Source organism: Balaenoptera borealis (genome assembly GCF_965194805.1).
Source record: "Balaenoptera borealis genome assembly, contig: HAP1_SCAFFOLD_1594, whole genome shotgun sequence".
NCBI lineage: Eukaryota > Metazoa > Chordata > Mammalia > Artiodactyla > Balaenopteridae > Balaenoptera > Balaenoptera borealis.
In genome coordinates this window covers 1-111,023 of record NW_028122639.1, presented here as the reverse complement: position 1 = coordinate 111,023, position 111,023 = coordinate 1, and the positions used below count along the sequence as shown (strand labels likewise).

Here is a 111,023-nt window from a genome sequence, read left to right as displayed (position 1 = left end):
GTAGTTCTTTACATATTCTGAGTATTAACCTCTTATCAGATATATGATTTATAAATTTTTCTCCCAATCAGTGGGTTGCCTTCTCACCTTTGTTGATTGTGTCCTTTGATGCCCAGAAATTTTTAATATTGATGTAGTCCCAATTGTCGAGTTTTACTTTTGCTGCCTGTGCTTTTGGTGTCATATCTAAGAAGTCATTACCAAGTCCAATGCCATGAAGCTTTTCCCCTGTGTGTTCTTCCAAGAATGTTATGGTTTTAGGTCTTTAATCCATTTTGAGGTAATTTTTGTATACGATGTAAGATAAGGCTCCAACTTCATTCTTTTTTTTTTTTCCCCATTTCATTCTTTTTAAGAGCATGTGCATATCCAGTTTTCCCAGCACCATTTGTTAAGGAGACTGCTCTTTTCCTGTTGAATGGTCTTGGCCCCTTGTCAAGGGTCAGAGATCATTTGACCATGTGGCACAAAGGTTTATTTCTGGGCTCTCTATTCTAGTCCATTGATCTATTTATCTTTATGCCAGTACCACAGTGTTATTGTATTACTGTTTTGAAATCAGGAAGTGTGAATCCTCCAACTTTGTTGTTCTCTTTCAAAGTTGTTTTGGTTCTTCAGGGTTTCTTATCATTTTTAATGATTTCTTATTGTTTTCCATTTTTTTTATTGCTATATGATTTTCTTTGAGTTGTTTTTTTTTGCTAACTTAGCAGCCATGTAATTAACAAATATGCTTAAGCCACTGTCTCAATGTACCACTCAGATATGAAATAGTATCTATTGACTCCATTATATAAAAAATTAAGAAACTGGTTGCACTTGCCCTACTTCTCCCCACTCTCCACCTACACACACTTCCCCCAACATAACAATATTCGTTAATTTTGTGAATGTTGTCTCAGTTCATTATGGTAGTATTACTACTGTATTGATTAGCTTTATTTTTAAGAAGTATAGCATTTTTCTTCCATGTTATAAGCAAAATCACCATTTTATGTGTTTTTTAAAGGGGGTCAATATCATCAGTCTTTTCAGTGTAACTGTTTGTGAGTTTATTAATTTAAATAATTTTATTATTTAGCTAGATTTTTCAACAGTTGTTCAGGAGTGAGCATCTCTTCAGTTCTTATAAATTTGAGATTATCATTCTGTAACCTTTGTATAGGAATAACAACTTGTTTGGGTATAAAACTTTTGAATAATAATCTTTAATTCAAAACTCAGTCAGATTTGCTCCCCCTTTCTGGGCACATACAATTAATATTTCTGTGCCAGAGGCAACCCTAATATTTTTTCCCTATTGGATCCTGGATTGTTGTTGGGTTTTTAAAATTTAAGTTTTCTTACTTTCCCAGGGTATGTCTCAGCGTTGGTCAATCTCTATTGATTTTTTAAAAATAAAATTTACATACCTTACAATTCATTCTTGTAAAGTATACAATTCAGTGGTTTTTAATATATTCAGAGGAGGTTATACAACTGTCACCACTAATTCCAGAACTTTTTGTCATACCAAAAAGAAACCCTGTGCCCCTTCACAGTCATTTCCTAGCCTTCAACCATTAATCTACTTTCTGTATCTATGGATTTGCCCATTGGGCACATTTTCTATAAGCAAATCATGCAATATGTGGCCTTTTGTGTCTGGCTTCTTTTACTTAATATTTTCAAGGTTCATCCATTTTGTAGCAGGAATCAGTACTTGTTGTTTGTTATGAACAGTAACAAACAGTATTTCAAATACATATACAACATGTTTATTCATGAGTTGTTGGACATGTGGATTGTTTCTGCTTTTTTGGCCATTATGAAAAATGCTGCTGTAAACATTAATGCACAGGTTTTTGTGTGGACATGTTCCTTCAATTTTCTTACGTATATACCTAGGCGTAGAATTGCTGGATCATATGGTAACTCTGTTTAAGCTTCTGAGTAACTGCCAAAGTGTTTTCCAAAGTGGCTGCACCATTTTATATTCCCACCTGGATCATATTTCAGTTTGTCTACATCCTCATCAACACTTGTTGTCTGTCTTTTGATAATAACTATCTTAATGGGTGTGAAGAGGTATCTCACTTTTTAATGATTTTAATTTGCATTTCGCTAATGACTAAGATGTTGAGCATCTTTTCATATGCTTATTGGCCATTTGTTTACCTTTAGAGAAATGTCTATTCCAATCCTTTGCCCATTTTAAAATTGGCTTATTTGTCATTTTATTACTGAGTTCTGTTTCTTTGTCTATTCTGAATACAAGTCCCTTATTAGGATATGTTTTGCAAACATGTTCTTTCATTCTGTGCCATCCTTTTCACTTTCTTGATGACTTTACTTGTGGTACAAAAGTTTTAATTTTGACAAAGTACAATTTGTCTGTTTCTTCTTTTGTCACTTGTGCTTTTCATGTCATATCTAAAACTATTGTCTAACCCAAGGTTACAAAATATTTACTCTTTATTTTCTTCTAAAAGTTTTATAATTGTAGTTCTTACTTTTAGTTCTATGATCATTTTTTAGTTAACTTTTGTTATGTGGCATTGAGGTAGTACAGTTTTATTCTTTTGCCTGTGGATAGCCAGTGTCGTAGTACCATTTGTTGCAAAGACTATTCTTTCTTCCATTGAATTGTCTGGGCACCCTTGGCAAAAATCAATTGATCATAAGAAAAAAAAAAATCAGAAAAATAAAAATAAACTTTAAAAATGAAAAAAAAAAGCGATTGATTATAAATGTAAGGGTTTATTCTAGACTATAAACCCTATTTTATTGATCTATATGTCACTCTTTATGCCACTACCACACTGTCTAATTAGTGTGACTCCTCCAACTTTGTTTTTTCTTTTTCAAGATTGTTTTATCTATTCTTAGGTCATAGGAATATTCAGATCAGCTTGTCAATAATTTCTGCCAAAAAGAAAAAAAAAAAGACAACTTGAATCTTGGGTAGGGATTGCATTGAAACTGTAGAAAAATTTAGGGAGTACTGCTGTCATAACGATATAAAATCTTCTAATCCATGAACTGGGGTGTTTTTCCATTTATTTAGGTCATCTTTAATTTCTTCAACGATGTTTGTGGGTTCCACTTCTTTGTAGTTTGGCACTTCTGTTGTTAAAAGTATCCCTGAGGGGGGAGAAGAGAAGATGGCGGAAGAGTAAGACGCGGAGATCACCTTCCTTCCCACAGATACAGTAGAAATACATCTACACGTGGAACTGCTCCTACAGAACACCCACTGAATGCTGGCAGAAAACGTCAGACCTCCCAAAAGGCAAGAAACTCCCCCCGTACTTGGGTAGGGCAAAAGAAAAAAGAAATAACAGAGACAAAAGAATAGGGACGGCACCTGCACCAGTGGGAGGGAGCTGTGAAGGAGGAAAGATTTCCACGCACTAGGAAGCCCCTTCGCGGGCAGAGACTGCGGGTGGCAGAGGGGGGAAGCTTCGGAGCCACGGAGGAGAGCGCAGCCACAGGGGTGCAGAGGGCAAAGCGGAGAGATTCCCGCACGGAGGATCAGTGCCGACCAGCACTCAGCAGCCCGAGAGGCTTGTCGGCTCACCCGCCGGGGCGGGCGGGGCTGGGAGTTGAGGCTCGGGCTTCGGTCGGATCGCAGGGAGAGGACTGGGGTTGGCGGCGTGAACACAGCCTGAAGGGGTTAGCGCACCACAGCTGGCTGGGAGGGAGACCGGGAAAAAGTCTGCAGCTGCCGAAGAGGCAAGAGACTTTTTCTTGCCTCTTTGTTTCGCGGCGCGCAAGGAGAGGGAATTCAGAGCGCCGCCTAAACGAACTCCAGAGATTGGCGCGAGCCGCGGCTATCAGCGCGGACCCCAGAGACGGGCGTGAGACGCTGGGGCTGCTGCTGCCGCCTCCAAAAATCCTGTGTGCGAGCACAGGTCACTCTCCACACCGCCCCTCCCAGGAGCCTGTGCAGCCCACCACTGCCAGGGTCCCGTGATCCAGGGACAACTTCGCCGGGGGGAACGCACGGCGCGCCTCAGGCTGGTGCCACGTCACGCCGGCCTCTGCCGCCGCAGGCTCGCCCCGCCTCCTCTGTACCCCTCCCTCCCCGCGGCCTGGGTGAGCCAGAGCCCCCGAAGCAGCTGCTCCTTTAACCCCGTCCTGTCTGGGCGGGGAACAGACGCCCTCAGGCGACCTACACGCAGAGGCGGGTCCAAATCCAAAGCTGATCCCCAGGAGCTGTGCGAACAGAGAAGAGAAGGGGAAATCTCTCCCAGCAGCCTCAGAAGCAGCGGATTAAAACTCCACAAACAACTTGATGTGCCTGCATCTGTTGAATACCTGAATAGACAACGAATCATCCCAAATTCAGGAGGTGGACTTTGGGAGCAGGATATATTAATTTTTCCCCTTTTCCTTTTTTTGTGAGTGTATATGTATATGCTTCTGGGTGAGATTTTGTCTGTATAGCTTTGCTTTATAATAGCTTTCTTTTACTTCACTATATTATAGCCTCTTTCTTTCTTTCTTTCTTTCTTTCTTTCTATTTTTTCTCCCTTTTACTCTGAGCCGTGTGGACGAAAGGCTCTTGGTGCTCCAGCCAGGCATCAGGGCTGTACCTCTGAGGTGGGAGAGCCAACTTCAGGACACTGGTCCACAAGAGACCTCCCAGCTCCACGTAATACCAAACGGCAAAAATCTCTCAGAGATCTCCATCTCAACATCAAGACCCAGCATCACTCAATGACCAGCAAGCTACAGTGCTGAACACCCTATGCCAAACAACTAGCAAGACAGGAACACAGCCCCATCCATTAGCAGAGAGGCTGCCTAAAATCATAATAAGGCCTCAGACACCCCAAAATACACCACCAGACGTGGACGTGCCCACCAGAAAGACAAGATCCAGCCTCATCCACCAGAACTCAGGCACTAGTCCCCCCCACCAGGAAGCCTACACAACCCACTGAACCAACCTTAGCCACTGGGGACAGATACCAAAAACAACGGGAACTACGAACCTGCAGCCTGTGAAAAGGAGACCCCAAACACAGTAAGATAAGCAAAATGAGACGACAGAAAAACACACAGCAGATGAAGGAGCAGGGTCAAAACACACCAGACTTAACAAATGAAGAGGAAATAGGTAGTCTACCTGAAAAAGAATTCAGAATAATGATAGTAAGGATGATCCAAAATCTGGGAAATAGTATAGACAAAATGCAAGAAACATTTAACAAGGACGTAGAAGAACTAAAGAGGAACCAAGCAACGATGAAAAACACAATAAATGAAATTAAAAATACTCTAGATGGGATCAATAGCAGAATAACTGAGGCAGAAGAACGGATAAGTGACCTGGAAGATAAAATGGTGGAAATAACTACTGCAGAGCAGGATAAAGAAAAAAGAATGAAAAGAACTGAGGAAAGTCTCAGAGACCTCTGGGACAACATTAAACGCACCAACATTCGAATTATAGGGGTCCCAGAAGAAGAAGAGAAAAAGAAAGGGACTGAGAAAATATTTGAAGAGATTATAGTTGAAAACTTCCCTAATATGGGAAAGGAAATAGTTAATCAAGTCCTGGAAGCACAGAGAGTCCCATACAGGATAAACCCAAGGAGAAACACGCCAAGACACATATTAATCAAACTGTCAAAAATTAAATATAAGGAAAACATATTAAAAGCAGCAAGGGAAAAACAACAAATAACACACAAGGGAATCCCCATAAGGTTAACATCTGATCTTTCAGCAGAAACTCTGCAAGCCAGAAGGGAGTGGCAGGATATACTTAAAGTGATGAAGGAGAAAAACCTACAACCAAGATTACTCTACCCAGCAGGGATCTCATTCAGATGTGATGGAGAAATGAAAACCTTTACAGACAAGCAAAAGCTGAGAGAGTTCAGCACCACCAAACCAGCTTTACAACAAATGCTAAAGGAACTTCTCTAGGCAAGAAACACAAGAGAAGGATAACACCTACAATAACAAACCCAAAACAGTTACGAAAATGGGACTAGGAACATACATATCGATAATTACCTTGAATGTAAATGGATTAAATGCTCCCACCAAAAGACACAGGCTGGCTGAATGGATACAAAAACAAGACCCATATATATGCTGTCTACAAGAGACCCACTTCAGACCTAGAGACACATACAGACTGAAAGTGAGGGGATGGAAAAAGATATTCCATGCAAATGGAAATCAAAAGAAAGCTGGAGTAGCAATTCTCATATCAGACAAAATAGACTTTAAAATAAAGACTATTACAAGAGACAAAGAAGGACACTATATAATGATCAAGGGATCGATCCAAGAGGAAGGTATAACAATTGTAAATATTTATGCACCCAACATAGGAGCACCTCAATACAGAAGGCAAATACTAACAGCCATAAAAGGGGAAATCGACAGCAACACAATCATAGTAGGGGACTTTAACACCCCACTTTCACCAATGGACAGATCATCCAAAATGAAAATAAATAAGGAAACACAAGCTTTAAATGATACATTAAACAAGATGGACTTAATTGATATTTATAGGACATTCCACCCAAAAACAACAGAATACACATTTTTCTCAAGTGCTCATGGAACATTCTCCAGGATAGATCATATCTTGGGTCACAAATCAAGCCTTGGTAAATTTAAGAAAATTGAAATCGTATCAAGTATCTTTTCCGACCACAACGCTATGAGACTAGATATCAATTACAGGAAAAGATCTGTAAATAATACAAACACATGGAGGCTACACAATACACTACTTAATAACGAAGTGATCACTGAAGAAATCAAAGGGGAAATCAAAAAATACCTAGAAACAAATGACAATGGAGACACGACGACCCAAAACCTATGGGACGCAGCAAAAGCAGTGCTAAGAGGGAAGTTTATAGCAATACAAGCCTACCTCAAGAAACAGGAAACATCTCGAATAAACAACCTAACCTTGCACCTAAAGCAATTAGAGAAAGAAGAACAAAAAAACCCCAAAGCCAGCAGAAGGAAAGAAATCATAAAGATTAGGTCAGAAATAAATGAAAAAGAAATGAAGGAAACAATAGCAAAAATCAATGAAACTAAAAGCTGGTTCTTCGAGAAGATAAACAAAATTGATAAACCATTAGCCAGACTCATCAAGAGAAAAAGGGAGAAGACTCAAATCAATAGAATTAGAAATGAAAAAGGAGAAGTAACCACTGACACTGCAGAGATACAAACGATCATGAGAGATTACTACAAGCAACTCTATGCCAATAAAATGGACAACCTGGAAGAAATGGACAGATTCTTAGAAATGCACAAACTGCCGAGACTGAACCAGGAAGAAATAGAAAATATGAACAGACCAATCACAAGCACTGAAATTGAAACTGTGATTAAAAACCTTCCAACAAACAAAAGCCCAGGACCAGATGGCTTCACAGGCGAATTCTATCAAACATTTAGAGAAGAGCTAACACCTATCCTTCTCAAACTCTTCCAAAATATTGCAGAGGGAGGAACACTCCCCAACTCATTCTACGAGGCCACCATCACCCTGATACCAAAACCAGACAAAGATGTCACAAAGAAAGAAAACTACAGGCCAATATCACTGATGAACATAGATGCAAAAATCCTCAACAAAATACTAGCAAACAGAATCCAACAGCACATTAAAAGGATCATACACCATGATCAAGTGGGGTTTATCCCAGGAATGCAAGGATTCTTCAACATACGCAAATCAATCAATGTGATACACCATATTAACAAACTGAAGGAGAAAAACCATATGATCATCTCAATAGATGCAGAGAAAGCTTTCGACAAAATTCAACACCCATTTATGATAAAAGCCCTGCAGAAAGTAGGCATAGAGGGAACCTTCCTCAACATAATAAAGGCCATATATGACAAACCCACAGCCAACATTGTCCTCAATGGTGAAAAACTGAAACCATTTCCACTAAGATCAGGAACAAGACAAGGTTGCCCACTCTCACCACTATTATTCAACATAGTTTTGGAAGTGTTAGCCACAGCAATCAGAGAAGACAAAGAAATAAAAGGAATCCAAATCAGAAAAGAAGAAGTAAAGCTGTCACTATTTGCAGATGACATGATACTATACATAGAGAATCCTAAAGATGCTACCAGAAAACTCCTAGAGCTAATCAATGAATTTGGTAAAGTAGCAGGATACAAAATTAATGCACAGAAATCTCTTGCATTTCTATACACTAATGACGAAAAATCTGAAAGTGAAATTAAGAAAACACTCCCGTTTACCATTGCAGCAAAAAGAATAAAATATCTAGGAATAAACCTACCTAAGGAGACAAAAGACCTGTATGCAGAAAATTATAAGACACTGATGAAAGAAATTAAAGATGATACAAATAGATGGAGAGATATACCATGTTCCTGGATTGGAAGAATCAACATTGTGAAAATGACTCTACTACCCAAAGAAATCTACAGATTCAATGCAATCCCTATCAAACTACCACTGGCATTTTTCACAGAACTAGAACCAAAAATTTCACAATTTCTATGGAGACACAAAAGACCCCGAATAGCCAAAGCAATCTTGAGAACGAAAAATGGAGCTGGAGGAATCAGGCTCCCTGACTTCAGACTATATTACAAAGCTACAGGAATCAAGACAGTTTGGTACTGGCACAAAAACAGAAATATAGATCAATGGAACAGGATAGAAAGCCCAGAGATAAACCCACACACATATGGTCACCTTATCTTTGATAAAGGAGGCAAGCATATACAGTGGAGAAAAGACAGCCTCTTCAATAAGTGGTGCTGGGAAAATTGGACAGGTACATGTAAAAGTATGAAATTAGAACACTCCCTGACACCATGCACAAAAATAAACTCAAAATGGATTAAAGACCTAAGTGTAAGGCCAGACACTATCAAACTCTTAGAGGAAAACATAGGCAGAACACTCTATGACATACATCACAGCAAGATTCTTTTTGACCCAGCTCCCAGAGAAATGGAAATAAGAACACAAATAAACAAATGGGACCTAATGAAACTTAAAAGCTTTTGCACAGCAAAGGAAACCATAAACAAGACCAAAAGACAACCCTCAGAATGGGAGAAAATATTTGCAAATGAAGCAACTGACAAAGGATTAATCTCCAAGATTTACAAGCAGCTCATGCAGCTCAATAACAAAAAAACAAACAACCCAATCCAAAAATGGGCAGAAGACCTAAATAGACATTTCTCCAAAGAAGATATACAGATGGCCTACAGACACATGAAAGAATGCTCAACATCATTAATCATTAGAGAAATGCAAATCAAAACTACAATGAGATATCATCTCACACCGGTCAGAATGGCCATCATCAAAAAATCTAGAAACAATAAATGCTGGAGAGGGTGTGGAGGAAAGGGAACACTCTTGCACTGTTGGTGGGAATGTAAATTGATACAGCCACTACGGAGAACAGTATGGAGGTTCCTTAAAAAACTACAAATAGAACTACCATACGACCCAGCAATCCCACTCCTGGGCATATACCCTGAGAAAACCATAGGTCAAAAAGAGTCATGTACCAAAATGTTCATTGCAGCTCTATTTACAATAGCCAGGACATGGAAGCAACCTAAATGTCCATCGACAGATGAATGGATAAAGAAGATGTGGCACATATATACAATGGAATATTACTCAGCCATAAAAAGAAATGAAATGGAGATATTTGTAATGAGGTGGATGGAGTTAGAGTCTGTCATACAGAGTGAAGTAAGTCAGAAAGAGAAAAACAAATACAGTATGCTAACACATATATACGGAATCTAAGGAAAAAAAAAAAAAAAGGCCACGAAGAACCTAGTGGCAAGACGGGAATAAAGACACAGACCTACTAGAGAATGGACTTGAGGATATGGGGAGGGGGTGGGGTGAGATGTGACAGGGTAAGAGAGTGTCATGGACATATATACACTACCAAATGTAAAATAGATAACTAGTGGGAAGCAGCCGCATAGCACAGGGAGATCAGCTCGGTGCTTTGTGACCACCTAGAGGGGTGGGATGGGGAGGGTGGGAGGGAGGGAGATGCAAGAGGGAAGAGAAATGGGAACATATTGTATATGTATAACTGATTCACTTTGTTATAAAGCAGAAGCTAACACACCATTGTAAGGCAATTATACTTCAATAAAGATGTTTAAAAAAAAAAAAGTATCCCTGAGTATTTCATTCTTTTTGATACCAGTGTAACTAGTATTGGTTTCTTAAGTTCATTTTGGGAATTTTCCTTGTGGTACAGGAATATTACTGGTTTTTGTATGTATTTTGGTTCCTGCAACTTTGCTGAACTTGCTTATAAGTTTGAGTAATTTGTGTTTGTGTGTTCCTTAGTGTTTTCTATATAAAATATTGTGTCATTTGCAAAGAGAGATAGTTTTCCTTCTTCTTTCCGATATCATGTCATTTATCTCTTTTTCTTGCCTAGTTGCCCTTGCTAGAACCTCCAGTACTGTGTTGAATAGAAGTGTTAAGAATGAGTATCCTTGTCTTGTTCCTGATTTTAAGGAGAAATCTTTCTGGTCATTAAGCATGATGTTAGCTGTGAGTTTTTTTTATAAATGCCGTTTATCAGGTTGAGGAACTTCTATTCCTGTTTTGTTGAGTGTTTTTATTATGGAAGGGTTTTGGGTTTTGCCATATGCTTTTTCTACGTATAATGAAATGATCCTATGTTTTCTTTATGAAGATGGTGTGTTACGTTGATTGATAATCATATATTGAACCAACTTTGCCTTCCTGGGATAAATTCCTCTTGGTTTTAATGTATAATCCCTCTTCTGTGTTGCTGGATTCAGTTTGCTAGTATTTTGTTGAGGATTTTCCTTCTATATTCATAAGGGGTATTGGTCTGTAGTTTTACTGTATCTTTGCCTTTTTTATCAGGGTAATAATCTCCTTATAGAAAGAATTGGGAAGTAATCCTTCTTCTCATTTTGTTTTGATGATGATGTTGTTTTTTGAGTTTGTGAATGGTTGTTGTTAATTCTACTTTAAATGTTTTTTAGAATTCACCAGTTTGGGCCTGGGCTTTTCTTTGGGGGGTGTTTTCTGATTACTGACTCAGCCTCTGTCCTTATTATAGGTTTGTTCAGATTTTCTATTTTTGCTTGAGTCAGTTTTGCTAGGTTGTTTTTCTAGGAATTTGTCTATTTCATCTGGGTTACCTAATTTGTTGACATGTGATTGTTCATAATATTCCCTTATGATCCTTTTTAATTTCTGTGTGATTGGTAGTAACATCCCCTGGTTCATTCTTAATGTAAATGATTTGAGTTTTCCCCTTTTTGCTTTTGGTGAATTCTAGCTAAAGATTTGTCCATTTTTGTTGACCTTTTCCAAGAACCAACTTTTGATTTCTTTGATTTTTCTCTTTTTTTGATTCTCTGATTCATTTATTTTCATTCTAATCTATATAATTTCCTTCATTTTGCCTGCTTTGGGTTTTATTTGGTCTTCTTTTTCTGGTTTCTTAAGGTTGAAGGTGAGGTTATAGTTTCGAAATCTTTCTTCTTTTAATATGGACATTTACAGATACAAATATCTGTAAGCTCTGCCTTCACTGCATCCCAAAGGTTTTGGGATGTTTTGCTTTCGTTTTCATTCATCTCAAAGTATTTTCTAATTGCCCTTGTGATTTCTTCTTTGAACATTGGTAGTTAAGAGTGTGTCATTTAATTTCTCTATATTTTTGAATTTCCCAAATTTCCTTATTGATTTCTAGTTTCATTCCATTGTGGTCAGAAAACATACTTTGTATAGTTTGTAAATATATTGTGACTTGTTTTATGGCCTAGCACATGGTCTCTCCTGGAGAACATTATTATGTTCCCTCAGAAGAATGTGTATTCTGCTTCTGTTGGTTGGAGTATTATGTATATGTCTTTAGGTCTAGTTGGATTATAGTGTTGTTCAAGCCTTCTATTTCCTTATTGGTCTGTCGAGTTTTTCTATCCATTTTGAAAGTGTACTATTGCAGTCTCCAGCTATTACTATTGAATTGTCTATGTCTCCCTTCATTTCTGTCAGTTTTTTTCCTTTGGTACCTGTCCTTGGTTTTCCAACACATGGCAGACATTCATTAATTTTTGGATGAAGTGTGTTAATTTGTCAACTACCTTTTAGTCTCCCTGTATTGTCCTAGCTTATCTTGGATCCATTTCATTAAGTCCATGTTCTTTTTAAATTTTCTCTAGAGTGAGAGTACAAATTCTTTATTGACTAAAATGGGTAAACCTTCTGGCAAAATAAATTCTTTCTCTTTCCCTTCTTTTTTTCCTTCCTTTCTTCCACTTGTTTCTTTATACATTTATTTATTTTATTTATTTATTTTTGGCTGCATTGGGCCTTCATTGCTGCGCCCAGGCTTTCTCTAGTTGTGGTGAGCGAGGGCTACTCTTCATTGTGGTGCGGGAGCTTCTCATTGCCGTGGCTCCTCTTGTTGTGGCGCACGGGCTCTAGGCACACAGGCTTCAGTAGTTGTGGCGCGTGAGCTCAGTAGTTGTGGCTCGCAGGCTCTAGAGCACAGGCTCAGTAATTCTGGCACCCTGGCTTTCTTGCTCCGCGGCATATGGGACCTTCCCAGACCAGGGCTCGAACCCGTGTCCCCTGCATTGGTAGGCGGATTCTTAACCACTGCGCCACCAGAGAAGCCCCCTTTCTTCCACTTTAATGCTATAGAATATTTTCATAAATCCTTCTCTTTTGTTTTCAGATGACCTTTGTCTCAAAACAGTTCTGTGGAAGCCATTTATTTGATCACAACCATTTATTTGATCACATTTGATGACCTTATTACCTATTTACAAGATACTGCTTGAGTCCCCTTCCTAGGACATGAACTTGAAGGCTCATTGTGTATGGCTTGTATTTCTTTTGCCCCTCAGAGTTTGGGAAAGGCAGAAAGATAGTAATTGATTCTAGGACTCTGGACAGCTACAGTAGGTGACATTTTTCTCTGCCATTGTTTTGAAACTCATAAATTGATGGCCACCTTATCAAGTGTGGAGGTGAGGAAAGTATCTTGTTCTATAGGACATGCCCTTGGGGTTTTGCTATTACACTACTGTAAAGTCACCTGGCAGCTGCTTTCATAGCATTGTCGTGTGGGCAGTGATATGGCTGAGGCCTTATTTTTTTCTAGCAAATCTTAGTAATAAAACTAAGACATTTAGACTTAAAAGGTTATTTCCCATCCCTTTTTCTGACTTCTTCCTGGCCAGAGTAGGCATACAGTGAACCATTCTGGCAAGGACATAAGGAGCTATTTTTTCACAGGGAACGTGTCTCCAATTGGGACATTTATCTTTCTCCTGGGCCACTTATTACCTCAGTCCCCTTTCTGAGATACCAGTGGGATATTTTGAATTGTTGACTCACCTTTTACCCTTCTGCTGTATGGTCCTTTGTGTAGGAAGAGCTTTGTGGTGGCTCCTTATATTTATTCCCAGTTGTTTCTTTAGACATTATTTCTGGGATTTTGTGGTGTGAGTTGAGTCTGTTCCCTAGATTCTGAATATTTTTTTACTTTTTTAATAAATTTGTTTATTTATGTAGTTAGTTATTTTGGCTGCGTTTGGGGCTTTGTGCACGGGCTTTCTCTGGTTGTGGCGAGTGGGGGTTACTCTTCGTTGTGGTGCACAGGCTTCTCATTGTGGTGGCTTCTCTTGTTGTGGAGCACGGACTCTAGGCATGTGGGCTTCAGTAGTTGTGGCACATGGGCTCAGTAGCTGTGGCACACGGGCTTAGTTGCTCCACGGCATGTGGGATCTTCCCTGACCAGGGCTCGAACCCATGTCCCCTGCCTTGGCAGGCGGATTCTCAACCGCTGTGCCACCAGAGAAGCCCTATTTTTTTACTTTTTGATGTTTTTTGTTTGTGTCTTTCAGTTATGAAAGAAAAGGTTCATTAAGGTCTCTGTGCTGTCATATTTTCTAAAATCCATTATCTGTTTTCTCAGTTTTGTTTTCGCTCTCTCTTTTATATTCCATTTCTTCCTTTTCTGTAGGCTCCTTCCTCTCAGCTAGAACCATGCTTATGTCTCTCCTTATCATAGACTGGGGAGTGGAGGGCTTGCCTGTGGTTGATGCTTCTACCACTTTACATCTCTCTCTTCTCTTTATTACTAAATACTTTGGTCAAAAAAGATATTTTATTACTTTTGAGTATAAAAGTAAAAAGGTAACTAAATATAAAGAGTTTAGATAATATATAAAATATAAAGACCTTGGAAATCACCCATAATTCTCACCATCCTGAAATAGTCGTGATTAACATTACAGATAAGCTTCCAGGTTTATATTTTATGATTCACATACCTACTGCCTATCTTGGATCTATTTTATTAGGTCTGCAATCTAATGAAGCTAAATATCAAATGAAGAACTCCATGAGAGCATAAAATGAGAGCTTTATTAATGTTTAATTAAATGTTTACCAGTGTTTCTTACACTTTTATAAAACAGGCCGATTTCATACCAGTCTTCAAAATCATGTTCATATATGGAGAGAAACAACAGTCCAAAAAAATGAAATCATACTATGTATATGTATGAATACATATGTATGAATACATACTATGTATATGTATGAATACAATATATGTATTGTTTTGAAGCTCTGCACTTAGTATATCATAGACATCTTTCTATGCAGTAAATAAAGATTTATGTAGTCATTGTTAATAGCTTTATGGGTTCCATTGTATAAATATAATATTTAGTTAGTTCCTAATGACAGATATTTAAGTTTTTTTGGAATTTTTCTTTATCATAATCTGCACTTCGATGGGTAGTCTTGTTACATCTTTCTGAATTTTTCAATTTCCTTGAGAAACATTTCTAAACATGGAATTTCTGGGTTACCAAGTAGGCACATTAAAAATGTTTAAGCCACACTACTAAATTGTCCTTCTGAAATGTTGATTCAATTATTTGTTCACCAGTAATGTGCAATAATATTTTGGTCAATACCTGCCAACAGCATCCTTGTTAATACTTGCCACATTGGCCAGAAATATGGTATCTATCCTGATCCACGTTTCTTTAATCACATGGAGTTTTTAGTTTCTTTTGTGTGTTGATCGACCGTATTTCTTCTTTTTGGAACTGCCTATCTTATCTTTAACCCAGGTTTCCTTAGATATGTTAATGCTTTTTTCCCCCTGAACATGTGTACCCAGGACATGTACATTTGAGGGGTTAAGAGTGAATATAAGGGAATAAGTGCAACTGCCTGCTTGTTCTTCCCTTCTTCCTTTGATTACACCTACTCTTTCTTTGACTCATTCTTTCTGTGCCTCTCTCTGCTGTGTCTATGCAGGCTGTCCCCAGGCTCTATAGTTCATGCTTTTCTCTTATTACAGTGTCTTTGCACCCTGTCTGCTTCTGTGTTCTTTCTCTCTGCCTCTGTGCACCCGCATTCTGTGCACTTGTGCTCTCCTCCACCCCACCCCATGCTGTCTCTTGTCTCACTGTCTCTGCTGTGTAGCTCTCTTGTTCTTCTGCTTACTCCTTTTCTCCTCTCCTTCTCTCATGTTCTTGCTGTGTTTGTCTCTGTGCTCTTTCTCTCTCTCCTTCTTGTTTTTTCTTTCTTTCCCCCTCCCTTTCCCATCTTTTTCTCTCAATGTCTGGGTGTATACTGGGATCAAAGAAAAGGGATAGTTTACTACTGTCAGTACAAAAGAAGCCATATTTAACAGTTTTTGTTTACAGAGAAAAAGCTGAAGATGAATAATTTCTCTGTATTTTTGACCTCTCATTATTTCCAGTTGCCCACGTTTTCAGCAGTGGGGCAAATGAACAACACAAACTAACTACCAAACAAAGAGACCTCCATGAGAGAATAAAATGAGAGCTTTAGTAATATTTAATTAAATGTTTACCAGTGTTTCTTACATTTTTATAAAACAGGCTAATTTCGTATCACTCTTCACAATCACACATATATGGAGAGAAACAACAGTCCAAAGCAGTATCTTGGAACCCAAGGATACATTTCATTATATGCTAAGAGGTAAAAAGCAAGATATAATATTTACATGTATTTATACGACTGGATCAAAATTAAATATTAGCAGATTATTTTAAGATTATGGGATTATACTTTTTTTAAAAAAAATTTTTCATGTTTTTTTTTAAACAAGAAGCACATCTTTTCTACTATGAAACCATAAAAATTTCTTTGTGACATTAATTAAAAAGTGACCTCAGCCAGACTGATCAAACATAAAACGTTAGTTATGAGCTGGAAGAGAGAATTCTCAAGCTTTTCATTGTGTTCTAGTTTCTGCCTAAAGTACCTGTTTGAACCTCCAATCTAGTCATAACAAATCCTTCTAGAAGCAGAGCGAAAGCATAGAATTAGTACGCAGTTTCTATGCCAAGATAAAGTTAAAAAAATTTTTTTAACTTCAGCTGCCAAGAGTTGAGTTAAGTATACTCCTAGGTTCATGGCCTCTCTTTTTAAAATTTCATTCCCATATCCCATCCTCATTCCTGTCCTCCCGTCGGAACTGGCCTTGTTATGTAAATATCTTTTGGCTTACAAGAGTTCTTACAAAATATGTATTCTGTGTTGTCATGTATTTTCAATGTATATAAAAGGTATGTCATTACTTTTGTTATTTTCACTAAGCTTGTATTTTTAAGATTCATCACATTGCTATACACACGTCTAATTCAGGTTTCTGATCACTGCATAGTACTCCATGGAGTGCATCTACCAATCTACCTATGCACTTGCCCTGTAATGGACACCCAGGTCGCCGTCAATTCCCAACAAGGCAAAACACCAGCAGTGCACATCCTTGTCCATATTGCCTTATGGACCTTGTGAGACTACCTTTGTTGCACAGACCCAGAAGTGGAAATCTTGGATCATAAGCTATATGTATACTTAATTTTCTACATTAGTACCAAATTAATTTCCAGTCTATATTCCTACCTGCAATGCATGAAAATTCCTATACTTCCACCTTTCTGCCAATAATTTATAGTTTTTCCGGATTAGAAATACAAGTTTCTATACCATGGAAAGGTAGCGTTTTGGGGTCATTTCTAATTAAATGTTACTTGTCTTGAGAATCTACCCTATCTCCACTCTGTAATTTCCAAGGGAAGAAAGAGTCTTTCAGAGACTTCCAAAATTACTGCTGTGCTTTCAACCAGAGTGCATTCATATGTTCATCCAGACATAATTACAATATACAACGTGACAAAAGTACAAGAATGGGATATTTTCATTGTTTTTATCAGATTTTGACATATAACAGATAAAAGATATGGAAGATTTTAATAGCAATATTAAGAAGTTTGATTTAAAGTATCTATAGAAAACTTTATTCCCAAAACACAGCAGCCACAGTTGTTCCAAATGCCCACGGAATATTTACAAAAATTAACTGTACATTTAGGCAAAATGTTGATAAATCCGCAAAGTAGAACATTTCTAACTAAGCTTATATTCTCTAACCACAGTACAATAAGGTTGGAATTTAACAACTATAACTTTTTCCTTAAATAAACATTTTAAAACAGTCTAAGCTTTTGGGCTACAGGAGAACTAAAAATTGAGATTATAGAATTTTTTTCATTAATGACAGTAAAAGCACATATCCAAAACTTACGGGATGTGACTAAATCTATATTGAGAGGAAAATGTATAGCCTTCAATGATATTTTAGTTCAACAAACTCAACTAGGAAACAATTGAAATAAGCATTCTATAAATCAGTCCCCAGAATTGATCGATATAACCAAGATCTGGTTCTTTCAAAAAAAAAATAGACCAAATCTCTGGTTATTCTGACCATGAGAAAAGGATCAACACTAATAGTATGGAAGGGTATAACCACAGTCAAAGAAGTGTTTTTTTTAAAAAGATTACTGTATGCAACTTTAAGCTGATATATATATTTTTTTTTCCTTTTTTTTTTTTTTTTTAATATGAATGGCTGGATTTTATTTATTTATTTATTTTATTTTTTTGGCTGTGTTGGGTCTTCGTTTCTACGCGAGGGCTTTCTCTAGTTGTGGCAAGCGGGGGCCACTCTTCATCGCGGTGCGCGGGGTTTTCACTGTCGTGGCCTCTCTTGTTGCGGGGCACAGGCTCCAGACGCGCAGGCTCAGTAGTTGTGGCTCACGGGCCTAGTTGCTCCGCGGCATGTGGGATCCTCCCAGACCAGGGCTCGAACCCGTGTCCCCTGCATTGGCAGGCAGATTCTCAACCACTGCGCCACCAGGGAAGCCCTAGGCTGATATATTTTAAAACCGAAATTAGATGGGTGATTTTCTAAGAAAATATAAATTAACAGAGTTGACCAAGAAGTTTTAAATCCTAAGTAGATCATTAATAATAGAAATTTAAAAGACTGTCAGTAATCTGTAGACCTCCCCACCTCTAACTATGTGCCCTCCGGGAATTTTGTACAAATATATGTGCCCACCAAAAGTATGAGAGGATGTGTTTCTTCATTCCTTTGCCAACTATGGGTAGTATCAGTCTTTTTAATATTTGCTAATCTAATGTGTGAAAAAACTCATTGCTTTAAATTGCATTTTTTAAATATTAGGTTTCAGAGATTGCTCTTTACATTTCTTGTTTTGAGAATTAGCTGCTTATATCCTTTGCCCATTTTTCTCTGAAGAATTTTTCTTATTAATTCTTGAGCATTATTGATATTGTATTAATAGTGTAATAGCATTGTTGTGTACTCAACTTCTTTATTTCTTTTTTCCATGCTAAGAAAGATGTCCCCAACCACAAGATTATAAAAAAGTATTCTCCTTTTTTTTTTTTTTTTTTAATACTTATTTAGGGTGGAGGGCAATGCATTTAAACACTTAATCCACATGGAATTTATTTTGTGTGTCTAGATATAATTTTATTGCCAAATGTTTAGCTAATTGTCAGCAGAGATTTTTAAATAAGAAAGTGATATTCATCAATTAATTTATGAGAAGAAACTAAGCTGGACTCTCATCACTTGGACTTGGTAATTAATAGCCGTGGTTCTTTTGAAATTTCTACCCAAAGCAACTAAAATACTATGCAAACACCTTATCAAAATGGAGAGATTGGAAGAGGAAACTAATTCTGACTGAAATATGAAGGAGTTTTATTGATTAAAGTTGAAGTTAGATCAAAACATCCAAGTGAAACTATCTAAAAACATAGCTACGTATGACCTCATGAGTATGTCATGAGTGGAATAAAGATTTTAGAGCCATCCATGTAAAAAAGGTGATCATAATCCTCACAAATACTAAAGCTAAGAGGAAAGATTTCAGAGAATGCAGAGAAGCAGAGAGTGAGAGGGTCACTTCCAGACCATAATTTTTCAAACCTGATAGAAAATCCTTTGGGACTTAAGTCATCTAGCTCTACCACCCTCTACAAGATTTTAATGATCATTTGCTAACCTTCCAGTTTTTCCTGTATATTGAGGGCTTTAGCTCTTGATTTTCTTTCTTTTCTACCCCAAACCCAGCCACTATCTGGGAACCTTACCATCCTGTTAGTTTCTTGACCTCGGTTCTAATGACAAGTACTTCCATTACATTTTAACTCTACAGTCTCATGGCCTGGAATTTTGGCATTATTCAGATTCGTTATGTCTCTGCAATCTTTACTCATTCATGTATGAAAAGAAATTTTCTGAGGACCATTCTGCAGGCGCAATGCATTTTTGATTTGAGGGGGAGGATATATTAGAGTTATCATCTACCATACTTGCAGAAGTAATTGACCAGTTCTGATTTTCTGATGGTGACTACTAGACAGTTATCACCTTAGTTCCTGCTTTTAGAAGTTCTAATCTTGCCTTTCAGAATTAAATCTACGTCAAAATGTTATTTTGGGGGCAGACGAGCTAGTACGTTTTCGTACTGAAACGCCAGTTGCCAGTTTGAACGGTGCATATCTAAAAACTTTTCACAAGAAAAGACTGTCTTTTGGTGCCATCGACTGTATTTCTAATTTTGACTCTGTCTTATCAATGTGTATCTCTGGTCCTAAACTTTAGTGGTTATAAATAAATGAGCATAAACCCATTTTTCTGAAAGAAAAGCATCTTTCAGCAGGCACCTTGCCGGCAGAAGGTCAGCAATAACAATCTTCATACATGAAGAATAGCTGTATAAGGTGATGTAAGAAAATACAGCCTTTTTCCTATATTAGAGATGTTTTCCTAAGTTCAGTTTCCACCTAAAAAGTCATTATTTAATTGAAAAGCTTTTCTTTTTCCCCCCCTGGGTCTCTATGATGGTTTGTCTGATCAATGAACACGGGAATGAATTTCACCTAGATTTTAATTAAACTAAAAAGTACTACAAAAAGCCTGAAACATCTCTGAGATGGTGGCAGTTACTTTTTCCCCAGTTGTAATAAGGCATTAACAGGTGAGTTTACTCTCACAATAATAGAAATTATAACAGAAGAAGCCAGCCAGTGTGTATCTCCTTTCAAGACTCTCTGCAACAGAAAGCTTAAATCATGGTAGCTGATAATGTGAGTTGACTTGTAGTCACTTCAATCTTTATGCGTAAGCCCAGTTGCAGAGAACAGAGTGGGTTGATTCACATCCAGGCGCTAAGGGATGATGAGATCATTAGAGGAAATGCCTGAGACTCTCCCACGGACTAAGGAAAGTGGATTGTTGTGGTTTACCGACGGCATCTGTAAATGAATTCAGCAACAGTTCTATGTTCTATCCCATGGTGGGTCCTCAGCACAAATTGTCACACACAGTGCAGACCTGTGAATTGTGGTTATTGATTGAATCTGTGGAAGTCAAATTAGCGTGACGGCACGGTTCTGACGGTTTGCACTTAGTGCTAGCCGTAGTGTGTGTAGCACTGCACCAAACGTACAATACCCAGCGCCCACATTTTTGTTGGGACTGTCCACTGTTAAATGGAAATGACGCTGTTGGTCACCTTCCATTGTTCTTGTACCCCTGATTCAGTAACAGAAGATGTAAGAACAGAGAGCCCGAGAAGCTTTTTTCTCCAAATAAGGCTTCATAATCGACATGTATTTTAGTTTGCGTACATGAATAAACACATTGTTATAGCTTTCTTGAGATCCTTAACATACCATAAAAGTCACCTATTTAAAGCGTACAGTTAAGTGTGTTTCAGTGTATTCACCGAGCTGTGCAACCGTCACCCCAGTTTAATTTTAAGACATTTTCAACACCTACCATAAACACCCTATGTACATTAGCAGTCACTCATTTCTCCCAATCTCCCACCCCTGCCCCAGCCCCTGCCCCGGCTGTGGTTACTAATCTGCTTTCTGTCTCTATAGATTTCATTATTCTGGACATTTCATGTAAATGGAATCATACAACATGTGATCTTTTGTGACTGGCTTCTTTCACTTAATATTTTCAGAGTTCATCTACACTGTAGCATGTATTCATTCCTTTTTATGGCCAAATCATATTCCACTGTATGAATGCACATATTTCACTTATCTATTCATCAGTTACTGGACATTTGCATTTCTTCCACTGCTTGGCTACTATTAACAAAGCTGCTGTGAACATCCATGTACAAGTTTTTGTGTGGACGTATTTTACATTTCTTTTGGGCATATGCCGATGAATGGATATACTCTGGATAATACAGTTAACTCTATATTTAACCATTTGGGGAACTACCAGACTGTTATGCAAAGTATTGTTACCATTTTGCATTCCTAGCAGCAATGTATGAAGGTTCCCATTTCTCCACATCCTTGAAAACACTTGTTGGCGTCTGTCCTTTTGATTTTCACCATCCTAGAGGGCTAACTAGATACATTTTGTTGAGAAAGAATTTATTTTTAGACTATTTTCTATTTTTAAATGTTTACCGTTTTATAGGCAGGAATGAACTTAATCAGAAAGATTGAAACTAGAAGCAGAAACACACACACCAAGGCTCCTCCCTCATTTAATCAGATGTAAACGTGTGTGCTTTACACCCAGCGGTGCATACCATGTCCTCTGGAAGTGCCAGAGGTTCTCAGACTCGTTCTCGGAAGGGACCGTCAACACTTCCGCTGCCTCTGCTCCACAGGGTGCTCCAGCCTCTGCTTCAACAGCTCCACCACTCACTTGCCGCTCATTGGCAACTTGTTCCATTTGTCTAAGGCTCCAGCTGGCAAAGGTTTTAAAACTTAAAAAGATCCAAAATCTGCCTGTACTAGATTTCCTGGCTCTGCTTCCAGTTCTGCTCTCTGAAGGCACAAAAGAGACCTAATCTTCTACCTCTCAGGTCCCCACTTCCTTCCCTGAAGTATTTTCCCTCAGGTCTTCACTCTTTGAACCGTTTCTCACAGGTCATCCTTTCTACTCCCCTTTCCTAAGTTGACAGCTTCTGGGTCTATTTGTTGACATCCTGTTTTTAAGCATGTCCCTTTGAACTAAGCATGTTGTGCTTCAGATGGTGACAGAGGATTTATCATCTTCCTTTCTGTAAGCTAGAACATTTCTATGGCCTAACATATGTTTTACTCCTATTGAACTCACCAAAGCCATTAAACCTTTATTGCCACACTCTTCCTTGTAAGTTTTTGTTTTGTTTATTCTCATTTCTTAAACTGACAATACATGGTACAAAATTAAAAATATAGAAAGGAGTATTTGATACAGTGTCTTCCCTCTCCCGTTTCCCAGGCACCCATCTTTCCTTTCCAGAGCTACTCAGTGTGACTTGTTCTGGCATATCTTTACAGAGATTTTTAAAACACTTTATAGAAGTTTAATTTACATACCATAAAATACATCCATTTTAAGTATACAATTCAATTATTTTTAGTAAATTTACAGAGCTGTGCAATCATCACCACAATCCAGTTTTAGAACACTTCTGTTACCCAGAAAAGTCCCTTATACCTGTTTGCAATCAATCCACATTCCCAGCCCCAGACAACCTCCAATCTGCCTTTTTCCTTTTCTGCACATTTCATGTAAATAGAATTATATAATATCTAGTCTTTGCATCTAGCTTCTTAGCATGATGTTTTCAAGATTCATCCTTGTTATAGTGTGTACCAGTACTCCTTTTTATTGCTGGTTAGTATTCCATTGTATGGCTCTACCACATTTTGTTTATCCAGTTGCCAGTTGTTGGACATTTGGATTGTTTCATTTTTTTTTTTTTTTTCCGGATAACGTGAATCATGCTGCTATGAACATTTTTGTAAAAGTTTTTCTGTGGACATAGGTTTTCATTTCTTTTGCATATATACGCAGGACTGGAATTGCTGGGTCATATGGTAAGTTTATGTTTAGCTTTTAAGAAAATGCCAAAGTGCAAGCCCCACAAACAGCAAGAAAGTTGAAGAATGAGGTCAGCATTCAAAAATGGGGTCAAATCTACAGCTGGGAAGTGGTGTACAGACAGGTAGAATTTAGATCCTGAGCCTTTAATAAGCACTACCTTCGCTCAGTGCTCTCTGTTTTTAGACTCTATATGAGAACACCTAGGGCTTCCCTGGTGGCGCCGTGGTTAAGAATCCGCCTGCCAAGGCAGGGGACACGGGTTCGAGGCCTGGTCAGGGAAGATCCCAGATGCAGTGGAGCGACTAAGCGCATGTGCCACAGCTACTGAGCCTGCATTCTAGAGCCCGGGAGCCACAACTACTGAAGCCCATGCGCCTAGAGCCCATACTCCGCAACAAGAGAAGCCACTGCGATGAGAAACCCGCACACCGCAACCAAGAGTAGCCCCCGCTAGCCGCAACTAGAGAAAGCCCGTGCACAGCAATGAAGACCCAGTGCAGCCAAAAAAATTAATACATAAAATAAATAAGTTCAAAAAATAAATAAACAAATTAAAAAAAAAAAACAGAACACCTAATGCAGGTGGGAAGGTGGGAGGGACACTGTAAAGGTCATCTATGCTACATGTACAAGAACCCCGAGAGCACACCAATAGGTACCACATTTTTCACTGCTGTAGCCGATCATTCCCCCTGTACTACCACACTGTAGCATTCCCTTCCCTGATCTACTGCTACAGTCTCTTTGGAAGGTGTTTCAGAACTCTTGTTATGAGAGTGCCAGTTGAACTGTCCTCACTTCCTTCATTTATACCAGGATTGAAGACCTTGTGGTCCGAGATCCTGTCCAGAGAGCAAGCAGGCTAAGACTCTGTCTTTGTTGATGTATTTCATCAGAAAGGGCTCTACCCCCTCTCCTAGTTCATGGTGTGAAGTGTTCTTAGCCTCTCAGGAAAGTGGGGAGAATTGGAAAGACTCTACATGAGAATGCTAGGCTTTGTAAAACACTTTAGTTTTTTAAAAATAAGACTCATTTTGTATTGGACTTATAACAATCCTATGAAATACAAAGAAAGCCAAGAATCAGTGACATGAAATGATCACCAGTAAGAACTACAACAGTCACCGCTTATCTCGTAGCACAGGGCATTGTCCATGATCCTTAAGAAGAGTTACTAGAAATGCCTCGCCCATCCTGCCCCTAAACACCAACACAGCAATCATGTACCTTGAACGGTACATGATTGCTGTGTTGGAGTTTAGCGGGAGCATCTCACTTACCAGGGACTGGACTTTTACCTTGATTCCTTTGTAGTGACGGAGACATCCCTGGTGATGAAAAATTCCCTGGGATTGCAACCTCCAAGCCAGACATTTTGTGTGACACAAACTCAAGAACTCCCCAAGTCCTGCAGTAGCAGAAACAGTCACATATTTGAGAGTAACCCAGCATCTGAACTTGGGGACATTTCAGTGACAGCTCCAGTCCAGAGTGCCAGGCGTCTCCTGGCCCTGCCTCCAGCTCCAAGCCAGGGACAAATAGAGAGTAAGCACGTGGATGATATTAAAACCAAGCTTTCAAAGATTCTGGATGCCTAACACATCCCAAAAGAAAACCAAGATCCTCCACTACTCCCTTTAGGAATCCCTGATATTCACCAGCCGCTGGCCTGCACCGATCCCCTCAGCCAAGAGGAGCAGCCTGGTTCTGAAAATGCTGATCTGGGAAAGAACAGCCTGAGTCGTGAGGACCTAGGGACACTCGAAAATGGGATCGAATCCAGCAGTGGTCTTGCAGACATTACTACACTGGCGGAGGATATTCACCTTCCCCAGCTCTTTAGTTCTTTGAAAGATCTTGATCAATCCCAAGGTCCCAACGGGATCAAAGCCAAAGATGCCAGAGCCTTTAAGGTGAATCAGGTGCAGGAAAAGCCAAGTGTCATAAAGGTTCCCTCTGATCAACCCAGGAAGAACAAACAGAAAGCCTCTGAGCCTATCAGTGGCGCTCCCAAGGCCAAAATCCAGCCAAAGAATCCAGAGTGCCTGTTAGGGGGAGAAGTGGTTACATGCCACGCTGCAGTCAGTGACAGGGCTCCTGTGAACACGGCCAAGCACTCTCAAGGCAAACCTCAGAAAGCTGCATCCAGAAAGATCAGCAAAACTAAGAGCCACGGGCAGGAAAAGACCAAAAGGACCAGAGGAAGAAACAAGGCTGAAGAGAACAAGCAGTCAGGGAACAAAGTCAAGGCAGAAGAGAAGCCAACAATTCCCGAGACGAAGCGAAAAAAACACCAAACTGAGCTTTAAAAAGCCTCGAACCTCCCTAGGCATGCGCATGCTGGAGTCTGTGAAGGTTCTTCATGCGCTGGGGAAGAAGGATGATAAGAAAACTGGGCTCTCTTCCTGTCGGCTCTTGGGAAATTCAAGCAACCCCAAAGACCCCCAGCCATCCAGCCATGGCGGCATACCCCACATGAGGGTAAGAGTGCTGAGAAAACTCAAGTCGAAGCCCAGAAACCAGTCAGCAGTGCTGAAACAGAGTGTCTATCCTCATCCCAGTATGAGCGGCCTCCTCCTGGGAAGGTCAAGTTGATACCTCTGCCTTTTTCTGCCTGGGACAAGCCTCAAGCTCGACCCGCTCCTCGGAGGCCACAGTCTCTGGCCTCACATCGGCCTGCTGGGGCTTACCGTGCCCAGCCTGGTTCTACTGACTCAGCTCAACCTGCTGCAGTCAATTCATCCCAGCCAGTTCCTGCCTCTCTGCCAGGTCCCGCCAAACCAGCTCAGCCAACTGTGACCAACCCAACCCAACCGGCTTGGACCAACCATACCCAGCCTCGTGTCCCCTCAGTCTGCTGCTCTTAGGCCTGCACCCTACAAAACTTCATCTGGCGCTTCTCTCCAGCGGGAAGCCTGTTCCCCCTGCTGTGACTAAGCGCCAGTCCCCATCCAAGCTCCAAACCCAACTTCTATGCCAAGACTTCAGCAAGCAACGAGTTCCATGGAGGGAACCCAACGTGCCTGAGCCAGTCATGTCAAAGCCCATCGAACAAGAGCAGAGGCCAGAGCGAGAGGCCATGAAGAGGCGGGCTCAACAACGTGAGAATGCTGCCAGATACACCTCTTCGGGGAAGCTGCAATTTTTCACTGAGAGGGAAAAAGAAATGGAAATTGCTGTCTACTACGGATACGTCAAGTGAGAGCTGCTAGGATTCTTGGTGCCACCTTGGCTACCAGCTGTTCTTCCATACATAGGTAAGATAGGTATAGAACTGAATAAGTAAATGGAATACAATTAATAGATGAGTAATAAACCTTAAGAATTTTGAGATGCTGCTAACTGGGGCGTGAGAAAGGAAGGACTGAAAGTTGGATGGGAGAATGAAGGAAAGGGGTAAAAACTGAGCAAAGAGGAAGGAACTTGGCCCAGGGCTAGGAAGGCCAAAAGAGACGTATGGATTTAGGAAAGGAAGCAGGAGTGAGGATGAAATGGCAGAAGTAAAAAGCAGGGTCAGAGGTCTGGGTTGAAAGAACACAATTGGAGTAGAGTTGAAGGTGACAGAAGATGAGTCTAGGTTTACTAGGAGAAATAGAAAAAGTCTCTCGGGGACGCTGGCCTTAGGTCTCACAACCACCAGATAGGTATTTCAGAAAACAAGAGGTTCAGGACACATCTCTGAAAGGTCTGAGTTGCCTTATTCAGGTGTGACTATAGTGGGGGAATAGGGAAATCTACCAGAGAAGTGGCTAGGGCTCAGAGTTATCCTAGGGGCAGCTGACGACAGGGGCAGAGCCAAGGGAACTGCTGCATCAGGAGGCCCACGAATAGGGCCTGGTATGTAAATCACGATGTACTCAACACCTAAGCACGAGGGGAGCGAATGCGCTCTTCAGTTAACCTTGGCAAAGACAGGCAAGGCCGGTATTCCTGTGCCACTTCACTTACAGAGGTGCAGCAAAGGGCTGAGGTCACATCCCATGTGGAGGTACAAGGACTCAATTTGAGGCCCAAATGCCTCTGAAGTCCTCTGTATTTGCAGATGCCCGTAGGCGGCCAACCTGGCTTTCAGAGCACAGCATCCTGAGGTTACTGGTGGACGAGATCAAACTTCTGCACGCGCCTAAATATTAACTTGAGGGGCTTCCTCCATTGAGCAGGGCACGTGCCGCCTTTTGTAAACATCACCATCTACTGAAACGCATGAGAAAAAATCCGACGGAAGCGTCCACTCTCACGGGTGAGAGTGGTGGGGGCACGCGCACTGGGCAGCAGCTCCAACAGCCACAGGACGCAGGCGCCCAGGGGTTCAGAGGCTCCCTGGGAGGCCTCGTGGGGCAGCTCGAGGGAGTGACGATGGGAGAGAGCGGCAGGGCTGGGCGTGAAAAGGAATGCAGTGGGGAGAAGGGAGAGATGGAGACAGTGGATAGTGACTATGGGAAAATGGGCAATTTTCATTTTCAAAATTATTTTTTTGAGATGTCATTCACATGCCATAAAATTCACCTTCTGAAACTGCAAATTCAGTGTCATTTAGTACATCCACAAGCCTATGCAACCATCACCGGCATCTAACCCATCACGTTTTCATCACCCCAAAAAGAAGCCCCCTTAAGCATCAGCAGGCACTCTTCATCCCCTCTTCCTTCAGCCCTGGCAACCATTAATTTGCTTTCTGTTGCTATGGTTTTGCCTTTTCTGGACATTTCATGAAATAATACAAATGTGACCGCTGTCTCTGGCTTCTTTCACTTAGCATAATGTTTTCAAGTTCGTCCATGTTGTAGCATGTGTTAGTACTTCATTCCTTTTTATGGCTGTATAATATTTCACATATCCACCACATTTAAAAAAATCCATTCATCCACTGATGGGCATTTGGGTTTTTTTCACTAATAATGTCCATTTTTTGAGAGTTTATTCTGTGCCAGGCAGCACCAGGCTGAGTTACTGACCTTACTTCACAGATTAAGAGGCTTGGAGAGTGTGAAGAGTTTGCCCTAGATTAAGAGCTAGCAATTGGGGGAACTGGGGTTTGAACTCAGGCAAACTTCAGAGGTAATAGATTCACATGACAGAACACTAGAAAAGGTACACAAGGGTATTCAATGAAAAGTGACCCTTTTCCCCACGTTCCCCAGCCACACATTTCCCTCCTCAGAGACATCTGCTTTGGCCGTGCTGTGGATCCTTCCAGAGAAATATTTATACCCCAACATTTATGTATCACAACTTATTGACTAATCTGTCCCACTGATTTGAAATGTCACTTTTATGGTATAACAGATTCTTATACGTATATATATATTTTAATGTATTTATTTATTTATTTTTGGCTGCTTTGGGTCTTTGTTGCTGTGCGCAGGCTTTCTCTAGTTGCGGCAAGCGGGCTTCTCATTGCGGTGGCTCCTCGTGTTGCCGAGCACGGGCTCTAGGCGCGTGGGCTTCAGTAGTTGTGGCACACAGGCTCAGTAGTTGTGTCTCACGGGCTTAGCTTCTCCATGGCATGTGGGATCTTCCTGGGCCAGGGATCGAACCCATATCCCCTGCATTGGCAGGAGGATTTTTAACCACTGCACCACCAGGAAAGCCCCTTATACGTATTTATATTTCTCTTTTCAGAGCTGTCCTGACTCTTTCTTGCCTATCTGTTATGTTTGCCATTTCTCTAAAATTCTTTTTATCTTCTTTTTGATTTAAAAAAATTTTTTCCTCTTCTTGTTTGTTTCTCTTAAGGCATTATCCATTATGTTCATTCACTCGTATTATTTTATTTAATTTATTTAATTAATTAACTTATTTATTTTTGGAGGTGTCGGGTATTAGTTGCAGCACGTGGGCTCTTTGTTGCAGTGCGTGGGCTCTTCCTTGCGGCTCGTGGGCTCTCCAGTTGTGGCGCGTGGGCTCCAGAGCACGTGGGCTCAGTAGTTGCGGCGTGCGGGCTTAGTTGCCCTGCAGCATGTGGGATCTCAGTTCCCCAACCAGGGACCGAACCTGCATCCCCTGCACTGCAAGGTGGATTCTTAACCACTGGACAACCAGGGAAGTCCCCACTCTTGTATTATTTTAAATTTAGTCCTCATTTCTGAAACTTTTTTCTTTTATTTTGAATTCTGTCTTGAGTTCTATCATCTTACCTAATTCTGGTTTATGCTGTTCTTTCATCTTTTTTTTATTATGGTAAAATATACATAAAACAAAATTTATTATTTCAACCATTTTCAAGTATACAATTCAGTGACATTAAATACATTCACAATGCTGTGCAACCATCACCACTGTGCAAATTCAAAATAATTATGTCAAAAGATTGAGCAGGACATCAGAAAGATGGAGGCAGCAGCATAGCTTCTGAATCTCTCCAAACCCTTTCATGGAAGAAGATCAACTAAAACCAAACACCCATAGGTGGCATTTATCAGCATTTACCATTTCCAGAACTTTTCCACCATCCCAAACAGAGACTCTATAGCCACTAAACAATAACTTCCCATTCCCTCCTCGATCCATGTTCTTTCATCTTTCGCATTGTTTTTCCTAACATCTTTTAGCCCACTTTGAAATAATAGGTTACAGTTTTGATCTGTTTTGTGGACCTGTCTTTTCCAACTTGATTTTATTGTCTGAAGACATGCTATTCTGCTCCTTATTCTCTTTTTTCTTACACTACCTCTGTACGGGATTTGATCCCAATCCTTTTCTGTTACTGATTTTTGGATGAAAAAAGTTTTACAGCACTTTGAAAAGGTGGTGCGAGGCCATGTGGAAACATGTTCTTCATGGCTGTTTCATCAATGCTTCACTTATACTGCTTTGGAATAACTGTTTTCCAGGAGGCATAAACCAGTGGGCTTTACCATTGGACAGAGTGCAGAGAAAGGACCCCACGAAAGCCGATCACCTTAGCAGAAATGACTTAGTTATGATTTCACCCAAGATTGGTCACAAACCAGCCTGGGAAACTCAAGGCACCAGAGACAAGGCATAATGCCATCTTTCCTTCTCTCTGCCTCAGCTCTCAAGGATTGGTCACCTCCATGTTATTAGTAACTATTATTTGGTTTCTGTTCATAATTACTATCAGGAGACACAGCACTTAGGGGCCTAATTACACTGCCTAGCTACGCACCATTCTTCTTCATCTTGGCTTCCTGTCCACCAGCAGGAACCTGATTTAGTTTTGTTCTCCCTTCACCACAGCCCAGTAATTTTTGTGCATGACTCTCAGTCTCACCAGAATCTGTATCTCTCACTCTGCCCCAACATTCCACCCCATCATTCGCTCCCTGAAGTGTACTCTAGAAATTTCGGTCAACTGGATATTTTACCACTGTTCACCATCTCTTATGAAACCAGAAGACGAGCAGCTTTCTTATGGAATGACGGAGAACTTGTAAAGATAAAACACCAGTCTGCAGGAGAAAGGGAAGAAGAGAATGATGGAAATCGTTTCTGCAAAACTAGTTTTACATTACGTTTTGTTTGTTCCTGGTAAAGAAACTGAAATCTTCTAAACATTAAAAAAAAAATCTAAACCACTAAAGTCAATAATACAGGAATATAACTTTTGAAAAAAAGTTCTTTGGCTGCGCAGCATGTGGGATCTTAGCTCCCCAACCAGGGGTTGAACCCACGCCTGCTGCATTGGAAGCGCAGAGTCTTCACCACGGGACCACCAGGGAAGTCCCAGGAATATCACTTTTAAAGGAGAAGTTATAAACCCCTTGGTTCTATGAACTGGAGATTTTTAGTAAGAAGTCATGTATTTTAAATGACTTGGAGCTTTAAAGGAAGGAAGGAAGGAAGGGAGGAAGGAAAGAAGGAAGGAAGAAAAAGGGACTTCCTTGGTGGGGCAGTGGATATAATATCAAAAGTAAATTAATTAATTAAATAAATTTTAAAAAGAAAAAAAAAATGCTGAAATCCACTGACTAATTATTCAGGCTATTATATCTTGCTATTTCCAGATACATCCCTTTATAAACTTTTGGTAAAAGGTTATCGTATGTCAGAACAAATGAATTACAGACTTTTCTATTTTTCCAAAATTTGAGAAATTCCCTTACATTTCTCCCTTCAAATTTTATAACAAGGGAAAAGTAGTGACAACCCTTATACTTACATTCAATTGCATCATCTGGCCACATGCCTTCTACATCAATCAAATATCTACAAAACAACAAAATTCGAGTCATTTGTAAATAAAAAGGAAAGAAAATCAAGTTTTTGCAAAAAAAGGTCCAATTGTGCTTTACAAATACAGATAGAAAAATCCTAAGAAAATATCAGCATATCTAATCAATAATTATTAAAGCATGATATATACCATGACTACAAAAAGGCTTTATTCCGGAGTTTCCCTGGTGGCGCAGTGTTGAGAATCTGCCTGCCAATGCACGGGACACGGATTCGAGCTCTGGTCTGGGAAGATCGCACATGCCCCGGAGCGACTGGGTCCGTGAGCCACAACTACTGAGCCTGCGCGTCTGGAGCCCGTGCTCTGCAACAAGAGAGGCCGCGATAGTGAGAGGCCCGCCCACCGCGATGAACAGTGGCCCCCGCTTGCCGCAACTAGGGAAAGCGCTCGCATAGAAACAAAGACCCAACACAGCCAAAAAAAAAAAAAAAAAAAAAAAAAAAAACAGGCTTTATTCCAAGGACCAAGGATGCAAGGATAACGCAACTTTAGAAAATCTATTAATATAGTTATTTACATTAATACAACAATTTAATCAATAAATGAAAGAGAATAAAATACAGGACCAAACTGGCAGATGTTAAAAAGTTATCTGATAACATACAACGGTCAGTTTCGGTCAAAATGCTTTGTACACTAAAAACAGGAGACTTAATATGACAAGAGTATTCATCAAGAACCAACAAATAACAAAAGACAAATTAGGACAAATATTAACATCATATCTAAAAAACCCTATCTAACCAACCACAGGAGCCAGAAACTTAGGAATCACCATCACTGACAGCTATTTCTCCCTCACCCTCATCCTCAACCCACCACCAGTGCTGACAATGATACTGCCTACATACCTCTAGAATCTGTCCACATCTTTCCACCAAAATGACCACCATACCCTGGTCCAAGCCACCATTATGCCCAATTTCTACACAAGTCTCCTAACTTGCTTCCTCGCTTCCACTCTTTCTCCCTGCAGTGTATTCTCCACTCGGTAGCAAAACGATAGGTTGAAAATGCAATTGGGTATGTTCCACACACTCACCTTCAACAAAAATAGTTCAATGGTTTTCTATTACTCTTCAAGTCTGAAACCTTAAACATAAGCCTGCACGATCGAGCTCCTACCCACACTTGCAGCTCCATTATAATGACATGCTCCCCCAACGGCCCCACCTTCCTGGCCAGTTCCTCCAACACAGCATATGCTTTCCTCTTAGAGGGTCTTTTGCTATTCCTTATGCTCAGAAATCTCTCCCCAACGTCCCTATCTGGTTAATACCTACTCATCCTTCAGATATCAGCTGAAACATCCCTAAACCTTCTCTAATCTCCATGATGAGATCAAATCCTCCCTAAAATATGCTCTCATGGTACCATGTCCCTCTCCTTGGCACCTGTCAGAGTTGTAATTCTACATGCAGAGTGTGATTCTTGAATAGCTATTCCCTCTCTGGACTGCTAGAATTCACAAAGGGCAGGCAGGTCAAGTCTCCTCACTCACAAAATTTCTCAAGTCTTTTTGCTAGCACCCAGCACAGTGCTTAAACATAACAGATGCTCAATACGTATTTCCTGCATGAACAACCATACATTGGTACAGTGTAGCAACACCCACAAAAAGCATAAGGGCATAAACTCCTTGATGCAGAAGTCCCATTCTGAGTGAAGTTAACTGAGACAAAGCATATATATTCAAAGATGTTCACACAGGAATGTTCATTACTTTGATGTTTTATAATATCAAAAACTTCTGACTTGTACATGTTCATCAGTAAGCAAAGGAACAATGCAGCCTTAAAAAAAAAAATAAACCGATCAACAAAGGATTAATCTCCAAAATATATCAATAGGTCATGCAGCTCACTATTAAAAACACAAACAACCCAATCAAAAAATGGGCTGAAGACCTAAATAGACATTTCTCCAAAGAAGACATACAGATGGCCAAGAAGCACACGAAAAGCTGCTCAACATCACTAATTATTAAAGAAATGCAAATCAAAACTACAATGAGGTATCACCTCACACCGCTTAGAATGGGCATCATCAGAAAATCTACAAACAGCAAATGCTGGAGAGGATGTGAGGAAAGGGAACCCTCTTGCACTGCTGGTGGGAATGTAAACTGATACAGCCACTATGGAGAACAGTATGCAGGTTCCTTAAAAACTAAAAATAGAATTACCATATGACCCAGTAATCCCACTACTGGGCATATACCCAGAGAAAACCATAATTCAAAAAGACATATGCACCCCAATGTTCACTGCAGCACTATTCACAATAGCTAGGTCACGGAAGCAACCTAAACGCCCATCGACAGGTGCACGGACAAAGAAGATGTGGTACGCATATACAATGGAATATTACTCAGCGATAAAAAAGAACGAACTTGGGTCATTTGTAGAGACGTGGATGGACCTCGAGACTGTCATACAGAGTGAAGTCAGTCAGAAAGAGAAAAACAAATATTATATATTAATGCATATATGTGGAATCTAGAAAAGTGGTACAGAAGAACCGGTTTGCAAGGCAGAAATAGAGACACAGATGTAGAGAACAAACGTATGGACATCAAGGGGGGAAAGCGGGGCAGGGCGGGGGTCGGTGGTGGTGAGATGAATTGGGAGATTGGGATTGACATATATACACTAATATGTATAAAATAGATAACTAATAAGAACCTGCTGTATAAAAAATAAATAAATTTTTTAAATTCAAAAATAAATAAATAAATAAACTAATTAAAAAAAAAAAAAAAAAAAAAAAAGAATGAGGTTGGGAGACTGTCAAAACAGCACACAGATCACACACTCAAGCCCCGGAAGATGGGGAACTGCCTTAAGTCCCCCACTTCGGATGACATCTCCCTGCCTCACAAGTCTCAATCCGACTGGGCTAGCTTTGGCAAGGGGACGGAGCTGGATCAGGAGCTGCTGCTGCCATATCTGGATCAAGTTCCAGTTTTGGTCTCTCATCCAACACCTAGTCAGACTCGCCTAGCACCTCAGCTGAGAGGAGCAAATTAGGATAGCTCAAAGAATAGGCCTCATACAGCATCAGCCTGAAGGAGTTTATGACCCTGGAAGAAATGGATCAGAAAAAAGGATCCGGGGGACTTCCCTGGTGGTGCAGCGGCTAAAGACTCCACACTCCCAACGCAGGGGGCCCGGGTTCGTTCCCCGGTCAGGGAACTAGATCCCACATGCATGCCGCAACTAAGAGTTTGCATGCCACAACTAAGGAGCCCACCGACTGCAATTAAGACCCGGCACAACCAAATAAATGAATAAATAAAATAAAACAAATATTTAAAAAAAAGATCGGGGAGTGTGTGATCTGTATGATGCACTTTGTTTATGAGAACCCAATTTGATTTCTGCTGTGTATGCAGATCACCTGGGCTGTACAGATGACTGGCTGATGAGATCCTTCACGTGCCCCTCCTGCATGGAGACAGTTGATGCAGCACTGCTTTTGTCCTACGAGACTAACTGAGCCAGTGTCTCTCACCTGACTTCAAGTGAACCATCATTTTTGGTGGTTTTGATCTTTTGTGGTTGAGCCCAAAGAGCCAGGGATTAGGAATTAAGATCATGCATGAAAGTTTCCTAAAAATTCCTGAACGGCTGCAGATGTTGGGGAAAAGCACGTGATATTTTAGAAATTTAGGGGGAAAAAGGAGGATGGTATTTTTATGTAAAGCCTTCACCCAGTGTTGAAAAATATAATTGTTATTTAGATCTTGTTATTCCTCCAGTACATAGGAATTGTGTAAAGTGTTACAGCAGCTATATATGTTTCAACTGTGTGCCAAAGATTAGGATAAAGATAGTGGTTGTTTTTCCTAAGTGAGATAACTTTCTTCTTCCCCCTACCCAAATTCTTTTCTGAAGTTGCTGGCATTTGGGTCAAGGTTTTATGAAAAGCCACATTTTAGAACACTGGCACAAAAAAAGGAGTTTTAAGCTGGTTTGCATAGTTCTTTTTTTGTTTTAGAATAAACATAGAGCACTTATATTTTTTACTTTATAGGAACTCCACAAGTTAAGGTCCCATTGTTCTTTTGCTGTGATTGTTGTTACTATTGATGTTGCTGTTTTCTGTCTTTGCTGGTTCTTTCTAATCTACCATTTGTCATTATTGGCATATGATCATCTCAGGGTCACAAGATGGCTGCTGTAAAACCAAATATCATATTCTCACAAAACAAGGAGGAAGCAGAAAAAGAGCCCAAATGGTCATTTTCCTAATGCCTATTTATCTTTTCTCAGAGAAAAATATCATTCTCATAAGCACAATAACAGCCTTCCCTTAATTACTCATTTGCCAAAACAGACTGATATGACCATTCGTAAGACAATTCATGGCAAAGAGGGATATGATAATGATTGTCTTAGCCTAACAAGGATTTATCCACTCAAGCTGAATGCTTCACTCCTCAAAAAAGTCATAAAGCTCTATGAGCAAGGAAGAACTACTAAGTGACTGTTAAGTAAACCATCAGAATTGTTTGTCCAAGACCATACGATTCTTTCTTTCCACTGGAAATGGAATTCATTGCCTTAGGTCTTTTTCAATAGTGTACTATTACTGTTGGGGCTGGCTCTGTGCTTGAAAACCAGCTGAAAACCAGTTATAACCTGTTACAAGTGCTATATCTGTTTGCAGTTAAGAAATGCAGAATTCAAAGTGATCTCCTAGCTTGTAAGCCAACTGAGATTCACTGTCCCTCTTCTATAAAAAAAATGAGCTAATGTGTCCAGAAACTAACTCTAGTAAAGTGGGGTTTATTAACATTACCCTTTCTTATGAGTTTCGTCAAATTATTTTGGTTGTTAACATGGTGATAATTAAAAGTCAAGGTAAATTTTAAATATTAAGAATTCTGATGTATTGAGCTTGAATTATGCCACCATGCTTATGTAAAAATGAAAGTGGCACCATGGTTACACTGAGAAAAGTTTCTCAGTTGTAACCATTTTGATTTCTTCTTTCCTGTGACCTCCTTCCCTGTTGTCTTGAAGCACAGCAAAAGGATACTGCATGTCTTCTTACTGTAGTGCTGAGGTTATTGAAGTTATATAAAACACATCTCAGTCTCTTGTTTCTTGGAAGGAAAGTCCTGCTAGTTGACTGACAATTCTAAGCAGGGAGAATTAAGAGAAATGTGTTTCATGTTTTGCACACAAATGAAGAATTTGTATAATCACGACTTCACAGCTGTGATCTCAAAAAAGAAGGAATTTCTCTCTTTCTATTTTTCTTGCAATTAACGTAAGAACACTCTAAATCTCTAAGTTTCTGAAGCGTTAGTAGAGATGGTCTAGTAAAGATGTAGTTGTAATGTTTTACCCATTTAGCATGTGTTTATTTTTCCTTATGTACTCCAAGGTGACATATTTGTTCAGCTCAGTGATATTACAGCTAAAACAATCATTCATTAGTAAAAGGAGAAGCAATCTCAACCTAACAAATCAGAAGTGTTTCTTATTATTTTATACTGAGTTGAATATTTGACTCTTAACACTTTTTGCTACATACAAAACACAAGTCTCTTGAAGGGTTCCTCATAAGTGCATTATACAAGGATTTAGTATGTCCTAAGCACTTAAAGATTTGACATTCAACTGTAGTAGTATCCATGTTGGTTACTTTTCTTACGAGCCCCATGATGAGTTGGAGAAACACTGAAAGAATTAAGAGTATCAGGTTCTATTAAATTGTTACATGTATCTTGCTTAAGTTTGTGCTCATTTATTTATATCCAACTACATAAAGCAAATTTGGAGGAAAAAAAAGAATAATAAATAAATAAGAATGAGGTCTCCAAATATTGTCAGACGAAGATGTCCTCCATATATTAAATTATAAACCAGAATGTCTAAAACACTATACCATTAAATCACAGGTACAGTCAGTTCTGTATATCCAACGGTTCCATAACCTGCAGATATGGAAGCCCGACTGTACTACACCATTTTACATACGGGACTTGAGCATCCGAGGATTTTCGGATCCATGGGGAGTCCTAAAACCAATCCCCCTGCAGATACCAAGGGACCATTGTATATGCTTATATCTGCATTTTTTACGTCTGAAAAAATATGTGCTAAATTATTACTGGTGGTAACATCTGAGTAGGGGGCAAAATTGCCTTCCACTTCATACACTTCTCTGACTGCATTTTTTGCATTCAGCTTACATTAGCTTACATTACTATTGTAAACAGAACAATTTAAACATGCTCTGCCTCTTGGGGTTGGCAACTCACCTGCACATGAGGTAGCCAGTCCTGTTGAAACCATGGGTACAGTGGACACCAAGAAGTCTGTCTAGAAAACAGGGAATATGGAATTAAGTAAGCGAAGTAGATACACTAAAAACGAGTTATACAATTTTCTGAAGAGTAGCCTTTATTAGTTACCACAACACTACCACTATCCTGAAAAGGAAAAACTCTGAAGAAAAGAGTGTTTTTGCAGGAACGTACTATAAAGAATTAACTACTATACAGTCAAAATTCATTGTCTCTGGGAAATTTTGCATAGCCTCCAATCAGATGCAATAGTGTGGACTGGAGAATGCCCATCAGGAACTGATCTGACTATAGAAAAAGGGAGTGGAAAAAAAAAACAGGCTATCAGAAGAACAGAATTTGTTTTTGAGTGAAACAAATGGAATGCCTTCACTTTTAATGCTCAATATTAAAAAGAACAAACGGTTTCTGAAGGGCTCTTGGGGTCCCCAAAGCACTTCCATTCCTTCTCTCCTTCACTGCTCCTCACACGCCACGGGTCTATATGCCTGGGGAGTTCTCGGGTTAAGTAGCACCGTTCTTATTTCACAATGAAAAAGTAAGGCTTGAGAACGTAAGCCCAAGCTGCAGAGCAGGCAAACAGAAAAAAGACTAGAATCGAGTCTCAGATTTTTCCAACGATGCCACAGTATTTTGTGGTCCAGGACTTAAAAAAAATTATATGAGAGAGTAAATAAAAAACAACAACATGTAGCTGATCTCTGCAAAAGCTATGTCTGTGACTAGGTGGTGTCTGGCATTCGTCATCTCCTGCCTGGAATACTACCGCCCTACAATTCTAACAATCTCTTCTATTTCAACTGATCCTCCACATGGAAGATGTTCTCTCTCTAAAATATAAACTTGGCTGGATTGCTCTGTTGCTTAAAAATCTGTTGTAGCAATGCAACTTCCCTAACACGAAGCGTCTGCAACTTCTCCAGAGTCTCTGCCCCTGCCGTCAGTTCGGCATCGGCTACTGGTACCCCTTTCCAGACACTCATGGGTAGTGCCTACCTTTACCAACATTCTAGCACGACTATGTTATCTGGAGTTACTGACCACAGCCAGATCTCCACTTCAGCTGCTTCCTATCCAGGTGTTCTTGAGTGGGACATCACAGCAAGCACTGAAAAGAATTCTTCTTCACTCGGAGACTTTACTCTGGCACTCACTGACCGGCATACAGCTGCTTCCTCCATGTTTCTGGCAGCCCAGTATGATAAAACTTCAGACGCCAATAACATGGTCCCTCTACATCCATCGCTTTCTGCCAGCCTTGCTCAGGGAACACCATCTCAGATTCCAAATCAGGGGCAGAGCCACCTGTCACTTACCTACCAGGAAGGAAGCCAGGTATATTACTATAACCAAGGCACACTGGGGTCTTTACTGTATGGAGAACTTGGCTCCTGCCCGCAATCCTATGGCTCTGTGTCATACACAGGAAGTAGGGCCTCTGTGCAACCAGAAATGGGAATGGGACTGAAGGAGATTCAGCCCACAAATATCCGACCACCAGCTTCCACCTCTGCAATCTGCCACCCTGTGTCTGCTCAACGCATCACAGAAACAAGTTTTCAAGGTGAGTACACAAACGGCAGAGAAAGTTGAAGAATGAGGTCGGCATTCAAAAATGGGGTCAAATCGACAGCTGGGAAGGGGTGTAGAGACAGGTAGAATTTAGATCCTGAGCCTTTAATAACCACTACCTTCTCTCAGTGCTCTCTGTTTTTAGACTCTATGTAAGAACACCTAGGGCTTCCCTGGTGGCGCCGTGGTTAAGAATCCGCCTGCCAATGCAATGCGGGGGACACGGGTTCGAGCCCTGGTCTGGGAAGATCCCACATGCCGTGGAGCAACTAAGCCCATGTGCCACAACGACTGACCCTGCATCCTAGAGCCCGTGAGCCGCAACTACCGAAGCCCACGCGCCTAGAGCGCATGCTCCGCAACAAGAGACGCCACCGCGAGGAGAAGCCCGCACACCACAACCAAGAGTAGACCCCGCTAGCCGCCAACTAGAGAAAGCCCGTGCACAGCAATGAGAGACGCAGTGCAGCCAAAAAAATAAATACGTAGAATAAATAAGTTCAAACAATAAATAAATACATAAACATAAATTACAAAAAAAAGAACACCTAATGCAGGTGGGAAGGTGGGAGGGCCACTGTAGAGGTCATCTATGCTACATGTCCAAGAACCCCGAGAGCACACCAATCGGTACCACACTTTTCACTGCTGTAGCCGATCATTCCCCCTGTACTACCACACTGTAGCACTCCCTTCCCTCATCTACTGCTATAGTCTCTTTGGAAGGTGTTTCAGAACTCTTGTTATGAGAGTGCCAGTTGAACTGTCCTCACTTCCTTCATTTATACCAGGATTGAAGACCTTGTGGTCCGAGATCCTGTCCAGAGAGCAAGCAGGCTAAGACTCTGTCTTTGTTGATGTATTTCATCAAAAAGGGCTCTACCCCCTCTCCTACTTCATGGTGTGAAGTGTTCTTAGCCTCTCGGGAAAGTGGGGAGAATGGAAAGGACCCTATATGAGAATGCTAGGCTCTGTAAAACATTTCAGGTTTTTAAAAATAAGACTCATTTTGTATTGGACTTACAACAGTCCTATGAAATACAAAGAAAGCCGAGAATCAGTGACAGGAAAGGATCACCAGTAAGAATTACAGCAGTCACCGCTTACCTCGTAGCATAGGGCACTGTCCATGATCCTTAAGAAGAGTTAGTAGAAATGCCTTGCCCATCTTGCCCCTGAACCCCTTGAAAGGTACACGACTGCTGTGTTGGTGTTTAGGGGGAGCATCTCACTTACCAGGGACTGACTTCTCCCTTGATTCCTCTGTAGTGATGGAGACTTCCCCGCTGATGAAAAATTCCCTGGGATTGCAACCTCCAAGCCAGACAGCTTTCCTATGGAATGACAGAGAACTTGTCAAGGTGAAACACCAGTCTGCGGGAGAAAGGGAGGAAGAGAATGATGGAAATCGTTTCTGGGAAACTATTCTTACATTATGTGTTGTTTGTTCCCGGTAAATAAACTGAAATCTTCTTAACAGTAAAACAAAATCTAAACCACTAAAGCCAATAATACAGGAGTATAACTTTTGAAAAAAATTTCTTTGGCTGCGCAGCATGTGGGATCTTAGCTCCCCAACCAGGGATTGAACCCACGCCTGCTGCATTGGAAGCGCAGAGTCTTCACCACGGGACCACCGGGGAAGTCCCAGGACTATCACTTTTAAAGGAGAAGGTACAAACCCCTCGGTTCTATGAACTGGAGATTTTTAGTAAGAAGTCAATATATTTGTTGTTAGGCTCATTTTATGTTAGGCTGTCTCCCTGCACAGGATGCAGGCGCCTTGAGGATGGAAGTCATATCCCTCTATAGTACGTCCCTCTTCTTTCTGCTTTGCAGTTTGCTGCTCCACTTGCTCAACCCCACCTAGTAATAACCTATACTTCCCTTGTTCCTGTTTTCCCATCTGGAAAACAGACAAAAGGCAACCAAACAACGCAAAGGTCTCAACAAATAAGGGATATCCAAAACCAGAGATGGCCAGAACTTCTGTACCCCTGATGAAATAGTCCTCATACAAAACCTGATAATCAAATTCCTTAATGCTAGGAATCACAGTGAAAAATAGTATCTGAACTGACTTCTGTCAGATGAGTGAGAACTAAGGTTAATTCAGTGTATCTGAAGCATAGAAAGTGAGGGCAAAAGTGGCACAAGATGGGGCTAGAGAAGCAGAGAGGATTCTAGACCACGCAGAGTCTTAAAGGCCAACAGTGTGTTTTCTATTCTCAAAACAATGCTTGTGAGCGATGTTTATGAGCAACGTTCCAACTTGCTTTGAAGGTTTCTTGTGTGAAGAGTGGATTGGAAGGAAACAAGATATATGGACACCAGTTAGGACCTAATCGCAACAGACAGGCAAGTTCAGTATTAGGAAGTTGAGGAAGAGCTGGCTGACAGATTCCAAAGAAATTCAGGAGATGAACTGAAGCGGGCTTAATGGGGTAGGAGATGGAGGAAAGGAAGGTCTTAGGGAATTCAAGGGTTTACTGCACACATGAGCAAAGTCTCAAAATTAATCATTTGAACGTACAGAGGCGGATCTCCCAAATGACACCGGTTAGGAAGCAACGGTACGCCCTTTAGAATTCCTAGAGACAACACAAATCAACTGTTTCGATGGAAAATTCGGCGGGACTCTTGATTTCCATGGGAATACAGAGAAAAGAGACACTGATCTGGCTTGCAGGTATATTTAGGAAGTTGTTAGCCGGACATCACCTACTAGTATCATGTAAGTAGGCCGTCCGAAGTAGGAAGCTTAGGGGAAAAACCTGGAGGAAAACTTAAAAGCTTAAGCCACACCTCTACACTACACCACCTTTCACAATTTCTTCTCAGATAAGCATCATCCCCATCAGTGAAGAAACTCGTTCGTACCTCATAATAGGAAAAACAGGCCTAAAGATTCAATGTGTGTCTTGGGAGGTCCCATCTATGCGATATCTTCCTGGGACCAGAAAAGGCCCCAGGAAGATCCATCTCTGCACCCCTGAAAGCTTACCACCAAGGAAAATGACTAGGTCCATAGATTTCCTCCCTCAAACCAGCTTACCTCACACATAGATCATTAGCAACTCCGCCCTTACTCACATTATCACAGTCACAAGAGTGGTTAGGGAGAAAAGCACTAACCAGGGGAACTAAAACAGAGGCAATCCAGGCCAAGCTGGGCTGGTGGCAGATATCTTGCTCCTTACGCTCGGGTGCATAATGCGACTCACCACAGTGCCTTTTTCACAGACCCTTTTGAACGTTTCTCCACAGAATCCAACAGCTCAAGTTAGTTCATGACGCTTCAAGGTCAACAATCGTCAAGAGAAAAACATGCAATATGTCTTACAATGTTGGATTCCTTACAAACAGGACAAGGAGATAACCATGTAGACAAAACCAGAGCATTTGAAAACATCTGTATTCTACAAACACACCAGTGAATGCTATAAATAAGGTACTATGACATAAAACAAAATGAAAACTAGATGTGAGACTCTTCTCTTCAGTGTACAGACTTCATGGCAGTTGCTGCACACTATCTAGCTACTTAGATCTTTAACTCTCTGTTCTGTTAATACCAAATGAGGCCCAAGTGTGTCAACCTGTTTCCCACAGAAACCAAAAAGTCTACATGCATCTCTTTTCTCCTGTGCCCTTTCACCTTACCTGCTCCCAATTCTCCACCAACGTCCTCCTCTTTCTCTAATTATTCTCCTCTTCATTTTGCTTGGCCTTGCCCCCAAGCATGCAAGACAGAGAGTCCTAGAGGTCCAAGATTCTAGAGTGGCTGTTTGCAAGGCGGAGGAGATTACAGTAACTGCCACACTGTATATACTTCTGTGCAAAGAAAAAGGGACAGTGTTCAGAATGTCTCTCACATATAACAAGAGCTGGAGATGGCAGGATACCTGTGTGGCCCAAGGAACTAGAGCTAGCAAATTATGGGCCAAACAATTGCAACCAAAGGCTGGAAGAGGAAAGGTCTGCAACCAGCTCTGTCTCCTAGCTCTCTGGTATTTGCTGCCAACGGGCAGAGTCTATTTCGTGAAGCATCAAGCACTGAAAAGAAGACTCCTGCTGCTGGAAGGTGACAGGAAGTAACGTCCAATGCAAGATCAAGGCTTGTCCTCGAAGCAATGCCCATAATGGAAGAAAAAAAAAAAAGAGAAAGCGGAAGAGAAATGTTAAGTCGCAAGTCCAACCTGGCCCCCAGCCTAGCCCAGCCCAAGGAAGGTAGGAGTCAAGGAGAAGAAACTAAAAGAGAAGAGCCTTGGACCACAACATTCTCCACAAGGTACACTCAACAAACTTCACCCTACTCTTGAACCAAGTTACAAAAAGAGCTTCTTAATCCCTACTTTGGCTCCTTAAAAGCTGCTATCAGTTCACTCATTAGACACATATGATTTCAGAACAACTGTAATAGTTCAAACTAGATGGCTCTTTCCTTCCTAAGGATTATTAATTAAAGAAGATCTATATAGCTCTAAGTATATGATACATAAAATAGAATACTCTGTAGAATATAAGTAACTCTTAGTTCAGTGTATTAATGAACGTCTGTAAGAAATGTGGCAATGATTTCCCTAATGGAAGAGCCTGGGGGAGGTAAATCTGTCTTCTAGGATTTCCTCCCCAGAGCTCAGAAACTCAGGTGTTGTTTTAGCTCTCCTACACTCTCTTCACCCAAGCCCGCCTTCCTGTTGGGGATCGGACCTCCCTATTGGCTCTCTCATACCTTTCAACTGCCTGCTTTGTGACATCACTCTCCTACCAAACCTACTACCACTTGGTAGAGTCTTGGGGTTTCCGTGGAGCTGTTTGGACCAGTAACCAGTGACCTCTGTACTGGACACGTGCGCCGTTCAGCTGCAGCCACTCGGACATCCTCTAGTGTTGTCTCCTCATCCCTGGTACCTGCAGTGGATGCTTCCTCTTCTCTGACCATGTCAGGTAAGAAAAGAAACGTTGGAAAGTTTTGCGTTCGATTTCTTTTGCCCCTAAATTGAGTAGGAGATTCAAAATAGCATGGAATAATGAGGGAAAGTATTGAACTACACGTCTGGAGACCTAATTTCAGTTTTGACTTTGACGTTTACTATCTGTGTGACTTTGGACAAATCACTGGCTGTCTCACAAAGCCTGTTGCTTTCCTTAACTGTTACGTTAGGATACCACGTTGGGTTGATCACTCTGATCCCCTTCTTTTCCAGTATTGAGCCTTAAAGGGTACCCATGTAGAAAACGAAATCAGACACTTCTCAAGAGTGTTTCAACAGAAACACAGAAAAGCCAGGGGACATAGAAAACTAGCAATATATACCAAGATGTTTCATCTCTAATGGTCTCCCTCCACTAGGATTTCGACTAGTTGAAAAGAGAGAATAGGGAGAGAGGATGGAGAGTACTGGGCTCTACAGGGAGGCACAGAGTCGAGCGTAAGGAAGTTTAGGATGGTTTTCATTAGCACAGGCCAACAGGCACCAAGAGATGGGAGAAAATGTAAGAATGAAGAGGGAAAGCATAGAGGAGCTCTCAAGAAAAACGGAGTTTGCAATGGAATGCTGATGGGAACCAAAGATTTTCAATTAAAGCAGAAACAGCACAGAGGGAAACCTGCTCAGAGCAGGGCAAAACCAAGTTGATGGTAGCAAACCCTTACATTAACAGACTAAGAAGGAAAGTAAGGCCAGAACAGGGGATCACCAGGAAAGGCAGCTTATCAGAAAAGTCATACTCCGTTTTCTTTCTTTTATTGCCTCTCTGAATACAGTTGGCCACTTGACAGTTTTGAATATAAACATTTTAGAAATACGTTTTAGAAATGATGCCTCCTATAAACAAGCAACCACAGTGGTTATCTAGGGGGCTGCTTTTCAGTGTTTTATTCTTTCTAATTTTTAAACTAGGTAGACATTTCACCAATTCAACATTTTAAGTGATATCTTCTAAATTGAATCAGAAGGACTATTTTCCTTGGTGTGATATGTAGGTTCTAAGGCAAGGCTGCTTTTCATTTTTACAGTTATTTCCTTCCTAACACAGAGAGCACATTGATCAACAGCCATCGTTCGCTTGTAGATCTTAGCTACCGAAGAAGAAGAAGAAGAAGAAGAAGAAGAAAAAGTCAAGCCCCACATCTCTAATTCCCCCCACTTAGGGAATTCCCTGGCGGTCCAGTGCTTAGGACTCGGTGCTTTCACGGCCAGGGCCACGCGGCGCGGCCAAAGAAACAAAACAAACAAACATCCACATTTATCGAAAACCATATTGTGGAGTCCTGTGGATTTTCTTACATTTGAAAATCTTTTTTAATTGGATTCTAGGCATGATGGTTTTTTGAGGTTTTGGGATGCCATCTTCTTGGATGCTGAAGATGATTCTAATCTAAGTTCTAGGATAAATCCAAAAACCTTCCTGATACATTTTAAGCTTCCTTTCTGCTTATTATATAAGCTATATTCATTGAAATATATATTTCTCCTAGGCTTAATACCTCTTACTTGCTGGGTAAAAATATGAAGGAGCACAATAATGAAACTCTTTTACACTTATTATTTTGCTGTCTGCTTCGTACCGGTTTTCATTGAAATACTTGTCTATATGTGTTGTGGCTACCTATACATGCACATTTATTGCATTCTGTTGCTTGTTATGCATTTTTTACTGACATACCTTCTCTGTCTGTATGCATTGGCTAGGAATTCATTCACCTCTATCACCTCCATCGTGTCTTCTGGTTAATAGTATTCACTAAAATAGAGTGGGCAAAATTCACTTTCATAATATTGCATGGATAGTAAAGAATGCCATTTGTTAGTAAATTCATTAGGCTTCGATACTTGCCACATACCCCAGTTTTCATTAATATCTATGGATTTCTTTTTCGTTAACGTAATATGCTTGTCATGATTTTTCTTTGTCTTTCTAGAACTTATTGTATCTTCCTCCATATAAATCATACGCAATAGATCAGCTTATTCATCTATTAATTATTACTGCTATTATTATTGGTGGTGGTGTTATAACCACTTTACAGGTGAGGAATCTGAAGTAATCAGATAACTCTTCCCTTTCCAAAAGCACTTAAGAAATCCACTTTCGGGTAATCATTTTGAGGTAGGATGAGAAACCAGGCTTGAAGAGGGCAAAAATGACTCTTTCAATTCACCAGTTGGACTGAGCTGTACGTCACCTCTAGGTAATAGCGTGGGAACTGCACAAGCAAAGGGAGACACTGAAGACGACCATGGTAATAGCCGTACTGTTTTCTAATGGACAAAAAAAATGCCTATATTATAAGTTCTATTTCTCCTGCTTTCTGGCAGTATCATGCTCAGAGTGGAGTCCTGGCAAGGAAGTCAGGATACTTAGGTTCTGAAACCTGGTAATGATACTAACATAATGAGAGAACTTGAACAAGTCAACCCGACCTCTCTGAGCCTCAGTTTCCTTACTCACGAAATGAGACTGAGAACATCGAAGTTCTCTAAGGGCCTCCTAGTTCTAAAATGCTTCCAGTCTAGGAAATAGCATAGAAGTCAATACGAGTGCAGGCTGAAGGGAAAGACAGGGCAGGGAGAAGGTTGCTTCCAGCCTAGAGAACAATCTCTGAACCACACCACTTGGCTCTTCTGCCCGTCTGTGCCCAAGATGGGAGCACAGGCAGTGAATAGAGAAGAGTGGAAAACTGCTCAGTCCTTACAGCCATCATTAACTGTCTGATTTTGGGTTTCTCAGGAAGTAGTGATAGTAGAGGTGTCCTGATAGCAAGAACCTTCAGATGATGCCGTTCCTCAAACGTAGTGAGAATTTCTCAACCTCCCTGAGTTTTTCATGACCCTCTTGTTCTTACAGAAAATTTCCAACATCCATCTCTACTTGGAACTCTAAATTCTCTGCAGCATTCTCCTCCTGTGGTGAGCAATGCAACTTCCCTAACACGAAGTGTCTGCAACTTCTCCAGAGTCTCTGCCCCTGCCGTCAGTTCGGCATCGGCTACCGGTACCCCTTTCCAGACACTCATGGGTAGTGCCTACCTTTACCAACATTCTAGCACGACTATGTTATCTGGAGTTACTGACCACAGCCAGATCTCCACTTCAGCTGCTTCCTATCCAGGTGTTCTTGAGTGGGACATCACAGCAAGCACTGAAAAGAATTCTTCTTCACTCGGAGACTTTACTCTGGCACTCACTGACCGCCACACAGCTGCCTCCTCCATGTTTCTGGCAGCCCAGTATGATAAAACTTCAGACGCCAAGAACATGGTCCCTCTACATCCATCGCTTTCTGCCAGCCTTGCTCAGGGAACACCATCTCAGATTCCAAATCAGGGGCAGAGCCGCCTGTCACTTCCCTGCCAGGACGGAAGCCAGGTATATTACTATAACCAAGGCACACTGGGGTCTTTACTGTATGGAGAACTTGGCTCCTGCCCGCAATCCTACGGCTCGGCGTCATACACAGGAAGTCGGGCCTCTGGGCAACCAGAAATGGGAATGGGACTGAAGGAGATTCAGCCCACAAATATCCGACCACCAGCTTCCACCTCTGCAGTCTGCCACCCTGTGTCTGCTCAACGCATCACAGAAACAAGTTTTCAAGGTGAGTATAACAAACGCCAGAGAAAGTTGAAGAATGAGGTCGGCATTCAAAAATGGGGTCAAATCGACAGCTGGGAAGGGGTGTAGAGGCAGGTAGAATTTAGATCCTGAGCCTTTAATAACCACTACCTTCGCTCAGTGCCCTCTGTTTTTAGACTCTCTATGAGAACACCTAGGGCTTCCCTGGTGGCGCCGTGGTTAAGAATCCGCCTGCCAATGCAATGCGGGGGACACGGGTTCGAGCCCTGGTCTGCGAAGATCCCACATGCCGTGCAGCAACTAAGCGCATGTGCCACAACGACGGAGCCTGCATTCTAGAGCCCGTGAGCCTCAACTACCGAAGCCCGCGTGCCTACAGCCCATGCTCCGCAACAAGAGAAGCCACCGCGATGAGAAGCCCGCACACCGCAACCGAGAGTAGCCCCCGCTAGCCGCCAACTAGAGAAAGCCCGTGCACAGCAATGAGAGACCCAGTGCAGCCAAAAAAATAAATACGTAGAATAAATAAGTTCAAACAGTAAATAAATACATAAACATAAATTACAAAAAAAAGAACACCTAATGCAGGTGGGAAGGTGGGAGGGCCACTGTAGAGGTCATCTATGCTACATGTACAAGAACGCCGAGAGCACACCAATCGGTACCACACTTTTCACTGCTGTAGCCGATCGTTCCCCCTGTACTGCCACACTGTAGCACTCCCTTCCCTCATCTACTGCTATAGTCTCTTCGGAAGGTGTTTCAGAACTCTTGTTATGTGAGTGCCAGTTGAACTGTCCTCACTTCCTTCATTTATACCAGGATTGAAGACCTTGTGGTCCGAGATCCTGTCCAGAGAGCAAGCAGGCTAAGACTCTGTCTTTGTTGATGTGTTTCATCAGCAAGGGCTCTACCCCCTCTCCTAGTTCATGGTGTGACGTGTTCTTGGCCTCTCGGGAAAGTGGGGAGAATGGAAAGGACCCTATATGAGAATGCTAGGCTTTGTAAAACATTTCAGGTTTTTAAAAATAAGACTCATTTTGTATTGGACTTATAACAGTCCTATGAAATACAAAGCGAGCCGAGAATCAGCGACAGGAAAGGCTCACCAGTAAGAATTACAACAGTCACCGCTTACCTCGTAGCATAGGGCACTGTCCGTGATCCTTAAGAAGAGTTAGTAGAAATGCCTTGCCCATCTTGCCCCTGAACCCCTTGAAAGGTACATGACTGCTGTGTTGGTGTTTAGGGGGAGCATCTCACTTACCAGGGACTGACTTCTCCCTTGATCCCTTTGTAGGGATGGAGACCTCCCCCCTGGTGATGAAAAATTCCCTGGGATTGCAACCTCCAAGCCAGACGTTTTGTGTGACACAAAGTCAAGAACTCCCCAAGTCCTGCAGTAGCAGAAACAGCCACATACTTGAGAGTAACCCACCATCTGAACTTGGGGACATTTCAGTGACAGCTCCAGTCCAGAGTGCCAGGCGTCTCCTGGCCCTGCCTCCAGCTCCAAGCCAGGGACAAATAGAGAGTAAGCACGTGGATGATATCAAAACCAAGCTTTCAAAGCCTCTGGATGCCTACCAGATCCCAACAGAGAACCAAGATCCTCCACTACTCCCTTTAGGAATCCCTGATATTCACCAGCCGCTGGCCTGCACCGATCCCCTCAGCCAAGAGGAGCAGCCTGGTTCTGAAAATGCTGATCTGGGAGAGAACAGCCGGAGTCGTCAGGACCTAGGGACACTTGAAAATGGGATTGAACCTAGCAGTGGTCTTGCAGACATTACTACACTGGCGGAGGATATTCACCTTCCCCAGCTCTTTAATCCTTTGAAAGATCTTGATCAATCCCAAGGTCCCAACGTGATCAAAGCTAAAGACACCAGAGCCATTAAGGTGAATCAGGTGCAGGAAAAGCCAAGTGTCATAAAGGTTCCCTCTGATCAACCCAGGAAGAACAAACAGAAAGCCTCTGAGCCTATCAGTGGCGCTCCCAAGGCCAAAATCCAGCCAAAGAATCCAGAGTGCCCGTTAGGGGGAGAAGTGGTTACATGCCACGCTGCAGTCAGTGACAGGGCTCCTGTGAACACGGCCAAGCACTCTCAAGGCAAACCTCAGAAAGCTGCATCCAGAAAGATCAGCAAAACTAAGAGCCACGGGCAGGAAAAGACCAAAAGGACCAGAGGGAGAAACAAGGCTGAGGAGAACAAGCAGTCAGGGAACAAAGTCAAGGCAGAAGAGAAGCCAGCAATCCCCCACACGAAGCGAAAGGAACACCAAACTGAGCTTCTCCAACAGAGCTTTCAAAAGCCTCGAACCTCCCTTGGCGTGCGCATGCTGGAGTCTGTGAAGGTTCTTCATGCGCTGGGGAAGAAGAATGAGACGAAAACTGGGCTCTCTTCCTGTCGGCTCTTGGGAAAGTCAAGCAACCCCAAAGACCCCCAGCCACCCCCAGCTATCCAGCCATGGCGGCATACCCCACGTGAGGGGAAGGGTCCTGAGAAAACGCAAGTCCAAGCCCAGAAACCAGACAGCAGTGCTGAAACAGAGTGTCCGTCTCCAGCCCAGTATGAGCGGCCTCCTCCTGGGAAGGTCAAGTTGATACCTCTGCCTTTTTCTGCCTGGGACAAGCCTCAAGCTCGACCCGCTCCTCGGAGGCCACAGTCTCTGGCCTCACATCGGCCTGCTGGGGCTTACCGTGCCCAGCCTGGTTCTACTGACTCAGCTCAACCTGCTGCAGCCAATTCATCCCAGCCAGCTCCTGCCTCTTTGCCAGGCCCCGCCAAACCAGCTCAGCCAACTGTGACCAACCCAACCCAACCGGCTTGGACCAACCATACCCAGCCTCGTGTCCCTCAGTCTGCTGCTCCTAGGCCTGCACCCTCCAAAACTTCATCTGGCGCTCCTCTCCAGCGGGGGAGCCTGTTCCCCCTGCTGTGAATAAGCGCCAGTCCCCACCCAAGCTCCAAACCCAATTTCTACTCCAAGACTTCAGCAAGCAACGAGTTCCATGGAGGGAACCCAACGTGCCTGAGCCAGTCATGTCAAAGCCCATCGAACAAGAGCAGAGGCCAGAGCGAGAGGCCATGAAGAGGCGGGCTCAACAACAACGGGAGAATGCTGCCAGATACACCTCTTCGGGCAAGCTGCAATTTTTCACCGAGAGGGAAAACGAAATGGAAATTGCCGACTACTACGGATACGTCAAGTGAGAGCTGCTAGGATTCTTGGTGCCACCTTGGCTACCAGCTGTTCTTCCATACACAGGTAAGACAGGTATAGAACTGAATAAGTAAATGGAATACAATTAATAGACGAGTAACAAACCTTTCGAATTTTCAGATGCTGCTAACTGGGGCGTGAGAAAGGAAGGACTGAAAGTTGGATGGGAGAATGAAGGAAAGGGGTAAAAACTGAGCAAAGAGGAAGGAACTTGGCCCAGGGCTAGGAAGGCCAAAAGAGACGTATGGATTTAGGAAAGGAAGCAGGAGCGAGGATGAAATGGCAGAAGTAAAAAGCAGGGTCAGAGGTCTGGGTTGAAAGAACACAATTGGAGTAGAGTTGAAGGTGACAGAAGATGAGTCTAGGTTTACTAGGAGAAATAGAAAAAGTCTCTCGGGGACGCTGGCCTTAAGTCTCACAACCACCAGATAGGTATTTCAGAAAACAAGAGGTTCAGGACACATCTCTGAAAGGTCTGAGTTGCCTTATTCAGGTGTGACTGTAGTGGGGGAATAGGGAAATCTACCAGAGAAGTGGCTAGGGCTCAGAGTTATCCTAGGGGCAGCTGACGACAGGGGCAGAGCCAAGGGAACTGCTGGATCAGGAGGCCCACGAACAAAGCAGGGGCATAGCCGCCTGTCACTTCCCTGCCAGGAAGGAAGCCAGGTATATTACTATAACCAAGGCACACTGGGGTCTTTACTGTATGGAGAACTTGGCTCCTGCCCGCAATCCTACGGCTCGGCGTCACACACAGGAAGTAGGGCCTCTGGGCAACCAGAAATGGGAATGGGACTGAAGGAGATTCAGCCCACAAATATCCGACCACCAGCTTCCACCTCTGCAATCTGCCACCCTGTGTCTGCTCAACGCATCACAGAAACAAGTTTTCAAGGTGAGTATACAGACGGCAGAGAAAAGTTGAACAATGAGGTCAGCATTCAAAAATGGGGTCAAATCGACAGCTGGGAAGGGGTGTAGAGACAGGTAGAATTTAGATCCTGAGCCTTTAATAACCACTACCTTCTCTCAGTGCTCTCTGTTTTTAGACTCTATATGAGAACACCTAGGGCTTCCCTGGTGGCGCCTGCCAATGCAGGGGACACGGGTTCGAGCCCTGGTCTGCGAAGATCCCACATGCCGTGCAGCAACTAAGCGCATGTGCCACAACGACGGAGCCTGCATTCTAGAGCCCGTGAGCCTCAACTACCGAAGCCCACGTGCCTACAGCCCATGCTCCGCAACAAGAGAAGCCACCGCGATGAGATGCCCGCACACCGCAACCGAGAGTAGCCCCCGCTAGCCGCCAACTAGAGAAAGCCCGTGCACAGCAATGAGAGACCCAGTGCAGCCAAAAAAATAAATACGTAGAATAAATAAGTTCAAACAGTAAATAAATACATAAACATAAATTACAAAAAAAAACAACACCTAATGCAGGTGGGAAGGTGGGAGGGCCACTGTAGAGGTCATCTATGCTACATGTACAAGAACCCCGAGAGCACACCAATCGGTACCACACTTTTCACTGCTGTAGCCGATCATTCCCCCTGTACTGCCACACTGTAGCACTCCCTTCCCTCATCTACTGCTATAGTCTCTTTGGAAGGTGTTTCCGAACTCTTGTTATCAGAGTGCCAGTTGAACTGTCCTCACTTCCTTCATTTATACCAGGATTGAAGACCTTGTGGTCCGAGATCCTGTCCAGAGAGCAAGCAGGCTAAGGCTCTGTCTTTGTTGATGTATTTCATCAGAAAGGGCTCTACCCCCTCTCCTAGTTCATGGTGTGAAGTGTTCTTGGCCTCTCGGGAAAGTGGGGAGAATGGAAAGGACCCTATATGAGAATGCTAGGCTCTGTAAAACATTTCAGGTTTTTAAAAATAAGACTCATTTTGTATTGGACTGACAACAGTCCTATGAAATACAAAGAAAGCCGAGAATCAGTGACAGGAAAGGATCACCAGTAAGAACTACAGCAGTCACCGCTTACCTCGTAGCATAGGGCACTGTCCGTGATCCTTAAGAAGAGTTAGTAGAAATGCCTTGCCCATCTTGCCCCTGAACCCCTTGAAAGGTACACGACTGCTGTGTTGGTGTTTAGGGGGAGCATCTCACTTACCAGGGACTGACTTCTCCCTTGATTCCTCTGTAGTGATGGAGACTTCCCCGCTGATGAAAAATTCCCTGGGATTGCAACCTCCAAGCCAGACAGCTTTCCTATGGAATGACAGAGAACTTGTCAAGGTGAAACACCAGTCTGCGGGAGAAAGGGAGGAAGAGAATGATGGAAATCGTTTCTGGGAAACTATTTTTACATTATGTGTTGTTTGTTCCCGGTAAATAAACTGAAATCTTCTTAACAGTACAACAAAATCTAAACCACTAAAGCCAACAATACAGGAGTATAACGTTCGACAAAAATTTCTTTGGCTGCGCAGCATGTGGGATCTTAGCTCCCCAACCAGGGATTGAACCCACGCCTGCTGCATTGGAAGCGCAGAGTCTTCACCACGGGACCACCGGGGAAGTCCCAGGACTATCACTTTTAAAGGAGAAGGTACAAACCCCTCGGTTCTATGAACTGGAGATTTTTAGTAAGAAGTCAATATATTTGTTGTTAGGCACATTTTATGTTAGGCTGTCTCCCTGCACAGGATGCAGGCGCCTTGAGAATGGAAGTCATATCCCTCTATAGTACGTCCCTCTTCTTTCTGCTTTGCAGTTTGCTGCTCCACTTGTTCAACCCCACCTAGTAATAACCTATACTTCCCTTGTTCCTGTTTTCCCATCTGGAAAACAGACAAAAGGCAACCAAACAACGCAAAGGTCTCAACAAATAAGGGATATCCAAAACCAGAGATGGCCAGAACTTCTGTACCCCTGATGAAATAGTCCTCATACAAAACCTGATAATCAAATTCCTTAATGCTAGGAATCACAGTGAAAAATAGTATCTGAACTGACTTCTGTCAGATGAGTGAGAACTAAGGTTAATTCAGTGTATCTGAAGCATAGAAAGTGAGGGCAAAAGTGGCACAAGATGGGGCTAGAGAAGCAGAGAGGATTCTAGACCACGCAGAGTCTTAAAGGCCAACAGTGTGTTTTCTATTCTCAAAACAATGCTTGTGAGCGATGTTTATGAGCAACGTTCCAACTTGCTTTGAAGGTTTCTTGTGTGAAGAGTGGATTGGAAGGAAACAAGATATATGGACACCAGTTAGGACCTAATCGCAACAGACAGGCAAGTTCAGTATTAGGAAGTTGAGGAAGAGCTGGCTGACAGATTCCAAAGAAATTCAGGAGATGAACTGAAGCGGGCTTAATGGGGTAGGAGATGGAGGAAAGGAAGGTCTTAGGGAATTCAAGGGTTTACTGCACACATGAGCAAAGTCTCAAAATTAATCATTTGAACGTACAGAGGCGGATCTCCCAAATGACACCGGTTAGGAAGCAACGGTACGCCCTTTAGAATTCCTAGAGACAACACAAATCAACTGTTTCGATGGAAAATTCGGCGGGACTCTTGATTTCCATGGGAATACAGAGAAAAGAGACACTGATCTGGCTTGCAGGTATATTTAGGAAGTTGTTAGCCGGACATCACCTACTAGTATCATGTAAGTAGGCCGTCCGAAGTAGGAAGCTTAGGGGAAAAACCTGGAGGAAAACTTAAAAGCTTAAGCCACACCTCTACACTACACCACCTTTCACAATTTCTTCTCAGATAAGCATCATCCCCATCAGTGAAGAAACTCGTTCGTACCTCATAATAGGAAAAACAGGCCTAAAGATTCAATGTGTGTCTTGGGAGGTCCCATCTATGCGATATCTTCCTGGGACCAGAAAAGGCCCCAGGAAGATCCATCTCTGCACCCCTGAAAGCTTACCACCAAGGAAAATGACTAGGTCCATAGATTTCCTCCCTCAAACCAGCTTACCTCACACATAGATCATTAGCAACTCCGCCCTTACTCACATTATCACAGTCACAAGAGTGGTTAGGGAGAAAAGCACTAACCAGGGGAACTAAAACAGAGGCAATCCAGGCCAAGCTGGGCTGGTGGCAGATATCTGCTCCTTACGCTCGGGTGCATAATGCGACTCACCACAGTGCCTTTTTCACAGACCCTTTTGAACGTTTCTCCACAGAATCCAACAGCTCAAGTTAGTTCATGACGCTTCAAGGTCAACAATCGTCAAGAGAAAAACATGCAATATGTCTTACAATGTTGGATTCCTTACAAACAGGACAAGGAGATAACCATGTAGACAAAACCAGAGCATTTGAAAACATCTGTATTCTACAAACACACCAGTGAATGCTATAAATAAGGTACTATGACATAAAACAAAATGAAAACTAGATGTGAGACTGTTCTCTTCAGTGTACAGACTTCATGGCAGTTGCTGCACACTATCTAGCTACTTAGATCTTTAACTCTCTGTTCTGTTAATACCAAATGAGGCCCAAGTGTGTCAACCTGTTTCCCACAGAAACCAAAAAGTCTACATGCATCTCTTTTCTCCTGTGCCCTTTCACCTTACCTGCTCCCAATTCTCCACCAACGTCCTCCTCTTTCTCTAATTATTCTCCTCTTCATTTTGCTTGGCCTTGCCCCCAAGCATGCAAGACAGAGAGTCCTAGAGGTCCAAGATTCTAGAGTGGCTGTTTGCAAGGCGGAGGAGATTACAGTAACTGCCACACTGTATATACTTCTGTGCAAAGAAAAAGGGACAGTGTTCAGAATGTCTCTCACATATAACAAGAGCTGGAGATGGCAGGATACCTGTGTGGCCCAAGGAACTAGAGCTAGCAAATTATGGGCCAAACAATTGCAACCAAAGGCTGGAAGAGGAAAGGTCTGCAACCAGCTCTGTCTCCTAGCTCTCTGGTATTTGCTGCCAACGGGCAGAGTCTATTTCGTGAAGCATCAAGCACTGAAAAGAAGACTCCTGCTGCTGGAAGTTGACAGGAAGTAACGTCCAATGCAAGATCAAGGCTTGTCCTCGAAGCAATGCCCATAATGGAAGAAAAAAAAAAAAGAGAAAGCGGAAGAGAAATGTTAAGTCGCAAGTCCAACCTGGCCCCCAGCCTAGCCCAGCCCAAGGAAGGTAGGAGTCAAGGAGAAGAAACTAAAAGAGAAGAGCCTTGGACCACAACATTCTCCACAAGGTACACTCAACAAACTTCACCCTACTCTTGAACCAAGTTACAAAGAGAGCTTCTTAATCCCTACTTTGGCTCCTTAAAAGCTGCTATCAGTTCACTCATTAGACACATATGATTTCAGAACAACTGTAATAGTTCAAACTAGATGGCTCTTTCCTTCCTAAGGATTATTAATTAAAGAAGATCTATATAGCTCTAAGTATATGATACATAAAATAGAATACTCTGTAGAATATAAGTAACTCTTAGTTCAGTGTATTAATGAACGTCTGTAAGAAATGTGGCAATGATTTCCCTAATGGAAGAGCCTGGGGGAGGTAAATCTGTCTTCTAGGATTTCCTCCCCAGAGCTCAGAAACTCAGGTGTTGTTTTAGCTCTCCTACACTCTCTTCACCCAAGCCCGCCTTCCTGTTGGGGATCGGACCTCCCTATTGGCTCTCTCATACCTTTCAACTGCCTGCTTTGTGACATCACTCTCCTACCAAACCTACTACCACTTGGTAGAGCCTTGGGGTTTCCGTGGAGCTGTTTGGACCAGTAACCAGTGACCTCTGTACTGGACACGTGCGCCGTTCAGCTGCAGCCACTCAGACATCCTCTAGTGTTGTCTCCTCATCCCTTGTACCTGCAGTGGATGCTTCCTCTTCTCTGACCATGTCAGGTAAGAAAAGAAACGTTGGAAAGTTTTGCGTTCGATTTCTTTTGCCCCTAAATTGAGTAGGAGATTCAAAATAGCATGGAATAATGAGGGAAAGTATTGAACTACAAGTCTGGAGACCTAATTTCACTTTTGACTTTGACGTTTACTATCTGTGTGACTTTGGACAAATCACTGGCTGTCTCACAAAGCCTGTTGCTTTCCTTAACTGTTACGTTAGGATACCACGTTGGGTTGATCACTCTGATCCCCTTCTTTTCCAGTATTGAGCCTTAAAGGGTACCCATGTAGAAAACGAAATCAGACACTTCTCAAGAGTGTTTCAACAGAAACACAGAAAAGCCAGGGGACATAGAAAACTAGCAATATATACCAAGATGTTTCATCTCTAATGGTCTCCCTCCACTAGGATTTCGACTAGTTGAAAAGAGAGAATAGGGAGAGAGGATGGAGAGTACTGGGCTCTACAGGGAGGCACAGAGTCGAGCGTAAGGAAGTTTAGGATGGTTTTCATTAGCACAGGCCAACAGGCACCAAGAGATGGGAGAAAATGTAAGAATGAAGAGGGAAAGCATAGAGGAGCTCTCAAGAAAAACGGAGTTTGCAATGGAATGCTGATGGGAACCAAAGATTTTCAATTAAAGCAGAAACAGCACAGAGGGAAACCTGCTCAGAGCAGGGCAAAACCAAGTTGATGGTAGCAAACCCTTACATTAATAGACTAAGAAGGAAAGTAAGGCCAGAACAGGGGATCACCAGGAAAGGCAGCTTATCAGAAAAGTCATACTCCGTTTTCTTTCTTTTATTGCCTCTCTGAATACAGTTGGCCACTTGACAGTTTTGAATATAAACATTTTAGAAATACGTTTTAGAAATGATGCCTCCTATAAACAAGCAACCACAGTGGTTATCTAGGGGGCTGCTTTTCAGTGTTTTATTCTTTCTAATTTTTAAACTAGGTAGACATTTCACCAATTCAACATTTTAAGTGATATCTTCTAAATTGAATCAGAAGGACTATTTTCCTTGGTGTGATATGTAGGTTCTAAGGCAAGGCTGCTTTTCATTTTTACAGTTATTTCCTTCCTAACACAGAGAGCACATTGATCAACAGCCATCGTTCGCTTGTAGAGCTTAGCTACCGAAGAAGAAGAAGAAGAAGAAAAAGTCAAGCCCCACATCTCTAATTCCCCCCACTTAGGGAATTCCCTGGCGGTCCAGTGCTTAGGACTCGGTGCTTTCACGGCCAGGGCCACGCGGCGCGGCCAAAGAAACAAAACAAACAAACATCCACGTTTATCGAAAACCATATTGTGGAGTCCTGTGGATTTTCTTACATTTGAAAATCTTTTTTAATTGGATTCTAGGCATGATGGTTTTTTGAGGTTTTGGGATGCCATCTTCTTGGATGCTGAAGATGATTCTAATCTAAGTTCTAGGATAAATCCAAAAACCTTCCTGATACATTTTAAGCTTCCTTTCTGCTTATTATATAAGCTATATTCATTGAAATATATATTTCTCCTAGGCTTAATACCTCTTACTTGCTGGGTAAAAATATGAAGGAGCACAATAATGAAACTCTTTTACACTTATTATTTTGCTGTCTGCTTCGTACCGGTTTTCATTGAAATACTTGTCTATATGTGTTGTGGCTACCTATACATGCACATTTATTGCATTCTGTTGCTTGTTATGCATTTTTTACTGACATACCTTCTCTGTCTGTATGCATTGGCTAGGAATTCATTCACCTCTATCACCTCCATCGTGTCTTCTGGTTAATAGTATTCACTAAACTAGAGTGGGCAAAATTCACTTTCATAATATTGCATGGATGGTACAGAATGCCATTTGTTAGTAAATTCATTAGGCTTCGATACTTGCCACATACCCCAGTTTTCATTAATATCTATGGATTTCTTTTTCGTTAACGTAATATGCTTGTCATGATTTTTCTTTGTCTTTCTAGAACTTATTGTATCTTCCTCCATATAAATCATACGCAACAGATCAGCTTATTCATCTATTAATTATTACTGCTATTATTATTGGTGGTGGTGTTATAACCACTTTACAGGTGAGGAATCTGAAGTAATCAGATAACTTTTCCCTTTCCAAAAGCACTTAAGAAATCCACTTTCGGGTAATCATTTTGAGGTAGGATGAGAAACCGGGCTTGAAGAGGGCAAAAATGACTCTTTCAATTCACCAGTTGGACTGAGCTGTACGTCACCTCTAGGTAATAGCGTGGGAACTGCACAAGCAAAGGGAGACACTGAAGACGACCATGGTAATAGCCGTACTGTTTTCTAATGGACAAAAAAAATGCCTATATTATAAGTTCTATTTCTCCTGCTTTCTGGCAGTATCATGCTCAGAGTGGAGTCCTGGCAAGGAAGTCAGGATACTTAGGTTCTGAAACCTGGTAATGATACTAACATAATGAGAGAACTTGAACAAGTCAACCTGACCTCTCTGAGCCTCAGTTTCCTTACTCACGAAATGAGACTGAGAACATCGAAGTTCTCTAAGGGCCTCCTAGTTCTAAAATGCTTCCAGTCTAGGAAATAGCATAGAAGTCAATACGAGTGCAGGCTGAAGGGAAAGACAGGGCAGGGAGAAGGTTGCTTCCAGCCTAGAGAACAATCTCTGAACCATACCACTTGGCTCTTCTGCCCGTCTGTGCCCAAGATGGGAGCACAGGCAGTTAATAGAGAAGAGTGGAAAACTGCTCAGTCCTTACAGCCATCATTAACTGTCTGATTTTGGGTTTCTCAGGAAGTAGTGATAGTAGAGGTGTCCTGATAGCAAGAACCTTCAGATGATGCCGTTCCTCAAACGTAGTGAGAATTTCTCAACCTCCCTGAGTTTTTCATGACCCTCTTGTTCTTACAGAAAATTTCCAACATCCATCTCTACTTGGAACTCTAGATTCTCTGCAGCATTCTCCTCCTGTGGTGAGCAATGCAACTTCCCTAACACGAAGTGTCTGCAACTTCTCCAGAGTCTCTGCCCCTGCCGTCAGTTCGGCATCGGCTACTGGTACCCCTTTCCAGACACTCATGGGTAGTGCCTACCTTTACCAACATTCTAGCACGACTATGTTATCTGGAGTTACTGACCACAGCCAGATCTCCACTTCAGCTGCTTCCTATCCAGGTGTTCTTGAGTGGGACATCACAGCAAGCACTGAAAAGAATTCTTCTTCACTCGGAGACTTTACTCTGGCACTCACTGACCGCCACACAGCTGCCTCCTCCATGTCTCTGGCAGCCCAGTATGATAAAACTTCAGACGCCAAGAACATGGTCCCTCTACATCCATCGCTTTCTGCCAGCCTTGCTCAGGGAACACCATCTCAGATTCCAAATCAGGGGCAGAGCCGCCTGCCACTTCCCTGCCAGGAAGGGAGCCAGGTATATTACTATAACCAAGGCACACTGGGGTCTTTACTGTATGGAGAACTTGGCTCCTGCCCGCAATCCTACGGCTCGGCGTCATACACAGGAAGTCGGGCCTCTGGGCAACCAGAAATGGGAATGGGACTGAAGGAGATTCAGCCCACAAATATCCGACCACCAGCTTCCACCTCTGCAGTCTGCCACCCTGTGTCTGCTCAACGCATCACAGAAACAAGTTTTCAAGGTGAGTATAACAAACGCCAGAGAAAGTTGAAGAATGAGGTCGGCATTCAAAAATGGGGTCAAATCGACAGCTGGGAAGGGGTGTAGAGGCCGGTAGAATTTAGATCCTGAGCCTTTAATAACCACTACCTTCTCTCAGTGCTCTCTGTTTTTAGACTCTATATGAGAACACCTAGGGCTTCCCTGGTGGCGCCTGCCAATGCAGGGGACACGGGTTCGAGCCCTGGTCTGCGAAGATCCCACATGCCGTGCAGCAACTAAGCGCATGTGCCACAACGACGGAGCCTGCATTCTAGAGCCCGTGAGCCTCAACTACCGAAGCCCACGTGCCTACAGCCCATGCTCCGCAACAAGAGAAGCCACCGCGATGAGATGCCCGCACACCGCAACCGAGAGTAGCCCCCGCTAGCCGCCAACTAGAGAAAGCCCGTGCACAGCAATGAGAGACCCAGTGCAGCCAAAAAAATAAATACGTAGAATAAATAAGTTCAAACAGTAAATAAATACATAAACATAAATTACAAAAAAAAAGAACACCTAATGCAGGTGGGAAGGTGGGAGGGCCACTGCAGAGGTCATCTATGCTACATGTACAAGAACCCCGAGAGCACACCAATCGGTACCACACTTTTCACTGCTGTAGCCGATCATTCCCCCTGTACTGCCACACTGTAGCACTCCCTTCCCTCATCTACTGCTATAGTCTCTTTGGAAGGTGTTTCCGAACTCTTGTTATCAGAGTGCCAGTTGAACTGTCCTCACTTCCTTCATTTATACCAGGATTGAAGACCTTGTGGTCCGAGATCCTGTCCAGAGAGCAAGCAGGCTAAGGCTCTGTCTTTGTTGATGTATTTCATCAGAAAGGGCTCTACCCCCTCTCCTAGTTCATGGTGTGAAGTGTTCTTGGCCTCTCGGGAAAGTGGGGAGAATGGAAAGGACCCTATATGAGAATGCTAGGCTCTGTAAAACATTTCAGGTTTTTAAAAATAAGACTCATTTTGTATTGGACTGACAACAGTCCTATGAAATACAAAGAAAGCCGAGAATCAGTGACAGGAAAGGATCACCAGTAAGAACTACAGCAGTCACCGCTTACCTCGTAGCATAGGGCACTGTCCGTGATCCTTAAGAAGAGTTAGTAGAAATGCCTTGCCCATCTTGCCCCTGAACCCCTTGAAAGGTACACGACTGCTGTGTTGGTGTTTAGGGGGAGCATCTCACTTACCAGGGACTGACTTCTCCCTTGATTCCTCTGTAGTGATGGAGACTTCCCCGCTGATGAAAAATTCCCTGGGATTGCAACCTCCAAGCCAGACAGCTTTCCTATGGAATGACAGAGAACTTGTCAAGGTGAAACACCAGTCTGCGGGAGAAAGGGAGGAAGAGAATGATGGAAATCGTTTCTGGGAAACTATTTTTACATTATGTGTTGTTTGTTCCCGGTAAATAAACTGAAATCTTCTTAACAGTACAACAAAATCTAAACCACTAAAGCCAACAATACAGGAGTATAACGTTCGACAAAAATTTCTTTGGCTGCGCAGCATGTGGGATCTTAGCTCCCCAACCAGGGATTGAACCCACGCCTGCTGCATTGGAAGCGCAGAGTCTTCACCACGGGACCACCGGGGAAGTCCCAGGACTATCACTTTTAAAGGAGAAGGTACAAACCCCTCGGTTCTATGAACTGGAGATTTTTAGTAAGAAGTCAATATATTTGTTGTTAGGCACATTTTATGTTAGGCTGTCTCCCTGCACAGGATGCAGGCGCCTTGAGAATGGAAGTCATATCCCTCTATAGTACGTCCCTCTTCTTTCTGCTTTGCAGTTTGCTGCTCCACTTGTTCAACCCCACCTAGTAATAACCTATACTTCCCTTGTTCCTGTTTTCCCATCTGGAAAACAGACAAAAGGCAACCAAACAACGCAAAGGTCTCAACAAATAAGGGATATCCAAAACCAGAGATGGCCAGAACTTCTGTACCCCTGATGAAATAGTCCTCATACAAAACCTGATAATCAAATTCCTTAATGCTAGGAATCACAGTGAAAAATAGTATCTGAACTGACTTCTGTCAGATGAGTGAGAACTAAGGTTAATTCAGTGTATCTGAAGCATAGAAAGTGAGGGCAAAAGTGGCACAAGATGGGGCTAGAGAAGCAGAGAGGATTCTAGACCACGCAGAGTCTTAAAGGCCAACAGTGTGTTTTCTATTCTCAAAACAATGCTTGTGAGCGATGTTTATGAGCAACGTTCCAACTTGCTTTGAAGGTTTCTTGTGTGAAGAGTGGATTGGAAGGAAACAAGATATATGGACACCAGTTAGGACCTAATCGCAACAGACAGGCAAGTTCAGTATTAGGAAGTTGAGGAAGAGCTGGCTGACAGATTCCAAAGAAATTCAGGAGATGAACTGAAGCGGGCTTAATGGGGTAGGAGATGGAGGAAAGGAAGGTCTTAGGGAATTCAAGGGTTTACTGCACACATGAGCAAAGTCTCAAAATTAATCATTTGAACGTACAGAGGCGGATCTCCCAAATGACACCGGTTAGGAAGCAACGGTACGCCCTTTAGAATTCCTAGAGACAACACAAATCAACTGTTTCGATGGAAAATTCGGCGGGACTCTTGATTTCCATGGGAATACAGAGAAAAGAGACACTGATCTGGCTTGCAGGTATATTTAGGAAGTTGTTAGCCGGACATCACCTACTAGTATCATGTAAGTAGGCCGTCCGAAGTAGGAAGCTTAGGGGAAAAACCTGGAGGAAAACTTAAAAGCTTAAGCCACACCTCTACACTACACCACCTTTCACAATTTCTTCTCAGATAAGCATCATCCCCATCAGTGAAGAAACTCGTTCGTACCTCATAATAGGAAAAACAGGCCTAAAGATTCAATGTGTGTCTTGGGAGGTCCCATCTATGCGATATCTTCCTGGGACCAGAAAAGGCCCCAGGAAGATCCATCTCTGCACCCCTGAAAGCTTACCACCAAGGAAAATGACTAGGTCCATAGATTTCCTCCCTCAAACCAGCTTACCTCACACATAGATCATTAGCAACTCCGCCCTTACTCACATTATCACAGTCACAAGAGTGGTTAGGGAGAAAAGCACTAACCAGGGGAACTAAAACAGAGGCAATCCAGGCCAAGCTGGGCTGGTGGCAGATATCTGCTCCTTACGCTCGGGTGCATAATGCGACTCACCACAGTGCCTTTTTCACAGACCCTTTTGAACGTTTCTCCACAGAATCCAACAGCTCAAGTTAGTTCATGACGCTTCAAGGTCAACAATCGTCAAGAGAAAAACATGCAATATGTCTTACAATGTTGGATTCCTTACAAACAGGACAAGGAGATAACCATGTAGACAAAACCAGAGCATTTGAAAACATCTGTATTCTACAAACACACCAGTGAATGCTATAAATAAGGTACTATGACATAAAACAAAATGAAAACTAGATGTGAGACTGTTCTCTTCAGTGTACAGACTTCATGGCAGTTGCTGCACACTATCTAGCTACTTAGATCTTTAACTCTCTGTTCTGTTAATACCAAATGAGGCCCAAGTGTGTCAACCTGTTTCCCACAGAAACCAAAAAGTCTACATGCATCTCTTTTCTCCTGTGCCCTTTCACCTTACCTGCTCCCAATTCTCCACCAACGTCCTCCTCTTTCTCTAATTATTCTCCTCTTCATTTTGCTTGGCCTTGCCCCCAAGCATGCAAGACAGAGAGTCCTAGAGGTCCAAGATTCTAGAGTGGCTGTTTGCAAGGCGGAGGAGATTACAGTAACTGCCACACTGTATATACTTCTGTGCAAAGAAAAAGGGACAGTGTTCAGAATGTCTCTCACATATAACAAGAGCTGGAGATGGCAGGATACCTGTGTGGCCCAAGGAACTAGAGCTAGCAAATTATGGGCCAAACAATTGCAACCAAAGGCTGGAAGAGGAAAGGTCTGCAACCAGCTCTGTCTCCTAGCTCTCTGGTATTTGCTGCCAACGGGCAGAGTCTATTTCGTGAAGCATCAAGCACTGAAAAGAAGACTCCTGCTGCTGGAAGTTGACAGGAAGTAACGTCCAATGCAAGATCAAGGCTTGTCCTCGAAGCAATGCCCATAATGGAAGAAAAAAAAAAAAGAGAAAGCGGAAGAGAAATGTTAAGTCGCAAGTCCAACCTGGCCCCCAGCCTAGCCCAGCCCAAGGAAGGTAGGAGTCAAGGAGAAGAAACTAAAAGAGAAGAGCCTTGGACCACAACATTCTCCACAAGGTACACTCAACAAACTTCACCCTACTCTTGAACCAAGTTACAAAGAGAGCTTCTTAATCCCTACTTTGGCTCCTTAAAAGCTGCTATCAGTTCACTCATTAGACACATATGATTTCAGAACAACTGTAATAGTTCAAACTAGATGGCTCTTTCCTTCCTAAGGATTATTAATTAAAGAAGATCTATATAGCTCTAAGTATATGATACATAAAATAGAATACTCTGTAGAATATAAGTAACTCTTAGTTCAGTGTATTAATGAACGTCTGTAAGAAATGTGGCAATGATTTCCCTAATGGAAGAGCCTGGGGGAGGTAAATCTGTCTTCTAGGATTTCCTCCCCAGAGCTCAGAAACTCAGGTGTTGTTTTAGCTCTCCTACACTCTCTTCACCCAAGCCCGCCTTCCTGTTGGGGATCGGACCTCCCTATTGGCTCTCTCATACCTTTCAACTGCCTGCTTTGTGACATCACTCTCCTACCAAACCTACTACCACTTGGTAGAGCCTTGGGGTTTCCGTGGAGCTGTTTGGACCAGTAACCAGTGACCTCTGTACTGGACACGTGCGCCGTTCAGCTGCAGCCACTCAGACATCCTCTAGTGTTGTCTCCTCATCCCTTGTACCTGCAGTGGATGCTTCCTCTTCTCTGACCATGTCAGGTAAGAAAAGAAACGTTGGAAAGTTTTGCGTTCGATTTCTTTTGCCCCTAAATTGAGTAGGAGATTCAAAATAGCATGGAATAATGAGGGAAAGTATTGAACTACAAGTCTGGAGACCTAATTTCACTTTTGACTTTGACGTTTACTATCTGTGTGACTTTGGACAAATCACTGGCTGTCTCACAAAGCCTGTTGCTTTCCTTAACTGTTACGTTAGGATACCACGTTGGGTTGATCACTCTGATCCCCTTCTTTTCCAGTATTGAGCCTTAAAGGGTACCCATGTAGAAAACGAAATCAGACACTTCTCAAGAGTGTTTCAACAGAAACACAGAAAAGCCAGGGGACATAGAAAACTAGCAATATATACCAAGATGTTTCATCTCTAATGGTCTCCCTCCACTAGGATTTCGACTAGTTGAAAAGAGAGAATAGGGAGAGAGGATGGAGAGTACTGGGCTCTACAGGGAGGCACAGAGTCGAGCGTAAGGAAGTTTAGGATGGTTTTCATTAGCACAGGCCAACAGGCACCAAGAGATGGGAGAAAATGTAAGAATGAAGAGGGAAAGCATAGAGGAGCTCTCAAGAAAAACGGAGTTTGCAATGGAATGCTGATGGGAACCAAAGATTTTCAATTAAAGCAGAAACAGCACAGAGGGAAACCTGCTCAGAGCAGGGCAAAACCAAGTTGATGGTAGCAAACCCTTACATTAATAGACTAAGAAGGAAAGTAAGGCCAGAACAGGGGATCACCAGGAAAGGCAGCTTATCAGAAAAGTCATACTCCGTTTTCTTTCTTTTATTGCCTCTCTGAATACAGTTGGCCACTTGACAGTTTTGAATATAAACATTTTAGAAATACGTTTTAGAAATGATGCCTCCTATAAACAAGCAACCACAGTGGTTATCTAGGGGGCTGCTTTTCAGTGTTTTATTCTTTCTAATTTTTAAACTAGGTAGACATTTCACCAATTCAACATTTTAAGTGATATCTTCTAAATTGAATCAGAAGGACTATTTTCCTTGGTGTGATATGTAGGTTCTAAGGCAAGGCTGCTTTTCATTTTTACAGTTATTTCCTTCCTAACACAGAGAGCACATTGATCAACAGCCATCGTTCGCTTGTAGAGCTTAGCTACCGAAGAAGAAGAAGAAGAAGAAAAAGTCAAGCCCCACATCTCTAATTCCCCCCACTTAGGGAATTCCCTGGCGGTCCAGTGCTTAGGACTCGGTGCTTTCACGGCCAGGGCCACGCGGCGCGGCCAAAGAAACAAAACAAACAAACATCCACGTTTATCGAAAACCATATTGTGGAGTCCTGTGGATTTTCTTACATTTGAAAATCTTTTTTAATTGGATTCTAGGCATGATGGTTTTTTGAGGTTTTGGGATGCCATCTTCTTGGATGCTGAAGATGATACTAATCTAAGTTCTAGGATAAATCCAAAAACCTTCCTGATACATTTTAAGCTTCCTTTCTGCTTATTATATAAGCTATATTCATTGAAATATATATTTCTCCTAGGCTTAATACCTCTTACTTGCTGGGTAAAAATATGAAGGAGCACAATAATGAAACTCTTTTACACTTATTATTTTGCTGTCTGCTTCGTACCGGTTTTCATTGAAATACTTGTCTATATGTGTTGTGGCTACCTATACATGCACATTTATTGCATTCTGTTGCTTGTTATGCATTTTTTACTGACATACCTTCTCTGTCTGTATGCATTGGCTAGGAATTCATTCACCTCTATCACCTCCATCGTGTCTTCTGGTTAATAGTATTCACTAAACTAGAGTGGGCAAAATTCACTTTCATAATATTGCATGGATGGTACAGAATGCCATTTGTTAGTAAATTCATTAGGCTTCGATACTTGCCACATACCCCAGTTTTCATTAATATCTATGGATTTCTTTTTCGTTAACGTAATATGCTTGTCATGATTTTTCTTTGTCTTTCTAGAACTTATTGTATCTTCCTCCATATAAATCATACGCAACAGATCAGCTTATTCATCTATTAATTATTACTGCTATTATTATTGGTGGTGGTGTTATAACCACTTTACAGGTGAGGAATCTGAAGTAATCAGATAACTTTTCCCTTTCCAAAAGCACTTAAGAAATCCACTTTCGGGTAATCATTTTGAGGTAGGATGAGAAACCGGGCTTGAAGAGGGCAAAAATGACTCTTTCAATTCACCAGTTGGACTGAGCTGTACGTCACCTCTAGGTAATAGCGTGGGAACTGCACAAGCAAAGGGAGACACTGAAGACGACCATGGTAATAGCCGTACTGTTTTCTAATGGACAAAAAAAATGCCTATATTATAAGTTCTATTTCTCCTGCTTTCTGGCAGTATCATGCTCAGAGTGGAGTCCTGGCAAGGAAGTCAGGATACTTAGGTTCTGAAACCTGGTAATGATACTAACATAATGAGAGAACTTGAACAAGTCAACCCGACCTCTCTGAGCCTCAGTTTCCTTACTCACGAAATGAGACTGAGAACATCGAAGTTCTCTAAGGGCCTCCTAGTTCTAAAATGCTTCCAGTCTAGGAAATAGCATAGAAGTCAATACGAGTGCAGGCTGAAGGGAAAGACAGGGCAGGGAGAAGGTTGCTTCCAGCCTAGAGAACAATCTCTGAACCATACCACTTGGCTCTTCTGCCCGTCTGTGCCCAAGATGGGAGCACAGGCAGTTAATAGAGAAGAGTGGAAAACTGCTCAGTCCTTACAGCCATCATTAACTGTCTGATTTTGGGTTTCTCAGGAAGTAGTGATAGTAGAGGTGTCCTGATAGCAAGAACCTTCAGATGATGCCGTTCCTCAAACGTAGTGAGAATTTCTCAACCTCCCTGAGTTTTTCATGACCCTCTTGTTCTTACAGAAAATTTCCAACATCCATCTCTACTTGGAACTCTAAATTCTCTGCAGCATTCTCCTCCTGTGGTGAGCAATGCAACTTCCCTAACACGAAGTGTCTGCAACTTCTCCAGAGTCTCTGCCCCTGCCGTCAGTTCGGCATCGGCTACCGGTACCCCTTTCCAGACACTCATGGGTAGTGCCTACCTTTACCAACATTCTAGCACGACTATGTTATCTGGAGTTACTGACCACAGCCAGATCTCCACTTCAGCTGCTTCCTATCCAGGTGTTCTTGAGTGGGACATCACAGCAAGCACTGAAAAGAATTCTTCTTCACTCGGAGACTTTACTCTGGCACTCACTGACCGCCACACAGCTGCCTCCTCCATGTTTCTGGCAGCCCAGTATGATAAAACTTCAGACGCCAAGAACATGGTCCCTCTACATCCATCGCTTTCTGCCAGCCTTGCTCAGGGAACACCATCTCAGATTCCAAATCAGGGGCAGAGCCGCCTGCCACTTCCCTGCCAGGAAGGGAGCCAGGTATATTACTATAACCAAGGCACACTGGGGTCTTTACTGTATGGAGAACTTGGCTCCTGCCCGCAATCCTACGGCTCGGCGTCATACACAGGAAGTCGGGCCTCTGGGCAACCAGAAATGGGAATGGGACTGAAGGAGATTCAGCCCACAAATATCCGACCACCAGCTTCCACCTCTGCAGTCTGCCACCCTGTGTCTGCTCAACGCATCACAGAAACAAGTTTTCAAGGTGAGTATAACAAACGCCAGAGAAAGTTGAAGAATGAGGTCGGCATTCAAAAATGGGGTCAAATCGACAGCTGGGAAGGGGTGTAGAGGCCGGTAGAATTTAGATCCTGAGCCTTTAATAACCACTACCTTCTCTCAGTGCTCTCTGTTTTTAGACTCTATATGAGAACACCTAGGGCTTCCCTGGTGGCGCCTGCCAATGCAGGGGACACGGGTTCGAGCCCTGGTCTGCGAAGATCCCACATGCCGTGCAGCAACTAAGCGCATGTGCCACAACGACGGAGCCTGCATTCTAGAGCCCGTGAGCCTCAACTACCGAAGCCCACGTGCCTACAGCCCATGCTCCGCAACAAGAGAAGCCACCGCGATGAGATGCCCGCACACCGCAACCGAGAGTAGCCCCCGCTAGCCGCCAACTAGAGAAAGCCCGTGCACAGCAATGAGAGACCCAGTGCAGCCAAAAAAATAAATACGTAGAATAAATAAGTTCAAACAGTAAATAAATACATAAACATAAATTACAAAAAAAAAGAACACCTAATGCAGGTGGGAAGGTGGGAGGGCCACTGCAGAGGTCATCTATGCTACATGTACAAGAACCCCGAGAGCACACCAATCGGTACCACACTTTTCACTGCTGTAGCCGATCATTCCCCCTGTACTGCCACACTGTAGCACTCCCTTCCCTCATCTACTGCTATAGTCTCTTTGGAAGGTGTTTCAGAACTCTTGTTATCAGAGTGCCAGTTGAACTGTCCTCACTTCCTTCATTTATACCAGGATTGAAGACCTTGTGGTCCGAGATCCTGTCCAGAGAGCAAGCAGGCTAAGACTCTGTCTTTGTTGATGTATTTCATCAGAAAGGGCTCTACCCCCTCTCCTAGTTCATGGTGTGAAGTGTTCTTGGCCTCTCGGGAAAGTGGGGAGAATGGAAAGGACCCTATATGAGAATGCTAGGCTCTGTAAAACATTTCAGGTTTTTAAAAATAAGACTCATTTTGTATTGGACTGACAACAGTCCTATGAAATACAAAGAAAGCCGAGAATCAGTGACAGGAAAGGATCACCAGTAAGAACTACAGCAGTCACCGCTTACCTCGTAGCATAGGGCACTGTCCGTGATCCTTAAGAAGAGTTAGTAGAAATGCCTTGCCCATCTTGCCCCTGAACCCCTTGAAAGGTACACGACTGCTGTGTTGGTGTTTAGGGGGAGCATCTCACTTACCAGGGACTGACTTCTCCCTTGATTCCTCTGTAGTGATGGAGACTTCCCCGCTGATGAAAAATTCCCTGGGATTGCAACCTCCAAGCCAGACAGCTTTCCTATGGAATGACAGAGAACTTGTCAAGGTGAAACACCAGTCTGCGGGAGAAAGGGAGGAAGAGAATGATGGAAATCGTTTCTGGGAAACTATTTTTACATTATGTGTTGTTTGTTCCCGGTAAATAAACTGAAATCTTCTTAACAGTAAAACAAAATCTAAACCACTAAAGCCAATAATACAGGAGTATAACGTTTGAAAAAAATTTCTTTGGCTGCGCAGCATGTGGGATCTTAGCTCCCCAACCAGGGATTGAACCCACGCCTGCTGCATTGGAAGCGCAGAGTCTTCACCACGGGACCACCGGGGAAGTCCCAGGACTATCACTTTTAAAGGAGAAGGTACAAACCCCTCGGTTCTATGAACTGGAGATTTTTAGTAAGAAGTCAATATATTTGTTGTTAGGCACATTTTATGTTAGGCTGTCGCCCTGCACAGGATGCAGGCGCCTTGAGAATGGAAGTCATATCCCTCTATAGTACGTCCCTCTTCTTTCTGCTTTGCAGTTTGCTGCTCCACTTGTTCAACCCCACCTAGTAATAACCTATACTTCCCTTGTTCCTGTTTTCCCATCTGGAAAACAGACAAAAGGCAACCAAACAACGCAAAGGTCTCAACAAATAAGGGATATCCAAAACCAGAGATGGCCAGAACTTCTGTACCCCTGATGAAATAGTCCTCATACAAAACCTGATAATCAAATTCCTTAATGCTAGGAATCACAGTGAAAAATAGTATCTGAACTGACTTCTGTCAGATGAGTGAGAACTAAGGTTAATTCAGTGTATCTGAAGCATAGAAAGTGAGGGCAAAAGTGGCACAAGATGGGGCTAAAGCAGAGAGGATTCTAGACCACGCAGAGTCTTAAAGGCCAACACTGTGTTTTCTATTCTCAAAACAATGCTTGTGAGCGATGTTTATGAGCAATGTTCCAACTTGCTTTGAAGGTTTTTTGTGTGAAGAATGGATTGGAAGGAAACAAGATATATGGACACCAGTTAGGACCTAATCACAACACACAGGCAAGTTCAGTATTAGGGTGTTGAGGGAGAGCTGACAGATTCCAAAGAAATTCAGGAGATGAACTGAAGCGGGCTTAATGGGGTAGGAGATGGAGGAAAGGAAGGTCTTAGGGAATTAAAGGGTTTACTGCACACATGAGCAAAGTCTCAAAATTAATCATTTGAACGTACAGAGGTAGATCTCTCAAATGACTCCGGTTAGGAAGCAACGGTACGCCCTTTAGAATTCCTAGAGACAACACAAATCAACTGTTTCGATGGAAAATTCGGCGGGACCGGTGCGTTTTTTCACTCCAACTTAGCTCCAGTTCCTATTACTCACATCTTCTGTGCCAAAACAACACAGCTGGAGGAACTGAAGGGGATTCCGTTTTGGTAATTAAGGAGTGTCCCCAACACTGACAGTCCCATCTTAAAAAGCACTCCCTCTGCATTTTACCCGAGGAGCAATGGCCAGAGCCTCCCTTTGAAAACGATGGGCAGAAATGAGAACATCACACACTGTCCCTTTCAGCTACTGTGAACTGAGCCGCGAGACGACCAATACCCCCTGGCACAGCGCGGACGGGCCAGCGCGCGGGGGCAACAGGGACAGGAGACAGCACAAGAGACGAAGCCCAGGCCCAGGGGCCAAGGCCTATTACCTTTCCGGCATGTGCAAAACATAAAACAGAAGCAATATTGTAACAAATTCATTAAAGACTTAAGAAAAAAACAAAAATCAGATGCTAAAGTGCCTACTCTAACCACTATACTATATTGCTTCTATAAAACAAGCACTAAACCTCAGATACAGAAAAAAACCCTTTTCGTGTCCTCACACCTAGGTCAAAATTACAAAGCGTTAATTCAGGAGACAGAAAGGGAAGGAATAAATCTGAATGAATCTGAGTCAGAACACAGTGCTATATAACCTTAGGCAAATTCCACAATACCCATGCCTCAACATGGCAAATTCCACAATACCCATGCCTCAACCTCCCTATCTATAAAGGAGTTAACCACACCAGCGCTAACCATTACTTGCCTCCTGGTAGCTTGTGAGTGTTAATTAATATTTGTAATAAATACACAGATCATCAGTTGAAAGAAACAAGGAAAACTACAGCGTTATTATTATTGCCTTGTTGCTAGAGCTAAACACCACAAATCAACATAAATAACTTATGTACACCAAGAATGTAGGGTTTGAATATGTACTTTGAAAGGCCATCATATAATTAGTTGTTTCACCTCTAATTGCTTTTCCTTTTTTTTTTTTTTTAATTTAAAAAAGCAATACAGGGACTTCCCTGGTGGTTCAGTGGTAAAGAATCCGTCCTGCAATGCAGGGGACGCGGGTTCGATTCCCGGTCGGGGAACTAAGATCCCACATGCCGCGGGGCAACTAAGCCCTCGCACCAAACTACTGAGCTCGCACACCTCAATGAGGTAGCCCACGTGCAGCAAACTACAGAGCCCACGCGCTCTGGAGCCTGCACGCCACAACTACAGAGCCCACGTGCCACAACTAGAGAGAGAAAACCCGCACGCCACAACTAGAGAGAAGCTCTCATGCTGCAACGAAGAGCCCGTGCGCCGCAACGACAATAAAGATCCCACATGCCTTAACGAAGGTCCCGCGTGCCGCAACTAAGACCCAATACAGCCAATCAACCAATCAATCAATCAAGTGGGGCGGGGGGAGCAATACAGGAATTTCCCTGGCAGTCCAGTGGTTAAGACTCCAAGCTCCCAATGCAGGGGGCACGGGCTCGATCCCTGATTGGGGAACCAAGATCCCACATGTGGCACAGCGTAGCCGAAAAAAAAACAAAAAAAGCAACACATACCCTACGGCATTTATCCCAGAGAACGCATGTTCGCACAAAAAAAGGTACACAAATGTCCACAGCATCTCTATCAGTAATAGTCAGGAAATGGGAAAAAAAACTCAGATGTTCTTCAATGGGCAAGTGATTAAACAAACTGAAGTACAGCCAAACCATGGAATACTACTCAGCAATTAAAAAGAAAGCGGCACTGGGACCTCTCTGGTGTTCCAGCGGTTAAGACTCTGCACTCTCAATGCAGGGGGCCCAGGTTCCATCCCTGGTCAGGGAACTAGATCCCGCATGCTGCAACTAAAGACCCGCACAGCCAAATAAATAAATAAATAAATATTTTTTTTAAAAAAGAGGAGCACTGTTGATTCATGCAATTTGGATGACTCTCCAGGGAATTACACTGATTGAAAAAGGCCAATCCAAAAGGTTGCATACTGGGAATTCCCTGGCGGTCCAGTGTTTAGCACTCAGCACTTTCACTACCTGGGCTGGGTTCAATCCTTGGTCGGGGAACTAAGATCGCACAACCGGCAGCGCAGCCAAAAAAAAATTTTTTTTACTTAAAAAAAAAAAAAGGTTACACACTATATGATTTTATTCACATAACATTCTTTTTTTTTTAATTAATTAGTTAATTTATTTTATTTTTGGCTGCGTTGGGTCTTCGTTGCTGCGTGTGGGCTTTCTCTAGTTGCGGCGAGCGGGGGCTACTCTTTGTTGCAGTGTGCGGGCTTCTCGCTGCGGTGGCTTCTCTTGTTGCAGAGCACGGGCTCTAGGCACGCGGGCTTCAGTAGTTGTGGCACGTGGGCTCAGTAGTTGTGGCTCCCGGGCTCTAAAGCGCAGGCTCAGTCGTTGTGGCGCATGGGCTTAGTTGCTCCGCGGCATGTGGGATCTTCCCGGACAAGGGATCAAACCCATGTCCCCTGCAATGGCAGGCAGATTCTTAACCGCTGCGCCACCAGGGAAGTCCCACATAACATTCTTGAAATGACAGGTTGCCAGGGACAGATAGGGCCGGGGGAGTGGGAGACGGGCCATCTTCCCCAGGGGGTATTTTCCCTTGATCATCTGCACAAAAACTTTATTGCAACTTTATCCACTGCACTATCAGATCATTATGATTTGGTGGGGAGTGGGGGAGCAGCAGTGGCTATAAAATGGCATCAGGAGAGATCCTGTGGGATGGAAATGTTCTCTATCTTGACTGTGTCAATGGCAATACCCAGGTTGTGACAGTATACTATGATTCTGTAAGATGTTACCATTGGGGAAAACTGGGTAAAGGACACACAGGAGCTATCGCACTATTATTTCTTACAACTGCATGTAAACCTACAATAATCTGGACACAAAAAGTTTAATCAGAAATGAAGGCAACACATGCCTCTTGTAACAAGTAAAACAATAGTCCGTGGTCAGTCTCTTTCTCTACCCGTCCCATTCCCTCCCTCTTGAGATAACCATGCAAACTCACTGCTCATACAAACAGGCATGCATTTAATACTTTCTGTTTACTGTATCAAAATGGGATCATACATACTACATATTACCCTGCAGCCTACCTTCTTCACCCATCATCCCTATATCATAGAGAGCTTAAAAAAAAAAAATTTTTTTTTAAGTGCCAAGCAGGATGGCAGGTATAGAAAATTTTCTGACTAGGGCAAATCTGACAAATGTTTACCGTGCTAATGTGCCATAGCTCAGCCAGGTGCATTCAGTGAGAGCACAATATGCAAGTAGCATTCTAAAGAGATCTGCAAAAAATGCAAGGTCTTCAGCAGCTCTTCGAGGATCCCATCCCCCTCTCTGCCTCCTCCATGGAACCATCCCATGGAGGTTGAACAGTTTAACTCCATTTGCCCCTCCTGCTGTTTGTGCTTTCGTTGTATACTTCTGTTCTACATCTCCACAAGACATTATTATTGTCACTTATTTACAAAATAACATATAAATATAAAGGTGTATGTACCTGGGTATATGTACATGTATATATTAGACACACACACACTTTAAGTGCTCTTTGTTCTTTCCTGCAGTTGTGTTCTTTTTTTTTGGGGGGGGGGCAAGTTTTTATATTGGTAAAGTTCTGTACTACTAGAAATATAAGATTTGAAAAGAAAAGTGAGACTTGAGGATCATCTGTGGAGCTTATCCTCATTCTCCTGCTGACGCATTATGTGTTTATAATTTGAGAACTGCAGATAAATACAAACTGGTCTTCTCCATACTTGCTCACTAAGGAATTCCTCATTTCTAGGAAACGTCTATTTCAAGGAAAGGAAACAAACAAAAACACCTAGTGCACTAGATGATTAAAAGGTACACATTTTATAGCCTGAGTTCGAGAAAAAAATTACCCAAGAAACGGCCTTTTTCCCTAGGAGCCAGCTTCTACTAGGGGAGTCTAGGGTTCTCTAGGCAAAGAAAAAAAACTTGCCAGTTTAAACAGAATAACAGAAACGTTCAGCCAATCAAATATACAGAACTCATCACTTGCAGTGAGGAATGAAAGGCCTGTATCAACAGAAAAAATAAATGGCACCGGCAACGTCTGCAACAGAAAACAAACAGGAAATCCTTTAAAAAGCCAAAATTGCAAAGACAGATGAACAGGGTATGAAATTACACGCCGGGCAATGCACCTGTTAAAGGAAAAGAGGCGCACACCAAGTCTGAAGTCTTAAGAATTCGGTGTTTAACACTACTTCTGCATGCTGCCCAGCAGAAAACTCGGGTCCTGGCTTAATCCACAACGCACACTTCATTTAAGGAGGTGAACTGCTTGGTCTGACTCAGTTTCTTATTCTGTAAAATGAATGCAACACAGCTGTCGTGAGTCCCCAAAGAATTCTGCACAAACGCTTTGTAACTCCAAAGTGCTGTGCAAATCAGAGCAGCCCTTCTCTCCTTCACATTCGTTGGACTTAGAATTTCAGAAGTTTAGCTGAAAATATAGACGACTCGGAAGCAAGGGACTGAGAGTGGCCCACACAGGTGGAAAGAAATGCAGAAACTGGAGCACCTCATACAAACCGCAAGAGACCACGTTCACGTGCACACGTTATCAGTGACAGAAAACGCCACCGGTAGCAACTGTAAACCACTGAGAGGACCAGCAACGACATGTGTCCAAATCCAGCCGGCAGCACAGCCTCGTCGGCGGCAATGCCTTAAACACAGCTCCCCGCACTCCGCGGCCTAACAAGATCCACTTTTTCCAAAAAGTTTAGCAACTTGCCAAGTACACTGGCGTAGTTCACCTTTTTTAAATGCTAAGCAAACATGCAGGGGAGTTGAGACAATCAAGGGAATGTTCAGCCTTCCTCAAAAATAAGATCCAGGAAATTCACGTTTTGCTTGAACAGTTTCATGTCTAAAACTGATCACAAACCTCTGTTTGATGTTGTTTTCTCGCTGCTGGCCAATGAGCCCGGGAAAGAGAACCAATTCTTTCAAACAGGGAGGGCTCTCTGCACTCTTCAGCTAAACCAGCGAGGCTTTACCACCGTCACGTTTAAAATAATGAGGAGGATGCCTCCATAGAGTTTACCGGGCTGCGCTAATCACGAGGGGCCTCGGGCGCCCAGGGCGGATCCCAGCGCCGGTGGCCGCGGGACCGGACCCCCTCCCCGGGACGCGGCCGCGGGACAGGACGCCCCCCAGAACCCCTGCCCGGGACGCAGCTGCGGGACAGGACGCCCCCCAGACCCCTGCCCGGGACGCAGCTGCGGGACAGGACGCCCCCCAGAACCCCTGCCCGGGACGCGGCCGCGGGACACGAAGCTCCCCCCTCCCCAGGAACCCCTCCCCAGAGCGCGGGCCTCGCCGCCGTCTCGCAGCACCCGCCGCGCTCACCGCGGGCCGGGAGCCCCCTCAGGCCGACTGGCCCCCGCCCGCCGCCCGGCCTCCCTCCGGCCCGCGCCGCCCGCCGCGCTCACCGCGTTTTTCTTCTGCACCATCTTGTCCATCTTCTTGGCAATGCGGACCACCTCGTCCTCCATGGCCCTGGCAGGCCTGCCCCGCGCCGGGCCGCGGGGGACGGGAAACGAGCGGAGCTGGCCGGGCGGCAGGTAAGCCCAGGCGTCGGCGAGGGCCCTCACCAGGCGTCACCGAGGCGCTTCTTCACTCACGACGACTGCGACGGCGGGGGCGGCGGCGGCGGCGGCGCTCCTCCCACGCAGGCAGCGCCAATCGAGCTCCCAGCTCGCGGCGGCGACGGCGGCGGCGCTCCTCCCACGCAGGCAGCGCCAATCGAGCTCCCAGCTCGCGGCGGCGACGGCGGCGGCGCTCCTCCCCCGCAGGCAGCGCCAATCGAGCTCCCAGCTCGCGGCCGCGGCGGCGGCGGCGCTCCTCCCCCGCAAGCAGCGCCAATCCAGCTCGCGGCGGCGGCGGCGGCGGCGCTCCTCCCCCGCAGGCAGTGCCAAGCGAGCTCCCAGCTCGCGGCGGCGGCGCTCCTCCCCCGCAGGGAGCGCCAGTCGAGCTCCCAGCTCGCGGCGGCGGCGGCGGCGCTCCTCCCCCGCAGGCAGCGCCAACCGAGCTCCCAGCTCGCGGCGGCGACGGCGGCGGCGCTCCTCCCACGCAGGCAGCGCCAATCGAGCTCCCAGCTCGCGGCGGCGGCGCTCCTCCCCCGCAGGCAGCGCCAATCGAGCTCCCAGCTCGTGGCGGCGGCAGCGGCGGCGGCGGCGGCGCTCCTCCCCCGCAGGGCAGCGCCAATCGAGCTCCCAGTTCGCGGCGGCGGCGGCGGCGCTCCTCCCCCGCAGGCAGCGCCAAACGAGCTCCCAGCTCGCGGCGGCGGCGGCGGCGGCGCTCCTCCCCCGCAGGCAGCGCCAATCCAGCTCGCGGCGGCGGCGGCGACGGCGGCGCTCCTCCCCCGCAGGCAGTGCCAAGCGAGCTCCCAGCTCGCGGCGGCGGCGCTCCTCCCCCGCAGGCAGCGCCAAGCGAGCTCCCAGCTCGCGGCGGCGACGGCGGCGGCGCTCCTCCCCCACAGGCAGCGCCAATCGAGCTCCCAGCTCGCGGCGGCGGCGGCGGCGGCGCTCCTCCCCCGCAGGGAGCGCCAGTCGAGCTCGCGGCGGCGGCGGCGGCGGCGGCGGCGCTCCTCCCCCGCAGGCAGCGCCAATGGAGCTCCCAGCTCGCGGCGGCGGCGGCGGCGGCGCTCCTCCCCCGCAGGCAGCGCCAAACGAGCTCCCAGCTCGCGGCGGCGGCCGCGGCGGCGCTCCTCCCCCGCAGGCAGCGCCAATCAAGCTCGCGGCGGCGGCGGCGGCGGCGGCGCTCCTCCCCCGCAGGGAGCGCCAATCGAGCTCCCAGCTCGCGGCGGCGGCGGCGCTCCTCCCCCGCAGGCAGCGCCAATCGCGCTCCCAGCTCTGTTCTTTTGTTTTTTTTTTTTTGAATTCTGAGATTTTTCATTTGAAGTAAATCTTAAAGCTATTAAATTCACAAATATGCTAATTTAAATACCCAATTCTATTATCTAAAACACACATTGCAAACATACAAATATCTATTCTCTCCACATGTCAGAGCCCATTCATTTCATGGTTTGGAAATGGGGAGAATAGATCCCCTTAAACTGCAAGTCAGCAGGTGTTTCTTTACAGTTAACTTTAGCAAAATTCATACAAAATATTAATGAACAATGATCTTCTTTACTTGTTAACTCACAAGGAAACACCTTCAAAACTGCATTTTGTTAAAGTTTCTGTACTAAAATGTAGAAAAACTGAACTACACAAATATTGAAAAGTTTAAAATTCCTTAATTTTTTATTCCTGGTACCACTACCACAATTTACAGGGCAATATACCTGATGTAATGAAAAGAAAAAGACAAAGCTACAACAGATAAAAGACCTCAGGAATGTACATCTAATTGACCCTCCGTTGCATGAATCAATAGCTGCACTTTTTGCAAACTGTGGCTAGGACAGTCCTGAACAAGAAGGGTTTCCTGTTTAAGCTGCAGTAACTTTTCTGACTATGGATCATCGTTCCTTCTGCGGCAGGTTTTTACAGTTCCTCTAATGCATTTGGGACGACTGTCTCAAAGTAACCTGCAGCTTTCCTGACAACTCCTCGCTCTCTCTCCTGCTAAGAACTGTAGCCCTTTTCTTCTGAGTTTTGAGAACCTTCTGCTACCATATCCACCACTTCCACCACCAGATCCATAACCACCACCATAGGGACTTCCCGAGCTTCTTCCACCAAAACTGCCCCCCTTCATGGGTCCATAATTTGATTGCTGTTGTCCACTATAATTTCCAAAATCATTATAGCTCCCACCACCACCACCATAGTTACCTCCAAAATTTCCTCCTTCATTGTAAGCATCATATCCTCCACCACCGCCACCATATCCACCATCTTGGTTTCCATATCCTGGTCCACCACCACCATAGCCTCCTCTACTACTGTAACCAGGACCACCACCATCGTTACCACCGTCGCCTCCAAATCCGTTTTATCCACCATCACCTCCTCCATAACTACCTCTGCTGCCACCACCTCCACCACCATAGCCTCCTCTTCCACCAAAGTTTCCACCACGGCCAAAGTTACCTCCACCACCTCCAAAGTTTCCTCCACGACCCATAAAGTTGCCAGATCCACCTCCACGACCTCTCTGTGATCCAGCAGATTGCATTTCTTGTTTAGAAAGGGCCTTTTTCACTTACAATTATGCCCATTAATAGTGTGGTATTTCTGAACAACAATTTTATCAACTGTATCATGATCATCAAAAGTTACAAAAGCAAATCCTCTCTTTTTTCCACTCTGCCTGTCTTCCATAACTCCTATGGTTTCAATCTTGCCATACTTTTCAAAGTAGTCTCTCGAATTACATTCTTCTGTATCTTCTTTAATACCACCAACAAAAATTTTCTTCACTGTTAGACGGGCACCAGGCTTTACAGAATCCTCTCTAGAAACAGCTCTCTTTGGTTCCACTACACGCCCATCAACCTTGTGTGGTCGAGCACACATTGCTGCATCCACCTCTTCAACCCAAGAGTAAGTCACAAAACCAAAGCCCCTGGAACGGTTTGTCTGGGGGTCTCTCATCACCACACAATCTGTAAGTGTGCCCCATTTCTCAAAATGTTCTCTTAAGCTATCGTCTGTAGTTTCAAAGCTCAGACCACCAATAAACAGTTTTCTCAACTGTTCTGGTTCCTTTGGATCATGGCCCTCCTCCCCCCGGCGGCGGCGGCGGCCGGAGTCGGGCTGGGGGCGACCGGGCGGCGGTTTTACCTCCGTTTTGAGACCGGACTCGCCTCTTCCAACTCGAGTTCAATATGGGACCGAGAGCCCAGCTCTGTTCTATGTTGGGCCATTTTACTTCAGCCCAAAAAAATTTCTTCTAGTATTCCCTAAGGTCTGCTGGGGATCAGTTTTCTTATTTTTCATTTATCTGTATTTGATTTTTTAAAATTGATTCCAATTTTCTGTTGAGATTCTCCATATTTTAATCTATTAATCCCCATCTTTTACTCTCAATATAGTCATTTTAAAGTTCTGTGCTAACTCCAGAATCTGAATTCCCTCTAAATCAATTTTTCTTGGTTTTTTTTTTTTTTTTTTTTTTTGTCTTAAGTTTTAGTCACTTTTTCCTGCTTCAGGAATTTCATAATTTTTGATTGTGTGCTGGACGTGGTGAATAAAAAATTCATAGAGACTGAAGATGCTATTACTTTGCACCAGAGAAGATTTACCCTTTTCTCTGTTAATCAGAGTGGCTGATCATTTCAGTCATTTCAGGAATTTTACTAGGTCAGAACTGGGTTGGAGCTTTAGTTGTCTCATCCTACCTATGATTTTTCCTAATTTGTGGCCTCCCTGGATTTTTGCTGTGAGCCTGACAGGTCTTTGATTCTTCAATAAATACAGTCAGTTATTGACTTCAGTCTTTCAGATGTTTGAATTCAGCTCTTTAGGCTCTCAGTTCTCACAGCTTCAGAGTATGGCAAATGTAAGGAGAGACCAGCTATGTATTTGTTGCCGTTACACTTTCTCAGTGAAAATTTGTCTCATAAACACTGAAACATTGCAGATGACTTCACTTTTTCTGACTCAGCCCCCTTCTTGGGGATGGCACTTCTGGGTTTTTACTGTGAGTCTGGTAGGTCTCTAATTCCTCACTTTGGAAAGTTCTCTCCCTCAGGCATTAGGTATTTAGCTTCCTGCTTTATATAGGTTCAAAAACTGGCAAATGTCTTGAAGAGGAGACCTAATGATTGTCACAGGCCCCTTTATCTAGCGGGATTTGGTTTGTTAGTGCCATGACTGTGCAGGAAATTTCACTCTGCTTTCTTGGCTCAGTCCCCCATCATCCTATACCACCCTGACACTAAGGAAATGTCCTGTGGGGGAAATCGGCTTGACATTCTGCTAGATTTCACTCCATCATGCCAGCAAATGAGTTCATCAAAAGATATGGTGATTTCTCTTTTCCAGTGGAGTATGTCTCCCTACACCAAACCCCTGCTCCAAATCTCTAAATGTCCCTCTCTAGCATATTAGTTGATATTGTTTCTTGATTGCTTCCTTAGCTCGATGATCTTTTATTCAAGTTTGTTTGCTCGTTGCAGCAGGAGTGATGGCCTGTGCCTACCTAGTGCAGGCATATTATTATGGAGATATGGCTTTGGTCCCAGACACCACAATAAGGAGAATATCATAAGAAAGCAAGTCACACGAGTTGTTTGGTTTCCCAGTGCATGTAAAAGTTATGTTTATGCTATACTGTAGTCTATTAAGTGTGCAATAGCATTATGTCTAAAAAAAGTACATATCTTAATTTGAAAGTAGACTTTAAGAATGCTACCCATCATCTGAGCCTTCAGCAAGCTGTAATCTTTTTGCAATAGTAACATCAAAGATCACTGATCACAGATCATGTAACAAGTATAATAGTGAAAAAGTTTGAAATATTGTGAGACTTACCAAAACATGACATAGAGACACGAAGTGAGCAAATGCTGTTGGAAAAATGGCACCACCAGTAGAGCTGCTTGACACAGGGTTGCCACAAACCTTCAATTTGTAAAAAAAAAAAAAAAAAAAAAAAAAAAAAAAAAAAAGCATTATCTGCAAGGTACAATAAAGTGAAGTGCAATAAAGTGAGGTATGCCTATACATCCTGCCTCAAAGCAGAAATCCTATTTAGATCACCTTTAATTTCTCTCTATGATATATCAATAGTTTTCTATTCTAATAGGGTTCTTACATTTTTTATTACACTTATTATTAGGTATATGATGTTTTGATGATAATGTAGATGGCATATTTTTTAGTTTTTAATTTTATAACTTTTCAGACACAGAAAAATGTTAGTGGAATTTTTTAATGTTTGGTCTCTTATCTGGCAACTCTTCTAAAAACTAACTGATATTCTAATAAGTTATCTGTAGATGGTTTTGGATTTTCTGTATCCTTAATTATATCAACTATGGAAAGTGACAGTATGATTTCTTCCTTTCTTAGCCTTATATTTCTGATTTCTTTTTCCTGCCTTACTGCTAATGCCATTTAATACTTTTACTAATAGGTTGAATAGAAAAGGTAAGAGTTGGCATTCTTATTTTGTTCCTAATCTTACAGTGGACGTTCTCCACATTTCACTATAAATAGGATGGTGGCTCTAAAGTTTTTTGTAGTTTCCCTTTGCTATGAGTTTTTAATCATACATAATTATTGAATTTTATCAAATGCTTTATCTGACTATACTGATATGATCATATACATTTTCTCCTTTATTTTATGGATGTGGTGCATGACATTTATTGATATTTGAATGTTAACTCACCTTGCATTTCTGGAGTAAAACAACTTGGTAGGAATTCACACACACACACACACACACACACACACACACACACACATTCACTCACTCACACACTCTACATTTGATTGTCTAACATTTTGTGTATGATTTTTGCTTCTGTATACATAAGGGAGATGGGCCTATTTTCTTTTCTCATAATTGTCCTTTTAATTAGTGAATAGTATATAGAGGGTAGAGATTTAAAAGACCTTTTAAAAGGTCTTCTTCTTCTGTGATATAATACAATACAGTATTACTCCATTTTTTAAAAATGACCTTTTTCATTTTCAAATAATTTCAAATCTGCAGAAAAGATACAAACAGAGTTCCCTTTACCTCTCTCCCAGTTTTTCCTATTGCTAACATCTTATACTACCATAGTATATTTTTCAAAATTAAAAAGCCAACATTTATACATTACTATTAACTAAACTTAAGACTTTTTTTGGATTTCACCAGTTTTCCTGTTAATGACCTTTTTCTGTTCTAGGACCCAATCCAGTATATCACATTCCACTTAGTTAGTTGTCATGTCTCCTTAGTCTTCTCTGGTCTATGACAGTTCCTCATTCCTTCCTTGTTTTTCATGATTTTGACAGTCTTGAGGAATATTTGTCTGATATTTTGTAGAATTGTTCTCAGTCTGGGTTTGGCTGATGTTTTTCTCATGATTCGACTGGAGTTATAGGTTTTGACAAAGAATACCGCAGAAGCGAAGTAACCGTCTCATCACATCATAACAGAGAGTATGTAGTGTCTCCGTGACATCACTGGTGATGTGAAACATCATCACTTGCATAACATGGTGTTTGCTTGGTTTCTCCACTGTAAAGTTACTTTTTCTCCCATTTTATACTGTCTCTGGAATTCAATCATTAAGGCCAGCCCAGGACTGGACTTAAGGGGAAGATTAAGCTTCACCTCCACCTCCTTGGGGAGGAGATGGATGCCGGGGGGGGGCGGGGGGGAGGTTACCTACATATGGAATTCTTCTGTTGGCAAGATTTGTCTTCTCCCTCCCTCCTATTATTTATTTATTTATACACTCATTTATTTACTCCATTATGTTTTAATATGGATTCTTTATAATCTATATACATAATTACAACCTTAAAAACCTCTGGTTCCCCCACTGACATATAAACTTTTTGAGGAAAGGCTCTGTTTCTTTTTTATTTTTGTACACTCTATGCGTTTAGCATAGTCCCCTAATTTATAGTGGACTTCCAGTAATTATTTTTTAATGGATATCTTTCCACTTCAACTGAAAAGTACCCTTTCCTTATATAATAGCATTCTAAATCCAAAATAAAAGTAGATTTTAAAATAAGTAAAAGTAAACTCATGCATGATCACCCTGTAATAAGTATGTAAAAAAGCACAGGGTACTGCAGAAATAACTTAACCATTTGAGTTGGATGTGTCTCCAAAAAATATTGAAGCCACATTTGGAAAGAAATTACAGTATTTGATAAGCCAAGGATATGACCTGCTGTGTGCTTTCTCTTTTTTGTTCAGATCACCAAAGGAGATTAAGACCCCGTTTTCTCCCTTCTCTGGAAAATTATCATCTGATGCAGTCACTCAGATAACAACAGAGAGTCCAGGAAAAACCATGTTTTCATCTGAGATTTTTGTTAATGCTGAAGATCGTGGACATGATATTCCAGACCTCAGTACACAGAAGTTGGGCAAAGTTCCTGTCAAGTTTGCTTCATCATCTTCAGTCCAACAGATTACTGTTCTTCATGGCACAGATGGTAAGAGAATTTTAGGTCACATTACCAACTTTTGTGTGTCATTAACTAAGAAATTTCTTGATTGGGTCTTTCTAGTTAGAAAACCTAATTTTAATTTTAAGCATTAGGTTGTACATGATTAAAACATCTTTTATTTACATAGCTATGAAGAGAATATAATTTATTATGTTTTTACTTCAATTTCTAGTGAAGTTAACAACCTATGTGAAACTCATGCTACTTGTGGCTGACGTATTTTCAACTCATAATACTTGTCATAAGAATGCAAGTAGTTCATGAAAACATAAAAACTATAGAGGTTCAATTTTAGGGAGGTAGATAACTATTTGGCATTGTTTCTTTTACTATTGTTTTGCATGATACAGTGAACAGATAGCAAACACAATACCAGTCTATTTCTTGCTCAAGAAACGTTGAGCAGGGACCCAGGTTGACTGTGACTCTGCTTTCTTTAAAACATGGAACCTTGGATTCATCATCATAGTCAACTGGAAGGGACGAAAAGCATGGAGGAGCACATGTTGGGAGGCTTTTATGGGCTAGGCCTAGGTGTGGCCCACATCACTTTCCACTGACTAGGAATAGTTTAGCTGTGCTTTCCAGGATGAAGAAGAAATGAGTTTTGGTGAACAGCTAGCAATTTCTACCATAAGGTCTACATTTAGAGTGTTCCTATGCTATCATGACAGTGATATTTTTATAGTGCTTATACTATATAACATTCAAAATTATAGCAAGTTATTTTCTTTTTCAGACCAGTAACTGGAAATTTAAGTTCCCATTCTACCTCCAAATGAGGGTGGGAACTTTCAATTACTAATTTTAAAGTATTCAACAGTTTGTACAAATCTATTCAAAATATATTTTAAGTTTTCCTACTTGTGCAAAAAGTTTACCTGTCTGTAGGTATAAATGGAATATGCCTAAATGTATAAAGAAAATTGCTTAGTTCCACATGTAAATTGCACTGAATTTAATTTGAATAAATACATTTATATGTTGAAATGGTTATATTTCTTTTCTTTTTTTTTTTTTTACTTTTATTTATTTTATTTTTGGCTGTGTTGGGTCTTCATCGCTGCGTGCAGCCTTTCTCTAGTTGCGGCGAGCGGGGGCTACTCTTCGTTGCGGTGCACGGGCTTCTCATTGCGGTGGCTTCTCTTGTGGTGGAGCACGGGCTCTAGGCGCGTGGGCTTCGGTGCATGGGCTCAGTAGTTGTGGCTCGCGGGCTCTAGAGCGCAGGCTCAGTAGTTGTGGCACATGGGCTTAGTTGCTCCGCGGCATGGGGGATCTTCCCGGACCAGGGCTGGCACCCGTGTCCCCTGCATTGGCAGGCGGATTCTTAACCACTGCGCTATCAGGGAAACCCGAGATGGTTATATATCTTATACATTTTTATTGTGATATAAAATTATGCCCCCCAAATGTATAGTCTAATCAATATCACACAGAACACCTTTAATGTGTCAGTTACCTATTGCCACCGTGATACTGTATAAGAACCTCGAAAATCTCAGTGCTTCGTAACAACAGACATTTGCTTTCCTCACTCATGGGCTTATGAGTCAGTTGGAGTTTGGCATCAGGATGCAAAAACGGTTTGGGTCTGTTCCACATGCCTTGTACTGAAACCCAGGCTACTCTGGGTATGCTGTTTTCATGTTGGTGGCAGAGCACAGGAGAGGAAATCCAACTGTGAAAGTGTATTTTATACCTCTTCTGACATCAAATGGATCGGTCTACATAGAGCCCACAGTTCACGGTCTTACCTTTACATACAGGTACTTGGTAGAAAAGACTCCTTTAAAAGAGAAATATTATTTGGTTTAATAATAAAAGATTTTTAACTCTGTGGATTCAGAAGTAAAATTTTAAAAATATTTTAAAAGTATACAGAATAGCATGTTGAATTTATGACTATGTGTCCACTGCTCTGAATTAACAAATTAAGAGTAATATGCTATATGTTTATATTTAGTTCCATTTGCAAGTTTTTTGAAGGAATAAAGTTTATGGTTGGACTTTCTTCTTTACCCTTCTGCAGTCCTTTCTTTCTCTCCCAGGAACAACCATTATTTGCTGAATAGTCGCTTCTTCCCCCAGAGATAGGCAGTCCAAAGTAACTTTAAGACTTCTGCATCCAAACAGAAAGTTGTTGAGAATTTCAAAAAGCCACTTATCTTGCCTCTGAATTCTCCATCTCCACATGGTAGCCATTCTTGCCCTGGGTCCATTGTAATTCTGCCCAATTGTTGTTGTCCATTTTCTGCAAACTTTGAACTAAATGGTAAATTTAACCATCACCACCAAGCTTTATATACACTGGTGGAGGAAGAAAACTACTAAGTCAATATTCTAACAATAATGACTACAGCAACGTCCAAAGAGAAGTAGAGGCTACAGCCTATTTTTCCTGTTATTTAAATTCTTCCAGCCTCTATACATTTCTTCATTCTCCTTGAATTCAGCCAGGTTCTCATTGGCTGGGGCTTTGCCTGATAGGTTGGTACAAGTATTCCTAAGTAGTCTAAGGCTTTGCTAGCCCTGCATAGGTTTAAGGTCATTTTTTGTTAATTTCTATGACCAGGCTTGGTAAAGTGGTCCCCTAGGTGTAAGCCATACTCCTACTGACTTTCTTCTTTTAAGGTAACCTTATTTCTCCCTGATAGTTAAGGTCAATTGTAGTTTTAGTCAACACTATGGCATCCTATTCCCTGTATTGTTTCAGTGACATAAAGAATGTAAAATGACTAGATGGCTCCTGTCTCCCGGTAGAAGTGCCCCTCCCTTATTTCTAAGATCTTCCATCAAACAAAGCAGAGTCACAGAGATAGAAAGCAAAAGATTTTAAAGGCTTCTGCCTTTGTTCCTAAATATATGCATTCTGTCTGTAGGATAGGCAAGTGCCATATGTGGTTCTGAGCACATGCCGTATTTGGCAAGCTAGCATTCCAGCCTCAGAAAGTGATGCCTCCCAGCTTGTGCCATGACAGTTATCAGTAAATTGTTCACTCGCTTTTTTGTTTTTGAGTTTACCATAGCTGTGGGTGATCAGGCTTGTGAGGAGAACAGTGACTCCCTTTAGGCATCAGCCTGTTGTCTCATTTCCTTCACTATGAAGTCAGTTCCTTGGTTGGAAGCAGGGTACTAGTAATATGGATTCCATGTCAAATCATCAGAATGATGGAGTGGTCAAGGATGGTAACACAATTCTAAGTAATATAAAAGTTGTTATTGCGTCCAGAATGAAGGAGATCTCATTCTACTCTGGGACTATCAGACTCTGTCTAGAGTATTTTGATTTTTATAAACTAGACATGGGCAACTAGGAGTCCATCTAGAGGTGATTACAGGATGCAAGAGAAGACCATGGTCCATAAGGATAAACTGAAGAAGCTGTTGTGTTTAATCAGGAGAAGTGGTAGCTATCTACAAAATTCTATTTGAATGAGCAGTACAACCCCATGAATACTGAGGAGTAACCTAAACAAGAATTTTATAGGACTCATGTGATGGCAATACTAATCCTTTGTGTAGGCATAGAAAAGGAGAGTAGACTAAAAGGAGGGATGGGATATTTCTGAATGGGAAAATTGAATATTTAAAGATGTCATTTATTCCCAAATGAATTTAAACTCTAATGTAATTCTACTCAAAATTCTAATGGAATTGTTCTTTTGAACTTGTTTAATTGATCTTAAGTTTTTTCCGGAAGACTAATAAAGAAAATACTGGAAAAGAAGAGTAATGGGGAGGATAAATTTTAGCAGCAGCCGGTGGAGTGTTTTAATGGGATGCCTGGAAGTTGCAGACATTATTCTCACCCTTGACCTATGGGCCCAGACTTAGTCATATGTCCATACATGTCTGCAAGGGAGATTGGGAAATACAGTGTACAGATGAGCAGTATGTACCCAGCTAAATATCAAAATGCTGTTACAGAGAGAGAGAGAGTTTCTACCACATCATGAAAGAAAAACAAGTGTATAGAAAAAGATTTCAGGGACTTCCCTGGTGGCGCAGTGGTTAAGAATCCACCTGCCAGTGCAGGGGACACGGGTTCGAGCCCTGGTCCGGGAAGATCCCACATGCCGCAGAGCAACTAAGCCCGTGTGCCACAACTACTGAGCCTGTGCTCTAGAGCCTGCGAGCCACAACTACTGAGCCCATGCTCCACAACTACTGAAGCCTGCGTGCCTAGAGCCTGTGCTCCACAACAAGAGAAGCCACTGCAGTGAGAAGAGTGAGAAGCTCGCGCACCACAACGAACAGTAGCCCCCCCACACCGCAACTAGAGAAAGCCCGCGTGCAGCAATGAAGACCCAATGAAGCAAAAAAATAAGAAGAAGAAGAAAAAGATTTCATCTTCTATAATAATCAAATTACTACCATGTCACAGACATTTTAGAAAGAATTTTAGCAGTTAGTATTTAAAAAAAAGAAACTTTATAAATGACATAATTTTTCACTCTGAAATCAGAAAACTTATGTGAAATGGGGCAGCAGGGGAGAATGGGTATGCTATAAACAGGAAGTCTTTATTACAGAATTCTTTATTATTGAAAATTTAATCCAGCCTAAATTTTTAACATTATGAGAAGGGTTAAATACACTTAATGTGTAGTAGAATGATAAAAAATGTGACGATAGGAAATAAAATGAATATTTTATTATCAATGTAAAGTAGAAAAACTGAATTCCACATTATACATACTATACACAACTATGTAAACAAATAAGAAATACAGAGGAAAGACCTGTAGAAATACATTAAAATATTAATAATAGTTATCTTTGAGTGGTAAGACTTTGTCTTTTTTATTTCTGTGTATTTTTTTAATATTGAGAAGTTATACTTTTTTAATGGGAAACTTATTTTGAAAATCTGCCACATAGAAGAGAATTAGATTTACTTTCTATGACTCTGGAGGGAGAACCTTCAAAGATCAGTAGTAGGGGTTAACAACGACCAGGTTTGGGTTCAATATAAGATAAAGTGTTTCTTAGTTAGAGCCATCTAAATATGGAATAGATTGCTAGGAAGTCGTCTTCTCAATGAATCCTACCCTTACCACTCTATTTAAACTGCATCCTGCTGCAATTTCCCAAATACTTCTAATCTTCCTCAGCATTTTCTAATTTTTGGGGGGGGAGTGGCTGTTTTGGGTCTTTGTTGCTGCACACGGGCTTTCCCTAGCTGTGGTGAGTAGGGGCTACTCTTCGTTGTGGTGCATGGGTTTCTTATTGTGGTGGCTTCTCCTGTTGCAGAGCGTGGGCTCTAGGCGCACAGGCTTCAGTAGTTGCAGCACGAGGGCTCAGTACTCGCAGCACAAGGGCCCTAGAGCACGTGGGCTTCAGTAGTTGCGGCACATGGGCTCAGTAGTTGTGGCGCTCGGGCTCTAGGGCGGGCGGGCTTTGGTAGTTGTGGCACGCAGGCTCAGTAGTTGTGGTGCACAGGCTTAGTTGCTCCACAGCATGTGAGATCTTCCCAGACCAGGTATCGAACCCCTGTCCCCTGCATTGGCAGGCAGATTCTTAACCCACTGCACCACCAGGGAAGTCCCAGTATTTTCTAATTTTTTATGTCACTAATAATTTATAAAAATACTAGATGATTTACTTATTTAGTATGCTAATTGTTTACTGTCTATCTCCCTCTTCTAGAATGCTAGTTTACTGATACATTCCAAGAATCTTGACCACTGCTTGGCACATTAAAGGTGCTTAATATTTGTTCAGTTAATTAATAAATGTTTTCTTATTAATTATTCTGATCTTTATGTCCTTAGGCCAGCCTTTACTGTTGCCATATAAGCCTTCTGGTAGTACAAAGATGTACTATGTTCCCCAATTAAGACAAATTCCTTCATCTCTGGATTCCAAGTCAGACACCACCATTGAGAGCTCACACTCAGGTATTATGCAGAAATTATTCAAAATTTTATTTTTTGAAATTTTATTTGTGGATTGGCTGTTTAATTCTGGATGACATATGAAAGCTCAGTGCTCTTTAATCTTTAAGTGAAACATGGAGATTTTCATGACACAGGCTCTGGTTCAGATAGGTGAGTTATTTGGTCAGATGTATTGTGTACACTCAAACATTTGATAAATATTTGAAGAAAATTGTATGAACAGTTACTTGTTTGGGTTAGTGGACTCCATCTAGGACAAAGGTTTCCAAGTTTTCTCTGTTCACAGTCACCTTAGTGTTTGGGTGATTTCTTTTCTCATCATCGTGGGGATATAAATCATCAGCAGCATATAAATACATGAAGTATTTTTTCAGACACTAAGCTATTATGTTATTAGGGTATAAAAATACTTAGCGTTTTGATCTTACAGCTTAATAAGCAAAAATATTTTTCGTTTTGTGTTTGAAAGAAAACATTTTACTTTGTTCAGAAATATGCATAATTACTTGCTAACGAGATATGTGTGGCTATTAGGGCACAGTTTCTCAAACCTTGAGATGAGATTGGACACAACCACCCTCATTTATTGCTTTTGTTACAGAAACCGTCAAAAATCCAACTCTGCAGAGATACAGACAGCAGCATTGAAAGGAATGTAGCAGTATCTAATGTTGAAACTTTAAACTATCTTTAGCGATTAGTTTTTGTCCTGTACACCAGATATTACATATCACTCTTTCTCTAGAATTTTAAAATATCCCACAACATCCCTGTGAGATCACCACAATAGAACTGCAGATTTAGAAAATGAATAGCATCCTGTGGAGGAACTGAATAAATATTTTCTGTGGAAAATTATAAGGATACAGAGTTGGTATGGTGCGGGGTTTTGATTGTTGGGATAACATATTGATTGGTCCACAGGAGTTGACTTGGTTCAGTTTAGATATAAATTGTTCATGATTTGTCAATAGACATCTTTATAGGTGTAGAAATTAAAAAGAAAGTAGTTGTCCCTGGTCTTACGCAGATTTTCTGTTAATTTTAAGAGGACCCAACTAGTATCTAATGGTAACTGAGTTAAAGCCCCGATATAATTGCTCCTGATTTCCCACTGTGATGCCACTGAAAAAAAGAACCACAAAATGCTCATATGTTAGGATTGATTATGAAGCCTATAACCAGGAACTGGAAGAAATTTTCACTACCTGCATGGCTATGATTTTAAAAACTCACTTAGTGGCTACGAGACATAAAACAAGCTTACTTAATTGATTGTAGGTAGGAAAATCTTTTATCTCAGTCTCACTTTCAGCCCCCTAGTTCAGAAGACAGAATGTACCAATAGAAGTCTAATCAGGTGTTCCAGTATTTTTTGAGGCCTCCTGTGTACTTCTATTCATTTACATCCTAACTCTTCCCTTTGGAGACATTAACTTTGAGAAAAATTGGACAGTAGTGGGAAGAGGAAATGACTCAGGGATGGTACACTGTATCCTGAGAAATACTGTCCGTATAAATAAAGTACTGAATGCATCAGTTAGACAAGAAGAGATCTGTTGGCTATATATACTTGAGGTTGTCATTTATCATGTTCTGCATCTATTCTGAGAGTGAGGGAGTTGACAGTAGAAAATAATAGTTTCTTAGACCAGTAGAGCTGATCTAGATGAAAGCCTAGGAATTGTTCTGATAGATAGTGTCTATTAGTATGTTGTGATTCTATAGATACTAGAAAGATCCAACTAGAGTTTGGGGCCAAGGGCAAGTCATAAACCATTGCAGATATTTGGACCAAATAATTTCTCCTCAGTTGAGAATGAGTAAACAATTGAACTCATAAAATTCTTTTAGAGACAAAAACAAAGGGACTTCCCTGGTGGCGCAGTGGTTAAGAATCCGCCTGCCAATACAGAGGACACGGGTTCCAGCCCTGGTCCGGGAAGATCCCACATGCCACAGAGCAACTAAGCCTGTGCGCCACAACTACTGAGCCTGCGCTTTAGAGCCTGCGAGCCACGACTACTGAAGCCCGCATGCCTAGAGCCCGTGCTCCACAACAAGAGAAGCCACTGCAATGAGAAGCCCGCGCACTGCAACGAAATGTAGCCCCCGCTCGCCGCAACTAGAGGAAGCCCGTGCACAGCACCGAAGACCCTACACAGGCAAAAATAAAAATAAATAAATTAAAAACAAAACAAAAACAAGGCAAAGGTAACCTCGCAAAGAAAGAGATAGATGTTAGAGATTTACTCATTAGGTCAAGTAACACTCTGAAGTAGTAACAGGATTTCATTTATATCTGACAGTAAGTTCTGTGAAGATAGGTACTATGTCTTTTTTTTTGTAAGCCATTTTATACCTCATACCAATATATAATATAGATGTTATTTTTATATTCATTTAAAGACATTTAAATATTTTGTGTACTAGTACTGTCAATAGGAGCAAAAAGCCATGGGGAGAGAACTGGTTGGGATTTTTAAAACAAAGTGAGGAGTTAATAGCAGAAAAAAATGGTGGAGTAAAGACCTCCAACATTTTGCCCTGTGATAAAAGCAACAGAATTTTGGCAAAACTTTATGGAAAACTTTTCCAAAACTCGAAATTAACCAAAGGCTTGTAGCTTTTGTAGTAAGCATTTATTCAAGAAAAATGGCTGAACCTTGATAAGAATAGTAAGCTTGTGGCATTTTACCTTGCCCTATTCTCATTGCCACACTCAGCTCAGTGATAACCTTGAAAAATATCAGCCTGCATTCCCAGGACTGGAGGGAGCAGAACAGAGCTGGACCTCTTTCACAATTTCATTCCCAAAGAATTGTCAGTATTTGATCTGTCTGATGGCTCTCTGGAAGACTCCACTCAAAAGGCTTATCTTTATTTGACCTTACCCAGAGCTATCCAGTGCGTATGAGCCTCTGTGTCTATGTGTGAGGTGTTTGTCAAAAAACACTTACAGGCAAGTGTTTTATTTTAGTTTCTTAAATATTTATTTATTTTATTTATTTATTTTGGCTGCGCCGGGTCTTAGTTGCACCACTCAGGATCTTCGTTGCGGCATGCGGACTCCTTAGTTGCAGGACCTAGTTCCCTGACCAGGGATCGATCCCGGGGCCCCTGCATTGGGAGCCCGGAGTCTTACCCCCTAGACCACCAGGGAAGTCCCCAGGCAACTGTTTTAATGTCACAATGCAGGAGGCAGTGGATAACACTTTAGACAAACAATAGACTAACCAAAAGCTTTAACGGAAAAACTGAGGATGAGATGTCCATAGATATTTTGAAAAGCATTGATATATTCCTAGGACTCTAGAAGACCACAAGTGTGCACAGGCCTGAGTGCATGCTCAGGAAAGATCTGAGAGGGGCCTACCCTTTACCTTTGGCTGCCCTTGAGGCTCTGGGCAAGAAGAAAGGGAAGGCTAAGGCAGAATTGATAACTCCCTGCCCTCAGCATTGATGGCTATGTGCACGTAGTCCCTCGGCAAAGACTGGGAGATTTATTGTTTCTAGATGTTTAAGGATACCTCCATCTAGGCATTAGCTGACCACTAAGCTAGTTGAGTGGCAGCTTCAGTAGACTTCATAGAATTTGTTCAGAAAAGTTACTTAAAAAAAAAACAGCGTAAAGCAACAGCAGGAAACTGTAGGGAGGTAGTAGACTCTGATTTCCAGGGTTGTCACATTATATTTTTTAAGATGTCGAGTTTTCAACAAAAAGTTACAAGATATGGAAATTCAAAGTAAAAACAAAATATATGGACCATACAAAAGTTTAGAAACTGTCTGTGAGGAATCTCAGACATTGGACTTACTAAATGAAGATGTTAAAATAGCTATTTAAAATATGTTCAAAGAACTAAATGAAACCATGTCTAAAGAAGTATAGGGAGAGGGGCAAGATGGCGGAAGAGTAAGACGAGGAGATCACCTTCCTTCCCACAGATACAGTAGAAATACATCTACACGTGGAACTGCTCCTACAGAACACCCACTGAACGCTGGCAGAAGACGTCAGAACTCCCAAAAGGCAAGAGACTCCCCACGTACTTGGGTAGGGCAAAAGAAAAAAGAAAAAACAGAGACAAAAGAATAGGGACAGGACCTGCACCAGTGGGAGGGAGCTGTGAAGGAGGAAAGGTTTCCACACACTAGGAAGCCCCTTCACGGGCAGAGACTGTGGGTGGCAGAGGGGGGAAGCTTCGGAGCCACGGAGGAGAGCGCAGCCACAGGGGTGCGGAGGGCAAAGCGGAGAGATTCCCGCACGGAGGAGCGGTGCTGAGTGGCACTCACCAGCCCGAGAGGCTTGTCTGCTCAGCCGCTGGGGCGGGTGGGGGCTGGGAGCTGAGGCTCGGGCTTCGGTGCTAGCCGAGAGGGAGTCCGGGAAAAAGTCTGCAGCTGCCAAAGAGGCAAGAGACTTTTTCTTGCCTCTTTGTTTCGTGGCGCGCAAGGAGAGGGGATTCAGAGCGCCGCCTAAACGAGCTCCAGAGACGGGCGCGAGCCGCGGCTATAAGCGCGGACCCCAGAGGCGGGCGCGAGCCGTGGCTAACAGCGCGGACCCCAGAGACGGGCGTGAGCCGCGGTTATCAGCGTGGACCCCAGAGACGGGCGGGAGACGCTAAGGCTGCTGCTGCCGCCACCAAGAAGCCTGTGTGCGAGCACAGGTCACTCTACACACCGCCCCTCCCGGGAGCCTGTGCAGCTCGCCACTGCCAGGGTCCCGTGATCCAGGGACAACTTCGCCGGGAGAACGCACGGCGCGCCTCAGGCTGCTGCAACGTCACGCCGGCCTCTGCTGCCGCAGGCTTGCCCCGCCTCCTCCATACCGCTCCCTCCCCCCGGCCTGAGTGAGCCAGAGCTCCCGAAGCAGCTGCTTCTTTAACCCCGTCCTGTCTGGGCGGGGAACAGACGCCCTCAGGCGACCTACACGCAGAGGCGGGTCCAAATCCAAAGCTGAACTCCGGGAGCTGTACGAACAAAGAAGAGAAAGGGAAGTCTCTCCCAGCAGCCTCAGAAGCAGTGGGTTAAAGCTCCACAAACAACTTGATGTGCCTGCATCTGTTGAATACCTGAATAGACAACGAATCATCCCAAATTCAAGAGGTGGACTTTGGGAGCAGAATATATTAATTTTTCCCCTTTTCCTTTTTTTGTGAGTGTATATGTGTATGCTTCTGGGTGAGATTTTGTCTGTATAGCTTTGCTTTCACCATTAGTCCTAGGGTTAGGTCCGTCCATGTTTTTTTTCTTTGTTTTTTTGTTCACTCAAAAAAATTTTTTTTCCTAATAAATGTTTTCTTAATATTTTTTCCCTTATTTTCTATTTTTAGAAATTAAAAAAAAATTTTAATAAGTTTTTTCATATTTTTTATTTTAAAAAATTAAACATTTTTTCTTAATAAATTTTTTTCTTAATAATTTTTTTCTTATTTTTTACTACAAAAAATTAATAAATCTATTTTTAAAAATTAAAAAAAATTTTTTTTCTGAATACATTTATTCTTAATTTTTTTTCTTATTTTTTATTATAATAGCTTTATTTTATTTTATTTTATCCTCTTTCTTTCTTTCTTTCTATTTTTTTCTCCTTTTTATTCTGAGCCATGTGGACGAAAGGCTCTTGGTGCTCCAGCCAGGCATCAGGGCTGTGCCTCTGAGGTGGGAGAGCCAACTTCAGGACACTGGTCCACAAGAGACCTCCCTTCTCCACGTAACATCAAACGGTGAAAATCTCTCAGAGACCTCCATCTCAACATCAAGACCCAGCTTAACTCAACGACCAGCAAGCTACAGTGCTGGACACCCTATGCCAAACAACTAGCAAGACAGGAATACAGCCCCATCCATTAGCAGAGAGGCTGCCTAAAATCATAATAAGGCCACAGACACCCCAAAACACACCACCAGACGTGGACGTGCCCACCAGAAAGACAAAATCCAACCTCATCCACCAGAACACAGGCACTAGTCCCCTCCACCAGGAAGCCTACACAACCCACTGAACCAACCTTAGCCACTGGGGACAGATACCAAAAGCAACGGGAACTACGAACCTGCAGCCTGTGAAAAGGAGACCCCAAACACAGTAAGATAAGCAAAATGAGAAGACAAAAAACCACACAGCAGGTGAAGGAGCAGGGTCAAAACACACCAGACCTAACAGATGAAGAGGAAATAGGCAGTCTACCTGAAAAAGAATTCAGAATAATGATAGTAAAGATGATCCAAAATCTTGGAAATAGAATAGACAAAATGCAAGAAACATTTAACAAGGACGTAGAAGAACTAGAGAGGAACCAAGCAACGATGAAAAACACAATAAATGAAATTAAAAATACTCTAGACGGGATCAATAGCAGAATAACTGAGGCAGAAGAACGGATAAGTGACCTGGAAGATAAAATAGTGGAAATAACTACTGCAGAGCAGAATAAAGAAAAAAGAATGAAAAGAACTGAGGACAGTCTCAGAGACCTCTGGGACAACATTAAACGCACCAACATTCGAATTATAGGGGTCCCAGAAGAAGAAGAGAAAAAGAAAGGGACTGAGAAAATATTTGAAGAGATTATAGTTGAAAACTTCCCTAATATGGGAAAGGAAATAGTTAATCAAGTCCTGGAAGCACAGAGAGTCCCATACAGGATAAATCCAAGGAGAAACATGCCAAGACACATATTAATCAAACTATCAAAAATTAAATATAAAGAAAGCATATTAAGAGCAGCAAGGGAAAAACAACAAATAACACACAAGGGAATCCCCATAAGGTTAACATCTGATCTTTCAGCAGAAACTCTGCAAGCCAGAAGGGAGTGGCAGGATATACTTAAAGTCATGAAGGAGAAAAACCTACAACCAAGGTTACTCTACCCAGCAAGGATCTCATTCAGATTCGATGGAGAAATGAAAACCTTTACAGACAAGCAAAAGCTGAGAGAGTTCAGCACCACCAAACCAGCTTTACAACAAATGCTAAAGGAACTTCTCTAGGCAAGAAACACAAGAGAAGGAAAACACCTACAATAACAAACATAAACTATTTAAGAAAATGGGAATAGGAACATACATATCAATAATTACCTTAAATATAAATGGATTAAATGCTCCCACCAAAAGACACAGGCTGGCTGAATGGATACAAAAGCAAGACCCATATATATGCTGTCTACAAGAGACCCACTTCAGACCTAGAGACACATACAGACTGAAAGTGAGGGGATGGAAAAAGATATTCCATGCAAATGGAAATCAAAAGAAAGCTGGAGTAGCAATTCTCATATCAGACAAAATAGACTTTAAAATAAAGACTATTACAAGAGACAAAGAAGGACACTATATAATGATCAAGGGATCGATCCAAGAAGAAGATATAACAATTGTAAACATTTATGCACCCAACATAGGAGCACCTCAGTACATAAGGCAAATACTAACAGCCATAAAAGGGGAAATCGACAGCAACACAATCATAGTAGGGGACTTTAACACCCCACTTTCACCAATGGACAGATCATCCAAAATGAAAATAAATAAGGAAACACGAGCTTTAAATGATACATTAAACAAGATGGACTTAATTGATATTTATAGGACATTCCACCCAAAAACAACAGAATACACATTTTTCTCAAGTGCTCATGGAACATTCTCCAGGATAGATCATATCTTGGGTCACAAAACAAGCCTTGGTAAATTTAAGAAAATTGAAATCGTATCAAGTATCTTTTCTGACCACAACGCTATGAGACTAGATATCAATTACAGGAAAAGGTCTGTAAAAAATACAAACACATGGAGGCTACACAATACACTACTTATTAACGAAGTGATCACTGAAGAAATCAAAGGGGAAATCAAAAAATACCTAGAAACAAATGACAATGGAGACACGACGACCCAAAACCTATGGGACGCAGCAAAAGCAGTGCTAAGAGGGAAGTTTATAGCAATAGAAGCCTACATCAAGAAACAGGAAACATCTCGAATAAACAACCTAACCTTGCACCTAAAGCAATTAGAGAAAGAAGAACAAAAAAACCCCAAAGCTAGCAGAAGGAAAGAAATCATAAAGATCAGATCAGAAATAAATGAAAAAGAAATGAAGGAAACAATAGCAAAAATCAATGAAACTAAAAGCTGGTTCTTCAAGAAGATAAACAAAATTGATAAACCATTAGCCAGACTCATCAAGAGAAAAAGGGAGAAGACTCAAATCAATAGAATTAGAAATGAAAAAGGAGAAGTAACCACTGACACTGCAGAAATACAAACGATCATGAGAGATTACTACAAGCAACTCTATGCCAATAAAATGGACAACCTGGAAGAAATGGACAGATGCTTAGAAATGCACAACCCACCGAGACTGAACCAGGAAGAAATAGAAAATATGAACAGACCGATCACAAGCACTGAAATTGAAACTGTGATTAAAAATCTTCCAACAAACAAAAGCCCAGGACCAGATGGCTTCACAGGCGAATTCTATCAAACATTTAGAGAAGAGCTAACACCTATCCTTCTCAAACTCTTCCAAAATATTGCAGAGGGAGGAACACTCCCCAACTCATTCTACGAGGCCACCATCACCCTGATACCAAAACCAGACAAAGATGTCACAAAGAAAGAAAACTACAGGCCAATATCACTGATGAACACAGATGCAAAAATCCTCAACAAAATACTAGCAAACAGAATCCAACAGCACATTAAAAGGATCATACACCATGATCAAGTGGGGTTTATTCCAGGAATGCAAGGATTCTTCAATATACGCAAATCAATCAACGTGAATACATCATATTAACAAATTGAAGGAGAAAAACCATATGATCATCTCAATAGATGCAGAGAAAGCTTTCGACAAAATTCAACACCCATTTATGATAAAAGCCCTGCAGAAAGTAGGCATAGAGGGAACTTTCCTCAACATAATAAAGGCCATATATGACAAACCCACAGCCAACATTGTCCTCAATGGTGAGAAACTGAAACCATTTCCACTAAGATCAGGAACAAGACAAGGTTGCCCACTCTCACCACTATTATTCAACATAGTTTTGGAAGTTTTAGCCACAGCAATCAGAGAAGAAAAAGAAATAAAAGGAATCCAAATCGGAAAAGAAGAAGTAAAGCTGTCACTGTTTGCAGATGACATGATACTATACATAGAGAATCCTAAAACTGGCACCAGAAAACTACTAGAGCTAATCAATGAATTTGGTAAAGTAGCAGGATACAAAATTAATGCACAGAAATCTCTTGCCTTCCTATATACTAATGATGAAAAATCTGAAAGTGAAATTAAGAGAACACTCCCGTTTACCATTGCAACAAAAAGAATAAAATATCTAGGAATAAACCTACCTAAGGAGACAAAAGACCTGTATGCCGAAAATTATAGGACACTGATGAAAGAAATTAAAGATGATACAAATAGATGGAGAGATATACCATGTTCTTGGATTGGAAGAATCAACATTGTGAAAATGACTCTACTACCCAAAGAAATCTACAGATTCAATGCAATCCCTATCAAACTACCACTGGCATTTTTCACAGAACTAGAACCAAAAATTTCACAATTTCTATGGAGAACAAAAGACCCCGAATAGCCAAAGCAATCTTGAGAACGAAAAATGGAGCTGGAGGAATCAGGCTCCCTGACTTCAGACTATATTACAAAGCTACAGGAATCAAGACAGTTTGGTACTGGCACAAAAACAGAAATATAGATCAATGGAACAGGATAGAAAGCCCAGAGATAAACCCACGCACATATGGTCACCTTATCTTTGATAAAGGAGGCAAGCATATACAGTGGAGAAAAGACAGCCTCTTTAATAAGTGGTGCTGGGAAAATTGGACAGGTACATGTAAAAGTATGAAATTAGAACACTCCCTGACACCATACACAAAAATAAACTCAAAATGGATTAAAGACCTAAGTGTAAGGCCAGACACTATCAAACTCTTAGAGGAAAACATAGGCAGAACACTCTATGACATAAATCACAGCAAGATCCTTTTTGACCCAGATCCTAGAGAAATGGAAATAAGAACACAAATAAACAAATGGGACCTAATGAAACTTAAAAGCTTTTGCACAGCAAAGGAAACCATAAACAAGACCAAAAGACAACCCTCAGAATGGGAGAAAATATTTGCAAATGAAGCAACTGACAAAGGATTAATCTCCGAGATTTACAAGCAGCTCATGCAGCTCAATAACAAAAAAACAAACAACCCAATCCAAAAATGGGCAGAAGACCTAAATAGACATTTCTCCAAAGAAGATATACAGATGGCCAACAGACACATGAAAGCATGCTCAACATCATTAATCATTAGAGAAATGCAAATCAAAACTACAATGAGGTATCATCTCACACCGGTCAGAATGGCCATCATCAAAAAATCTAGAAACAATAAATGCTGGAGAGGGTGTGGAGAAAAGGGAGCACTCTTGCACTGTTGGTGGGAATGTAAATTGATACAGCCACTATGGAGGACAGTATGGAGGTTCCTTAAAAAACTACAAATAGAACTACCATACGACCCAGCAATCCCACTTCTGGGCATATACCCTGAGAAAACCATAATTCAAAAAGAGTCATGTACCAAAATGTTCATTGCAGCTCTATTTACAATAGCCAGGACATGGAAGCAACCTAAGTGTCCATCATCGGATGAATGGATAAAGAAGATGTGGCACATATATACAGTGGAATATTACTCAGCCATAAAAAGAAATGAAATGGAGGTATTTGTAATGAGGTGGATGGAGTTAGAGTCTGTCATACAGAGTGAAGTAAGTCAGAAAGAGAAAAAAAAATACAGTATGCTAACACATATATATGGAATCTAAGGGAAAAAAAAAGGGCCATGAAGAACCTAGTGGCAAGATGGGAATAAAGACACAGACCTACTAAAGAATGGACTTGAGGATATGGGGAGGGGGAGGGGTGAGATGCGACAGGATGAGAGAGTGTCATGGACATATATACACTACCAAATGTAAAATAGATAGCTAGTGGGAAGCAGCCGCATAGCACAGGGAGATCAGCACGGTGCTTTGTGACCACCTTGGGGGGGGGTGGGATGGGGAGGGTGGGAGGGAGGGAGATGCGGAAGGGAGGAGATATGGAAACGTGTGTATATCTGTAGCTGATTCACTTTGTTATAAAGCAGAAACTAACACACAATTGTGAAGCAATTATACTTCAATAAAGATGTTTAAAAAAAAAAAAAAGAAGTATAAGAACAGTGTCTTACCAAATAGAGAATATCAATAAAGAGAAATTACAAAAAAGAACCAAATAGAAGATCTGTAGTTGAAAAGTACAATAACTAAAATAAAAAATTGACTGGAGAAAGCTCAGTATCAGATTTGAACAGGCAGAAGTATGAGTCAGTGAACTTGAAGATAGGCCAATTGAGATTATCCAGTGTGAGAAACAGAAAGAAAAAAGAATGAAGAGAAATTAACAGAATCTCAGAGTCCTATGGGACACCTTCAAGCATCCTATTATACACATAATGGGAGTTCCAGATGAAGAGACAGAAAAAGAGACTGAAGGAGTATTTGGAGAAATAATGGCCTAAAATTTCACAAATTTGATGACTGCTGTTAATCTGCACATCCCAAAAGCTCAAGGAAGTCCAAGCATGATACAGTCAAAGAGAGCCACATCTACATACATCATAAACCATCAAATGACAAAGACAGTGTTAAAGCAGCAAGAGCGGAGTTATCATGTACAAAGAATCTTCAATAAAACTAATTGCTGATTTTTCATCAGAAACCATAGAGGCCAGAAGGCATTGCAATGACATATGCAAAGAGCTGAGGAAAAGAACCTGCCTACCAAGTATTCTGTACCTAGCAAAACTACCCTTCAGAAATGAAGGAGAGATGAAGACATTCTCAGATAAACAACAGTTGAAAGACTCCACTGCTAGCAAACTGACCCACAGAAAATACTAAAGAGATTTTTTTCAAGATGGAATGGTGAACACCAGACAGTAACTTAAATCCACATGAAAAAAGTACTAAAGGTAACTACATAAGTAAATACAAAAGACAGTATAAATGTATTTTTGTTTGTAAGTCAGTTTTTCTCCTATATGACTTAAAAGACAAATGCAGTATAAGCAAGTCCCAAATACATAAAGAAAAACTAACAGAATTAAAATGAAAAAACCTGACACTATTTTTTTAAATAAATAAATAAATTTATTTATTTATTTATTTGTATTTTTATTTTTGGCTGCGCTGGGTCTTCGTTGCCGCGCGCGAGTTTTCTCTAGCTGTGGCGAGCAGGGGCTACTCTTTGTTGTGGTGCGCGGGCTTCTCATTGTGCTGGCTTCTCTTGTTGAGGAGCACGGGCTCTAAGTGCATGGGCTTCAGTAGTTGTGGCTCTTGGGCTCTAGAGCGCAGGCTCAGTAGTTTTGGCGCGCAGGCTTAGTTGCTCCGCGGCATGTGAGATCTTCCCAGACCAGGGCTCGAGCCCGTGTCCCCTGCATTGGCAGGCGGATTCTTAACCACTGTACCACCAGGGAAGTCCGAAAAACTGACACTATTAAACGGAGAAATATTTCAAGCCAATAGCAAACGGTCATATATTGTATAATTCCATGTATATGAAATGTCCAGAATGAGCAAATCCATATAGACAGAAAGTAGATTAGTGGATGCCAGGGGATGTTGGGGAGGGGAAAATAGGGAGTAACAGCTAACATATACAAGATTTCTTTGTGGGGGCGTGACAAAAATGTTCTGGAATTAGATAGCAATATTGGTTGTGAAAATACTAAGAACTAGTGAATTGTACACTTACTTTAATCGGTGAATTTTTTTTTTTGAATCTTGTAGAAGTTTTTATTTCAGTGATGAAAAGAACGCAGTAAATGGAAACTATGCTGGTTTACGTTAGGCATGCACCTCTACCTGAAACTGCTGTTAGTTTTTGACTGGCCTAAATCTTTATAACTTATTTTTTCATTTAGGCACATCTTTAAATTTTTTTGGACCCTGACATACAGGGTAAGTTAACGTCTTCCTTGTGGCAGTTTAGTATGAGAATTATGTTCGCTGGCTAGATTCCTTTAACTAAAGTCCTCTAGACTCTCAGGCTACCTGTACTAGCTCAAGACTGTACTTTATATATAGAAATTTAAGTGAATCACAGTATAAGGGAGGGAGATAATCTAGAAAAGTGAAATGTACTGTATGAATACTCCATACATTTTTTTTCCAGCACTGATAATCAAACACTAGATAAGGAGGCCTACAGTCAAGTACCAAATTACTCTTTCCCCCACTGCTGCCCTTTCTGAGAGACACAAAGATGTATATCGATCTCTCCAGAAATCTGAAAGGAATCCACACAAATAACAGATTATTACCTATGTGGTCCCACATATCAAATTATAGAGCAGTTCCACTATTAAAATTATAGGAAGCAGTTAATGGGACTATGAGGAAAGCATCGTCCCACATACAGTAACATACACCTAGTAGAGTTTTCCATTCATCTGTCAATTGTTTTCCCAAGATTAGCATTAAAAAACACAACCCCAAACACATTTGACCCTCAAACCACCCCCACACACAAAAATCGGTCTTTATTCATTCTCAGATGACAGGATGTCCCAAGAGTGACAAAGGTGGGAGCCGATCCCCCCACAGCCTTTTCTTCAACCATCCCATCAACTGCTCTTCATTTCTTGAACTACCTTCCTTTTCCAGAGAGGTAATACTCAGGTCAGTCAGAAAGGCTTTCTGAGAAGACTGGCTTGGATTTCTGGGTCTGTTCCAGTCGATTCTAGATGAATTGGCTTGTATCAATGAAGCGCTCAACGCAGTTCACAAAACAAGCCTCAGCCCGACTGTCCAACTTTGGCCCAGGCTTGTCCATGCACATTTCCCAACAAAGTTCCGTCATCTGGTGCACCAGCTGCTGGAAGCGCTGCTTCTGAGTCTCTACCTCCGTGCAATGCTGCAGCTGCGGGTCGACCGAGCCCAAACCCGCTGCGGAGGAAGACGAGGAGGACGCCATCCCAGCGCGGCCACGCGTGCCGAGACAAACTCCGCACCAAGTCACCGACCTTCACGTGTCTCCGCGGCAGAACCCTTAAATGGTGAATTTCATGTTTTGTCTCAATTTAGAAAAAAAGTGTGTGTGTGTGGGGGAGGGGGTGGGCAGGAATGAACATATGAAGGAAAAGACTGCCTAAAACTGTAAAGATTTGGTAACAGATTTAAAATACATTTTGCAGGCAAGAAAGGGTGGAATTAACATGAAGGAAGTTAAATTAGTGATGAGGACAAATCTGAGAGTCTGCAAAATTACAGAGGAAAAAGGAGAAGAAAATGAAAATGCTGTGAAAGATGATGAGAGACATAAGAAACATAGCTAAGTAAACCAAACCAAGAATTATATCTGCAGCTGAAGAAGAAAGTAATATTCAAACACTTAATTGAATAAAACATCCTCCTCCTGAAAAGGGGAACACTGTATGCAGATTGAAAGTTGCCATAAAAATCCAGGGAAAAATCAGAGACTGAGACACATATCAGAAAAAGATTTTTGAGTCAAAATAAATAGAAGAAAATCCCATAAATATACAATTTAAAAAAAAAAGTTAAGAGAAGAAAATTTAGTCTGATATCAGGCTTATTTAAAATACTAAATGTAAAAATAATGGAACCAAATCTGTATTTATTGGGGAAATTATATAATTCAAGGATTTATGGACCCAGTGCATTTTCATTAAGCACTATGACAATGAAAAGACATTTTCACAAGTACACAGCAGCTAGAAAGTATATTCAACCTCTGTACCTTCTTGAAAAATTCACTTGAAGACTCACCCAGCTGAAGAGATGAATCAAAATGAAGAATTCATTACAGAGAAATGAAGCAATGCTGAAAGTGATCAGTGGTGAACTTTGAAGTCAGTTTGACACAACACTCATCTAAATAGCAAATTTAGTTACAAGGTGGAAAAAAAAATGCCAAAAGTTAATTTTGGAATGAAAGGCATGAAAAGAAAAAACAATTGTATTTTTTTGTCTTTTTGACTAAAGAGCTGTCATTTTATTCATGACTTGGTGATCAGATAGGTTAAAGAAGTTTTCATAAAAAATAAATTTGACTTGATTAAAATTTAAAACTTGTGTGCACCAAAAAAAAAAAAAAAAAAAAAAAACACCATCAACATAGTAAAAAGGTTGCACACAGAATTGGGAAAAACATTTGCAATTCATATATCTGATGAGAGATGACTATCCATAATATATGAAGAACTCTTACAGTTCAACAACAGCAAAAAGCAATCTAATTTTTAAATGAGTACAGAATCTGAAGAGACATTTCTCCAGGAAAGATACAGATGGCCAAAAAGAACGTGAAAAGATGTTTTACTTCATTAGTCATGAAGGAAATGTAAATAAAAACTACAAAGAGATACCACTTCATACCCATTAGGATGGCTTTTATGAAATAAAAAAGAGCAAGGGTTGGCAGGGATATGGTGAAATTGGAACTCTTGTGTATTGCTGATGGGAATGTAAAATGGTATAGCCACCGTGGAAAACAGTGTAGTGGTTCCTCAAAAAATGAAACATAGAATTACTATATGATCTAGCAATTCTTCTTCTAAGTATATACCCAAAAGAATCGAAAGCAGGGATTTGAACAGATTTTGAACACCCAGGTTCATAGCAGCATTATTAACAATAGCCAAAGGGTGAGAACAATCCAGATGTCTACCACCTGATGAATGGATCAATACAATGTGATACATACATACAATAGAATATTATTCAGCCTTAAAAAGGAGTGAATTTCTGACACATGCTACACTGTGGATGGACTTTGAAGGCATTGTGCTAAGTAATACAAGCCAGTCACAAAAGGGTTGGAGGAGGAGGAAAAGGGAGTTATTGTTTAATAGGTACAGAGTTTCCATTTGGGAAAATGAGTTAATTCTGGAGATGGATGGTGTGATGGTTGCCCAACAATGTGAATATACTTAATGCCTTAACTTGTATACTTAAAAATGTTTGAAATGGTAAATTTTATGTATATTTTACCACAATGGAAAAAAGCTACCAAAAAATGAAACTCGAAAAGAATTTTAAAACTAGATATCTGTCTTCCAAATTATTGTTGAGTATATAAAATAAGCAAAATAACATAGAACAAGAACAGGAAACAAGAGGGGCTTCCGTGGTGGCGCAGTGGTTAAGAATCTGCCTGCCGTCGCAGGGGACACGGGTTCAAGCCCTGGTCCAGGAAGACCCCACATGCCGTGGAGCAGCTAAGTCCATGCACCACAACTACTGAGCCCGCATGCCACGACTACTGAAGCCCGCGAGCCTAGAGCCCATGCTCCGCAACAAGAGAAGCCACCGCAATGAGAAGCCCGCGCACCACAACGAAGAGTAGCCCCGCTCGCCGCAACTACAGAAAGCCCGCGCGCAGCAATGAGCACCCAATGCAACCAAATAAATAAACAAATAAATACATTTATTAAAGAAAAAGAATGAAAACTAAACTTTTTAAGCCTAGTCTTTCAGAACAGTAGAATGGGCTCCCAAAGAACCTTTCAAATGCTAATTTTTCTCTTTTCCTTACAAATTCTATAATCTAATAAATTATATACTTGCACTGTTTCTTAGATGTTCAATTGCTTTCCTGATTCCATTTTTTTTCATATGTATTCACCTTTGCCCAAAATGCTTTTCTCTTTCCATCTCAGTTTTTTTGGTTTTGTTTTAAACATCTTTATTGGAGTATAATTGCTTGACAATGGTGTGTTAGTTTCTGCTTTATAACAAAGTGAATCAGCTATACATATACATATATCCCCATATCTCCTCCCTCTTGCATCTCCCTCCCACCCTCCCGATCCCACCCCTCTAGCTGGTCACACCACACTGAGCTGATCTCCCTGTGCTATGCGGCTGCTTCCCACTAACTATCTATTTTACATTTGGTAGTATATGAGTCCGTGCCACTCTCTCACTTCGTCCCAGCTTCCCCTTCCCCCTCCCCGTGTCCTCACGTCTGTTCTCTACGTCTGCGTCTTTATTCCTGTCCTGCATCCATCTCACTGTTTATCCAGTGTAACTCTCTTCTCACACTAGTAGATGCTTGAGAGGTATTTTAAAATAATTTTTGTCAGCTTCCTGTCTGAATCGTGATTTCCCTCTCTTAGGTTCCAGGGCTGCTGCTGCTTCAGAGCAGTCAGCTCAACTACAAGACACGAAGATTGATAATCTAGCAGACACTAAAGCCATTAAACAGAAAGGGGAGATCCACAGTAAGAGGACCGTTCCTAAGGAAGCCTGGCCCGAAGAGAAGAAATCCTTGCAAATAGATATTGCAGGTAATGGGGAGTGGGGTAGGGGGTGTGAGAGAGAGAGAGCATGCACACGCAAACGCCTGTGTCTACGTGTTTCCACTTAATTCTGATGAGACTATAGTCTCACAATTTAAACAGAGTTCCATCTTTTTATTTTTTGCTTTCTTATGCATATCACTTCAGTGCTTCTTTGTCTGTGTGGATGTATGTATTTATTTGTAAGATAATTGTTACTTCTGGGAAAAGACACTGGCAATTTAGAAACAAAATTACAATTAAATACCCAAGGCTGATAGTATTAGAAGTGAAGTATCATGTCTCAACACTGAAACAGGGGAGGGAAAGCTTAAGGCATTCCAGATGACTGTGACAAAGACAGAAAGAATCTCAATACAAACTTTTAAAAAATTACAATAAAAAAGACCCAAGATCAAATCTATTTATGTTCACCCATGGCCCCCTTTTTCTAATAACATAAAAGAAAAGTGTATAGGACACAAGCCATTACTACCTAGCTGTCAAAGGAAAACTGGATATCCACATGCAGAAGAATTAATTTGGACCATTACCTTTTACCATATACAAAATTAACCCAAAATGGATCAAAGATCCAAACAGAAGAGCTAAAATTATAAAACTCTTAGAAGAAAACATGGGGGGAAAGCTTCATGACATTGGATTTGGCAATGATTTCGTGGCTATGACACCAACAGTATAGGCAACAAAAGCAAAAATAAATAAATTATACTATATCAGAATTTAAAACTCTGCTTCAAAGGACACAATCAACAGAGTTAAAAGACAACCTGTGGAATAGGAGAAAATATTTGCAAATCATGATAAGTGACCAATATCCAGATTATATATGGAACTTCTAAAAGTCAACAACAAAGAAACCCAATTTAAAAATGGGTAAAGGACTCGAATAGACACTTCTCCAGGGAGTATATATGAATGGCCAACAAGTATATGAAAAGATGCTTAATATCACTAATCATCAAAGAAATGCAAATCAAAACCACAATGAGATACTACTGCACACCTATTAGGATGGGTAGTATCAAAAGAACAGAAAATAACAATCGTTGTCAAGGATGCAGAGAAATTGGATCCCTTGTGCACTGCTGGTGGAAATATAAAACGGCACAGCCATTATGGAAAACAGTGTGGAGGTTCCTAAAAAATTAAAAATAGAATGACGATATGATACAGCAATCCCACTTCTGGGTGTATATCCAAAGGAATTCAAAGCAGGATCTCACAGATATCTGCACACCCATGTTCATTGCAGCATTACTCACGATAATCAAGATACGTCCATCAGCAGATGAATGGATAAATATAATGTGATATCTATACAATAGAATGTTATGCAGCCTTAAAAGAAGAAAATCCTGTCACATGCTATAACATAGGTGAATCTCAAGGACCTTGTGCTGAGTGAAATAAGCCAGTCACAAAAAGATAAACACTGTATATTCCGCCTACGTGAAGTATCTGAAATAGTGAAAATCATAGAAACAAAGTAGAAAAGTGGCTGCCAACGGCTGGGGAGAGAAAGGAGGGGGAGTTCATGTTTATTGGGTATAGAGTTTCAGTGTTGCAAGATGAAGATGTTCTAGAGATCTGTTGTGCAACAGTGTGAACATACTTAACACTGCTGAACTGTATGCTTAAAAATTGGTTAAGATGGTAAATTTAATCTTCTGTGTTTATCACACACAAAAAAGAATGTGTAAGATGAAAAAACAACATTGCAATTCTGCAGTGGGTAGTCTAGGAGACATAGCTTGGAAAAGAAAGATGGAAATATAACCTGCAGAAGCATACTCTAGCCCAGGCCGCACAGAGGAGGTGAGCGGCGGGCGGGCGAGCGAGAGAAACTTCATCTGCAGCTCCCTATCGCTCCCCATTCCTCACGTTACCGCCTGAACCATCCCCCCACCCCCCAACCCCGTCTGTGGAAAAATTGTCTTCCATGACACCGGTCCCTGGTGGCAAAAAGGTTGGGGACCGCTGCCCTAGAGGACCCTCAAGGAGAAATGGATAATACAGAACACTAGAGAGCTTGAACACACATACTTAGCCCATGACAGACCATAGAAATGAAATTAAAAAAAAAAAAAGCAGAGTTAGAGAAACATCTGGAAATATTGAGGTTGATGTGTATAAATGTTTGTATGCTTTTAAAACACAACCTTTCAAATGCTCATAGAACATTTTTTTTTCAAACAGCTTTTTTAATATGTAATGCACATATATAATTCTCCCACTTAAAGTGTACCATTTAATGATTTTTACCCTATTCACAGATATGTGCAACCATCAACACAGTTGACTTTAGAACATTTTTATCACCTCAGAAAGAAACTCTATACCCCTTAGCTATCACCCCTCTATTTCCTCATCACCCACCTCCCCCCAAGCCCTAAGTCAACCACTGATCTACTTTGTCTCTATTATAAATTTTCCTATTCTAGACCTTAATACAAATGGAATCATTTAATGTGTGGACTTTTGTGACTGGCTTCTTGTAACTCAGCATGATGTTTTTGGGTTCATCCAAGTTAGGGCTTGTATCATTATTTTATTCCTTCTAATGGCTCAATAATATTTCATCGTATGTATGTATCACAGTTTGTTTATCTGTTTGTTGATGGACATTTGGTTGTTTCCACCTTTTGGCTACTATGAATAATGCTTTTATAAAATAATGATTTTATATTT

General features: G+C 42.0%; 1 protein-coding gene, 2 long non-coding RNA genes and 4 pseudogenes across 12 annotated transcripts; 3 read left to right on the top strand and 4 right to left on the bottom strand.

Moving 5' to 3' along the window:
* Positions 1-23,154: 23,154 nt before the first annotated feature.
* Positions 23,155-40,760, bottom strand: LOC309622122. 6 transcript variants are annotated; one of them, XR_014240530.1, is made up of 6 exons: positions 38,010-38,742; positions 37,769-37,829; positions 36,298-36,639; positions 31,624-31,797; positions 31,420-31,466; positions 23,155-30,709 (listed from the first exon to the last, which is right to left on the bottom strand). It is a non-coding gene; the product is annotated as an uncharacterized lncRNA (long non-coding RNA). The 6 variants fall into 6 exon arrangements; XR_014240526.1 differs by lacking the exons at positions 36,298-36,639; positions 38,010-38,742 and adding an exon at positions 40,622-40,760; XR_014240528.1 differs by having other exon boundaries at positions 37,769-38,742.
* LOC309622121 (RING finger protein 11 pseudogene) lies at positions 33,395-36,280 on the top strand (annotated as a pseudogene). Its single transcript has one exon. The product of its transcript is annotated as an RING finger protein 11 pseudogene (transcript).
* Positions 40,761-44,214: 3,454 nt separating the features above from the next.
* On the top strand, positions 44,215-51,185 carry LOC309622124 (uncharacterized protein C2orf78 pseudogene; annotated as a pseudogene). Its single transcript has 3 exons — positions 44,215-44,335; positions 47,240-47,989; positions 49,268-51,185. The product of its transcript is annotated as an uncharacterized protein C2orf78 pseudogene (transcript).
* Positions 51,186-53,306: 2,121 nt separating this feature from the next.
* On the bottom strand, positions 53,307-82,856 carry LOC309622120 (uncharacterized protein; the record flags this gene model as incomplete). The annotated part of the gene is made up of 4 exons (XM_082409279.1): positions 82,363-82,856; positions 70,479-70,616; positions 61,897-62,034; positions 53,307-53,452 (listed from the first exon to the last, which is right to left on the bottom strand). Exons 1-4 carry the CDS (start codon positions 82,373-82,375, stop codon positions 53,307-53,309), a joined length of 435 nt encoding a protein of 144 aa, XP_082265405.1. The 5' UTR covers positions 82,376-82,856.
* LOC309622119 (heterogeneous nuclear ribonucleoprotein A3 pseudogene) lies at positions 79,550-80,481 on the bottom strand (annotated as a pseudogene). Its single transcript has one exon. The product of its transcript is annotated as a heterogeneous nuclear ribonucleoprotein A3 pseudogene (transcript).
* A 2,009-nt stretch (positions 82,857-84,865) lies between the features above and the next one.
* LOC309622123 lies at positions 84,866-92,468 on the top strand. Its single transcript, XR_014240532.1, has 2 exons — positions 84,866-85,002; positions 90,792-92,468. It is a non-coding gene; the product is annotated as an uncharacterized lncRNA (long non-coding RNA).
* Positions 92,469-103,145: 10,677 nt separating this feature from the next.
* On the bottom strand, positions 103,146-105,117 carry LOC309622118 (mitochondrial import inner membrane translocase subunit Tim8 A pseudogene; annotated as a pseudogene). Its single transcript has one exon. The product of its transcript is annotated as a mitochondrial import inner membrane translocase subunit Tim8 A pseudogene (transcript).
* Positions 105,118-111,023: the final 5,906 nt, after the last annotated feature.